At 43.5% G+C, this 120,675-nt stretch overlaps 1 protein-coding gene across 2 annotated transcripts; it reads left to right on the forward strand.

Moving 5' to 3' along the window:
* Positions 1 to 4,766: 4,766 nt before the first annotated feature.
* On the forward strand, positions 4,767 to 73,433 carry TSPAN33 (tetraspanin 33). 2 transcript variants are annotated; one of them, XM_073619340.1, is made up of 8 exons: positions 4,767 to 5,359; positions 29,555 to 29,612; positions 31,515 to 31,642; positions 35,514 to 35,588; positions 46,944 to 47,039; positions 48,569 to 48,697; positions 49,506 to 49,667; positions 71,599 to 73,433. In XM_073619340.1, the coding sequence occupies exons 1-8, from the start codon at positions 5,258 to 5,260 to the stop codon at positions 71,677 to 71,679; spliced, it is 831 nt and encodes a 276-aa protein (XP_073475441.1). In that variant the 5' UTR covers positions 4,767 to 5,257; the 3' UTR covers positions 71,680 to 73,433. The 2 variants fall into 2 exon arrangements, with proteins under 2 accessions (XP_073475441.1, XP_073475440.1); XM_073619339.1 differs by lacking the exon at positions 71,599 to 73,433 and adding an exon at positions 52,018 to 54,046 and having other exon boundaries at positions 4,773 to 5,359.
* Positions 73,434 to 120,675: the final 47,242 nt, after the last annotated feature.

The raw sequence follows: 120,675 nt of genomic DNA on the forward strand, positions 1-120,675 counted from the left end.
CCCATAGACTTTTAAAGGGTGTTCCGCGGCATTCGAATTTGCCGCGAACACCCCAAATTGTTCGCTGTTCGGTGAACTTGCGAACAGCCAATGTTCGAGTTGAACATGAGTTCGACTCGAACTCGAAGCTCATCCCTACTGTAAAGTGATGGGAGTCATCCCAAAGTCAAAAATCTGGCTCACCTCGCTGAGTGGAAGGAGAAATCCTTGTCTGTGCCTGTTTTTGTGACAGTGCAGAGCGGGAGGATGGCGCTGCCGCCATTTTAGGTGCGGCTCTCGTCATTGCTTCTTGGCTCTTTACTGATTAAGTTTGGTTATTTTGCCGCTATACATATTGATAAATTGTGCCTGGGAGTCTCAGTATTAAAGAAGTCACTTCAGGGAAACGGTAGACAATTGTGACTCAGCATTATGAGGCTGACGGGTCCCGGTATCCGCGGAACACTAAGCAGCCATGTCCTGTCTAGTCAGCCGCGTGCATGCACCTCTCCGAACCGTTACATTTTTACACAGCTCATTGTGATGCACTACACCACTTATTAACGTGCTGTGGTGCATAGAGCTGAATGAAATGCAACTTTGTGACATTTCAATAAAGTTACAAAAACCTTATAAGGAGAATAGTGAACACCCAATAATGTGAATGTGCCCTTCAGTGTACAATAGGGAGAAGTGCTTCTTTTATTATGTAAAAACATACCACAGTATCCACATACTGTACAGTTATTCTTATATAGTGTCTAGAATAAGAATTTTTCACAGATTCAGCAAAAAAAAAAGCAAGCAGTAGGAAATGATCTTCCCCCTGCTGTCATTATATGGACTGTCACACTGATCATCTGCTGTCACCATATAGACTGTCACACTGATTCTCTGCTGTCACCAGTGGTGGCTGGTGCTCAAAATTTTGGGGGGGGCGCAAACAAACTGAAAAATTCTGAAAAAGAACCCCATCAATTGCAGCTTCACTGTACCATCAATCTCAGCCACTGTGCCATCAATCGCAGCCACTGTGCCATCAAACACAGCCACTGTGCCCATCAATTGCCGCCACTGTGCCATCAAAGGCAGCCACTGTGCCCATCAAACGCAGCCACTGTGCCCATCAATTGCCGCCACTGTACCATCAAACTCAGCTACTGTGCCATCAAATGCAGCCACTGTGCCCATCAATTGCCGCCATTGTACCATCAAGCACAGCCACTGTGCCATCAAATGCAGCCACTGTGCCCATCAATTTCTGCCACTGTGCCAAACGCAGACACTATGCCCATCAAACGCAGCCACTGTGCCATCAAACGCAGCCACTGTGCCATATCAAATGCTCCCGCTGTGCCATGAAATGCTGCCACTGTGCCCCATCAAATACAGCCACTGCCCATCAAACGCAGCCACTGTGCCCATCAAATGCAGCCTCACTGTGCCCCATCATATGCAGCCTCACTGTGCCCCATCATATGCAGCCTCACTGTGCCCCATCATATGCAGCCTCACTGTGCCCCATCATATGCAGCCTCACTGTGCCCCATCATATGTAGCCTCACTGTTCCCCATCATATGCAGCCTCACTGTGCCCCATCATATGCAGCCTCACTGTGTCCCATCATATGCAGCCTCACTGTTCCCCATCATATGCAGCCTCACTGTGCCCCATCATATGCAGCCTCACTGTGTCCCATCATATGCAGCCTCACTGTGCCCCATCATATGCAGCCTCACTGTGTCCCATCATATGCAGCCTCACTGTGCCCCATCATATGCAGCCTCACTGTGTCCCATCATATGCAGCCTCAATGTGCCCCATCATATGCAGCCTCACTGTGTCCCATCATATGCAGCCTCACTGTGCCTTGTCACATGCAGCCAAATTAGATTTGACATTTATGGCCCTAGAACACCTGCTGGTGCTCCCTGCATGTTGGGCCTCTCTATATGGCCAGGCTGTGTAAAAGTCTCATACATGTGGTATCGCTGTACTCAGGAGTAGGAGAATCTATTTCGGGGTGTAATTTTTGGCATGTACATGCTATTTGTTAGAAATATTGTATAAATGGAAAACTTTGTGTAAAAAAAAATGCGTTTTCATTTTCTTTACACATTTTCCAAAAACTTGTAGAAAAAAATGACATGTTCAAAAGAATCATTATGCCTCATAGATTATACGTTGAGTTGTTTTCTTTCCAAAATGGGGTCATTTTTGGGGTGTTTCCATTGTTCTGGTGCTCCAGGGCCTTCAAAAGTGTAAGAGGTAGTCAAGAAATTATATGTATAATTTACAGTATGCTCCAGGAACGCCTGACAGTGCTCCTTGCATGTTGGGCCTCTGTATGTGGCCACACTGTGTAAAAGTCTCACACATGTGGTATCGCCATACTCAGGAGGAGTAGCAGAATGTGTTTTGGGGTGTAATTTGTGCTATGTATATGTTGTGTGTGAGAAATAACTTGCTAATATAACAATTTTGTGAAAAATTACAACTTCAAAAAACTCACCATACCTCTTACTAAATACATTGGAATGTCTACTTTCCAAAAAGGGGTCATTTGGGGGGTATTTGTACTTTCCTGGCATGTTAGGGTCTCAAAAAATGAGATAGGTCTTCAGTGCATCAGGTGTGATCAATTTTCAGATATTGGCACCATAGCTTGTGGACTCTATAACTTTCACACAGACCAAATAATATACACCGATTTGGGTTATTTTTTACCAAAGATATGTAGCAGTATAAATTTTGGCCAACATTTATTAAGAAAAATTACTAATTTTCAAAATTTTATAACAGAAACCAAGAAAAATTCATTTTTTTTACAGAATTTTCTGTTTTTTTTCCTTTATAGCGCAAACCCCCCCCCCCAGTGATTAAATACCACCAAAAGAAAGCTCTATTTGTGTGAAAAAAATGACAAACATTTCATATGGGTACAGTTTTCCATGACTGAGTAACTGTCATTCAAAATGTGAGAGCACCGAAAACTGAAAATTGGTCTGGTTAGGATGGGGGTTTAAGTGCCCAGTGGGTAAGAGGTTAAAGGGGCCTTTTTAAAAAAAAAAATTGTGACTGCTGGGTGGGGGCGGCGCCCGTACACCCCCTATGGACGGGCCGCCACCATATGGACTGAAACACTGATCCTCGGCTGTCACCATATAGACTGTCACACCGATCCTCTGCTGTCATCATATGGACTGTCACACCGATCCTCTGCTGTCACCATATGGACTGTCACACCGATCCTCGGCTGTCATCATATGAACTGTCACACCGATCCTCTGCTGTCACCATATGGACTGTCACACCGATCCTTTGCTGTCACCATATGGACTGTCACACCGATCCTCTGCTGTCACCATATGGACTGTCACACCGATCCTTTGCTGTCACCATATGGACTGTCACACCGATCCTTTGCTGTCACCATATGGACTGTCACACCGATCCTTTGCTGTCATCATATGGACTGTCACACCGATCCTCTGCTGTCACCATATGGACTGTCACACCGATCCTCTGCTGTCATCATATGGACTGTCACACCGATCCTCTGCTGTCACCATATGGACTGTCACACCGATCCTCTGCTGTCATCATATGGACTGTCACACCGATCCTTTGCTGTCACCATATGGACTGTCACACCGATCCTCTGCTGTCATCATATGGACTGTCACACCGATCCTTTGCTGTCACCATATGGACTGTCACACCGATCCTCTGCTGTCACCATATGGACTGTCACACCGATCCTCTGCTGTCATCATATGGACTGTCACACCGATCCTTTGCTGTCACCATATGGACTGTCACACCGATCCTCTGCTGTCACCATATGGACTGTCACACCGATCCTCTGCTGTCACCATATGGACTGTCACACCGATCCTTTGCTGTCACCATATGGACTGTCACACCGATCCTCTGCTGTCACCATATGGACTGTCACACCGATCCTCTGCTGTCACCATATGGACTGTCACACCGATCCTTTGCTGTCACCATATGGACTGTCACACCGATCCTTTGCTGTCACCATATGGACTGTCACACCGATCCTTTGCTGTCATCATATGGACTGTCACACCGATCCTCTGCTGTCACCATATGGACTGTCACACCGATCCTTTGCTGTCATCATATGGACTGTCACACCGATCCTCTGCTGTCACCATATGGACTGTCACACCGATCCTCTGCTGTCACCATATGGACTGTCACACCGATCCTTTGCTGTCACCATATGGACTGTCACACTTGATCCTCTGCTGTCACCATATGGACTGTCACACCGATCCTCTGCTGTCACCATATGGACTGTCACACCGATCCTCTGCTGTCACCATATGGACTGTCACACCGATCCTTTGCTGTCACCATATGGACTGTCACACCGATCCTTTGCTGTCACCATATGGACTGTCACACCGATCCTTTGCTGTCATCATATGGACTGTCACACCGATCCTCTGCTGTCACCATATGGACTGTCACACCGATCCTCTGCTGTCACCATATGGACTGTCACACCGATCCTCTGCTGTCATCATATGGACTGTCACACCGATCCTCTGCTGTCATCATATGGACTGTCACACCGATCCTTTGCTGTCACCATATGGACTGTCACACCGATCCTCTGCTGTCATCATATGGACTGTCACACCGATCCTTTGCTGTCATCATATGGACTGTCACACCGATCCTTTGCTGTCATCATATGGACTGTCACACCGATCCTCTGCTGTCACCATATGGCCTGTCACTCTGACTCTCTGCTGTCACCATATGGACTGTCACTCTGATCTCTGTGCTGTCACTATATGATCGGTCCCCACTGGTCTCTGTGCTGTAACAGGCTGTCACTCTATGGAATGTCGCTGTCTGTGGCCGTCGTGCTCTTCACGCTCCAGCGCCCCGCCGAGCAGTCACTGCCCCATACAGGTGTTCATTCCTTCCGTGGCTTCTCCTCCTGAGCGGCAGGCCCGGCCACCAATCACTTTTCAGGCTGTATTCCGAGGATCCAATCAGCAACAGGTGGTCGTCTGGTCCCCGCACGTTAGCCGTGGTGTGGAGCGCTGTCTGGGGTGATCGGGGCTCCTCTATGTACGGCTCATCTATAGGCGGACAATGGCCGGGGAGGTTGGAGGAGAGGAATGCTAGCGGTCGCTGTGCTCGGCCAGGCACCGATCTGCACACACACGTCCCCGGGGGTTGTGTACTACACACCGATCACATTCCATAGGAGCGGATCGGACGGGACCGGCCATGGCCAGGAGATCAACAGCAGCCAACGTCATCGGGGAGGACTTCTCGTTCGTCAGCCCGGTGGTGAAGTATTTGCTCTTCTTCTTCAACATGCTTTTCTGGGTGAGTGATGTGTACATTACACCGGGGCCACCTACCGCCCATTGCAGGCACAGATCGCCCCGTGTGTGCTGACAATGTCCCATGTCACTGAGCTGCTGTGTCACTGTCTGCAGGGAGGGGACCATTGCAAGGGCTTCCTATCAAGACATTCATTTTGTAGGTGTTTTCAATAGAAGTGTGATCTATGGTTATTAGAGGTAGGTACATATATAACTCAATGAGTATGACGACCCTGATCACACCTGAGCGATTGGAAGGGCGGTTCACGTCTGAGCGTCACTCCAAGCGTTAACCTTAGGTTCACATCTACACATTTTTTTTAGTGCGTTTTGCAGTTTGCGGAAACGCACTACAGTCCATTTCACATGGTTTCCTATGATACACGTTCACATCTATGCACTTCACAGCCGGTGCGTTTTTGGAAAGGGTCAGGGATTTCTTTTCCCCACATTTTGCGTGTAATAGGCTTCAGTGGAATCGCACCAGAAACGCAAGAGTTGTGTTTGTGATGCAATTTTTTATGTGTTCTATATCTTTCCGTTTAAGCACTTCCATACCGGGCCTATTCTGACACTTCTCTCCTACATGTAAAAATCATCATTCTTTGCTAGAAAATTACTCAGAACCCCCAAGTATTATGTTTTTTTTAGCAGACACCCTAGGGAATAAAATGACAGTCGTTGCAAGTTTTTATTTTGCATGGTATTTGCGCAACAATTTTTCAAATGCGTTTTTTTTTTGAAAAAAAAACAGTTTAATGAATTAAAAAATAACAAAACAGTAAAGTTAGCCCAATTTTTTTGTATAATGGGAAAGATGATATTACACTGAGTAAATAGGTACTCAACATGTCACGCTTTAAAATTGCACACACTCATGGAATGGTGCCAAACTTCGGTACTTAAAAATCTCCATAGGCGACGCTTTAAAATTTTTTACAGGTTACCTGTTTAGCGTTACAGAGGAGGTCTAGTACTAGAATTGTTGCTCACGCTTTAATGCACGCAGCGATACCTCACATGTGTGGTTTGAACGGCATTTACATATGTGGGCAAGACTTACGTGTGCGTTCGCTTCTGTGTGTGAGCACACGGGGACAGGGGCGCTTTAAATTAAACAAATGATATATTTTTACACTTTCTCTTTAAGACCCCTTTCACACTGAGCCGCCTTGGGTGTCAGCGGTAAAGCAGCGCTATTTTTAGCGCTGCTTTACCGTTGTTTTAGTGGCGCTATTCAGCTGCTAGAGGGGCAGTTTCAACCCCTTGCTAGTGGCCGGAAAGGGGTTAAATCCGCCTGCAAAGCACCGCTACAGCGGGCAGATTTGTATAGCAGCGCTGCCCCATTGTTTTCAATAGGGAGGAGCTGTGGAGGAGCATTGTATTCACCTCTCCTGCAAAGAAGCTGCTGGCAGGACGTTTTGTGATGCCCTGCCAGTGCAGCGCTGCAGTGTGAATGCCCCCGAGCCGCGATCTGTAACGTCGCGCCCGGGCCTCCGACGATCAAAGAGATGACTGGTGATCATCTGGTCACCGGAAATCTCTATGCTCGTCATCCGGCGGCGGCGTATTCTTTCTCCAGGTCCCCGATGGCACGGGAGAGCCCGGAGAAGCATCAGAGGGGGGGGTCTGTCCTTTCCCGTCGCCTGTACGAACGATCAAGCGGCAGAACTGGCGCTATAGCTGTAGCTGCAGGCATCATTCAGATATCCCCACTGAAAGTCAAAGACGTCATATGACGTCCTTGGGCTGGAAGTGGTTAAACACTGTATATAGCTGGTTGCTAAGGAGGAAGTCGGCTGCCGCATCCTTAACAGCTGATGAGTCATCAGCTGTCGGTTCCCCCGGCCAAAGCTGAATGTAAACAAAAAAATTGCCACCAAAAAAAAATTGCCCCCCATCCCCCGCTCCGGAACCATACCAGGCCGCATGCCCTCAACATTGGGGGGTGGTGCTTTGTGGAGGGGGCATGTTAATGGGGACAAGGGCCTCTTCCCGACAACCCTGGCCGGTGGTTGTGGGGGGTCTGCAGGCAGGGGGCTTATCAAAATCTGGAAGCCCCCTTTAACAAGGGGACCTCCAGATCCCGACCCCCTGTCACGTGACGTCACAAGGGGCAGGATCTCTGGGTGACATCACCAGATGGCCACGTCCCATGGCTATATAAGAAATGGCAGACAGCGGGAGCCGACACAATGGAGGCAGCCAGCGTCAGAGGAAGTCCATGTTTTTTTTATCCTTAGTGGGCAGCGGCGGCAGATGAAGACAACACCACCAGTAAGAGAAGAGGGAGCAGAAACATTGGAGGGAGAAGAAACCACCAGAGAGAGAGAAGAGGGAGAAGAAACCACCAGAGAGAGAGAAGAGGGGGAAGAAACCACCGAACAGAGAGAAGAGGGAGAAGAAACCACCGGAGAGAGAGAAGAGGGAGAAGAAACCACCGGAGAGAGAAGAGGGAGAAGAAAGCCCCAGAGAGAGAAGGGGGAGAAGTAACATTGGAGGGAGAAGACAGTGGAGGGAGAAGACAGTGGAGGGAGAAGAAAGCACCAGAGAGAGAAGGGGGAGAAGTAACATTGGAGGGAGAAGACAGCAGAGGGAGAAGAAACCACCAGAGAGATAAGAGGGAGGAGCAGAAAGTGGAGGGAGAAGAAACCAACAGAGAGAAAGAAGAGGGAGAAGAAACCACCAGAGAGAGAAGATGGAAAAGAAACCACCAGAGAAAGAAGAGGGAGAAGAAACCACCAGAGAGAGAGAAGAGGGAAAAGCAACCACCAGAGAGAGAAGAGGGAGAAGTAACATTGGAGGGAGAATACAGCGGAGGGAGAAGAAACCACCAGAGAGAGAGAAGAGGGCGAAGAAACCACCAGAGAGATAAGAGGGAGGAGCAGACAGTGAAGGGAGAAGAGGGCAAAGGGAGAAGAAACCACCAGAGAGATAAGAGGGAGGAGCAGACAGTGGAGGGAGAAGAAACCACCGAAGAGGGAGAAGAAACCACCAGAGAGACAGAGAAGAGGGAGAAGAAACCACCAGAGAGAGAGAGAAGAGGGAGAAGAAACCACCAGAGAGAGAAGAGGGAGAAGTAACATTGGAGGGAGAAGACAGTGGAGGGAGAAGAAACCACCAGAGAGAGAGAAGAGGGAGAAGAAACCACCAGATAGAGAAGAGGGAGGAGCAGACAGTGGAGGGAGAAGATGGCAGAGGGAGAAGAAACCACCAGGGAGGTAAAAGGGAGGAGCAGACAGTGGAGGGAGAAGACAGCGGAGGAAGAAGAAACCACCGGAGAGAGAGAAGAAGGAGAAGAAACCACCGTAGAGAGAATAGGGAAAAGAAACGATTTTTATTAAAAAGAGGGGGGTGCTCGTTCGTCCCCTCCCTTTCCTGACCTGCCGGGCTGCATGCTCGGATAAGGGTCTGTTATTGATTTTGGGGGGGACCCCACACCAATTTTTATTTAAATGTTGGCATGGGGGTGTCCCCTCAAAATCCATCCCAGACCCGAAGGGCTTTTTTTTCACCTTTTTTTTACACTCAGCTGATGACTCATCAGTTGTTAAGGACGCGGCGACAACCAGCTTCCCGGCCTGCTCCTTAGCAACCAGCTATATACAGAGAAGAAAACGTAAAATGCATGAAACCTGCATGCAAAAACGAGGGTTTAAAAACGAACAAAAAACACGCCGAAAATAAGAGAGCAAGCACAGCAGCATAGATGTGCACCTAGAGTTAAGGATAAGTTCACCTTTAGCCCTGGTTCACACTGATGCAATGTGGGAAACGCACAACATTCGCTGCATTTTCCCACATCGCACTCCAAAGCAATCGCACGGCTTCCATACGATCTGCTGAGGGTGTCAATGTTAGAATAACAAAACAGATCGCAAAAACACTGTGCGATTGCCAGAATCGCATCGCATGGGTGTGAACACCTATTGCAGTCTCATTCAGATGCGGGGAAAAAAAGGGTTCTGCACCATGTTGGTGCGGATGCAATTTCAGCCATACAAAATGTATGACTCAAATCGCGCCGCACAGAAATTGCATGTGAAGTGCACAAGAATGCGGTGGGAATCACACGCAGTGTTTTGCGTGCACCAATGTGAACCCCCAGGCTTTTAAGGAAAAAAATAATAAATGCACATATTTTTGCAGAAAAAAAATTGCATGTATTAATTTATCCTAGACGAGCCTGCAAAGCATTGGAGATGCAGTCAGTGGATCACGGGTGCAATGTCAGGCTCCTGCAGAAGCGCCCTCCAGCTTTCTGTCCTATGGCTTTCAGTTACAAAGCTGGAGGAAGAGTGAATTGACTACAAGTACTCAGATCACTCCTAGTACATTGAGAACTACAAGGCTTCCTGCTGTGGTGGCAGACTGGACACGGCTTTGCGGGCGGAGCCCCCACACAGCCACGTCGATTTTTAAATGTGACAGCGGCTGCAGAGAAGAATCCCCGCTCATTATAGGGGGGAACAGGTGAAGGGGGTGAGCAGGGCAGGTACTGGAACACGTTTACATGTGACACTCCATATTTAGGATGTAACATGTAAACTCCTCCTTTAGCCTGGGTTTACACTGCTGCTGTGCAAGACACTGCGTGTAATTCGCATAGGAATCGCAGCACATTCCTGTGCGTATTACATGCCATGTCTCTGGGGTGCGATTTGTGCAGGACCCTTTTTTTTGTCCACACCAGAATCAGATCACATGAGTGTTCACACCCATGTGATCAGATTCTGCGAATTGCGCTGCGTTTTGCAAACCGATTGTACACCCCGCAAACGGTTCGCATTGACGGGTTGCAATTTAGATGTGGTGCCGAATCCACAGTGAATTTGCACTACATCTAGTGTGAACCTAGGCTTAACCATTACAGCTCCAGAAGGTTTTACCCCCTTCATGACCAGACCATTTTTTGCAGCACTGCGCTATTTTAAGTTGCAATTGCATAGCACCCAAACAAAATGTATGTCCTTTTTTTTTCTCACATGAATAGAGCTTTTTTTTTTTTTTTTGGTGGTATTTGTTTACCACTGGGTTTTTTATTACTTTTTATTATATAAACGAAAATAGACCATAAATTTGGAAAAAAACAAAAACAACATTTTCTACTTTCTGTTATAAAACATATCCAGTAAAATAATAAAAAAAATCTAATTTCTTCATCGTTTTGGGCCAAAATGTATTCTGCTACATGTTTTTGATAAAAAAAAATGCCAATATGTGTATGTTGATTGGTTTGCGTGAAAGTTATAGCATCTACAAACTATAGTGTATATATACTGTAATTTTTATTTTTAATCTTTTTTATACTACTAATTAGTGACTTATAATGGGACAGGGATAGTGCGGTGAACAATCTGACACTAACTGATGCTGGAGGGGACTGACTGCCACTGACATCACCAGTGACATTAATACAGTGTTCACTGATAATACTATACACTGTCACTGTACTAATGACACTGGCTGGGAAGGGGTTAACATCTAGGGGCCACCAAGGGGTTAAATGTGTGCCTAACTGTGTAATGTGTGTACAGTGTGCTGCTTTTTACTAAAGACCTCTCAGTTTTGCAAAGCAGGGGTGGGACTGACAGATCGCTCCCTCTGTACAGAGCTCTGTGTTGGTAAACCCGACTCCTGTGTCACTGGATTTGATGGACAACAGCGGGAGCCAATCTATCCAGTGAGCACCCGAGACATCAGCTGGAGCTGCTGTGCTTGTCCCCGTCGCTGGAATGATCAGGTTTAGGTAAGAAAAAGGGGGGCTCTAGGGGGCAGCTGCAGCACAAAAGGTTTTTCACCTTAATGCATTAAGGTGAAAAACCTTGAGGGTTTACAACTCCTTTAAGATAATTAAACAACTAGCCACCCAGACAATTTTGTGATTAATCAGCAAACTCACTCCAGGTCAGACTGCCCAGGCTCAAGGTCACAACAAAGTATATTACACATTATCGTAACATCCCACAATAGTTTGCTAGCAGACAGACTGAAACAATAGGTGAGTTAATTAGCACAATAAACACATAACAAACGGTGATCTCACCCCACCTCAGACTAGTAGGCAACAGAAGACCCAGGCTTTCCAGATCTCATTAACCAGCTTTCTTTTCACATACATCTATTTACTGAGTTTAAGTTGGCAAAGACCATCATGGCTTCCTTGACTGTTAAATGTAAAAATGTCCTTTTGCATTATATAACAGGACATCTTCCTAAATGCTTGTAGCTCCCTTGAATGCCAGGGCTCATAGTCAGTAGGCAAGAGGCTAGCCTGCAGTCCCCTCCAAAAGCCTCTGTCCTGGCTGAGTCTGTCACACTACACTCTCTCAATTAACATGGACTTAATCCTTGTGCTGCTAACATTGGTAAATGGACAGGAAAGTATATCATATTTACTTGTTTTAAACTTATTTTTTTTACATTTTTTCAGTTACTTCCTGGTTTTCAGGTCTAGGCAGATAATGTCATACGTCCCAGGAGTATTCAGGAGGGGAGGGAGGGTTCTCAGCTAAGCCAATGCCTGAGCTAAGGGCAGATGGATTCCAGGAAGTAAATTCTAAATTAATCATCTGCCCTTATTTAAGATGGCCACTGTAAGAAATACCAGAGGGTGTTTTTACAAAAAGAATTCTCAGCTAAATGAAGCATGGAGACATAGATGAATGGGTGAGTTTGCTTTGAATATTAACTGTGAATTCAATGAAAAAAAAGGGGAAAGAGGTTTCTAGGAACCCCCGTTTCCTCATGGGGCTATGACAGGAGGCAGTTTCCTGAGGCAGCAGGGAGCCTAAGGTATAGTGTTCTGAGGTGAGGTCATGTGGCCTATGGGGTTAGGTCACCTGACCTTCTTCAGAATGTTCCAGAACCATTGAGAATTGTAAAGCTTGCAAAGATTTCTGATACAGCTTGAGACATGGTGGCTAAGCTGCTTTGAGTAATGTCATTCTTGAAATGTTATTTCTTTATTTAATTCTGTCATATCTTTTAACCCTTTCATGCCTAAGCCTTTTTCTGACATTTGTTGCTTTCAAGTTAAAATCTGTATTTTGTACTAGAAAATTACTTAGAACTCCCAAACATTATGTAATAATTTCTTAGCAGAGACCCTGGAGAATAAAATGGCGATCGTTGCAATATTTTATGTCACATGGTATTTGCGCAGCGGTCTTTCAAACGCATTTTTTTGGGGGGAAAAAGACACTTTCATGAATTAAAAAAAAAACAAAAACAGTAAAGTTAGCTCAACTATTTTGTACAATGTGAAAGATGATGTTACGCCGAGTAAACAGACATGCTTTGAAATTGCCCACACTCGTGGAATGGCAACAAACGACGGTACTTAAAAATCTCTATTTCTCCGTGATGCTGTAAAAATTTCTACAGGTTACCTGTTTAGAGTTATAGAGGAGGTGTGTGCTAGAATTATTGAATCATTTAATTTTGTTTAATTATTTAATTGTTTTTTTTTGTTTTTGTTTTTTTTTTTTACACAGTCTCTTTAAAAAAAAAAAAAATTCTGATACTTTTTATTGCTGTCACAAGAAATGTAAACCTCCCTTGTGACAGTAATAGTCAGTGACAGGTACTCTTTATGAAGGGTCCCCCAGATACTTCCTTTGCACTTAAAAGCATTCAAAACGTTAAGTTTGGCAGTTTTGAATGCTGTAATTTTTTTTAAATTTGTCGCTTTTAATTCTTCTGTAAACCAGAAGTGATGTCATGACGTCGTTTCCTGGGTTACTAGATCCGAGACCCGATCAAAGCCGATTCCGGCTTCGTTCGAGTTTTTCGGCCAGCCGGTGGACGTGCCGTCTGGTCGCTCAGGCCTCTCGCGGTGGGATGGGGAAGGCGGCGGGGGAGGGGGACGGCGCCTCCGGCTCTTTGGGATAACAGCCAACCGGCTTTTAGCCGCATTGGTTGTTATCCCAAGAAAGCCGACTGTTTGCTCTAAAAAACGGTACGGGGGTGATGCGTGCAGCTGCATTCATCACCCGGTACAACCCCTTCAAGCCGAGGCTGCATATTTGCGTACGGTCGGTGTGAAGGTGTTAAACCAATAATAAACGGCCGCGGCCAATTATTTATCCAAGCCTGGTGTCCGGTGTATTCTTTTATTTGGTTGTATACCTTCCTGCTTGTTGTCCCATAGCATTTTTGGTTTGTGGTGCTCAGATGCAGGGCAGTACCTCTTTAACTGCAGTTTACTATCACTTTAAGTGTGTAAGCGCCATATCTTTATATCTATTGGCATCTGTATTAGTGAATCATTCCATTTAAAGAGGCAGCTACACAATACTGCAAGGTTTTGGAATAGTTTTTTTAGAACTGGATTTCATATATACATTTTTTTTTTTTGGAGATTGTTCTTTGGAATTACATTGGGGTAGCACCACACATTTGGTTTTATCACACTGTGTTTTCATAGCTGCAGCGATCGAACGTTGCTTTGTAATCGGCTGTAGCGGGATGTATTATTACTATATTTAGCAAGCTCTTACATGCACTAAATGGTATGTGTGTTATGACATTTCCATGGTAACTTTTAAATACTGAAGTGACCATGTATATTACTAAATAGCAGTTTGACAATTGTAACTAACAGTTGTCAAACTAAAGGAACAACTAAGTAACTATGTCAGTGCTCTCAGGATTTGTGAAGTTTCCTTGTTAGGTTTTTCACTGTACTTTTGTAAACACACAGTTGTTCAAGAACAGTTTGCAGAGCTGAAGGCATTGCTGTTGCTAGTGAACACTTGGAGAATACAGAACTAGAGGATGACAAGCAGTTTCATCGGCACTTAGAGATGTCATTTTATGAGTTAAAGTGTTACTAAACCCAGGACCCTGCATTCACTATATCTGGTCTCCCACAGCACACACAACATGGAAATGTGATTATTTTAGTAAATATAAACTGCTAAAAGCCTTTTCTCGTCAGCAGTTAGAGCAGTCTTGTGACTTCTATCAGTGTCTAGTTGCTTGTAGGAGGAGTTTTCATTCTCCCCTGATTGTCCTATGAGGCTGCAGGACCCCTTCCCTGTTGGGAAGGGTTAACAGCTAGGGCAATCAAAGGGTTAAATGTCTAACCAGTGTTTATGTATGTACTATGTGCTGCTTTCACTAAGGGGTGTGCTGTGCAGGGAAACAAATTTCAGCACATCCCTGCTAACAGGACAGAGCTCTGCCTTGTTTACATAGGCAGTGTGTCTCCTTCCCGACCAGTGGGTGCCAGTGGTCATCCATTGGGCAGCACACGCTGATGTGCTTCTGCAGTGACAAATCACAGCAGAAGCAGCGTGCGCATGCCCCCTACCTGGAAGGACAGAATCACGCTTATATATGTGATTCTATGCAGAACAGACATCCTGTAGCAGTAAATGGGGCAGGTGATGAAAGTTGCTTATGTGGCTAAAGTTGCGCTGTACGGCGTGGCTTCAGAGTCGGGCGACTTTGAAGTCACCCCTGTGTGAAGCCACAGTTAATAAACACAAAAATGACTGGAGCTCCTCTTTAACATAGTGTTGCTCCAGAACAATAGAAATTTGGGACCTCAGTATGAAAATGCTGTAGCACACCTAATCTAATGTCATTTGTTGTGCATTCATTCTCATTCTACTTTTCCCATGTTCACTCTGAAAATATTCAACTAAAAAAAGACAGCGTCGCTGTACAATCATGATTTCTCTAAAAATGTACCTAGATTTTATTTCTCATTAATTATTTTTATTAATTATTATTTTAATCTCAACCAAAATATGCCTCATATTTTGGCTCCTTTCTATAGGGAGCACTAAAGTTTGTGAATTAAATTTTTATCTGAAATACAAAATAGCTGGTAACATAAAGTACTATTGTATAGAGAAAATCATTTTTGATCCTTCAAATGAGAAAATAACCATAGTAATTAAAATACCATGTGTTAAGCTGTAGCGAACTGACCCGGTCAGAGAAGCTTTTCAATCAATAACAAGCCATTCTGGCAATAATTTAAGTTTGTCACCTGTTCCATTACACAGTGCTTTACCAGAATATTACTTGATTTGGATGAATTGCCTCCATATAGTTAAAAGCTAAGTTTATATTTAAAAAAATGATATATGCACATATAATTGCAGGTAAAAATAATGTGCATTTAGGCCTCATGCACACTGTACTGATGTATGAGCTTCAGACATTCCTGGCAAAAAAGGATGGGCTGTAGATCACTTGCGCGTATTTGCGAGTATTTGAGCGTATGCACACACAAGCAGGAAGCAAGGCATGCATGCATATTCATACACATTTGCGAGTATTTGCACGTATTTGTGAGTAAACGCACACAAATATTGATCGGCAACTCAAATTTCTTTTTTTTATTGATCAATACACAGCTCTTGTTTATACGTCTGTGTGTACAGGCACATTGTAAACAATTGGCTGCATTTTAGATCAGTAAAAAAATTCTGTACTCAGCGTTTTCAAGTTTCAATATGCAAGAAGTCTTTAATATTTATTTTACTAGAGCTTGCAGAGAATTGCATCAACAATCAGCAGATCATGGGTGTAGTGTCGTGCTCCTGCACAGTCTACCTCTAGCTTTGTGCCCGTAGCTCTGTACGGGCATTCAGTTACAAAGCTAGTCGAAGACCGAATGAACGCTGAGCAGTGCGCTCGCAGCACATTCAAACTACAAGTACGTCTGCCGCATTGGCAGACTTTACTTGTAGTGTTTTCATTCACATGAATCTCTGAATGAATGACGAGGCTGTGTTTTCAAAAAAGGGCAGCAGGTGCGGGGAGAGGATCCCCCGCTTACTGTCACAGAGAAGGGAATAGGAGCATTACACCAGAAATATGGATGTAACATTTACATTGCTCCTTAAGGTGAACTTATCCTTTAAGCTATTCATACACATATAGATTTTTCTCATTCACCCTGTGGTTCGTAGAAGAGAAATCTAATAGAAACCTCTGTGCATGCTAAACAACATGGATGAAGGATCCTTACCAGCCAGCTATTGTATTTTGGCAATCAGCACCCACAGCTATCTTTATACCCAAGCAGTCACTGTATCTGTTGAATGCAGTAAAATTTTCCACCCAGCAAGCAAATGTTGAATAAAATGAAAAAAACTTTACTGGCTTATTGGGCATCCTAGTATGGAACAACATTGTAGTTTATTTGTTGGTCTAAAATGGGTCTCCAAACTTTGGTCTGCGGGCCAAATCGCATGTCAAATCGTACCAATGTGAACAAGGGCTAATAGAGTATTCTGTATTCTATGCAAGAAGGGGCTTTGATGTGCAAGAAGGGGGATCTTAAATGTAAGGTGGGACTCTGATGTGCAGGAAAGGAGATCTGATGTGCAAAAAGGGGATCTGATGAGCAGGAAGGGGGATCTTATATGCAAGGGGGGGCTCTGATGTGCAAGAAAGGGGATCTGATGTGCAAGAAAGGGGCTCTGGTGTGCAAGAAGGGGGCTCTGATATGCAAGAAAGGGGATCTGATGTGCAAAAAAGGGAATCTTATATGCAAGGGGGGTCTCTGATGTGCAAAAAAGTGGGGATCTGATGTGCAAAAACGTTGCTCTGGTGTGCAAGAAGGGGGCTCTGGTGTGCAAGAAAGGGGATCTGATGTGCAAGAAAGGGGATTTGATGTGCAAGAAGGGGGCTCTGGTGTGCAAGAAGGGGGCTCTGATGTGCAGGAAAGGGGGTCTTATATGCAAGGGGGGGCTCTGATGTGCAAGAAGGGGGATCTAATGTGCAAGGGGGGGCTCTGATGTGCAAAGGGGGGCTCTGATGTGCAAGAAGGGTCTCTGATGACCAAGAAGGGGGATCGGATGTGCAGGAAGGGGGATATTATATGCCAGGAGGGGCTTTGATGTGCAAGAAAGGGGCTCTGATGTGCAAGAAGGGGGATCTGATGTGCAGGAAGTGGGGGTCTTATATGCAAGGGGGAGCTCTGATGTGCAAGAAAAGGGATCTTATATGTTCTAATGTGAAAGCCCTCTTATGTAAAAATGGGGTTTTCTGATGTTATGGGGCTTATAATATAAAGTTATTTCTTGTTTTATGTATTTAAATGTTATTAATTCAATTTTAAAACCAATTTTCTGCCCACAAATATTTAAAACTTTTTCAGTGTGGCCCTCTTACTGAAAAGTTTGGGGAACCCTGGTCTTAAATTTTAAGACCTTTTAATAGATCTTATTTTTATCATGTCAGCTTGTATAAATACTAAGAAGTACCTGATTGTGTTTAGCTCTGTTTACTGTGGCCCTCTATACATGGTCCTTTTATTTCCCTATATTTCCTATTTTCCTTTGATGAAAAGGTGTGAGGTTTCCAAATTCATGGTTTAAACTACTTGGTCTGGAAAGGGTAGTGTCACTGTGTGTGTTAGAGGAGACGGCTGAAGAATTGTGGTAAAGCCCTTTAGGAATGTTTTCAAGCTCTTTAGTGGTTGTTGGAGAACCGAGAACGCTATCAAATGAACGATCGTGAGGAGAGGTGTAAGTGATACCCATGTGATCTCTACAGTTTCTCATTGATTGTCTTTACTCCCCAGAGTCCATATTCTATTGTCTTGGCTGCAGAATGCATAGGAGTAGAGTGATACTCCCTTTGTTTTTGTTAAAAGAACTATTTTACAATTCGTTTAATATTAGTATAGGTATATTACAACTTTGGTCCAATTTAATACTGCCATCTGTAGTATTGTACTGCTGCTCACACATTGCAGAATTTACATTTGGGTTGGTCCTAGTATGGATTCATCTTGCCGCAAGCAGAAGCATTGAAACAATTTATCAGACTGATTTACTACAGGATTGCAGATTGAGCCATAAATTCCCACTTTACTGCTCAGAATTACCGCTATGCCAATGAGAAACAACACTGATCACTCACTTGTTTAAAGATTTAAAGCAGAACTTCCCTCTCTCAATCAGCAGTAACTATTTTTAATCCTTATGCTGCTAGCATTAGTACGTGGATAGGAAAGTATATCATATTTACTTGTTTTAAACTTTTTTTTAATATGTCACTTCCTGGTTTCCAGGCCTAGGCAAATGATGTCATACATCCCAGGAGTCTTCATTAGGGGAGGAGGAGTTTTCTCAGCTAAACACACCCTCCTGCATGCATGCCTGGGCTAAGGACAGATGGATTCAATGAAGGAAATGTTACATGAATCATCTGCCCTTACTCAAGATGAACACAGCCAGAAATGCTAGGGAGTGTTTTTCAAAGGATTTCTCAGCAAAAAAAAAAAACATGGAGACATCACTGGTTTGCATTTGCTTTGAATATTAAAAATGAATTTGAGTGTTTGTTAACCCCCAAAAAAAAAATAATTCATATCCTGGTCCCTTAAAGCAGATTAAACAGCACAGTGCTTGTGCTTTGTAATCTGCCCCTCTCTAAACTGTTAAAAAAACTTCCCTGAACCTGCCACTTCCTGTATGCCTTCTCTATACCGACCACGAAAATCATGACTGCTGTTGTCAGAGTGCGTCCCTCTGTCATACGCTGCTGTCCCCTCTGCTCTCCTCTCTCACCCCCTCCTTCCTGCCTGTCATCTCCCTCTCTCTGTCTGTCTCCGCTCAGCCTGGCACCCCCGCCACCCCCCCCCGTGAACCCCCCACCCCCCCGCTGCTATTATTGAAGAAAAAAACTAAAAACTACAATTGTCACTGGCAGTCACTCAATTAGAGGCTGGCATACCACTCTGTGTAAATCATTTTAAAAAATTAGCAGTGTAAATACCGGTTTTGAGCTGTCTTCAGGCCGGTCACGTGACTCGTGGCCGATTTACAGCTACGAGACAAAGCTTCTGAGGGAGGAGCCGAGCGGCCACGTGATCTCCCCGGCTGATGTCAGAGGGAAATCACGGCTCCTCCCGCAGAAGCAATCCATCGGAGCTAAAAAGCGGCTGCGAGTCATGTGACCGGCCTGAAGACAGCTGAAAATCGGTATTTACACTGCTCGTTTTTTAAAATGACATGCATAGTGTCCTATGCCAGGCTCTAATAGAGGGTCTGGCATAGACTTATACAAATTTTGGTCTGTGGTGCTCAGATGCAGTGTAGTTCCACTTTAAGTGGGAAAATATGGCATGTACTAAATTAAAGGCTAAATATAGTCAAACGTTATAAAAAGAAAAGGCATGGCCCTTACTCTCATAACGAGGTTTCCCATGTGCTGATGGCTGCTGATCTCCCTCTACAGCCTTAATCCTCTAATGCTTTAAAGTTTAAAGTGATTGTAAAGTCTTGTTTTATTTTTCTATTAAATTAATTAACATGTTATACTTGCCTCCTCTGTGCATTTGGATTTGCACAGAGCAGCCTGGATCCTCCTCTTCTCGGGCCCCTGGCTGGAGCTCCTGGCAAGCAGCTTGCTATGGGGGCACTGAGCAGAGCTGCAGCTTCCGTGTGTCCATTCAGACATGGAGCTGCGGCCGGCCCTGCTCCCTCTCCTGATTGGCTAACTGAGCTTGATTGATAGCACTGGAAGCCAATTGCGCCGCTGCTGTGTCTCAGCCAATCAGGAGGGAGAGTCCCGTATGGCCGAGGGACTTGTGGACATCGCTGGATAGAAATGGGGCTCAGGTAAGTATTAGGGGGGCTGCTGCACACAGAATGTTTTTTATCTTAATCCATAGAATGCATTTATTACCACTTTAATAGACTTGAGGAACCAGTCACTGCCACTTATCAAGTGTGGTAACTATGTCTGCTTTTTCTGCCCTCTTTCTCCACTCATAGAAGCTGTAATATAACATCCATGAGTGAAAAACAATCTACTGTATGAATGGAGGAAGGGTGGGTCAGGTGATTTAAAAAGTCTGCCTTCCCCATTTATAGCTTTTCATTCATAAAAGCTGAAGTACAACTTCTAAGAATGGAGCAGGAGGGTGGGAAGGGCAGGTATGGTCGGCATTCTTGATGAGTTCATGTCACAGGTTCCTCAGCTCTATTAACCCCTGCATCACCAGAAGATTGCCAATATAGGGGTGTATCAGAGGAGAGAAGATTTCAACTAAAGCAGCAACCATCAGCACAAGGAACATTTTACATTGACCGTAAGTACTGTCCCTTGTGCTGATTTAAAAAACGTTTGACTAAATTTAAGCCTAGTACACACAGGCCAAATATCGTATGGCATCGGCAAGTTTAATAAAAACCGTCTGACATTCGGCCCGTGTGTACGGCAGCTGCCAAAAGAAGCCAGCCAATCGGCCAGCTTCTGTCGAAGGAGCATGACCGAAAAAGGTCTGCTGATCAGCATCCAATCAGCTCTGAGAGTGCTAACCGGCATGTTCTGGTGGGGGGAACACAATTGCATAGCAGGGGAGATCGCTGTAGAGTGAGCTCTTCAGTTTTTTTTTTTCCCTTTAGCCTGCTGGGTTGAATGAAAACAAAAACTAGTAGTGGATACCAGGCTTTAGGCTTTACAGAATTATTAATTAGCTGCTGTATTGACTTCTGTGAGTTTCTGCTACTAGAGGGTCACAAAAACAGAAACTGCTGCAAATCTTTGGACAAATGTAAGGCATGCTAATGTGCATTGGGTAGGTGCCTGATACAAGGACTTTTACTTACCTGATCCTCCGCCTCCCCCCGCAGCCAGCTCTCAACTCTTTTTTGACCCTCTGATTTGTGGGTAGTCCCTCAGCATCCTCACATATAATGCAGAGCTATTAGTAGGGATCAAGTCCAAACCTACCTGAGCTATCCTGCCAGGAAGCTGTCAAACATAAAAGCCAATCATAGGCGGCGGTGGCATTCCCCTCCCGCCGCATATATGCAAGGGGTATGTATACATGCAGCTGAGGGGTGGGGAATGCTGCCCTGGCCTCCTGTCGGCTTTGACAGCATTTCCGGCGAGGTAGCTCAGGGGGTTCGGACTTGTGTCTGAAGACAGCTGAGCTTATCACTGTCTTTTAGCTAATGGCTTTTGGTTCAGCTTTAACCACTGCAGCCCCGGAAGATTTAGCTGCTCAATGACCAGAGCATTTTTTGCGATTCGCCACTGCGTCGCTTTAACTGACAATTGCGCTGTCGTGCGACGCTGTAACCAAACAAAATTGGCATCCTTTTTTTCCCACAAACAGAGCTTTCTTTTGGTGGTATTTGATCATCTCTGCGGTTTTTATTTTTTGCGCTATAAACAAAAAAAAAGCGACAATTTTGAAAAAACACAATATTTTGAAGTTTTTGCTATAATAAATATCCCCAATTTTTTTTTTTCTCAATTTATGCTGATATGTATTCTTCTACATATTTTTGGGGGAAAAAATCACAATAAGCGTATATTGATTGGTTTGTGCAAAAGTTATAGCATTTACAAAATAGGGGATAGATTTATGGCATTTTTATTATTCTTTTTTTTTTTTTTACTAGTAATGGCAGCGATTTTTATCGTGACTGCAACATTATGGCGGATTCATCGGACACTTTTGACACATTTTTGGGACCATTGACAATTATACAGCAATCAGTGCTTTAAAAATGCACTGATTACTGTATAAATGTCACTGGCAGGGAAGAGGTTAACACTAGGGGGTGATCAAGGGGTTGACTGTGTTCCATGACTGTGTGTTCTAACTGTAGGGGGAGGGGACTGAATAAAGGGGATGACAGATCGTGGTTCCTAGCAGTGCCGGGACAAGGTCATCCGGTGCCCAGGGCGAAGATGAAAAACTGCGCCCCCCCCCTGTGAAAAGCTACAGCGCCTACAGACGATGGGATCTATACTAATGCATCAGTGACAGTGCATTAACCCCCTTCCTGCTGCATATTACCAATACCATTGCTAATTAAGCAAACTCCCCTCAGAGATTGCAGACATGCTACAATAGATCAATGCAGTCTCACCAGTGCCCATCAAATGCAGCCTACCGCTGTGCCTATCAATGCTGCCTCACTATGCCCATAATTGCAGCCTCACTGTGCCCATAATCGCAGCCTCTGTGACCATAATCGCAGCCTCTCTGTGCCCATAGTTTCAGCCTCTCTCTTTGTGCCCATAATCGCAGCCTCTGTGTCCATAATCGCAGCCTCTCTGTGCCCATAGTTGCAGCCTCTGTGCCCATAATCGCAGCCTCTCTGTGCCCATAGTTTCAGCCTCTCTCTTTGTGCCCATAATCGCAGCCTCTGTGCCCATAATCGCAGCCTCTCTGTGCCCATAGTTTCAGCCTCTCTCTCTGTGCCCATAATCGCAGCCTCTGTGACCATAATTGCAGCCTCTCTGTGACCATAATCGCAACCTCTGTGCCCATAATCGCAGCCTCTGTGCCCATAATTGCAGCCTCTCTGTGCCCATAATTGCAGCCTCTCTGTGCCCATAATTGCAGCCTCTCTGTGCCCATAATTGCAGCCTCTCTGTGCCCATAATCGCAGCCTCTGTGACCATAATCGCAGCCTCTGTGACCATAATCACAGCCTGTGTGACCATAATCGCAGCCTCTCTCTCTGTGACCATAATCGCAGCCTCTGTGCCCATAATTGCAGCCTCTGTGCCCATAATTGCAGCCTCTGTGCCCATAATTGCAGCCTCTCTGTGACCATAATCGCAGCCTCTCTGTGACCATAATCGCAGCCTCTCTGTGACCATAATCGCAGCCTCTGTGACCATAATCACAGCCTGTGTGACCATAATCGCAGCCTTTCTCTCTCTGACCATAATCGCAGCCTCTGTGACCATAATCGCAGCCTGTGTGACCATAATCGCAGCCTCTCTCTCTGTGAATATAATCGCAGCCTCTCTGACCATAATCACAGCCTGTGTGACCATAATCGCAGCCTATGTGCCCATAATTGCAGCCTCTCTGTGCCCATAATCGCAGCCTCTCTGTGCCCATAATTGCAGCCTCTCTGTGCCCATAATTGCAGCCTCTCTGTGACCATAATCGCAGCCTCTGTGACCATAATTGCAGCCTGTGTGATCATAATTGCAACCTCTCTGTGACCATAATCGCAGCCTCTGTGACCATAATTGCAGCCTCTCTGTGCCCATAATTGCAGCCTCTCTGTGCCCATAATCGCAGCCTCTCTGTGACCATAATTGCAGCCTCTGTGACCATAATCACAGCCTCTGTGCCCATAATCGCAGCCTCTGTGCCCATAATTGCAGCCTCTCTGTGCCCATAATTGCAGCCTCTCTGTGACCATAATCGCAGCCTCTGTGACCATAATCGCAGCCTGTGTGACCATAATCGCAGCCTCTCTCTCTGTGACCATATTTTCAGCCTCACTTTGCCTATGAATGCAGACTCACCATAGCCTGCCCTGGATGGATCACATCTCCGACATCTCTTGCAGCGCTGTGTGTCACACAGCTGGGTCTGTGTGTGTGTTCGGCGGCGTAACAAGGTCCCGCCCCCCTAGACTGGCTCGTGTGATAGGCGGAACACTGGTTCAATCTGCTACCACATGAGCCAGTCTAAGGGGGCGGGTCCTTTTTACGGCGCCGCCGAACACACACACAGACCCAGCTGTGTGACACACAGCGCTCCCGGCGCTGTGTGTCAAAGAAGTGGAGGAGGTGGGAGGGGAGCGCTGCAGCCACAGATCAAAGCAGTCTGTAGCGTGGCCTCTACTGCGCCCCCCTTCCTCCAGTAAATGGTCCCACCCAGGGCATCCGCCCCTTCTGCCCACCCCTTGTACCGGCCCTGGTTCCTAGCTGCCTCTCCTCACGGAACAGGGATTTGTGTGTTTACACGCACGCGTCTCTGTTCTGCCTCTCGTGCCCGCAATCACTCGCAGCCGGCGGTCATCGCGATCGTCGGCCACGAGCATCGGCACCCCCGCAGTGCAGAGGGTGCGTGGGCACGCCTCCTCCTTTCCCGCTTAAAGGAGCTGATGTATAGCTATGATGGCTCGCGGGATCGTGCCGACCTGCCGCAGTATAATAACGGCGGCTGGTCGGCAAGTGGTTAATGATGGAATTACATATACAAATGCGTAGATCTGTATGCTTCACCCTCTTAAGTCTCATTTACACAGGTCATACTACAGCGTACGCCGATGTGAGAGCTGTGTTTACCCGCACAGAAATGCACAGGGTGTTCCATACATCCCTGTGCAGGCAGTCCCATTCATGTCAATTGGGACACAGCGGCTGCACAGATACAGCCACTGCTCCCAATTGGCATACTGTCTGCATTCGGGCCTGAGCACAGGCACCCACACACATGTCAAATTGGGAGCTGCGTCTGTGTCTGTGCAGTCATTGAGTTCCAAATGACATCAATGGGACTACCTGCATGGGGATGCACGGAACACCTGTACATCCCTGCGTGGGTAAACGTGGCCCGCACACGGGCTGTGGTATGCCCCATGTACGCGAGGCCTTACTGGTACCCTTGATACCAGTGATGCTACTGATTTTCCCTCCTGGCAAACTTCTCATATATATATATATATATATATATATATATATATATATATATATATATAATGAATGTGCTTCCACTATGGAGGCTCTCAAAATTTAAAGTTAGGCCTAGAGATACCGGGGTGCCTTGACGGGGCTCTGTGGCTTACACGTGTATTTGCAAATGTGTGCAAACCAAACCTCTGTTTTTATTGTATACTGCTACTCATACTCATACTGACAGGACAATTCAGTTGGTTAGCAGGCTGGTCAGTAAGTTGAGTCGGGAATTTCTTTGGTTTTGTATTGCATGCATTGCCTGGAAATGTGCTCCTTGCTGCAAAGGCCAGTTATAGGTGAGGGCAATGGACATTTGTTTGTACTGTTGAAACTTCTCATATTGATTACAGAAAAAAGGCCAGTTATACTTTCATCAATATCTTTTATTTCAGGTAACACTGAGCACCAAAATGGTGCAGGACCCTTTTTTTCCCCCCACACCTGAATTGTATCACATCGGTGTTCACACCCATGCAGTGTGATTCTGGCTATCGCAGTGCATTAGGCTATCTGTTTCGGGGTGTCGTTGATCGAACATTGACACCCGCAATAGATCGCGTGGATGCTGTGCGATTGCTTTGCTGTGCGATGCGGGGAAATGCAGCTTCTGCGTTTCCCACAATGCATCAGCGTGAACCAGGGCTGAATCAGAAAATGCAATAATGTTCAGCTTGTCTTATCTTTCTACTTATCGGTATATTTTGTTTACCTTCAGGACATCACGTTTTTACTCATGTTTTCTAAATTCATATCACTGTCATGGGCTAGCAAAGACAAGAAGTGACTGTTTTTGCCGAAGGGTCTAATCATACAAATACATTTAGCACAATAAAACATTGTGACTTTCTGGTCAATGTCATACTTATTTTAATATGCACTGCTTACCTCTGAGCTATGCAATGAATCCTGCAGACTCATTAAAATGAGGAATGCAGTTCTCTTGACAAAGGTCAACAATTCTCAAAGTCATTTGAAAACTGACTCCCATAATTCTAAGGTTTAAAGTGATTGTAATGTCTAGTTTAAAAAATTTTTAAAAATAAACAGTAGTTGGTTTTGCACAGAGCAGCCCGCATCCTCCTCTTCTCAGGTCCCTCTTCGCTGCTCTTGGCCCCTCCCTCCCATTGAGTGCCCCCACAACAAGCAGCTTGCTATGGGGGCACCCGAGCTGAGTCACAGCTCCATGTGTCCATTCAGACACGGAGCCCCGACCCAGCCCCTCTTTCCCCTGATTGGCTAACTGACTTTGATTGACAGCCGCGGAAGCCAATGGCATCGCTTCTGTGTCTCAGCCAATCAGGAGGAGAGTCCCAGACTGCTAAGACACTCGTGGACATCACTGGAGAGAGATGGGGCTCAGGTAAGTAATTAGGGGGTGCTGGGGAGGCTGCTACACACAGAAGGTTTATTATCCTAAGGCATAGAATGCATTAAGATAAAAAACCTTCTGCCTTTACAACTCCTTTAGGAAAGAATACATCTACTGTACATACATTGTTAGGTTAGACCACACCTATTTCTGAAAAGTCATCATTTTCTAAAATGTGTGTAGCCGAGTGCCTATCTACTCACCGATGTAGGAGTATGTACCATGCTATTTCCCACAACTCTCTGGGTTTCTGGATGTGCCCAGCGAAGATCCATTCCCCATCTTCCCTCCCTTAGCCACTCAGAGAGGCCATGTATGATGAGGCAAACAAAGCTGGGCAAATGATCTTCAGCAGGTAAGTGTCCCTCTACTGGCAGAACTAGCATGAGAGCAGCTGAGCCAAAGCCTAATAGCACACAGCTTCTCCAGAAGGCCCAGCTACTTCTGTGGAGTCCATTCCTAATTGCTAACAAAGTGCTCCAGTTCCAGTGGGGTGATCCTTTGTCCTTTGGGCTTTGGATCCATCCAGCTTTTCACTGTGTTACCAGAACTACCCTTGATTTCACTGAGAGGAATGCTGTTTTGAACCATTTCAAGTAGCTGTTTGTATTCTGAACTACTTACTGAAGTAGTGATTCTCAGCTAGACTATGAGCTTGATTTACTAAAACCGGAAACTGCAAAATCTGGTGCAGCTGTGCATAGTAGCCAATCAGCTTCTAACTTTAGCTTGTTCGATTAAGCTTTGACGAAAAAAACCTCAAAGTTGATTGGTTTCTATGCAGATCTGCCCCAGATTTTTCGCTGTCCAGTTTTAGTAAATTAACTCCTATCTGTTGTTGTAGAGTCTTACAAAGACTATGCTATGCAAATGCTTTACATAGGCTTCCAACTTTTCTCCCACTTAGTAAACTGCAAATAACAGTTTCTTCCTGTCTGACCATGTGGGCAATTACCAATTCTGTTAAATCAACCAACCAAGGCTGCTATGGGGGACTATTATATTCTTGTTTGGCAAGTCTAAAATGGTTCTAAAGCATGCAATGGTTTGTAGGTTTGTCCCCAAAGGTAGCAATCACATCATTTTGTAATTTACCTGCCTTCATTGCTATGGGGCAATCAGATGGAAACAGACGGCCTGTCCATTTCCATCCGATCCACCAGACAGATGGGGAATAGGACCACCATCTGTCTGTTTTTGGCGGACAGGATCGGATCAGATTGACATGTATCCGCTGACATCCACCGCTCCATAGAAGAGACTGGAGGGTCTGACCAGGTCCGCCTGAAAGACTGACAGACGGACCTGATTGGATCGCCTGTGTGAAAGCGGCCTAAGAGAAACAGGGGGCCTCCATGCAAATCCATGCAAATAAGGGGAATGTCTTAGGGACCCCCCAGTCACGTGTCCCCATTAGAAGATTTCCCCTCTATTAATTTTCTGGGGACTACCCAAAATTTGGGATTTTATTTTACTTTCACTGATAATGGTAAATAGGTCAAATAGAGAGGGTGAATCTCCTTAATGGGAATACAGATAGCAATAAAAACCTGACCTAAAACAAAACTGCCTTTAGTTATACTTTAAGGCCCCCTTCACACTGAGGCGGTTTGCAGGTGCTATTGCGCTAAAAATAGCGCCTGCAAATCGACCTGAAACTGCCGATGCTGTTTCTCCAGTGTGGAAGCCCCGAGGGCTTTCACACTGGAACGGTGCGCTGGCAGTAGAGAAAAAAAACTCCTGCAAACAGCATCTTTGGAGCAATGAAGGAGCGGTGTATTCACTGCTCCTTTACTGCTCCTGCCCATTGAAATCAATGGGGCAGCGCGGCTATACCGCCGGCATAGCGCCACTGTGGCGGCGCTTTGCGGGCGGTTTTAACCCTTTTTTGGCCGCTAACGGGGGTTAAAACCTTCCCGCTAGTGATCGAATACCACCGCTAAAACGACGGTAAAGCGGCCCTAAAAATAGCGCCGTTTTACCGCTGACGCCCGCACCGCCCCAGTGTGAAAGGGGCCTTAAAGTATAACTAAAGGCAGTTTTGTTTTAGGTCAGGTTTTTATTACTATCTGTATCCCCATTAAGGAGATTCACCCTCTCTATTTGACCTATTTACCTTTATCAGTGAAAGTAAAATAAAATCCCAAATTTTGGGTAGACCCCAGAAAAGTAATAGAGGGGAAATCTTCTAATGGGTACATGTGACCAGGAGGTCCCTAAGACATTCCCCTTATTTGCATAGATTTCCTATCACACCGTTTGGCTATGGGACAGGGATTGAAGGGGAATCTCTGGGACACCGATGGCGAAAAAAAAATCTGACAGGGGTTAGAACCCTCCCTTACTCTATCCAAATGAAAAACAAGCTTTGTCTTTAGTTCTACTTTAAGGGAAGCCTATAATTAAAGAAAATTGGCCACCAATGGTGATCTCTCATTATGAAAATGCTAGTTGCCTAGCTGCTATGCTGAACCTTTGAGTCACGTATGCGGAACAAGTATAAGTAAAAAGGACTTTACTCTGAATTTCCTGATCTGCATACTTGTTGCCTGGGGGGGTCAATAAAACACTTATGTAACTAGCATTTTAAAGGAGTTCAACAATGCCAGGCCCCCTTTTTCTCTTAGGCCCTTTCACACAGGCGATCCAATCAGGTCCTCCTGTCAGTCTTTCAGGCGGACCTGGTCGGACCCTCCAGTCTCTTCTATGGAGCGGTGGATATCAGCGGACACATGTCAATCTGATCCAATCCTGTCAGCCAAAAACAGACAGATGGTGGTCCTATTCCCCATCTGTCCGGTGGATCGGATGGAAATGGACAGGCCGTCTGTTTCCATCTGATTGCCCCATAGAGGAGAGCGGGACTGTGCCCATGTCTGCCCTGCATAGCGGAGCAGACACGGACCTTTCATCTGTCTGCTCAGTGGGGATCAGTAGACAGATCCCCTGCTGAGCAGGCGGATTAGGCTTCACGGAGGTTCCCGTGTGAAAGGGGCCTTAGGAAAGAACTGTTGAGATATTAGCCACCTGAGTAGTGCACAGCTTTCAACGAGACCAGTGATCCATAGACTTGCATTATGAGATGAGGCAGGGATGTATGAGTAATGTGTACACTACAAATCAGGAGGCAGAGCCTGGGTATGTAATGAGCACATATGGCTGCCCCTATGGAAATATAATTACACTCATAAAGCATACATAAAAACAGGTTTATAAATATTAACTCACATCCAGCTCTACATACGTGTATATCTTAAAATCATTTTAGACTAATTTAGTGAGACTTGGTTTACATGCTATTATTTTTTTTTAGAGAAATATGAAGTCTATATTCACTTTTGATTGCAATGTTAAAGTTGAGTAGTAATTGTATTTATTATCAATGCTTTATTCCTGCATTTCTAGGGCATATCTCTGGTGATGGTGGGAATCGGAGTGTATGCTAGACTCTTGAAACATGCTGGTGAGTGATGGAGACTTCAGAATTTTTTCTTTTCATGTTCCTTGCATTCACTGGGAAGCTGTTGTTGGACACACACAGTGAAATTTTACTATGATATTATCTTTGTGTTTATATTAAGCCTGCTTGTCTTTAAAACAGGAAACTGGGGTTGATGTCATGAAGCTGGATCAGTAACCCTTTGCTTTTTTCTGAATACTTATGCAGAAAACATTTATAAGACCTTAATCCCACTTTTGGTTCTATTGAGGTACAGTTAGGCTTAATGTACATGGGACGTATTTACAACCTCTCCTGAACGATTTAACTTGACAGATACTGACAGAAACTTAACCCACATTTAACACGTCCGTTTTGCCGTGTTTGCGTTTAGAAGTGTTTGCAAAAAAAAAAAAGTATTATTCTATTTTAAATAGCCAAAAATGAAAAACGCCTGTAAACGAAACACGGCTAAACGCGAGTTACCACGTTTAGAAGCGTTTGGCGCTTGAATTGCCTCTAAACTCAAGCATCTGAACTAATTTTTTTGCATTCCAAAAAAAAGCCTCTAAACTCAACTGCCTAGAAACGACTGTAAACGAACTTGTGTATATGTACTAATAAGATAACAGAGGAGAGTTCAGAAGCAGTTGAAAAAAATGTCCAACTGCTCCTAAACGTTCATTTAGCAGCAGCAGTGTACATGAGGACTTAAAGAGTATATAAACCGATGACAACCAGTAAGAAATAACCTTTCTGCAAGCCACCCAGAAACGCATATGTGCATCAGTGGCGTCTCCAGCTTTCATATTTAGGGGGGGGGACAGGGACAAAAGTAGGGGGGCAACTATAAAAATGCAATTTTATATATATATATATATATATATATATATATATATATATATATATATATATATATCCTGGGGCCCTTTACTACGATCCCACACCAGCACAACGGGCCCTTTCACATGTTCTACAGTGAGCTCCCTTTCTACTGTATTGGGACCCCTCCAGGGTGGCAGAAAACAAGAGATATATGTTACCAGCATACCAAGAAAATATAAGGGTCCAAAGCAGTGGGAGAACTATCAGGGTTGCAAAGGTTGTCTTGCCACCGGGCCCTGGTGTTCTGCCACTGTGGGGTTCTCCAGCCTCCTCTTGCTGTCCTGCCCCTCCTATTGACAGCGCTGGTATGGCATCTCTTGGAATTTACAGGCTGGTTCTCCTGTCCTAAGGACGGGAGAAAGTCTGTTTTTTCAGTAACTGAGAGTCCTGGTGGAGTCCTTCCTGCAACTCGCTCTTCTCCCTGCCAATGAGGATGCAGGGGAAGGAGCAGATCGTGAGGCTGTGGTTGTGTGAGCGCTTGCATTATGCAGTGTCAGCGAGCAGAGGGAGGGGGGAGGAATCACCCGCAGGAGCTGACTGGGGATGGTCTCCCTCTCAATAGAGACTGTGTTACTCCAGCGGCGGCCCGAGTAAGATGTGGTGCATCCGCTACGAATGCAAACAAAAAGACATTGCCTTTTTGTAGAAAAAAAATATTTTTTTTTAATTGGGGGGGGGGCACATGGTGGGGCACAGCATAATGTTGGGGGGGGGTCAGGGCCCCCTCTGGCCCCCCCCCCCAGGGATGAAATTGATGTGCATGTGTGGGCATAAAAGCCTACCCTTTTGGTGCAGTATACATGTGTTGGGTGGTCGTAAAGGGGTGGGTTCTCCCCTCATACACACTGACAGATCGATGGGTGCTCCTCTCATACACACTGTACGAACGATGGGTGCTCCTCTCATACACACTGACCGAACGATGGTCAGAACCGTAAAAAAAAAAATGCCAGGCACCTTTCACAGCGGCATGAAGCCCTAACATATGAAAGTGTTACTGTTGCTACTACATCTAATATTTTGCTTGATAATCTTCCACAGAGGCTGCTATGGCTTGTCTTGCCGTTGATCCTGCTTTACTACTTATAGCCATTGGTGTTTTGATGTTCCTTATTACCTTCTGTGGATGTATTGGATCTCTAAGAGAAAACATCTGCCTCCTTCAAACTGTAAGTTTCACAAATGAATGCAGCATACCATTAATTGATTGGTTCTGTGTACCATTTTCCTTTTCAAAAGATTTTTCCTGTGAATCTGGAATTTTTTTAATATTCAAAACAGCATCTTTCCCAATAAATTACAAATCAAAAGAATGGCAGCAAACTATTCAGAACTATCTATGCTCACAGTGTGTAGCATTGCATTGAAATCATTGGACTGATTGATTTCTCACACTGCACTCTGACAACAAGACAAGCAATTACTTTATCTGCCAAATCCCAAAGTTCAGATCACAGAACTGTGAATACAAGGCCACAATTATTATCCTGGGTGTTCAGACTCATGGAGTTTTTTTTGCCCAATGTATGCAGATATTAATGTGGTATTAAACCCAAAAGCAAACAGTTACCGGTATATTGCAGTTCACCAATTCTTAGATGCAGTGGCAGCTGGTGCTCATAATTTTTTGGGGGGGCGCAAACGAACTGAAAAATTCTGAAAAATACTGAAAAAAAACATCAATTGCAGCCACTGTGCCATCAAATGCAGCCACTGTGCCCATCATACGCAGCCACTGTGCCCAGCAAATGCAGCCACTGTGCCCATCATATGCAGCCACTGTGCCCATCATATGAAGCCTCTGTGCCCATCATATGCAGCCAACTGTGCCCATCTTATGCAGCCAACTGTGCCCAACAAATGCAGCCAACTGAGCCCATCATATGTAGCCACTGTGCCCGTCATATGCAGCCTCCATGCCCAGCAAATGCAGCCAACTCTGCCTATAATATACAGCTACTGTGCCCATCATATGCCACAAACTGTGCCCATCATATGCAGCCTCTGTGCCCAGCAAATGCAGCCAATTGTGCCCATAATATGCAGCCAACTGTGCCCATCATATGCAGCCAACTGTGCCCATCATATGCAGCCTCTGTGCCCATGAAATGCAGCCAACTGTGTCCAATCAATTGCAGCCATTGTGCCCAGCAAATACAGCCAACCGTGACCATCAATTGCAGCCTCTGTGCCAATAATATACAGCCACTGTTCCCTGTCCGCTCGCCTGCTGTCTGCCCGGCATGGACAGGTAGCGCGGCAATGGCTCCTATGTTCTCCGTGCGTGTCTTCCTGTTCTACTAGACGGCCAATGGGATCGCCTCTGCCTTCAGCCAATCAGGTGACCAGTATTACATCCGCGCCTCCTGATTGGCTGAGAGGCGGTTCTGTGTTAGAAAAGCAAATATTCATTTGCTGTGCTAACACACCTGGGTGGACTATGAGCGCAATGGTTTGCGCTCGCAGTTCACCTTTTTTGAAGCCTATTAGAGCCTATGGCTCTAATCAGGTGCTTCAAAAACACCCCCCACCGCTGTAATTCAGGCGTCCAGCATCCGAAAAGGGGGCAGATGCCTGAATAGGGGGTGTCTACAGCGCCCATGGATAGATTCATGCAATGCATGAATCTATCTATATTACACAAAGGGGGTGGCTGGAGAGGGGGTCGGTGCCCGTGCGCCCTTAATGGATGCACCACCACTGCTTAGATGTGATGGCTGCATCAGTTTTCTTTTTAAGGCTTTCTTTCCTTTATTTTCCTATATTTGGTGATCTGGCCAGTAATGCTGTTGTATTACAAAAAAACAAGCCGAGAAACCATTTACCATTGCCTGGGGTGTTCACAATGATCAGCTTTTATTTATTTATATAAAACCTTTATCCCAGAAGAAAACAACTGTTGCTATAACTGTTTATGTAACTGCAGTGTGAGCTGGAGTTTGGCTTCAGCTGCTAGTACATTTAACACTCTCCACCCCCCAGACTGACAATGCTATTGTCCAGAGGTGCCACTGTGCTCATTCATCCAGGGTAGGGGCACTCTAAAGCCTTGTGTACACTACTAGTTTTTTTTTGTTTAGTCCTGACAGCTCTGGAGGAGCCACTGTACTAACTATCTGATGTTAGTACAGCAATCCTCCCTGCTGTTCTATTGTGTTCCGACAGAGGGACGCCTGGGAGCGCTGATCGGGAGCCAGTCGGCAGACCTTTTTTTGGTCATGCCGCTTCAACCGACTCCAGTACAGATGGGCTGAATTTCGACATTAGGCTTAATACAGGAGGTGTGTTACTGGCCAGATCACCAGGTGAAAACAGAGGGAAAAAGGCTAAACAAAATGAATGCAGTCACCACATCTAAGGATTGGTAAACTGCAATATATTACATTTTTGATTCTGGGTTAAATACGACTTTAAAAGAGACCTACTTACTTACCTAGGTGGATGCAGCATCAGTCCCCTGCCACCTCTAAGACTGAGAACTGAGGGATCAAAGACCACGGATCACTCAGTTCTTGATCTTCAGTGAGCAGAGAGCAGTAACTGTTAGTCGCCATCTCTCTGCTTTACCCCTCCAGTGCTCACTGGAGCGCCAGGCTGTGCAGGAGCCAGGAGTGTCTGGCTCAGGCTCTCAGAATCTGGTCCGGCATCTGGGTGAATTCCAACATTAAAGCAAGGATCTCTCCAGAGTCTGGACCAGCTGAGTGATGCCAACTGACAGCGGGCTTTAGCCCACTCTTGGATTATTCTAAGGTCATGGGAGTGCACATCTTAACTGCACTGCTGTGACCCACAGGGGAAGTAGGACCAAAAGAGCTGCATTTTGAAATTCATACTTTAAAGCAGATTCAACCACATTCACACTATAGCAATGTTTAGATATTCCAATCAGATTCTGGATACACAGAATTCTATTTTATCTAAACAAAGCTACACTGAATAGCTTTAAATGCAGCTAAACATCCACTCTGGATGATTCCATTGAGAATTCATAAGCTGCAAATCTAGATATTTAGAAATGTGCTCTGAACGCATTGTGAGAGTGCATTGCCCTGCCACTGGGTGAACATAGGGAAAATCGACACAGGGTTTGCACTAAGGCATAGTGCGGGGCTTCGGAGTGTTGTGACTGAAGGGAGAAAACTGGGTATTCAGTTTTCTCCAGGTTATGTAATCCTGGATGAGGGTCAGGAGTTTGAGGGCTTCAAAGTGTCTTGGGTGTGACAAAGCCTTCAATCCTATGTCCAGGTCTTATTGGAGACTTGCAGGTTATGTGTGTGTGCAGGTGTGCACATTTGCTTTAAGCAAGGTTTGGGTAAAGCTCAGGGCTCAGGCCAGGAGGTAGGTGTGCTTCTGTTTGAAGACAGGTTTGTCAACCTGTTTGGAGATAGAGGTGGTCTACACATGAGAAAGCACATGGAAGAGATTCTATGTCAGGCTGAGAGAGTTGAGGCAGGTATGCGAGACAGTCTGAGACTCTGAGAAAGCCAGGACACCTAGGCGAGTCCAGGGGACTGAAGGAATCATTAGATCTCAAAAGAGTGAGAAAGCCCGGGGGGTCAGGAGAACCCCTATCAGGAGGCCAGGAATGGGCCCGCACAGCAGGGAGCTGTAATGAAAGGCTGAGTGAGCCAAGAGAGAGTTCAGAGAGCCTGGAGAGCCGGTGATACGGTCTGAGGGACCAGTGAGTGACAAGGGCAGCGGTGCTGCTAGAGAAAGACAGGTGGCTTGGTATTTTCGTGAACCTGTTTTGCTGTGTAAAACTGAAACCCTTGCATGGACAAGTTTTGTGAACTTTTAGCTTTCGTTTTAATAAAAGTGGGCTGGCAAGCTTTAAAAATCAAAGTTCGGACTGGCATGGTTCTCACCTAGGCCACTCATTCAAATGCTTCTACCACTGAGCTGAATTTCCCAGATCAAAGCAAATAAGCATAATTTTGAAACTACAAGTGTGAATTGTTTGGGCCTGTAGTTGCTTTTTTACTTTTGTGCATTCATTTTGATGTGTCTGATATTAAAATTATTTACTACTCTTATCCTCAGTTCTCCATCTGCCTGACAATAGTCTTTCTGCTGCAGCTGTCTGCGGGCATCGTGGGCTTTGTCTTCTCTGACAAGGTATTGTGGGATTTCTGGATATATTTGGTTAGAAATGTATTTTTTTATAGAGATTACTTTGCAGTTCCATCCTGCCTGCCAGGTGACACTTATGATAAGTAATAAGCCTTTTGACTTTCCATTGTAAATAACATGTTCCAGAATTAGTAGCACAGGCTGGTAACATGCAGAGATGCAGGAGCACCAAAGCAAGTTCATGAATAGGTTAGCTGAGACTGGCTGATCTGACATAGGAGTCAGAGGCAAGATGTTTAGGTAGATGAGGTAAAAGGTTCAGGAGAAATTCATAAATTGGGAGAAAAATGGATTGACATAGCACTGACAAATATACTACTGGGTGACTGCAAATTAGACCATGGATATTAGGGCATGTAAGATGAGTGCACATGTCATCCAGCAACTCAACGGCCTTGCTTTCCACAGACTAGCACACATATATTGTGAATGCACAGTATCCTACAGCAGGTTCTAACACCACATGCAGACTGGTCAGATCTACACAACTAGGCTGAAAAAGAAAATCACATATTTGTTAACTTCATACTCAAGATGAGTAGCAGAATATCATTTGAGGTGCAACCTGAAGTATGGCCATGCTGCTTATAAGAAAAAGCTTACTAAAATGACAACTTTATGGAAATAAAAATACATTTTCATTTCCTATCTTCAATTACAAAAAAGTTCAAAAGACTCATCATGCCTCTCATCAAACACCTTGGAGCGGCTGCTTTCCAAATGTGGCTTGGTGATTGTCTTGTCTCTTCAGGGCCCCTGAAAATAAGATGGGTACTCAGGAAATCAGACGTGTAATTTACACCCTTGAAAGCATAAAGGGGCTCCTCTATGCAGCTAGGCTGCATGAAAGTCTCACATGTGGTATCCCCATATTCAAGAAGAGTAGCAGAATGTATTTTGGGGTAAAATTGTAAGTAGGACTATGCTGTGTTTGAGAAATATGTTATTAAAGTGAAAAGTTTGTGTAAAGAATAAAATTTAATTTACTTTCACAAAGTTTTCAAAAATTGTGCTAAAATGATGAGATTTGTGAAATACTCGCCATATCTCTTAATTAATACTTTGGGGTGTCCACTCTCCAAAAGTAGGTCATTTTGGTGGTGTTAATACTGTCCTGGCATTTTAGGGTTCAAGAAATGTGATAGGCAGTCAGTACACCAGAATTGATACATTTTTAAATATATATACCATAGTTTGTAGACTCTATAACTTTCACACAGACTGACTGATATACACTTGCACTTATTTCATCTGTTTTAGAACATTTTTCAGAATGCTTAGTTTTGTTCTTCCTTTATATAAAATAAAAACCCAGTGGTGAATAAAAACCACCAAAAGAAAGCTCCATCTGTCTCAAAAAAATGTATATAAAATTTAATTTGGTGTTGCATTAGCAAGTTATTGTCAGTCAGAGTATCACAGTGCTGAAAACTGAAAAATGATTTGGTAAATTAATAAAGGGGGTCAAACGTGCTGAAATAGGGGAGCAGGCATGTGCTCCCAGTATTGCTTATCCCAGGGGAGAACACTAATGCTTTGTGCTAGGTTTACATGACTTATCATTGTGCTTAACCAGAAGATGTCTTCTTGCCACCATAGGGATAAGATTGTAACCAAGAACTGTCATCTTACATTGACAGGCTGTAAAAATTGTATGTATAACTAAAGACTTTTATTTTGGATAAAGCAGGGGGGGTATAAGAACCCCTGTTTTTTTTGTTTTGTTTTTTTTTTTTGTTTTTTTGCTATCTGCTCGGGGAGATTTTCCTTCACTTCCTGTCTGGGAGACAACAGGAAATGAGTGGAAATCTCTACAATCTCTACAAAGTAATTAATTGTCCTTGGAACAGTTCCTATTGGAAAATGTACACTCACCTACTGTTCTGGGGACAACTGAAACATTTTGGATTTCCCATCTCTTTGATAATGGTTAGCAAGACAAATAGCGAGAGCAAATCTACCCAGTGGAGGCACAGACAGATTTTAATACAATTCTTAACATCTGAATTTGGCATCAAACGTGTCCATCTGTTCAGGAAATGCCAAGCGTGAGTACACAGAAACACCTATCCAGGTGTCTGTCCTTTCTAACAGAGCCAAAGTATGCTTGGGGCAGCTTAACAATTCACCAGTATTAAAAACCACTTCACCATCTGTTTCAAAATGTTTATTGTACTAAATATGTGTACTGTAACAATCTCACATTGCTTAGCAGTATGAGATAGAGTTGAGTTATACATTCAGAAAAATAATGCTTACTACTACTATGTACTGCAACAACCTATGTTGTAAGTTTTTAAGTTTTGTAATTTTTTTTTTTTGGACCAGAATGTACATAAGTTTACATACCCTGGAAGAATTTATGATTTCTTGGCCATTTTTCAGAGCATATGAATGATAACACAAAGACTTTTCTTTCACTCATGGTTAGTGTTTGGCTGAAGCCATGTGTTATCAACCAACTGTGTTTACTCTTTTTAAATCATAATCACAACAGAAATTACAAAATGACCCTAATCAAAAGTTTACATACCCCAGTTCTTAATACCATGTATTGCCCCCTTTAACATCAATGACAGCTGGAAGTCTTTTGTAGTATTTGTGGACGAGGCTCTTTATCTTCTCAGATGGTAAAGCTGCCCATTTCTCTTGGCAAAAAGCCTCCAGTTCCTGTAAATTCTTGGGCTGTCTTGCATGAACTGCACATTTTGAGATCTTCCCAGAGTGGCTCAATGAGGTTCAGAAGAATGAGATGGCCACTCCAGAACCTTCACTTTATTCTGCTGTAGCCAATCACAGGTCAACTTGGCCTTATGTTTTGGATCATTGTCATGTTGGAATGTCCAAGTACGTCCCATGCGCAGCTTCCTGGCTGATGAATGCAAATGTTCCTCCAGTATTTTTTGATAACATACTGCATTCATCTTGCCATCAATTTTGACCAAATTTATTGTGCCTTTGTAGCTCACACATCCCCAAAACATCAGCGATCCACCTCCGTGTTTCACAGTAGGAATGGTTTACCTTTCATCATAGGCCTTGTTGACTCCTCTCCAAATGTAGTGTTTATGGTTGTGGCCAAATTGCTAAATTTTGGTGTCATCACTCCAAATGACTTTGTACCAGAAGGTTGGAGGCTTGTCTCTGTGCTGTTTGGCATATTGTAATCGGGATACTTTGTGGCATTTGCATAGTAATGGCTTTCTTCTGGAGACTCGACCATGCAGCCCATTTTTCTTTAAGTGCCTCCTTATTGTGCATCTTGAAACAGCCACACCGCATGTTTTCAGAGAGTCCTGTATTTCACCTGAAGTTATTTGTGGGTTTTTTTTGGTTTCTTTGCATCCCGGACAATTTTCCTGGCAGTTGTGGCTGAAATTTTAGTTGGTCTACCTGACCGTGGTTTGGTTTCAACAGGACCCCTCATTTTCCACTTCTTGATTAGAGTTTGAACACTGCTGACTGGCATTCTTAATTCCTTGGATATCTTTTTATATCTTTTTCCTGTTTTATATAGTTCAACCACCTTTTACGCAGATCCTTTGACAATTCTTTTGATTTCCCTATGACTCATAATCCAGAAACATCAATGTAGCACTGGATGAAAGATGCAAGGGTCTGTCAGGAGTCCAGAAACTAATTGACCTTTTTTACACACACACACACACACACACACACACACACACTAGTTACAAGCAAACAGATCACAGGTGAGGATGGTTACCTTTAATAGCCATTCAAACCCCTTTATGTCAATTTGTGTGCATGGTATCAGGCCAAAATCACCAGGGTATGTAAACTTTTGATCAGAGTCATTTGGTTAGTTTCTGTTGTGATTACAGTTGATTGATAATAAATGGCTTCAGCCAAACACTAACCACGAGTGAAAGAAATGTTTTTGTGCTATCATTCATATTCTCTGAAAAATGGCCAAGAAATCATAAATTCTGCCAGGGTATGTACACTTATGAGCACAACTGTATGTTGTTTGATCTGTCTATTCAATAACTACATCCTGTGCAAATGTGTCCAGGCAGATCTTGTAGATTACATCATGGGATGATTAGGAAACACCCACTACTTGTACAAATATTTGATATGTGAAACATGCTTTAAAAGGATGGTATTTATAATATTGCTAACATAATATGTACATGATCCACTTAGATAAAGCAGGACCAAGCATAACTTGTAAGATATTAAATCTTTTGCTCTTTAGTGGTTTAGTTCCTAAGTAGCTATAGTAATCATAGTTGATACCACTCTGTTATGGCAGACTGCCAACTCAGACACTATAGCCAATACTGCAGTACAATTCATCCATAGAAGTCACCACAATGATTTACTTTATGTGTGTAATCCGTGGTCTTATACCCCATGACTTTTCCACCAGACAATTTTACCTGGGTAAGGCAGGCATTCTTCAAGAATAGGTGGGCTAAGATGAAGGAGTGATATTTCAGGCTTAGGTATAATCAGGTAATCTACACAGCAGCACAAAGTTAACCACTGACAATAAGCCAAAGTGTGATTGGGATCAAACCAGCTTGATGTCCTAAGCAGCAATGTAGAAGAGTAAAATGTAGTTTGGACTTGTGCCACAGTGGTCATTGACAAGGATAATGGAATCAAAAAGTGTAAAAAAATTCTCCTAATCTATGTAGATACTAAAATGCCTTCAGGTGCAATCTTAGTACTTACAACAGTACAGCAAATGTGGAATCTACTTAAAATGGTTCTAAAGGCTGAAGTTTTTATCACCTTAATTTATTCTCTGCATTAGGGTAAAAAAAACCTTCCGTGTGCAGTCCCCGCCCCAGCCTCACCTTATACTTAAGCTCGATCTCGATCCATCTCTCTGCTGGAGAGCAGCATCTCTCTCTGCTCCTTCCCTCCTCATAGGCTTAAAGACAGCAGTGGCAGCTATTGGCTCCTGTTGCTGTCAATCACAGCCATTGAGCCGGAGTGGGGCCAAACCCTACTTTGTATGTCAATGGACACACAGAGCCAAGTGGCCCCATAGCAATCTGCTTGCTATGGGGGCACTTGGCAGGTGGGAGGAGCCAGGAGTGTTGGTGGGGGACCCGAGAAGAGAAGGATCAGGACTGCTCTGTGCGAAACCGTAGCACAGAGCAGATAACTATAACATGTTTGAAATTTAAAAAAACTGAAATCCAGACCTTTACAATCACTTACAGCAGTGGTCTCCAAACTGCAGCCCTTTGTTTGCATTTATGTGGCCCTTGGGGTGCTATTTTATTTACTGACAACAATGAAGGGCACAATTCCTACCAGTGACATTAACGATGGAGCATAGTTCCTCCCAAGGACACCAACAATGGGGCCCAATAACCCCAATGATGGGGCACAATTCTTCCCAATAACACCCACGATAGGGCCCAATGACACCAATGATGGGGCACTATTCCTTCCAATAACACCAACGATGGGGCCCAATGACACCAATGATGGGGCACAATCCCTCTCAATAGCACCAATGATAGAGAATTGATTATTCCAACTGATGCTGGGACATTTTGTACTCCCAATGGCCACAGTCTGGCCCCCCTAAAGTCTGCAGGACAGTAAATTGGCCCTTTGTTTAGAGAGTTTGGAGACCTCTGACTTACAGCTATAGACTAGACCAACCCAAAAACTCAACTTGTAGTGCATATATCAGATTTATAATTTTGCTGTTAATGCAAAAGCCCACAATGGAATTAGTAATATCAGTAATACTGAATGAAGCATTAAACTCCTATGGATGATTTTTACCTATAGGTGAGCCTATAGCAAGATCACCTATAGTTACAGTAAATCTCTCCTAAACTTGCACCTTTTAGAAGATATTTGCTTGTGAAGTCGCCGGTGACATCACTGGCACATGCTCTCTGAAGGAATGGCATACTGTGCCATTCTTTCAGAGGCCTGCGCCGTGAACGGCAGCTCCCGCGTGCATGCACGGAAGTTCCATCATGCGGCATGTCCAATCAAAGGAATGGAGCCCGCCAACCTGGAAGGAAGATTGGGTGAAGATGGAAGCTCTGTCAGTGGTGACAGCACACCACTGGAGGGTTTCGTTTTAAGGTAACACATTAAGGCCACATAATGTGCTAGTATGCAATGCATACTAGAACATTAAAAATTTGCCTTGCAGGTTTAAACAAAAAAAAAAAACACTGCTTTAAAGTTAATAATGGTCTAATTATTTGCCAAATTCCACATCCAGAAACAAGCTCGAATTGTACCTTGTGCTTACCTTATGTAAGTTGACATCACAAATTTATGTATTAACACAGGACTTAAATTTTTATCCTTTCCCTTGCATTCATCTCTAAATTATCACAGGCATTTTAACTAAAATGAAACACAAGCCAAAACCTTTTTGTGGTTTTCAATGTAGTTGGGAGGCGTTTGATCCTCTGTCAAAATGCAATTGTTTTCTCTGTCCCCATTTCCACTAAAATCTTGTCTTGGTGACATCCAGGACATTGTTTTTGGCTAAACTTCCCAATTCTCCTTGTAGACGTGCAGGGAATTCACAAATGACTGGAGACACTTTTCCTGGTTCCCAGGTGGATACTTCATAGGAATAAAGTCAAAAAGCATCCCACAGATGGGAACATAGGGAGTTCAGCTAACATTACTGCCCTGTGGTCATCAGGACAAGTAATACATCGAAAGTGACCGTGATAGAAAAAAGAATGTCAACGTTTCTGACCCTTTGTCTCTCACTCCTTTTTTCAAAAAATAGATCAGCAATACAAAAAGTTTTGTTTAAAAGAAAAAAAAATACTTTTTTCACTTTGGACAGCGAGACATTTCGATATTTCTAAAGATATTAATTTTGTAACATTACACACAGAAGAACCCACTCATTGCTTAAGAATCCTTTAAACACAGCTGTGGATAGACTTGTATACTGCTGACAAAACAGATGTACAGCATGAAAGATGCATCTAGATAATTAAAGGGGCAGTTTATGTTCTACAATACTTACAGGAAACCAGACATACAGTTGTGCTCAAGAGTTTGCATACCCTGGCAGAAATTGTGAAATTTTGGCATTTATATTGAAAATATGACTAATCATGCCAAAAAACTGTCTTTTATTCAAGGATAGTAATCACATGAAGCCAATTATTATGACAAGGTTTTTTGGCTCCTTTTAAAATCATAATGATAACAGAAATCACCCAAATGGCCCTGATGAAAGGGATACATACATGGAATGCTTGGAATTGGTAATGACACAGAAGGTGGCACACACAGGCTAAAATGGCTATTAAAGTTTAATTTTCCACATTTGTGGCTTTTTAAATCGCAATTAGCATCTGTGTATAAATAGTCAATGAGTTTGTTAGCTCTCACATGGATGCACTAAGCAGGCTAGATACTAAGCCATGGGGAGCAGAAAAGAACAGTCAAAAGACCTAACAAGGTAATTAAACTTTACAAAGATGGAAAAAGATATAAAAAGATATCCAAAGCCTGGAATATGCCAGTCAGTACTATTCAATCATTTAATAAGAAGTGGAAAATTTGGGGATCTCTTGATACCGAGCCAAGGTCAGGTAGATCAAGGAAGATTTCAGCCACAACTCCTACAGGAACTGTTCGGGATACAAAGAAAAACCCACAGGTAACCTCAGGAGAAATACAGGCTGCTCTGGAAAAAGATGATGTGGTTGTTTTTAAGGAGCACAATAGGATGATACTTGAACAAAAAAGAGCTGCATGGTCAAGTTGCCAGAAAGAAGCCTTTACTGCACAAGTTCTACAAAAAAGCCTGGTTACAATATGCCCAACAACACCTTGATATGCCTCATTAGGCTTTTTTGTGGCATTGGTGCAGTAAAGGCTTCCTTCTGGCAGCTCAACCATGCAGCTCTTTTTTGTTCAAGTATCGTTGAATTGTGCTCCCTAAAAACAACCACACCGTCTTTTTTTGGACAGCGGCCTGTATTTCTCCTGGGTTTTTCTTTGTATCTTGGGCAATTCTTCCGCGAGTTGTGGCTGCAATCTTTCTTGGTCTACCTGACCTTGGCTTGGTATCAAAAGAGCCCCGAATTTTCCACTTCTTAATAAGGGATTAAACACTACTGACTGGCATATTCAAGGCTTTGGGTATCTTTTTATATCCTTTATAATGTTCCATTACTTTGTTACGCAGGTCTTTTGACTGTTCTTTTCTACCTCCTCATGGCTCAGTGTCTAGCCTCCACTTGGCATCCAAGTGAGAGCTAAAAAACTCATTGACTATTTATACACAGACACTAATTGTGATTTAAAAAGCCACAAATGTGAGAAATTAACCTTACCTGTGTGTGCCACCTTCTGTATCTGTACCAAGGCCAAACATTCCAGGGTATGTAAACTTTTTATCATGGCCATTTGGTTGATTTCTGTTATCATTATAAATTAAAAAGGATCCAAAAAACTATGTAATAATAAATGGCTTCATGATTAGTCATATTTTCAATATTAATGCCAAAATTTCTCAATTTCTGCCAGGGTATGCAAACTTTTGAGCTCAACTGTATCTGGAATTAAATTATGTGATCCAGCAAAGCAACAGTTTCACCAAAAAATTGTCACCTTTCGCTACACACTAGGGTTACAAATGAATTAGAAAATTGCATTTTACACGTATAGAGATGGTTCTCAGTTTACAAAAAAAGTACTTAGCGTCACACAGGCTGGCAACCCTCAGTAAGAATCTTACACGATCACAATTCAAGATTCCACTATCCTTTTTCTGAGTACTAACTCTAGTAATAGGGAGGGCAATCCACAGCAGGGTGATTCCTAATATTTACAGTGAGGGCAAAAAGTATTTAATCCCCTGCTGATTTTCTACGTTTTCCCACTGACAAATAAATGATCAGTCTATAATTTTAATGGTAGGTTTATTTTAACAGTGAGAGACAGAACAACAACAAAAATATACAGAAAAACGCATTTCAAAAAAGTTATAAATTGATTTGCATTTTAATGAGTGAAATAAGTATTTGATCCCATATCAATATTTCTGGCTCCCAGGTGTCTTCTATACAGGTCCCTTAAAGGGAGTGCTCCTAATCTCAGCTTGTTACCTGTATAAAAGACACCTGTCCACAGAAGCAATCAATCGTTTAGATTCCAATCTTTCTACCATGGCCAAGACCAAAGAGTTGTCCAAGGATGTCAGGGACAAGATTGGTACAATTATTCGCAAATGGAAAAAACTCAAAATAACTGTCAATCTCCCTTAGTCTGGGGCTCAGTGCAAGATCTCAGCTCATGGAGTTTCAATGATCATGAGAATGGTGAGTAATCAGCCCAGAACTACACGGAAGAATCCTGTCAATGATCTCAAGGCTGCTGGGACAATAGTCACCAAGAAAATAATAGGTAACACACTACGCCGTGAAGGACTGAAATCCTGCAGCACCCACAAAGTCCCCCTGCTCAAGAAAACACATGTACAGGCCCATCTGAAGTTTGCTAATGAACATCTGAATGATTCAGAGGAGAACTGGGTGAAAGTGTTGTGGTCAGATGAGACCAAACTCAACTCAACTCACTGTGTTTGGAGGAGGAGGAATGCTGCCTATGGCCCCAAGAACACCATCCCCACCGTCAAACATGGAGGTGGAAACATTATGCTTTAGGGGTGTTTTTCTGCTAAGGGGACAGGACAACTTCACTGCATCAAGGGGACCATGGGCGGGGCCATGTACCCTTAAATCTTGGGTGAGAACCTCCTTCCCTCAGCCGGGGCATTGGAAATTGGTCCTGTATGGGTATTCCAGTATGACAATGACCCAAAACACATGGCCAAGGCAACAAAGGCGTGGCTCAAGAAGAAGCACATTAAGGTCCTGGAGTGGCCTAGTCAGTCTCCAGACCTTAATCCCATAGAAAATATGTGGAGGGAGCTGAAGGTTCGAGTTACCAAACGTCAGCCTCAAACTCCTTAATGACTTGGAGAGGATCTACAAAGAGGAATGGGACAAAATCCCTCCTGAGATGTGTGCAAGCCTGGTGGCCAACTACAAGAAAACGTCTGACCTCTGTGATTGCCAACAAGGGTTTTGCCACCAAGTACTAAGTCATGTTTTGCGAAGGGGTCAAATACTTATTTCACTCATTAAAATGTAAATTAATTTATACATTTTTTGAAATGTGTTTTTATGGATTTTTTTGTTGTTATTCTGTCTCTCCCTGGTAAAATAAACCAACCATTACAATTATAGACTGATCTTTTCTCCCTCACTGTATCACTAACTCCACCATAGGTGTGCGCAACCTATTGCATTAGGTTGTGCACCCTAAAGCTCAAAAACGTGTGTGTGTGTGTCTACATATACAGTATCTCACAAAAGTGAGTACACCCCTCACATTTTTGTAAATATTTTATTCTATCTTTTCATGTGACAACACTGAAGAAATGACACTTTGCTACAATGTAAAGTAGTGAGTGTACAGCTTGTATAACAGTGTAAATTTGCATGTGTAAAGCTGTACACTCACTACTTTACATTGTAGCAAAGTGTAATTTCTTCAGTGATGTCACATGAAAAGATATAATAAAATATTTACAAAAATGTGAGGGGTGTACTCACTTTTGTGAGATACTGTATCTGGCCCTGGCATATTAAACTCCCTGCTGGCACAGTGAAAAAGAAGTGCATAAGCATGTCTCTTATGGCAGAGATGGTAAGAGGGGGATCTTTCCTATCTTCCCACTGGCACAGAGAGCAATAATGCTAATGCGCGTGGGTTGATGAGGGTGTACCCAGGCACATCTGGCACACCCTGTGCGCAAGACTTTGAACTCCTCTCCTCTTGGACCCTCACAGATTAGAACTGAGCTCAACCCTGATCAGCTTTCTTTAGAAATGTTTAGATTCCCAAAGCAGCCAGTTGGATGTTTTTTTTTCACCGTAACAAGACTGACCCCCAAAGTAATTCTATGGAATAGCAGGGTGCAAGATTTCCATAATAAAGTCATCTCTACTTTTTTACATAAAACAATATAAATACAACTCTTCGTTTAGCAAAATAATATTTTATTTCATATTTATACCCCAGTGTCCCAAAAGGAGCCTTATTGTTCTGTTGTCTAATGCTTCAAGCTGTGTATTGTTTTCCATACCATGAAATGTTGCAGACAATTTACAGTAAGTAGATATAATATAATATTACCTAGTATTGCTGGAAGTGTCACAATGCATATGTGCTGTGTCTGTTAGATAACATAATGAGACATTAGCGATATGCATGTGAATGGAGGGGCCATTAGATATTCTTTAAGGACATGTGGCTGTATATTAGATAATATGTGTTGTGTTGCAGGCTCGGGGAAAAGTCAGTGAAGTGATTGGCAATGCTATTGTACACTATAGGGATGACCTGGACTTGCAGAATCTTATAGACTTTGGCCAAAAAGAGGTAAGTTTCCAGAAGTTTTGATTATATAAACCTATATATCAGATTGCAGCTGTTATCCAGAAATACTGTATATATTTCCATTGACTGTATTAGAAATTACTATGACTTACGGCATTGGAAGAACAAAGACATCAGTGTCTAATATGGATAGTGTCGTTTTGCGCAACCAGTGAGCACTATTTACCCTTTCACTGCCAGAGCAAATTATTTTATTTTTCACACACGTCAAAATGGGCAAATTTTGCTTGAAAGAATCCCAAAACAATTTTCTGAAAGCAGAGGACCTGTAGAATAAAATGACAGTAGTTGCAAATGCTTATCAAATTTATATTTTCAGTAACAAATAACCTAAATCAATTTTAGATCGCACAATATAGTCTAAATATTTCAATTAAAATATGAGACTATCAAGCTAAAAAATGGCAAATATATCAAATCTTAAAATTGTATGTACCTGGAAAACGGTAAGAATATACAATACCCATAATTATCGATGCATTAAAAATCTTTTCAGCTTATCAGTTTAGAATTAACTGTAAATGTTGACTCTAGAATTATTGCCCTGTACACACGGTCGGACATTGATCGGACATTCCGACAACAAAATCCATGGATTTTTTCCAACGGATGTTGGCTCAAACTTGTCTTGCATACACACGGTCACACAAAGTTGTCGGAAAATCAGATCGTTCTGAACGCGGTGACGTAAAACACGTACGTCGGGACTATAAACGGGGCAGTAGCCAATAGCTTTCCTCTCTTAATTTATTCTGAGCATGCGTGGCACTTTGTGCGTCGGATTTGTGTACACACGATCGGAATTTCCGACGACAGATTTTGTTGTCAGAAAATTTTATAGCCTGCTCTCAAACTTTGTGTGTCGGAAATTCCTATGGAAAATGTGTGATGGAGCCTACACTTGGTCGGAATTTCCGACAGCAAGGTCCTATCACACATTTTCCATCGGAAAATCCAACCGTGTGTACAGGGCATTACTCTTCTCAGTCTGCACAGGTATGCCAATATGTTATGCTATAGGCGTTTGCGTGTTTATTCTTGGTGCACATACAGTATGAAGGTAGGGGTTTCACCACATTTTTACTTATTTTTTATTTTATTTTATACTTCATGCCAAATTCCAGCCATACCTTCAGTTTTTCATAGTTGCACAGGTTCCTGTCCTGTCCTAATATTGCTTAGTCTGATTTCACCGCCCACTTCTCACAGTGTTCATTAAAAGCTCTAGGAAGTAAAAAAAGAAAAAAAAAAATCTCCGTCTCATTTCCTGGCTTGAGAATGTCCAGTGTTATCTAGGTTTTTCATCCCAATATTACTGTCCCACCCTGTTCATTCATTGAATTTAAGCTCCTTTTTATCATGGCTATGTATACAGTATATATACTTTTTTTTTCTTAGTTACTTTATGGCATGTTTTATGATATTATTGCCCACAATGATCTCTAAGTTTTTTGTATGCCATCACCTCGCCTAATATATTGTCCTGTGTTTGCTGTTTTTTTCCATACAAGTTTAATTGCTGCGGGGGCATCTCCTACAAGGACTGGTCTCAGAATATATACTTCAACTGTTCATCAGAAAACCAAAGCAGAGAACGTTGTGCAGTGCCGTATTCCTGCTGCCTACTTGAGGAACAGGAGGTACGTTTTGGTGTGCAATTAGGATGGATACATGGTCAAAGCTGGCAGTAGTTGTTGCTTTGGGGTGAAGGTTGTAACAAGTGTGGGAATCATCAGGACTTAACATCTGAAGCCCAGTGGAAATCAGTGGAAACCAGTTCAGGTCCACCTTATAGCAGTTTTACTGCTACAGTGTGGCACCTGTACGCCAGATAACGTGTGTGTGTATAATGCATAGAAGGCATTAAGGTGAAAAATCACGAGGGTTTACAACCCCTCTAAGAGTGTTTGATAGAGATCACTGCGATAACAGGGCAATAGGGAAACACAAATTAGTGCCTTCTGGGACCCGGAGGGCCTGCACAAAAAGTTTCAAAGAGCTGCAAGTTGGGCACCAGGGCTTTACATCCTTCTTGTGCCCTTGTATTTTTATTCTGTAACTAATATTCAGTTTCCCACACTTGTGAAAGCATAACCATTTGGCCCATCACTATGATAGACTGCTTCACTGCCCAATGGGATTGTGTGGGAAGAAAATGGCAGAATGTGTATTGATTGTCAGGCTTTTATCTCAGACAGGTAATCCTGTTTTATTCTAGAGAAATGGTTCTAGAAGCATACAGGGTTATTGAGCGCTTTCTACAAATTGGTATTCTAATGACCCATTTTTTAGCTGATCAAAATTATATTTACTTCCATAGAAATATATGAAAAAGACAACTTTACAGTATATCATATATTTATTTGACACAAATAAATTTGCATATTTGTTGTCCTGTAGAACTCCATTTGTGATGTGCTTTAAAAATTCCATCCTGTTATTTTTCAGACCGTCATAAATACCATGTGTGGACATGGCATGCAAGCTTTAGACTATTTGGAAGCCGGAGAATATATTCACACCAATGGCTGCATTGACAGGCTGGTTAACTGGCTGCACAGTAACCTTTTTTTGCTGGGTGGGGTGGCCCTGGGACTGGCCATTCCTCAGGTAATGCATTTATTGTTTACATACTCTATTTTAATTATGCTTAAAGTGATTGTAAAACTTATTTTTTAATATTTTTAAAATAACAAACATGTTATACTTACCTGCTCTGTGCAATAGTTTTGCACAGAGCAGCTCTGATTCTTCTCTTCTGGGGTCCCCCCACCGGTGCTCCAGGCTCTACCCCCCTGCCAAGTGATCCCATAGAAACCTGCTTGCTATGGGGGCACTCGTGCGTGCTCGTTCACGAGCTGCCTCTGTGTGTCAATAAGACACACAGAGCACAGCTTGGCCCTGACCCCCCCACCCTTGTCACTGGCTCTGACAGCAGCGGAAGCCAATGGCTCCCGCTGTTGTATCTGAGCCAATGAGGAGAGAGACAGCCTCGGCTCTCGCGCACAATGCTGGATCGAGATTGGCCTCAGGTATGTAAGTAAGGTAAAAAAACCTTCTGCCTTTACAACCACTTTAAAGCAGAGCTCCACCCAAAAGGGGAAGTTCCGATTTAAGGCCTTCACCCCCCCTCCTCGTCAACAAATGGCACTTCTTTTTTTTTTGTGATAGGGGGGGAGTGGGTATCTGGTTTTGACAGTTTCAGTATCACGTAGGCGATCTGACCGGAGGTTCTGCTCTCCCCCTCCCTCCCGGCAGTCTTCTAGGACACGTAACAGGTCCCAGAAGACTGCAGGATCATTCACAATACGCAGCGTGACTCATGCATGCGCAGTGGGCACCCTGCTGTAAAGCCGCAAGTTGTCACAGCCGGTGACATAGGTGAAATGCCGGGGAGAGAAGCCCGTGGGAAGGGGCGGCTCACATCACTGGATCGTGGGTCAGGTGAGTGTGCGTTTAATAAAAGTCAGCAGCTACAGTTTTTGAAGCTGCTGACTTTTAATAAACACAAAAACGACTGGAGCTCCTCTATGTTATGAATATTAATCAAATGTTAGCAATAAGGGCCTAAGCTTAGGTACCCACCATGTTATAAATTATCATGAACATGGCAAACATATGCAGAAATTTGTATTTGGTAACGAATATAAGAATTTTTAAGAAATATCCAAACTCCTAATAGTTGTGCATTATCAGCTCATCCAAACTATTCTTTCCACCCTTAAGAAATATATATAGCATAGCACTGAAAAGTAACAGCACACAGTATAAAAGAACAGCCTCAGGTGCTGAGGATGCATTACACCACTATTTTCATCGCTTATGTCCAATTTTGGATACTCTGTTACCCTAATCTGTACCATGTAGTGCACCCTTTTCTGGTTCTTATGTAGCCTTGTGTGTTAGGATTTACCTACATGCATCATCCTGTAACTTTGTTATGGAAAATGGACCTGGCTAAGAACTCTATGCTCTCCTTTGTTCCAGCATTTCCCGGAACAGTCTTTGCTCCCATTGCATCTGTTTGTATGCCTGTCCAGCTTTAACTTGTACCCCTTTCCTTGGTGTAACTGCTATATGCTATGTTCTGTTCATATACAGTGTTGTAAGCACAGGCTGATTATCAGTTGACACTGAGGACAGTTTTGAGTTATTAGGGCATATCACTAACTACTTACTTTTTGTGGTTATGACTAAGGCCATATAGGCTGAAACGCGTCAACTGACTTAATCTATGTTTTGTTCACTCTGGCTATTCAATAAAATGAAGAAATTTTAAGAGCAACAACTGGAGTGCGGATCATTTTTTCCACATTACTCTACTCAGCCAGCGACTGTGGATCGAGCACCTGGGAGCTCTGCTATCTATGTGGTGTATGGGTAGTAGCACTGACTTTTCTGTTTATACTTACTTTTTGTGCCTGGGATTTGTCCAGACATGGCTTTTGTTCCAGAAGATTTGTACTTGCCATGATATGATTAAGAATAAGGAATATGTCACATTTACCTGTTACTCCAAAAGATAAGACAAACATCCATTCTTTAAAGCAGTGGTTCTCAACTCCAGTCCTCAGGACCCACCAACAGGTCAGGTTTGCAAGATAGCTGAAATACATCACAGGTGATATAATTTGCTGCTCAGGGATTGCAGTATTCTAGTCTGCAACTCCCCAAGGTAATACTTAAAATCTGGCCTGTTGGTGGGTCCTGAGGACTGGAGTTGAGAACCACTGCTTTAAAGAATACACAAGTAACCAAACTTTTTTGGGTAAAATTTTTTTTTTTTAATATATTTGTATCTGTACCTAAAAAGTCCCGCAGTTTGGGTTACTTGTGTATTCTTTGCATTTCTTTAGAGATGCTGATACAATATTTGTGAACCAAATAATGAAGTTTTCATAGTCTATGTGAATCTATTCTTTAAAATCTTAGTAACATCTTTTTTTTTTCTTTTCCAAAGCTGGTTGGAATTCTCCTTTCTCAGGTCTTGATTAACCAGATAAAAGACCAAATAAAACTTCAGAGGTATAACTTACAGCACCGGTCAGACCCTTGGTATTGACAAAGGGCCAAATTTGAGTGGGCAACACTGCTGTAAGCAAGAGTTTTTCTTCCAGAAGCAGGGAGGAGATGCAAAGGAATCGGTCACAGGTCTGTCACAGGATGCCCAGCACAAAGAGAGCAGACTCAGAATACTGGCTTACCAAAAGGATCTGGAGCAGCCAAGCCTTATAAATGACTGTTGCTTTTTGCCTGAAGTATTATATAATGTATTTCAAGGACTTACATTTACATTTGAAGGTCAATCTGCAAGGGTGCAAAGCCAGCATGGCATTAGAGTTGCTTTATTAGCTTTGTTATATTTTTTATACCGGTGATTTTGGAGTTAGGAGTAAAACATGATATATCTGGCTTAAAGTGTTACGAAACCCACAACAGTAAAATCAGTCTGTATATGCAGTAAAGCATGCTTGTTATACTCACTGTGGAGCCTAAGGGGTTAATCCTCTGCATTATGTAAAAAGGCTGTTTGATCCTGTCTTCTCTGTTCCTCCCCTTCTTTCACTGTCCCCTAACCATCTCTTCATAGAACAGAGGCTAGGGGACAAGCTGCACATGCTCAGTTTAGTGTGTTTTTTTTCTTGGGAGGGTGCATGTGATCAGCACAGAGCCAGTCAGCACTGTCCAGACAGAAAGAAAACTCCTCCTACAAGCTTTAACCAGACACTGATAGAAGTCACAAGACTGCTATATACTGCTGATGAAAAAAAGTATTTAGCAGTATATATTTACTAAAACTATTACATTTCCATGTTCTGTGTACTGTGGGAGACCAGATATAGTGACTGCAGGGTCCTGGGTTTAGTAAGACTTTAACCGGTTCCCGACCATGTCACGCAGATATACTGTGGCAGAATGGCTCTTCTGGACGAAATCGCGTACGGGTACGTCTTACCCCTTTTCGGCCACCAGAGGGCGCACGCGCCCACTGCACAGCAGGGGACCCAATGCACGTGGCCGGCAGGCACGGTCGCAGCCGGCCATGCGCGATCGCGTGCACGAGCGCCAGCGTGGGGATTTGTGTGTGTAAACACACAAATCCCTGTGCTGTCAGAGGAGAGGAGCAGTATTGTTTGTTCCTACTAAGTAGGAAAAACAATATGAAAAATTAATAAAGTGATTTCGTGCAAATAGTGATAAATAATTATAGATATGGACTTCAGGTGAGTATTGATAGTAATTTTATTTTCCTTGCATGTCCCCCTCGGATCTACAGTGACTGCACTTCCAAATGCACTTGTAGTGCAAAGTGGATTTGCCTTTTGTAAATAACCCCCAAGGTGTAGGCAATAAATTTAAAGCATGTCTGTGTTAAAAAGCCTGAAACTTATTGATTGAAAATATTGATTGTTTTGTGCAAAAGTTATAGCGTCTGCAAACCATGGGAAAGATTTATGGCATTTTTATTATTTTTACTAGCAATGGTGGTGATCTGCGATTTTTAGTGGTACTGCGACGGACAGATCGGAGACTTTTGACACTTTTTTGGGACCATTGGCATTTATACAGCGATCAGTGCTATAAAAATGCACTGATTACTGTGTAAATGTCACTGGCAGGGAAGGGGTGATGAAGGGGTTAATTGTGTGTTCCCTCGGTGTGTTCTAACTGTATGGGGATAGGATTGACTAGGAGAGGAGACATATCGTTTTTCCTATTAATAAAGTGCTTTTGCGCTACTATGGATACGTGGGTATATATTGTAGTTATAAATATAGAAAATGTGTGCAGCAAAATCTAAAGTGTAACACAAAACACTCAGCAAATGAAAAATTAATAAAGTGATTTCGCGCAAATAGTGATAAATAATTATAGATATGAACTTCAGGTGAGTATTGATAGTAATCATGTGTCCTCAAACCAGTGATAACTGCAATAAGATAAAATAAAATTGCTAAATGTGGACAATAAATGAAATTATATTTTTACCATGTGTTGACTCACAGTGCTCCTGGTGGTTTTTATATAAATAATACAAATGTCCTGGTATGGGTGAACTTAGGTACATAAAACCTGGTAAAGTTGTAACAAATCAATGCACTTCAAATTATATACATAATATCAATAAAGAAGTCCAGTATTTCTTGCATAGAATGGAGAATAATATGATTCAGTAGTGTGGGTGATTTTTTCTTAGTTCTACTGTAGCTCCTTTATTAGTCTGGTCTCCCAGAACTCTTACCTCTATGTGGGTTATAACATGCAGTCACCACTAGGGGGATCTCCCGACTTCCCTGGACGAAAGACGTGTCTCCTCTGGATGCTGTACCACATCAATGTTTCCTCTCAGACCTCTATGTGGGTTATACCATGCAGTCACCACTAGGGGGATCTCCCGACTTCTCTATACAAAAGACGTGTCTCTTCTGGATGGTGTACCACATCAATGTTTCCTCTCAGACTGCAGCGGCTCAGTGTCCAATCACACAGCTCAGGGCGGTACCAGTGCGGGGGGAAACAAAGGGGAGAGGGGGGAGGAAGAAGAAGGACCTCCAATAGTGTAGTATATCAGGTTAAAAGATATGTTTATTAAATATATTGGCATAAACTCTTACGCAAAGCAAGTTAAAATTGCACAGGGAACAAATTAGGCGTTGTTCCTCGCCTTCTCACGTCACTTCCGGTCACGGCTCTATCCAGCCAATCCCTACTGGCCAGTTGAAGTTGTGAGAAGCAACGTAACGCGTAGGGATTGACCGGATAGAGCCGTGACCGGAAGTGACGTGAGAAGGCGAGGAACAACGCCTAATTTGTTCCCTGTGCAATTTTAACTTGCTTTGTGTAAAAGTTTATGCCAATATATTTAATAAACATATCTTTTAACCTGATATACTACACTATTGGAGGTCCTTCTTCTTCCTCCCCCCTCTCCCCTTTGTTTCCCCCCGCACTGGTACCGCCCTGAGCTGTGTGATTGGACGCTGAGCCGCTGCAGTCTGAGAGGAAACATTGATGTGGTACACCATCCAGAAGAGACACGTCTTTCGTATAGAGAAGTCGGGAGATCCCCCTAGTGGTGACTGCATGGTATAACCCACATAGAGGTCTGAGAGGAAACATTGATGTGGTACAGCATCCAGAGGAGACACGTCTTTCGTCCAGGGAAGTCGGGAGATCCCCCTAGTGGTGACTGCATGTTATAACCCACATAGAGGTAAGAGTTCTGGGAGACCAGACTAATAAAGGAGCTACAGTAGAACTAAGAAAAAATCACCCACACTACTGAATCATATTATTCTCCATTCTATGCAAGAAATACTGGACTTCTTTATTGATATTATGTATATAATTTGAAGTGCATTGATTTGTTACAACTTTACCAGGTTTTATGTACCTAAGTTCACCCATACCAGGACATTTGTATTATTTATATAAAAACCACCAGGAGCACTGTGAGTCAACACATGGTAAAAATATAATTTCATTTATTGTCCACATTTAGCAATTTTATTTTATCTTATTGCAGTTATCACTGGTTTGAGGACACATGATTACTATCAATACTCACCTGAAGTTCATATCTATAATTATTTATCACTATTTGCGCGAAATCACTTTATTAATTTTTCATTTGCTGAGTGTTTTGTGTTACACTTTAGATTTTGCTGCACACATTTTCTATATTTATAACTACAATATATACCCACGTATCCATAGTAGCGCAAAAGCACTTTATTAATAGGAAAAACAATATGTCTCCTCTCCTAGTCAATCCTATCCCCATACAGTTAGAACACACCGAGGGAACACACAATTAACCCCTTCATCACCCCTTCCCTGCCAGTGACATTTACACAGTAATCAGTGCATTTTTATAGCACTGATCGCTGTATAAATGCCAATGGTCCCAAAAAAGTGTCAAAAGTCTCCGATCTGTCCGTCGCAGTACCACTAAAAATCGCAGATCACCACCATTGCTAGTAAAAATAATAAAAATGCCATAAATCTTTCCCATGGTTTGCAGACGCTATAACTTTTGCACAAAACAATCAATATTTTCAATCAATAAGTTTCAGGCTTTTTAACACAGACATGCTTTAAATTTATTGTCTACACCTTGGGGGTTATTTACAAAAGGCAAATCCACTTTGCACTACAATTGCATTTGGAAGTGCAGTCACTGTAGATCCGAGGGGGACATGCAAGGAAAATAAAAAACAACATTTTAGCTTGCACATGATTGGATGATAAAATCAGCAGAGCTTCCTCTCATTTCAGAGCTTCCCCTCAGATCTACAGCGACTGCACTTCCAAGTGCACTTGTAGTGCAAAGGGGATTTGCCTTTCTTAAATAACCCCCACTGTCTACACAGGCTGTTCCAACACAGGAATGCACCTGTTAGAAATGTAACTGTAGCGAGTGGAGATCAGAGGCCAGAACATCAGGCTAGGCACAGTTCTCAGAGAATCAAGACAAATCAAGTAGTCCAGGTCACAAGCCACAGTCAGTGCAGACAGCAACGATCAGGATCAGTGCAGGCAGCAACAATCAGGATCAGTGCAGGCAGCAACAATCAGGATCAGTGCAGGCAGCAACAATCAGGATCAGTGCAGGCAGCAACGAATGAGTGTTGAGGTCACAAACCAGGGTCAGTGCAGTGCAGGCAGCAGAGAATCAGTCTCGGAGTCACAAATCACAGTCAGTACAGGCAACAGAAAATCAGTCTCGGAGTAACAATGAAATAATAATAATAAAAACTTTTTATTATTATTATTTATGATTATTAATTTGTTGCGTTCTATTAGTTTAGATGTGGCATTCGTTATTTCGGATAATTCCTAACTTCGGATAAATTCGTATTCGTTACGTTCACTAACGGCCAAATTTGAAAGGAAATTCCAAAGCTATCATTTAATAGTTATTATTAGTTAGTTACTTCGAATTTTTGGATTTTCGTTCTTATTTTCGTATTTACGTTCTTTCTAATTTTCGGCTTTTCTTTATTTTCGGATTTTCGAATTTCAGAATTTTCGGATTTCGAATTTAGGAATCTTTAAATTTACGAATTAACAAATTTCAATCATAACGAATGACACAAAAAACGTAAAAAAAACAACGAATGAAACGAAAACGAACACATTTTTTTGGCAGTGCACATGTCTACTGTCAACTTTCTTACTTCTGTGTGACTTGATTATTATTTAGGAGCTAATGTGTTTTACTGTACTGTAGAAGTAAAAATGTGAAGATATTTTAGTAACATGGGTTTATTTAACAGCACAGTGCCAAAAATAAGGGTATGCAATAGCCTATAGCAATCAATCAGATGTCAGATTGCATGTGGATACATGCTTTAAGTTGTTGAAAAATGATTTGTGATTGACTGCTTTGGGTTGCTGCACACCAGTGTTCTTTTTCACAATATTAAAGCTGAACTCCAGGCAAACAGCTAAATACACATGCAAAATATTACATGCATATAAAAGAGTTGTTTTACCTGCCGAATGACAGGTCATCCAGTCCTGAGATATACACAGCTGTGCGACACAATACAGCCCTGTCTGCAAGGGCAAGAGACCTGATTTTCTCTGCTGCAGTTCAGTTCAATAATGTTTACAGGTCTCATTTCTTACCTAGCCTTTGACTGGATAGGAGAAGCAGAGCACTGGTGATCTTATCTCTCTGTCACCTTACTCTCTCCTCCTGTCAGCATGTTCCTTGTTAGCACATGAACACTGCAACACAACTGTTTGGTTCCCAGTCTGTCCCTAAAATTCTGGTATTAATGATGTAATAATGAATACAGAGCTTGATTATTTTGCGTCTTCTATATATGTCTCATGTAAAGTGTTACTTAACCCACAACAGTAAAATCAGCCTGTATATGCAGTAAAGCATGCTTGTTATACTCACTGTGGAACCTAAGGGATTAATCCTGTGCATTGTGTAAAAAGGCTGTTGGATACTGTCTTCTCTGATCCTCCCCTTCCACTGTCCCCAATCTATCTCCTGATAGAAGAGAGCTTTGAGGGCACTCTGCACATGCTCAGTTTGGTGTGTATTGCTGAAGAGTGTGTTTTTTTTTTCTTGAGAGGGTGCATGTGATCAGTAGGGATGAGCCGAACACCCCCCTGTTCGGTTCGCACTAGAACATGCGAACAGGAAAAAAGTTCGTTCGAACACGCAAACACCGTTAAAGTCTATGGGACACGAACATGAATAATCAAAAGTGCTAATTTTAAAGGCTTATATGCAAGTTATTGTCATAAAAAGTGTTTGGGGACCTGGGTCCTGCCCCAGGGGACATGGATCAATGCAAAAAAAACTTTTAAAAACGGCCATTTTTTCAGGAGCAGTGATTTTAATAATGCTTAAAGTCAAACAATAAAAGTGTAATATCCCTTTAAATTTCGTAGCTGGGGGGTGTCTATAGTATGCCTGTAAAGGGGCGCATGTTTCCCGTGTTTAGAACAGTCTGACAGCAAAATGACATTTCAAAGGAAAAAAGCCATTTAAAACTACTCGCGGCTATTGATAAAAACGGCATGGGAATTTCCCACAGGGGAACCCCGAACCAAAATTAAAAAAAAAAAAATGACGTGGGGGTCCCCCTAAATTCCATACCAGGCCCTTCAGGTCTGGTATGGATAATAAGGGGAACCCCGGCCAAAATTAAAAAAAAATGATGTGGGTGTCCCCCTAAATTCCATACCAGACCCTTCAGGTCTGGTATGAATTTTAAGGGGAACCCCGCACCAAAAAAAAAAAAAAAAACGGCGTGGGGTCCCCCCAAAAATCCATACCAGACCCTTATCCGAGCACGCAACCTGGCAGGCCGCAGGAAAAGAGGGGGGGACGAGAGAGCACCCCCCTCCTGAACCGTACCAGGCCACATGCCCTCAACATTGGGAGGGTGCTTTGGGGTAGCCCCCCAAAACACCTTGTCCCCATGTTGATGAGGACAAGGGCCTCATCCCCACAACCCTGGCCGGTGGTTGTGGGGGTCTGCGGGTGGGGGGCTTATCGGAATCTGGAAGCCCCCTTTAACAAGGGGACCCCCAGATCCCGCCCCCCTGTGTGAAATGGTAATGGGGTACAAAAGTACCCCTACCATTTCACTAAAAAACTGTCAAAAATGTTAAAAATGACAAGAGACAGTTTTTGACAATTCCTTTATTTAAATGCTTCTTCTTTCTTCTATCTTCCTTCATCTTCTTCTGGTTCTTCTTGCTCTTCTCTTCCTCCGGCGTCCAGCATCTCCTCTGCGGCGTCTTCTATCTTCTTCTCCTCGGGCCGCTCCGCACCCATGGCATGGGGGGAGGCTCCCGCTCTTCTCTTCTTCATCTTCTTCTTTTCTTCTCTTCTTCATCTTCTTCTCCGGGCCGCTCCGCATCCATCACATGGGGACAAGGTGTTTTGGGGGGGTACCCCAAAGCACTCTTCCAATGTTGAGGGCATGTGGCCTGGTACGGTTCAGGAGGGGGGGCGCTCTCGGCTCAGATAAGGGTCTGGTATGGATTTTTGGGGGGACCCCACGCCGTTTTTTTTTTTTGGCGCGGGGTTCCCCTTAAAATCCATACCAGACCTGAAGGGTCTGGTATGGAATTTAGGGGGACCCCCACGTCATTTTTTTTTTATTTTGGTTCGGGGTTCCCCTGTGGGGAATTCCCATGACGTTTTTATCAATGAACTTCTATGTGTATTGTCGGACCGGCAATGCAATAGCTGCGAGTAGTTTTAAATGACTTTTTTTCCTTTGAAATGTCATTTTGCTGTCAGACTGTTCTAAACACGGGAAACATGCACCCCTTTACAGGCATACTATAGACACCCCCCAGGTACGAAATTTAAAGGGATATTACACTTTTATTGTTTGACTTTAAGCATTATTAAAATCACTGCTCCTGAAAAAAACAGCCGTTTTTAAAACTTTTTTTTGCATTGATCCATGTCCCATGGGGCAGGACCCAGGTCCCCAAACACTTTTTATGACAATAACTTGCATATAAGCCTTTAAAATGAGCACTTTTGATTTCTCCCATAGACTTTTAAAGGGTGTTCCGCGGCATTCAAATTTGCTGCGAACACCCCAAATTGTTCGCTGTTCGACGAACTTGCGAACAGCCAATGTTCGAGTCGAACATGAGTTCGACTCGAACTCGAAGCTCATCCCTAGTGATCAGCACAGGGCCAATCAGCACTGTCCAGACCGAGGATCAGGAGTCCTGCAGCCTCATAGGACAATCAGGGGAGAATGAAAACTCCCTCTACAAGCTTTTACCAGACACTCATAGAAGTCACAAGACTGCTCTAACTGCTGATGATGAAAGGTATTTAGCAGTTTATATTTACTAAAACTGCATTACCGTGTACTGTGGGAGACCAGATATAGTGAATGTCGGGTCCTGGGTTTAGTAACACTTTAAGACAATTTTTTCTTACATATGGAAACATTCTTTTGGTTACATTTAGCTAAAGCCTATATAGAATGTTTACATTGTTATTATGAAGTACCATGTGGTAACTCTTGTATTGCAACCAAAGAAAGGTCACAACACTACCATATGCTATAAATATCAGAGTACTGAGTTTACCAGCCCAGCTTCCCACCAACTGTAACAATATAGCCAGACAGAACTGTGCGCATGCATGCAAAGCATCACAGCCATGCCGTTTTAACTTGGGCTGCAGAATTTAGGTGGTGGTGCCACCTGTCAAACTCACCCATTGAGTTCAATGGGGCTGCACTTCAACCGTGAGCCAATTGCTTCGCTCGCAGCTGCAGTGCGGTCACACAGTGTAAAATATAGAAGTAAACAGGCATTCAGGAGGCAGCAGTAGCACCTCCTGAATGCTTGTCAGCTAATGCTATACCACCCTTGGAAGAGCGATCCACCACTAATTACTTTTCAGGGGGCAGTAAGCTTACTACAAATTTGAAAGAAGGCATTATTCTTTATTTACTGTATATACCGGGGGGGTAGGGCTTATATTGCAGCCATCACTGACACTCACGCTAGGTCTTATTTTCGGGGAAACAGGGTAGCAGTTTCAACACTGCTTGTAATTGACCTTTTAACCCATTCCTGTTGATCTAGTAATATCACATTTAGAACAGGACTAGGAATATTAGTCTGGCAGCACATGCTAGGTTGTGAAAATAAGTATTTCAACTGAATCTATACTTTCAGGTTAACATGTAAATTGAATGTATTTATGAGACTAAATTCCCATGTTGATATTAGAGGGTAGTGGCATTGCCTCCAGGCATTTATACTGATGACGGGGAGGCTAAACTGGTACAATTGTATTGTGTACTCATCATAGATGTTTACATTATGATGGGTACATATCCAGCTCTGGCTTATCGGGAAGGAAAGAAAAACTATTTCCAAGCTGTTCAATTGCTTTTCTAAACCAGAAACCTTGGTGATCAGTTGGAATAGGTCACTGTCATCTAATGTCCCTCTGAACATTGTACAAATTCAGAAGCGACCAGCAATCAGATCTTGGGCGAATCTAATGCCAAACCATGAAATCTTTTTGGTTCCCATGAACCAAACTACTGAACATTTTTACCATCCTCACTGTTCTTTGCACTGCCGTATTAAATAAACCCAAAAGTGAATAGGTCATGTAACTTTGTATGCTGTCAATATATAGTGTAAGTAAACTTAGTAAAAAAAAGAATATGTAATAAAATGAAAATTTACAAAGTTTTACAAAAAGATATTTCAGAGCAAAAAAACAGGTTTATGCATATAATGTGACATTGTTAGTTGTTACTGTATGTATTGTATTTTTTCCTCAAATGCATTAAGAAAGCCATGCCTGTCTCTTCTTTATCTTCCCATTAATCCAATCCTTGACAACAACTTCCTGATTTGAAGATATTCACTATCAAACTACGTGTGAAATCACAAATATTTCTTAAAGCGGTGCTCCAGCCCCCTCCCCCATGGAAAAATTAAAAGATTAAAAGTCAGCCACTACAAATACTGTAGCTGCTGACTTTTTATATTAGGACACTTACCTGTCCAGGGATCCAGCGATGTCGGCTCCCCAGTCGATGTTTCCATTGGCTCTCGGTGCTGCCGCCATCATATCCTGTAAGGGAAACCTACTGTGCGTGTGTGAAGCGCACTGCGCTTTCTGAATGGCTCAGCGACAGGAAAGGAGGAGGAGGGCCGAACTTCTGACGTACCTTGTCGTGGCGAGGTCCAACGGAAGTGGGGACAGAATCCTGTCAAAAACAGGTACCTGCCCCCCCTCTAATGTGCATCGGAGGTGGGGGGGACAGATAAGCGGCAGAACTGGGTGGAACTCCTCTTTAAGTTGGTCATATATGAATCAAAATTCAGCCAATTCCTGCTGAATTAGCCAGAACTCTTTCCGTGGGTGGCCATGTTGGCATCACCCGTCACTACAAAAGTAGATTTTTCAGTTGACTTTTGTCAAATGAGCCGGATGAAAAAAAATGTCCATTCACATGCAGGGACTATTCAGGGACTATTCACTAACAACTGCAGATTCCTCCATCTACGCCATTTAGCTTGGATGGGAAAATCAAGTGATTTTTCTCATTCAGCCCGTGGGGCTGAACAAGAGAAATCTTAATGTGGCCAGCATATGACCAGCTTAAGTTTTCCATGTACAGTGGAACCTCAGATTGAGAGTAAGACAGTTAATGAGCGTTTCGCAATGCGAGCTGTTTTAAAAAATAAAAAATCCTGACTCGCTTTGCGAGCGTTGTCTCGCAAGACGAACAAGATTCAAGCCTCTGGGGTGTGCAGTACTGCATTTGGCCAGAGGTGCGGGGGCGCCGGTGACGCTCAGAGACACTTGGAAACACTCCGTTCCCAAGTGTCCCTGAGTGTCTCTGAGTGGGCTCCAAGCGTTTCCAAGTGTCTCCGGCACCCACGCACCTTTGGTCATATGCGGTACTGCATAGACAAGCAGTGGCTGTGGAACGGATTATCTGAGTTTCCATTATTTCCTATGGGGAAACTCGCTTTGATATACGAATGCTTCTTCTGGAACAAATTATGCTCGTAATCCAAGGTATTACTATACTACTTCCATGAAGCCTGTTCTTGTCTAGACAGAATATTACTAATCATGCTGTTTGAATTAAAGGGTTTAACTTGTATATGTCCAAAAAAATGATTAATTATCAGGGGAATTACTGGAACTGGAGCATACAGAAACCTGTAGCGGATGTGCATTGTAACCAATCCGCTTCTATCCTTAGCATGTTCAGTTAAGCTTTGAAAATGAAAGGACGAAGCTGATTGGTTGCCATCCACAGTTGCTCCTGATTCTGCTTGCTCCAGTCTTAGTAAATGAGGAGCATTTATTACACCTGAGCAGTTGTGTCGCCTATGTATTTAAAAAAAAACCTGTTTTGTTGATGGCTGATTTTGAAATCTGAAAACGTAGTATTAAAAATCTGTTTACATTTAAATTGTTTTAGAGTGCTGTGTAACTAAACTTACTGAAACTTTTTTGTGGCCATAATATGTAGTGCAGAAAAGGAAATCATTAGAAATGGTTTTATGGGGTTGATTTACTAAAGGCCAATAGGCTGCTTGCTTTGTAAGAGAATCTGAGTTACAATATCATGTGCAGGCAAAAACGTGTGATTGGGAATTCCTTGCAAAGTGATTTTTTTACAACATTCACAAAGTGAGAACTCCCTAGCAAAGCCTGTTTGCCTTTAGTAAATCAACCTCTTTTCTTTCTACAAGCCATTGTTCTTTGCATTGTGTTATTTAAAAGAGAGGTTCGGGAATTGAAAAAAAAAAAACATACAAACTCACCTAGTTGGATGCAGCATCAGGACAGGTAAGTTGCTGTATCTGTTGGAGCTGCCCGTCCACAGTACAATGCGGGGGGCTCTCCCGGAGAGGTTAAAGTCAGGATCCCTACAGAGTCTGGACCGGCTAAGTAACTTTAGCTGACAGCTGGCTTTATCCCACTGTCAGCTGAATATGGGTCACAGGAGTGCAGAACTAAGTGCACTCCTGTAATCAACTGAAGAAGTAGGGCCAAAAGAACTGTTGTCAGTCCTTATATCTTTCAAAATAGGTAAAATAAATGCAAGTACTAGGCACATTTCAGAATGTTGCCGAGGTATATTCTTAAAACATGTTCATTTGTCTCTTTACAGGATCTTTTCATACTTTTTTGTGAAAGAAATCAAAGGATACATTTAAAAATACCAAATACATAAAGACCATACACAATACTATGAAGAAAAAACTGACAAATAACTAAACATCCTCTACAAATAACAAATGTTACTGCTCAACGATTACAAGGCAAAGGTCAAATGTTTTTCCCTGTCTTGGAATGTTGTTCTCTAATTAATGGCATAGCTTGACATACATAGACCCCTTGTGCAACATATGAGTCAGGGCCCCGAACTTCAATCCTGTACCCACTGTATCAAACTTAATATTCCAAGTTACTATGACTGCCACTGTAACAATCAAGCCATTACCACCTGTACCTAAACCCCCAAGTCTCATAACCCTTTCCCCACCTTGACCAGTGTGTCCACGCTCTTCCAATGGAAGTGAATTAGCTGTGCCCCTGCTCAGGTGCTAGCAACTGGAAATTGGCTATTAGACACTGTGGGCATCACCAAGAGCAGGTGTCCAGTTGCAGTCACATTCTAAGCCTGCTCAGGTGCAAGCTGAGATTCAAGCTTTCAGGACCCAGGACTTCCCCATGTTCCTGCCTTAGAATTATATAATGCCTGCGGAAGGAGCTTAAAGTGGAACCTTTTCGTCATAAAATTAAGTTCTGCAAGATCACTTTAGGCTGGCCCCTTTTATAGGTATAGCTAAGTAAAACATTAAAAATAAGTGTCTATACTGAATAATATCCAGTATAACCATTTCTTGACCACCCCGTAGCAGATTTACTGCTACAGGGTGCCCGCCCTACACAGGATCACATATACATACTTGATCCTGCACTTCCCGGTATCAGGCGGGGAGCTAATGAGTGGGTTCCGCGGACTTGATGTCCGCCGACAACCCGGTACACTGACAGAACGGCAGTCTGCCTATGTAAACAAGGCAGATTGCCATTCTGTCAGTACAGAAGGTATGGATCCTGTGTTTCTGTAAAGCATGCCTTCCACTAGTAAAAGGCACCTCCCCTACTACACTGAAACACTAGCTAGGCACACCGTTAACCCTTTGATTGCCCCTGATTTTAACCCTTTCCCTGCCAGTATCATGAGTACAGTGATATTTTTAGCACTGATCACTGTAATAATGTCACTGGTCCCCCAAAAAAGTGTCAGGTGTCCAATTTGTCCACCGCAATATCGCTGTCCCGCTATCAAATTGGAGCAAATACTAGTAAAATAAATAATATCAGTTTGTATACGCTATAACTTTTATGCAATTAATAATTTTCAATTAATATTGAATTAATATTCCCAATTAATATTTGCTTATTGGGATTTTTTACCAGAAATATGTAGCAAAATACATATTGGCCTAAACTGATGAAGAAATTAGATTTTTTTTATTAAATGTGTTTTAGAGCAGAAAGTAAAAAATATATTTATTTTTTTTCAAAATTGTTGGTCGTTCTTTGTTTATAGCACAAAAAATAAAAGACACAGAGGTGGTCAAACACCACCAAAAGAAACCTCTGTTTGTGAGAAACGCACGACCATGCAATTGTCAGTAACGCAGTGCCGTATTGCAAAAAATGGCCTGGTCAGAAAGGGGGGTAAATCTTCCAGAGGTTAAGTGGATAACACTGTCTCATCGTGCTCTGCACATGCTCAGTTGCTCTCTATTTTTAGGCACTGCCAAGTTCGCAGAGGCCGATCTGCTGACAGCCTTAAAGCAGAATTAGGCCCTCCTATCCTTTACAGCCAGGGAAGCTGCTTCTGTTTGATCTACAACTGCCCTTGTGCTGCACATGTTATTGACACCAGCCATTTAATAGTTTGACCGTTGGTTGAGAAAACAAGCAAATGTGACAGTTAGCAAACCCGGGGTTCCAGGAATGTAACTGTTTTTAAAACTGTTAAATTGATGGATTTAGTTCTGCTTTATGATTTACTGCTGCTGTGGAGCTGTGGGCTTTAGCAAAATGGAAATTTACAGCACACACTAATTTTGGTAGCATGATTAATTATGTGGAATGTATGTTCCTTGTTAAAGAACATTTTTTTATCAAGTTGTTATGGGTAAAGTTCCACTTTAACAAAGGTTCAACAAAGGATCTAAACCCATTGATTTAATGGTTTCAAAAAACAGTTACATTCCTAGCATGCCGGGAACGCTAACTGTCATATTTGCTTGTGCTCTCAACCAAACTGTCAAACCATCAAATGACTGGTATAACTGATCACATGTGCAGCACCATGGCAGTTGCAGATCAAACAGAGGCCAAGATTTCCTAGAGGAAAGGAATAGGAGGGTTTGGTTCCTCTTTAAGTTTGCTATTAAAAGGTATTGCCTAAACTCCAAACTTCCTGCAGTACTTTTCTCCAAACTCAAGAGGGCACTGCGTTCTTATGCAGAGACAGTCTACAGTTCTTCATAGGGCCATGCTCCCTTCCTGAAGCCTGATGCTGTAGGTGTGAATAATGTGTTCACAAGTGAGTCACTACCATAGAGAAATAGGAAAGATTGCTGGCAGTAGAAACTCAGGGCAAGGCAGGACAAGTTTGTTCTCTTTTAAATATTACTCTTTCCACTGTCTATTCATGAGTGGAATGGCTGCGTAATTATTTGACTCTGTAACAACAAATAATCTCAATAAAAAATAATTCCCTCTTGCGTGCATTTACAGAGGTTAGCACTTGCTATGCAATGTAAAATACGGTAATTTATAAATGGGACCCTTCGTTGAAAAAACTAAAAGGTTGCCTAAGACACCAATTATATACTTTATCTTATCTTTTAAAACTGAAGTACCTGAAGTTACATTGTTGTAACAATGCTGACCGACTTTATAAACTATTTTAGTTTATTCATTAAAGTATGTCACCTTTATAAAAGTTTAATGGTAGTCCCCAACAGTGGCTTGTCTTATCACGTATACCCCATTGACTTTCGAAATTTTTTCCAAAAATGCATTATGTTTTAACCCCACTATCAACAGTTTGTAATAATACCGTATTTATCAGCGTATAACACGCACCTTCAATTTAAGAGGGAAGTTTCAGGGAAAAAAACAAAATGTTTTTTTCAAAATAAACCACTTTGAAGCAAAATAATGGTCAGTGCCCATCAATACAGCCTGATCTGTGCCAATCTGCAGCCTCAATGCAGCCTGATCTGTGCCCATCTGCAGCCTCAATGCAGCCTGATCTGTGCCCATCTGCAGCCTCAATTCAGCCTGATCTGTGCCCATCTGCAGCCTCAATGCAGCCTGATCTGTGCCCATCTGCAGCCCCAATTCAGCCTGATCTGTGCCCATCTGCAGCCTCAATTAAGCCTGATCTGTGCCCATCTGCAGCCTCATTGCAGCCTGATCTGTGCCCAACTGCAGCCTTAATGCAGCCTGATATGCGCCCATCTGCAGCCTTAATGCAGCCTGATATGCGCCCATCTGCAGCCTCAATGCATCCTGATATGCGCCCATCTGCAGCCTCAATGCAGCCTGATCTGCGCCCATCTGAAGCCTCAATGCAGCCTGATCTGTGCCCATCTGCAGCCTGATATGTGTCCATCTGCAGCCTCAATGAAGCCTGATCTGTGTCCATCTGCAGCCTCAATGCAGCCTGATCTGTGCTCATCTGCAGCCTCAATGCAGCCTGATCTGTGCCCATCTGCAGCCTGATCTGTGCCAATCTGCAGCCTCAATGCAGCCTGATCTGTGCCCATTTGCAGCCTTAATGCAATCTGATCTGTGCCCATCTGCAGGCTTAATGCAGCCTGATATGTGCCCATCTGCAGCCTCAATGCAGCCTGATATGTGCCCATCTGCAGCCTCAATGCAGCCTGATCTGTGCCCATCTGCAGTCTTAATGCATCCTGATCTGTGCCCATCTGCAGCCTTAATGCAGCCTGATATGCGCCCATCTGCAGCCTCAATGCAGCCTGATATGTGCCCATTTGCAGCCTGATATGCACCCATCTGCAGCCTGATCTGCGCCCATCTCCCATCAATGCAGCCTGATGCCCATCTGCAGCCTCACCATCTCTCATGCAGGAAATCACAGAGCCGTCATCTCCTGTTTACTCGGATCTCAGTCGGCAATCACATACACAGTCCTGCCTCCGCTATCAGCATTGGACCAGCTCCTGTGATTGACATAACACTGGTCCAATGCCAGTGGCGGAGGTGGGACTGTGTGTGTGACGTCAGAGCCGAGTGAGAGCCGATTATACAGGAGATGACGGCTCAGTAAATTCCAGCGGCGCTCATCCCCCTCCTGCCCCTCCGAGGTACAATATCGGCGTATAACACGCACCTGTGATCTGCCCCCTATTTTCAGGGGGAAAAGATGCGTGTTATACGCCGATAAATACATTCTAGTTTAGTTCTTGACATAAATAAAAAATACTAGAATGGGTATGACCTTTTTTGTAAGCATAGTTACCCTTTTAAAAATGCAACTAACCCAATGTAAAAAAATATAGGCTGATATTTAGCTTGAAATTAGGACCTACCCCCACGGTCAATATAAAGTGCTCACAGTATATAAACTGTATATTTCACCCGCTGCTCTGAAATTGTAGCTCATAGCAATGTACAGAGATGGCATTGAGCCCTATGGAATGCACCTACTTGTATTTAAAAGCAACAAAATCTCTGGGCCCTGAATTTCATGGGTCAGCATTCTGAAGCCATAGTCAAAGCCAGTTTGGCAGTGTCCAAGTCAATAATGCCACAGTAGATTTTGTAATGCTAAAGACAGTAATAACTCTTTAAAAAATCAAATGCAAATCATCTGGAATTATAATCGTAATTTAATAAAATTGAAAACATGGCAGAGCAAGTCAAAGTACAAGTGATGCAAAAATGTGTGCGTGACAAGCTCAAGGTAGGCATTTTTTACTGGATGAACATGACCCGAAGCCACCCTAAAAATTCATACAGTGGGTTTCAAGAAATTCAGGGTTCATGCCCAAAATTAATTTGTTTACTAACTAGCACTCAATTTAGATTTAAGATTCTTATTAAAATTTCCACAGTTTACATATTCATGTCCATAAGCCTTATCATAAAGTTAATTTACTCCTCAGGATAGTATTTGCATATTTCTGTATCCAGCTTCAGAATTTGTTTTCTTGATATAGAGCAGTGGCCAAAAAATTGCGGCCCGTAGGCTGGATGTGCCCCTTTGCTTGCCTTTATCCGTCCCTTGAGGCACTATTCCATCCACTAACACCAGTGATGGGGCACTATTTCTCCCATAAATATCAACAATAGAGCACCATCTCTCCTGTGGATGTCAACAATGTGGCACTCATGGAGAAAGTGTAACATAGTAAAATGCAAAGTGCTATAAAGCAAATATTCATTGATAAGTAGTAATACAATAAAAATATATGTGTGAAGTGTCAAGTGCTTCCAGCGGCAACTCAAGTAGCAAGCTTCAAAGGAAATATTCAGAGACCACACTCAATGAAGAGCAAGAAATCCCCTCTTGTAACCCCACTCACCAGAACCTGTAGACCCTAAGCTTTGCAGTCCAGGGATCAAAAAACACTTAGTGGAGTCACGATGGTAGATCCAAGGTCGAAGGAGCTCCAACAAATGATTGACATGCGGACCAGGGAAGACCATATATATTAATTGAAGAGAAAAGGCATATAGTGAAGTACTGCCGGCACAGACTGTCTGCGCATTAACAAAACGCCACTCACGAGACGGCTTGAAAAACAGGCATCAGGGTGTCCCGGGTTCGCTAGCGCAGCATGCGTTCCGCGTGCGTTCCACGGATACCAGAAGTAGCGTCACTGGTACATAAAACCGGAAATGCATCAATGCAGTTTTCTGATGCATTTCCAGTTTTACGTACCAGTGATGCTACTTCCGGGATCGGCGGAGCGCGCGTGGAATGCACGTATTGGTTGCGAACCCGGAACACCCTGATGCCTGTTTTTCAAACCTTCTCGTGAGTGGCGTTTTGTTAATGCACAGACAGTCAGTGCCGGCAGTACTTCACTATATGCCTTTCCTCTTCAATTAATATATATGGTCTTCCCTGGTCCGCATGTCAATCATTTGTGGTCTCTGAACCTTTCCTTTGAAGCCTGCTACTTGAGTTACCGCTGGAAGCACTTGGCACTTCACACATATATTTTTATTGTATTACTACTTATCATTGAATATTTGCTTTATAGCACTTTGCTATGTTGCACATTCTCCATGAGCGCTGTTAAAACGTATACATCTCTTTTCAAGGTCTAGTACCTTTGCAACAGCTGCTGTGGTCTTCCTCAATTATAATTTTGCACACTATATACAGTTGTTTATTGGCGCGTGTTTTAGTTTGTTTTAGTTTGTTTTAGATATAACAATGTGGCACTATTCCTCCCACTAAAACCAATAATGGGGCACTATTCCTACAATTAATACCAAGATGGGGCACTATTACTTCCACTGACACCAAGGACGGCCTCTAGTCCTCCCACTAAAACCAATGAGGAGGCATCATTTACTTTAACTAATGCCAAGTTTTCTATTCCCACTGGCCACAGTCTGGCCCCCTAAAGCCTGAAGGACAGTTAACTGGCCCTTTGTTTAGAAGGTTTTAAGACCCCTGCTATAGAGGAAAAGAAATCCAGGCTCCTTATGATCCATTTTCTTGGCATCAGGGAGGTTTGTATACTGTGTATATTCTTAGGATGACCATAGATGGAGCAACTAATGGTGAGATATTTGTCCACCCTCTCTCACATCACTGTGCAGCCAGGACCCACCACGATCTTCTGTCTGCCTTGACAAAGTGTAGGCATGGTAATAAAAGTCTTGTTTTCTTTTCTTCACAGTAAAGGAAATAATAGTTGGCCAGTCTTCTAGTGCTTTTCCAACATGCTTCCAGGAGGTCTATCAAATTATGCAATGTGTGCATCATAAACTGCTTTCCACTTTCATAAAATAGCAAGGGGCAAAGTACATTGCCTGTAGCAGCTAATCTAAATTATCATTCCTGCCATTCATATGCTGAAATACTTGGGTCACTGTATTTTACATTATCATTGTTTTCATTTTTTTTTATAATGATTTGTTATTTTGAAAATAATTTTACAACTGAAATTATTTTTTATGTTTAATATTTTTTTGCTAACTTATAAGAGCACATAATATAAATATATATATATATATATATATATATGTGTGTTCTTTACTTTGATTTAACTCCCGAAAGACTCAGACATTAGAACATTTTATTCTATTGAACACACAGAAAATGTCCTTTAAATTCAGGGGAAAATGAATGTATTTTAAGAAATCAACATATATTCTCATTTTGATTTAGTAAATGTGCAATATATATATAAAAAAAAAACTAAAAAGATTTTTAACATTTGTTGCTCCAACAACCAGCCCTGTGCAGCACAGAACTGTCAGCTGCTACTCAGCATCACAGCTTCAACACAGTCAAAGTCCCTAGGCACCCAGGACTGATGAAGGGCTTGGCCAGATTAGGCAAGCAGAGAGCTGCAGCCATTGAGCACCTCCGCTCCTCCACCCAACCTGCAATATGACAACTCTGTAGCTGAGTCAGATAAATGGTGGAACCCCTCTACACAGCTCTGGGAATTCCAGTAACTGCCACAACCCTAAAAAAAAGCTAATCAGACTGACATGGAGCAGAACGGAGCGAAGGAAACCTCCCCAACTACCACCCCATATACAGCTAAAACAGGCACCATGAGTATTTATTGCAGAGGCCCACAATTCCACAGGATAGTATAATCCTCGCTTCAGATCTGCCTTTTCTACAGGACTACAACAGAGAGAGAGCAAAGCACATCAGTCTCCAGACAGCTTGTCCCAGGCAGCACACATTGCTCCATGCACAGATCTGACCCTGGGAAGAAGAAGAGGTACATACATGCCACAGCAGTCATTTCCTTTAACTTGCATTCTACCTAACCTGCTTGAGCAACTTGAGAATTGTCTTGCAATAACAACAAAATCTGAAGTATACTAATTGAGAAGTGATCTGAAACACTTATTTTTTAAAACTGAAGAAGTCAAAACCACCAAGGCATCACATGCACAAACACAGTTCCCTGCTCAGATCCCAAATGTTCAAGATGTAGAACCAGGAAAACAGATCTTGAGGTAACAGCTTGTCCATTAGAGGCCTCCCTGTAGTCCTTGATTTAGCTGACATAGGAAGAGGGATATTGGAAAGACTTGCAACCACTAAATTCTGCCATGACAGAGTGCACAGAACACAACAACAGCCTACTAATAAGAAAAGCCACAAGATGTTCTATGTTGCCTCCATAACTATGACTAAAAGGAACTGTTTACAGACATACCCCTCATCAATTTTGATGGAGCCTTGATCACTATCCAGACCTATCCTACCTACCTATTGGTACATTGAAATGACTTGCCATTTTGTGCCATCTGAGGAATTTAAGGACTGTCATCTTTCATTGAATATTCAAGTTCCACCACTCCCAGGATGGTCTGACCAACTGGACCTTCTGGACTTCTCTGTTCAACCAATGTATTAAACGGCTGTCTGAAAGAGCCCCAGATCTGAGGTTATAAACTTAAGATCGAGCATGCCCAGATCCTAGTCATCGTATCACACAGAGTTTGAACCTTGCCTTCTCCTTCTGTGACTAGACTTGTCGGTAGTGTTTTATATCTCTGCATGTTGCTTGATGCTGTAGAAAACCTATATTTCCTCTTGATCTTTTTAAATATAAGCTTATTTGGAACTTGGCCAATGACAAAATAAGTATTATTTTGTCATTGGATTCTGAATAACACCCAACATAAAGTCAAACAAACATGGCAACCCTGAATGCAGTACACTTCTATCAAGTAATTTGTATCTCAGCAAATTGATATTGGAGATCTCTGACTCATCTTCTTCCTCCATATTTTCCTTATTTTTCATTGTTTTTCTTCCTAATCTAATTTGAGCTTATTTTCTTCTTTCTATGACAAATGTTTATTTAGCCAGTAATCAGTCGGATCATTAAATATCTGTATTAATGAGAAAAATGTTCACGTGGGCTATGTTTTCGATGCTTTTACTCTTCCTATCTCTGAACTTCTGGCTCTGCAGTGGCTAACAGCTTTGAATCTTCGGGCAGAACATCAATATAGATAGCCCCCTAATTCCTCCTTCTCTACTAAGAAAGGTTCTTTCATTGTAAAGCCTAGTACTCTTCATGCGACTATCGGACAAATGATCGTCCATTTTGTTTTTTGCATGCTAGTCTCCATATCGAATGCAAATAGGTTACTAAAGTACAAAAATTCCCGTACAACAGAAAAAAAATTGTGATGTAATGTATTTTTATTGTATTTTCAGATGAAAACTTGTACTGGTTCAATTAAATTCGTACAATCTGGCATCATACGAGAAAAAAATGTGTTTGTCCCTTCTGAAAATTTCACATGACAGATTATCATATGAGCGGAATTTTTTGTCCGGTTTTCTCATCATGTGTACGAGGCTTTATACTGCTTTAACAAGATCTGTGAATGAGGAAAGAAAACTGTGACTGATCAGATTTTCCCCTATTTACAGATCATGTTATAAGCAGTGATAATCAATGAAATAACTTTTCTAAATGGAAGAGGAGGAAGGAGGGGACTTGCCCCCATCGGACCCTATTTTCTCATATTCTACCTGAAGACCTCAGTTTTTCTTTGTTTATGTTATAAAATTTAGTTTTTTCCTTCACTGACGGGCACTGTTGAGTTGGCACTGATGAGTTGGCATTGATAAGGTGGCACTTATGGGCACTGATGAGGAAGCACTGATATGTAGAATTGATGAGCACTGGTAAGCGGTACTGATATGCAGCACTGATGGGCACCGATAGGAAACACTGATATGCAGCACTGATGGGCACTGATTGGCACTTACAGGCGGCACTGATGGACACTGATAGATGGCACTGATGGGCGGCACTGACAATGAGGTACTGACAGGTGTTACTAATGGGCACTGATTGGCACTATGATGGACACTGATTGGCACTGTGGTGGGTACTGATTGGCACTGTTATGGGCACTGACAGGCGTTCCTGATGGGCACTGACTATGCTGATTATCACTCAATGTGCTGATTATCAGTGCAGACCCCCCTCTGACAGGGATAGCCACCGATCGGGTCTCCCTGTCAGTGTGAACCAAGGAAAGCCGTTTACTGGCACTTCCTGGTTTATGCTGTTATTGGTCACAGCTGATCACGTGGTAAGGAGCTCTCCATCAGAGGCTCCTTACCACGATCGAAGATGTGGTGTGTCAGAGTGACACACAGCACCACTGATGGAAGCGTGCCCCTGGGGGCGTGCATCGGCATGTTATTCTGCTTGACGTTATATGATGCCCAGTCAGGATAACTGAACCACAGCCCAGCTGTCATTCTGCTATAGGCCGGGCGGAAAGTGGTTACAGAATCTTCATTTTATTAAAAAGCCATAGTGTACAAATGCAGATAAAATCAGTTATGACTAAGGCCTTATAGGCTGAAACGCGTCAACAGATTTTATCTGTGTTTGTACACTGTGGTTTTTCAATATAATGAAGATTCTTTAAGAGCAACAACCGGTGTTGCAGATCTTCTTTCCTACATCCCTGCAGTGAAGATTCCTCCAGGATCCAGCTGCCTGCGCAATGTGGGATATGCTTCGTTACAGGTAAATAGTGTGACCAAAGCTGTTGGTTTTTTTTTTTTACTTTTAGCTAAACTTCAGTTGTAAAAAAACATGTATGAAAAATATTTTACCCGCTACATTATTTTAATATTTGTCCAGCCCTTGATGTCGATCAGCTGTGGCAGATAGGACAGCAATAGGAGGAGTGGAAGGAAGAGCGTGCCACACTGGGCAGGGCAGCACAGCATGATATTTAGGATGAAGGCTCCTGGAAAGTGGGTACATCTTAAGTACCCACAACATGGGATTGTGGCAGCCACAGGATTTTATTTAATCTGCACCATCCGCACTCGCAAGTCGGCATGTCACGGGTATGTTAGGCGGGAAACACATGCATTTTGGGGCTATATAAGCACCCCACATGCAGGCTCCCATCGCAGTTGACCTGGGATCGGCTTGGCGAGCTCCCCCGCCCTCCCACTCTGTCGCAGCACCTGTTATGTGGTTTTGTCACCCTTGATCAAGGGGGGACTTTTCCTGAAATGTATTATTTGATGCTATTCGCTCGAGTTCTATGACGGCAAATTAATATATATAAATAGAAAAATAGAAATTACCGCATTAAAAACAAAAAAACACAATAACAAAAATAAAATAAAGCAGCTGCTAAAACTGCGAGATACACACGTACAGATAGGAAATTCAATGTAGCAGCGCTATAAAAATAAAAACAAATAAAATAACATAAAAGAATATAGGCTAATCCAAACAGTAAATGTATATGAACTACAACACACAGCAACATGTGTAAAAAAAACTTTATTAGAAATTGTAACAAGCTGCAATATATATATCTCGTCTTGTTACAATTTCTAATGAAGTTTTTTACCCTTCAATATACTGTCTCTATAACTCCCCCTTGGGAGGATTGGATTCCCGCCTCCCAAGACTCAAATCGAGGGGTGGTTCCGTGATTTCACTATATAGCGCAATGACTTGTTCCCCGAGTCAGTTTGGGACGAAACGTGCATAGGGAGTTTGACGTGCTGACGTCATCGTGCTGTACTCAGTGGACGGGTGTTCACAAGCTGTTTCTTTTTGATCGTTAAAACTATACTTCTGTAAGTGCAATTTTAATAGTTTTAACAAATGTTTTACACTGTGGAGAGTCTTTTGCTTTTCTGGGTAACGCCTGACCTATCCCCCTGGTGGTTTAAAGCTTGAGTCTCCCCGGTCGTTTGGAGCATAGTTCCAGTTGCCCTTCCTGTGGACATTCAACATCCTCCCAGATAGAGGCCCTGGGTGGGTATTTTAGCCGGTGTATATCACAAGAATCCACACTGATGTGTTTTTTATGGACTATTTATCATATTTCATATTTTTACACATGTTACTATGTGTTGTAGTTCACATACATTCACTGTTTGGATAAGCCTATATTATTTTGTGTTATTTTATTTGTTTTTATTTTTATAGCCCTGCTACATTGAATTTCATTATAATATATATATTAAATATTTAAAAAAAATATATTATTTCTATGAATTTAATAAAGTTGAATTTATTTTAATACCAATAAAGGTGCCATTTAATACCACTTGCTGTTACATAGTAGGTGAGGTTGAAAAAAGACACACATCCATCAAGTTCAACCCATGTGTGTGATTGTGATTATATGTCAGTATTACATTATATATCCCTGTATGTTGCGGTCGTTCAGGTGCTTATCTAATAGGTTCTTGAAACTATCAATGCCCCCCGCTGAGACCACCGCCTGTGGAAGGGAATTCCACATCCTTGCCGCTCTTACAGTAAAGAACCCTCTACGTAGTTTAAGGTTAAACCTCTTTTCTTCTAATTTTAATGAGTGGCTCCCTTATGCAAAAAAGTTTTATCCCTATTGTGGGGTCACCAGTATGGTATTTGTGTATTGAAATCATATCCCCTCTCAAACGTCTCTTCTCCAGAGAGAATAAGTTCAGTGCTCGCAACCTTTCCTCGTAACTAATATCCTCCAGACCCTTTATTAGCTTTGTTGCCCTTCTTTGTACTCGCTCCATTTCCAGAACATCCTTCCTGAGGACTGGTGCCCAGAACTGGACAGCATACTCCAGGTGAGGCCAGACCAGAGTCTTGTAGAGCGGGAGAATTATCGTTTTATCTCTGGAGTTGATCCCCTTTTTAATGTATGCCAATATTCTGTTTGCTTTGTTAGCAGCAGCTTGGCATTGCATGCCATTGCTGAGCTCATCTACTAGAACCCCCATGTCCTTTTCCATCCCAGATTCCGGTAGAGGTTCTCCCCCCAGTGTATAGATTGCATTAATATTTTTGCCGCCCAAATGCATTATTTTACATTTTCTACATTGAACCTCATTTGCCATGTAGTTGCCCACCCTATTAATTTGTTCAGATCTTTTTGCATAGTTTCCACATCCTGCAGAGAAGTTATTGCCCTGCTTAGCTTAGTATCCTCCGCAAATACAGAGATTGAACTGTTTACCCCATCCTCCAGGTCGTTTATGAACAAAATAAATAGGATTGGTCCCAGCACAGAACCCTGGGGGACCCCACTACCCACCTATGACCATTCCGAGTACTCCCCATTTATCTCCACCCTCTGAACTCGCCCTTGTAGCCAGTTTTCAATCTATGTACTCACCCTATGGTCCATGCCAACAGACCTTATTTTGTACAGTAAACGTTTATGGGGAACTGTGTCAAATGCTTTTGCAAAATCCAGATACACCACATCTACAGGCCTTCCTTTATCTAGATGGCAACTCACCTCCTCATAGAAGGTTAATAGATTGGTTTGGCAAGAACGATTCTATATGAATCCATGCTGATTACTGCTAATGATACCGTTCTCATTACTAAAATCTTGTATATAGTCCCTTATCATCCGCTCCAAGAGTTTACATACTATTGATGTTAGGCTAACTGGTCTGTAATTCCCAGGGATGTATTTTGGGCCCTTTTTAAATATTGGTGCTACATTGGCTTTTCTCCAATAAGCTGGTACCATTCCAGTCAGTAGACTGTCAGTAAAAATTAGGAACAATAGTCTGGCAATTACTTGACTGAGTTCCATAAGTACCCTCGGGTGCAAGCCATCTGGTCCCGGTGATTAATTAATGTTAAGTTTCCCAAGTCTAATTTTGATTCTGTCCTCTGTTAACCATGGAGGTGCCACTTGTGATGTGTCATGAGGATAGACACTGCAGTTTTGGTTTCTGAAGCCCCCCGATTCCCTTGTGAAGACTGAGGAGAAGAATAAATTCAATACCTTCGCCATCTCCCCATCCTTTGTAACCAGATGTCCTTCCTCATTATTTATGGGGCCAATATGATCTGTCCTCCCTTTTTTACTGTTTGCATTCTTAAAGAATTTCTTGGGATTTTTTTTTGCTCTCCTCCGCTATGTGTCTTTCATGTTCTATCTTAGCCGTCCTTATTGCACCCTTACATTTCTTGTTGCATTCTTTATAAAGTCCGAATGCTGATGATGATCCCTTATCCTTGTATTTTTTAAGTCCTTTTCCTTTGCTTTTACATGCATTTTTACATTGGAGTTAACCCATCCAGGACTTTTGTTCGCTCTTTTAAATTTATTGCCCAATGGGTTGCATTGGCTAATGCCCTTATTTAATATGCTCTTAAAGCAAACCCATCTCTCCTCCATGTTCCTAAGTTTTTATACCAATTTATGCCTTCTAGCAAGGCTCGTAGTTTAGGGAAGTTGGCTCTTTTGAAATTCAGTGTCTTTGTATTCCCCTTATGTTTCCTATTTGTGTGATTTATACTGAAGCCAATTGACCTGTGATCACTGTTACCTAAATTGCCCCGTATTTCGACATCAGTGATCAGGTCTGTATTGTTGGTAATCAGTAGATCCAGTTGGTGCTTTATTTCTAGTTGGTGCGTCTACCATCTGACCCATAAAATTGTCCTGCAAGACGTTTAGGAACTGGCGAGCCTTAAATGAATGCGCGGTTCCCTTCGCCCAGTCTATGTCTGGATAGTTAAAATCCCCCATTACGATAACACTTCCCATCCTTGCTGCTAATCCAAATTGTGATGTGAGATCTGTCTCCCCTTCCTCCCTCAGGTTAAGGGGCCTATAGCATACTCCCACGATTATTTTCCCCTTTGCTTCATCCCTTTGGAGCTCCACCCATAAGGATTCCACCTCCTCCCTAGCTCCCTTAGTGATGTCATCTCTCACATTCACTTGTACATTATTCATGATATATAGGCATACCCCTCCCCCTTTTTTACCCTCTCTATCCTTGCGGTATAGGGTATACCCATGTTTGTCAGTCAATTATGAGAGCTGTTGAACCAGGTCTCTGAAATTCGCACAAAATCTAAATCCTCCTCGTACAACAGTATCTGTAGTTCACCCATCTTGTCCGCCAGGCTCCTGGCATTGGTGAACATGCCACGTAGTTTAGACCGGTCGCATATTATCCTCCTATTGCAACTAGGACTTGCTACTATACTTACCTTGGGTTTATGTGCTTTGGTCAACCTACCACTAATGCCCCCAATACTCAATGTTTGGTTTATTTAAGTGTCAATTTTTTTAATGTTTAAGTGTGCAGCCTACACTCCCATGAACTGGCTGAATTTCAATCCACCTATGGCCGGCATAGGGAAGCATGTGCTCCTAGCTCAATCTGGTTGCCTGTTTTTTCTGAAACACAGAACAGAAAAGATGGTGACCTGACTTTTCTGTAATGCAGTCATTCAGTACAGCCTGGTAAGCTCCGTGCACACATCCTGTGAGTTGATATTAAAGAGGTAGCAGCAGACCAAAAAGGTCATCTTTCTCCTCTTTTCTTGCAGGGGACTGCAAGAGGCTGCTATCAAGACAGACCCAAGTACTTACAATAACTGCATTTAAAAATACATTTTATGATTATTTAATGAGACAATGACTGCACAATTTGGTGTATCTTCATATCTGCCTTGAGTTTAGCTTTAACAAGAAATTGACTCCTTCCCTCATACATATATATGTGGCCTCACGGAAGCGGGTCTTCTTCTGTTTATATGCTCCCAGCACAGAGACCGAGCTGTCATGGACAGCTCCAGGTCTCGTACCAACAATTGGGAACTGGGAGGACGAGCTCCTGATTACCTGAATGCTGTTATAGCCTCTGATCAGTCACTGTACAGCCCAACCCTGTGTTTTTTTCTCCTCTTGAATGGAGAAAATTGTAATAAAAAAAGATGTGTAAAAAATGTAATAAAAAAAAAGCTAAAATAGCTAGGGTTTGATCTAGGTCAGTGTCAGGGTTATGGTCAAATGATCTGGGTCAAAGATTAGGGACATTGTGTTTTAGTTAGGATTTAAAAAAAATAATTTAGTGTGTTTTAGGTAGGTAAAAAAGAAGCAAATTGCGCACTATTGTTTCTGGACCCTACTACAGGTACAAACAACAAATAACATACACATATGTGGTATTGCTGCAACCATTAAGAACAGAAGAATTTGTTTTTGGTTGTTCTCTGGTGGTAGGTCATGATAATAGCAAGAACTTTACAGCTACATTTTACAAAATGATATGATTGTTTACTATTTTGTGTCAGGAAATATCCAGTACAGTTTACCACCAAATGAAAGCCCAATTTTTCCTGAAAAAAAAAAAAAAACAAGACATAATTCATCTGGAAACACTAAGTTGCTGTGATAATATGTACAATTTTATGAACACATGCCAACGTTGCAAAACTGTGTTCAGGCATTAAAGCGTTACTAAACCCACAACAGTAAAAATCAGCCTGTATATGCAGTAAAACATGCTTGTTATACTCACTGTGGAACCTAAGGGGTTAATCCTGTGCATTATGTACAAAGGCTGTTTGATCCTGTCTTCTCTGATCCTCCTCTTCTTTTACTGTCCCCAATCCATCTGCTGATAGAACAGAGCCTTGGGGGCACTCTGCACATGCTCACTTTGGTGTGTATTGCTAGAGAGTTTTTAATTTATTTTAGGGAGAGTGTATGTGTTCAGCATAGGGCCAATCAGCACTGTCCAGACAGAAAGTCAGCCTCACAGGACAGTCAGAGGAGAATGAAAACTCCTCCTACAAACTTTAACGAGTGCTTGGCCGTAAACTGATAGCAGTCACAAGACTGCTATAACTGCTAATGAAAAGGGGTATTTAGCAGTTTATATTTATTAAAATAATAGCATTTCCACGTTCTGTGTACTGTGGGAGACCAGATATAATGAATGCAGGGTCCTGGATTTAGTAACACTTTAAGATCTTATTTACATTCTATTATGAAGGGGTTAATGCACAGTAGATTTTGTTTTGCTTGAGCTGCCCACCCAAGCACATGCAGGAGACATGTAAACATTATTATAATTTTTATTTATGATTTAATAGGGTATATATTATATATTGCATTGTGTTAAATAAAAAGGGGTGATTATTACAGAAAAACACAGCACAGAAGGAGACTATGCTGTTACTATTACTTGAGGTGACTAGAAATGGTATGAGCTCATTTATAATCTCTTAAACACGTTCATGGAGTCTATTAACAGTTACCAACTGTACGTAACTCTGTATGTTATATTTACATTGATGTTTTCCAGCTTTTAGTAAAACCCTGTGTACCTGGTGCTAAGAAACATTAATCTGCACTAATACAAGGCACTTTTTCAACAGGCCCACACTCCTGCTCGCCTTGATGGATTCCTCGCATTCTTGCAGTTTGTGAGGGTGAAAGTCAGCCTAAAGTGAATTTCTACAGAGCTGGCAGCTTGGGGTAACATGGGTGTTTTTCTTTTCTTTTTTTTTTTTCTTTTGGCTGCTTTCTGCCCTGCTTGCTCCAAACATAGAGGATTAGTAGCTGAGGCAGGAGGAGCAAGGAGGAGCAGGAGACTGTGTGTGTGTGTGGTCTGCGCTCCATCCCTTCCCCTGTACCTCCTCCTGTCTCACAGGTCCAGAGCCCACCCTCACAGCTCAACCGGGCTGCTAGATTTTAACTGCTTCTTCTCTGAAAGACATTCAAAACACAGCACAACTTTCCAGCACCACTCTCCTTCCTCATACTTGTTGTTAAATGTTGTTTGTACATAAATTTGATGCCTGTATAAAAGTGCTGAGCATTAAGCTGGCCATACACCAGCAGAATTTTGTTTGAACATTAGATATGGGAATTCTAAAAAAAATGTTTGTCAGAGTATTTGACAGTATCATTATGAATTAAAAGATTTTCATATGAAAACCCTGAAAATTGTTGTTTGCCATGCCAATGTTTTGAATTCTGCATTTGATTTCAGGATGCACATGGGCATTACAATAAGTATGATTTTTCCCAAATGAAAACCACATTCACAGACTTTCTACTTTTAGGCCTGGTTCACACCTATGCAGGTTGCAGTTTGCATATTCCAGGTGCATTTTGCGTTTTTCAATACATGTTTTTGATCTATTGAAGTCTATGAAAACAGTCCCTGGCCCTTTTAATAAAATGCACAGATGTGAATATGGCCCATAGGAAACCATGTTAAATGTTGTAAACATTGGCTGCGGTGCTGACATCGCTGGACTCCAGGACAGGCAAGTGTCCTAATATTAAAAGTCAGCAGCTACAGTATGTGTAGCTGCTGACTTTTCATTTTTGACCACTTCAGCCCCGGAAGGATTTACCCCCTTCCTGACCAGAGCACTTTTTACAATTTGGCACTGTGTCGCTTTAACTGCTAATTGCGCGGTCATGCAATGCTGTACCCAAACGAAATCTTTTGTTCCCACAAATAGAGCTTTCTTTTGATGGTATTTGATCACCTATGCGGTTTTTATTTTTTGAGCTATAAACGAAAAAAGACTGAAAATTTTGAAAAAAAAACAATATTTTCTACTTTTTGTTATAAAGTCTGGGCATTCCATGGCCTCCAAAACTGTGATAGGCAGTGAGGAGTGAAATAAAAAATTTACGCCCTTAGAAAGCCTGAAGGCGGTGATTGGATTTGGGGTCCTGTATGTGGCTAGGCTCCCAAAAAGTCTCACACATGTGGTATCCCCGTACTCAGGAGAAGCAGCAGAATGTATTTTGGGGTGTAATTTCACATATGCCCATGGCATGTTTGAGCAATATATCATTTAGTGACAACTTTGTGCAAAAAAAAAAAAAAAAATAATTTGTCTTTTTCCTGCAACTTGTGTCCCAATATAAAATATTCCATGGGCTCGACATGCCTCTCAGCAAATAGCTTGGGGTGTCTACTTTCCAAAATGGGGTCATTTGGGGGGGGTTTGAACTGTCCTGGCATTTTATGCACAACATTTAGAAGCTTATGTCACACATCACCCACTCTTCTAACCACTTGAAGACAAAGCCCTTTCTGACACTATTTGTTTACATGAAAAAATATTTTTTTTTTGCAAGAAAATTACTTTGAACCCCCAAACATTATATATTTTTTTAAAGCAAAGGCCCTACAGATTAAAATGGTGGGTGTTTCATTTTTTTTTTCACACAGTATTTGCGCAGCGATTTTTCAAAAGCATTTTTTGGGGAAAAAACACACTTTTTTTAATTTTAATGCACTAAAACACACTATATTGCCCAAATGTTTGATGAAATAAAAAAGATGATCTTAGGCTGAGTACATGGATACCAAACATGACATGCTTTAAAATTGCTCACAAACGTGCAGTGGCGACAAACTACATACATTTTTAAAAGCCTTTAAAAGCCTTTACAGGTTACCACTTTAGATTTACAGAGGAGGTCTACTGCTAAAATTACTGCCCTTGATATGACCTTCGCGGTGATACCTCACATGCATGGTGCAATTGCTGTTTACATTTGACGCCAGACCGACACTTGCGTTCGCCTTTGCAGGGGACAGGGGTGCTTTTTTTTTTGCTTTTTTTGCTTTTTTTTTTGCTTTTTTATCTTATTTTTAAACTGTTCCTTTCATTTTGTTTTTTAATCATTTTTATTGTTATGTCAGGGAATGTAAATATCCCCTATGATAGCAATAGGTAGTGACAGGTACTCTTTTTTGAAAAAAATGGGGTCTATTAGACCCTAGATCTCTCCTCTGCCCTCAAAGCATCTGACTACACCAAGATCAGTGTGATAAAATGCTTTCCCAATTTCCCAATGGCGCTGTTTACATCCAGCGGAATCTAAGGCATGAAATGCTCGTAGCTTCCGGTTTCTTAGGCCATAGAGATGATTGGAGCCATTCTGGTCTCTGATCAGCTCTATGGTCAGCTGGCCGAATCACCGGCTGCATTCTCAGGTTCCCTGTTGGGACAGGAGAGTCAGAGAAAAACATGGAAGACGGTGGGGGGGGATCATTCCCTCCCACTGCTTGTAAAAGCAGTCTAGAGGCTAATTAGCTGCTAGGATTGCTTTTACATGAAAGCCGACTGCTGGCTGAAAAGAATGATACCAAGATGATACCTAAACCTGCAGGCATCATTCTGGTATAACCACTCAAAGTCCAGCAACATACCAGTACGTTGCTGGTCCTTGTTGGGCATATATTATAATTTTTTTTTCATGCAGCCTGTGGGCTGAACGAAAAAAAGAGATTGATTGGTGGGTATGCCCACCATTAGAATACCTCCCTTCATCCACCCACTTCTAATGCAGGGCATACATGCACCGTTTATATATGCCGAAGCATGAGGGCATCCGCCCCAAAAGTTAGGAGCAAATTGCTCCTCCGCCTCTGCTGCCCCCATGCTTCGGCAGCTGAATGGCGTACCTGAAAACAAAAAAATGGTTAACAATAAAACACAGTAAACAGTAAAGTATAAAAAATTGCATACCTGAAAAGCAAACATGATAAAACATAATAACAATAAAACATTGCAGAATAGAATACAGTAAAAAAGAGCAGAACAATAGAGAGAGAATACAGAGAGACAGAACAATAAAACGACAACTATTTTTGTTTTTTTTTATTTTATGTATTTTTTTTTGTGTTTTTTTCTTTTTACACTTTTTTTTTGTAACTGTAACTTTTATAACTGTAACCGGTTCCAGGTTCGGGTCTATCAAAATGCGATGGCATCTTGGGAAACCCTGTGAAAGTGTGCCTAGTCTGTGCAATGCTGTACCCTACGCTAATACTCAACTAGTGTATGGTAGCGTTCAACACATTCACCAATGCAAAGACCAGGATTGTCAGGACAGGAGGGCCAATAATAGCGGGTGTCACGCCTATATCCGCGCTTGCTGCAGACATGACAGGGCTGGGAGAGCAGTGCGGTCTTCAGGAAAAGCCCAGGATTCGGTGACCCCTGGCAAATCATCATTCGACCCCCCAGGTTGAAAACCACTGCTTTAGTGGCTTCAGAAGACTTAGACCCCTTTCCCACTGAAGGCGTCTTTTAGGCGCTTTAGCGCTAAAAATAGCGCCTGAAAAATGCCTCCCCTGCAATCCCAGTGTGAAAACCCAAGTGTACACACCGCTCCTAAAGCGCCAATAGGCAGCACTGCCGAAGCGCCTGCAAAGCGCTTCGGCAGCGACACTTTTAACCCTTTATTCGGCCACTAGCGGGGGTTAAAAGCGCCCCACTAGCAGCCAAAAAGCGCCTCTAAAACGACGGTAAAGCGACGCCCCCACGCTGTCAGTGTGAAAGGGTTCTTATCTGAGACCATTCCATTTCTGTTGCTTGTTTCTTTTGCTAATGGCTTACATTCATTACACTTGTTTTTACCTCATGGGCTTATGTCTGAGACATAATGACAACCTGTGAATTGTCTACTCTTTCAATGATATATTTGTTATGGTCTGATCTTTTTCCAATAAAAAATATTGGAGTATAAAAATAACAAACATGTTATACTTACCTGCTCTGTGTAGTGGTTTTACACAGAGCAACCCAGATCCCCCTCTTCTCGGGTCCCTCGGCGGTGCTTATGATTCCTCCCCCCTGCCGAGTGACCCACAGCAAATAGCTTGCTATGGGGGCACCCAAGCTGTGCCACTGCTCTGTGTGTCTCCTTATTGGCTCACTGACTTTGATTGACAGTAGCGAGAGCCAATTACGCCCTCTGCTGTCTAAGCCAACGAGGAGGGAAAGTCCCCGGACTTTGTGACTCTGGTGCAACATCACTGGATCAAGCTGGGGCTCAGGTAAGTATTAGGGGGGGCTAAAGGGGGCTGCTGCACACAGAAGGTATTTTTATTTTAATGCATTCTATGAATTAAGATAAAAAGCCTTCTATGTGCAGCAGCCTTCCTCAGCCTCCTAATACTTACCTGAGCCCCATCTTTATCCAGCGATGTCCACGAGTCCCTCGGCCATCTGTCCCTCCTGATTGGCTAAGACACAGCAGTAGCGCCATTGGCTCCCGTGGCTGTCAATCAAAGTCAGTTAGCCAATCACGGTAGAGAGGGGGCAGGCCTGGTCTGGACTCCCTGTTTGAATGGACACATGGAGCTGTGACTCGGCGATGGGTGTCCCCATAGCAAGCTGCTTGCTGTGGGGGCACTCGACAGGAGCGAGGGGCCAGGAGCAGCGAAGAGGGACCTGAGAAGAGGAGGATCCAGGCTGCCCTGTGCAAATCCACTGCACAGAGCAGGTAAGTATACCATGTTTGTTTGTTTTTTTTGTTTTTTTTTAAAGCGAGACTTTACAATCACTTTAAGATAAAAAAAAACCTTCTGCCTTTAGAACCACTTTAATTTTTTCAAACAAGTGGCATTAAAGCAGTAATAAACCCAAAAGCAAACATTTATCATATTGCAATCTTTTTTTTTTTGAAACATATATACAGTTTAGCAATTCTTAGATGTGGTGGCTGCATTTTCCTTTTCTATTTTCATCTGGTGATCTGGCCAGTAAGTCTGTTGCTTTTCAAAAGAACAAGCTCTCTTGTTGATTTATCAGTTGAGACAATCCATTTACCACTAACAAGGGTGCTTATAGTGATCAGCTTTTCACACTGATCTGCTTTTTGTCAGAAGACTTACCTGGAGAAGAACTGGCACTTTCGCCAATACCGCACTGTGAGTGCTTCTGTGCACATTGTCGCACGCATGGCGCACTGGTACACGCGTAGGCGCAATAGGTTCTGGCTCCTATTGGTCTGTATATGGACGGCAGCCCTGTTCACTGGTTGCTGGATGATCGTTAGCCCCCCTGTGTTCCTGTGCTCCTGTGCATGCTTTTATTGGATTTTGTGTTACCGATCCTGCTTGTCTTTGGACCTGTCTTGTCTCCACTCCTGGCTCTGACCCTAACTTGTTCTACTGACTTTGCTGCTGCCTGATTACCTGTGTATGACCTTGTTCCTGACTCTGCAACCTGCCTCTGTTCCTGACTGACCTACTGTGCATGACCCAGGGCTTGGCTCCTGACTCTGCTTTACTCCTTTCCCTGCTGTCAAGACCCGTTTGCTGCTTCTGAGAGACACTTGCCCTGCAGTCAATCCTACTCTTTCCTGCCCTCATCAGGTGGTCATAATCTCAGCTCTTCAGGCTACCATAGCTGGCAAACCATGCTTCTTTGGGCATGGCACCTCTTGTCACCACCTTCAGGGGTGCTCTACACTATTGATGTGCTTTTGTGCGATTTAAAGGATACGTTCACCTTTAGTAACATGTTACCATATTCAGGGTATAACGTAAAATGTTACTGAACCACCTGCCCATACCGACCCAATCTCCCATTGTGACAGCGGATGGGGATCTTCTCCCTTTACCCGCTGTCACAATTCAAAAACAGTGTGGCCATGCGGGGCTATACACACACACAGCCTCGTTATTCATTCACATAGTTCTGTGAATGAATGAACTGTAAGTACTGTCTGCCACTGCGGCTGATGACTTGTAATTCTCAATGAACTTTGAGGGCACTGATGAGCACTCTCGTAGTTCATTGATCTTCCTGCACTTCAGTAACTGCCCATCATAGGCCTGCGCAGGGGGTGTGCCAGATGTGCCTGGGCACACCCTAATCACTCTGTGTGGTGCAGATTTCCCCTACTGCCCGGGCTTCCCCTCGTGTTGAGCCTCCCCCTAACCCAGTGCTGCTGGCTTTCCCCTCTCCTTTCCCCCCTGCTGCTGGGATGTTTCAGGATGGAGAGCGGGAGAAGGGGCTAATCAATATGTCATTTACTGACCCCTTCTTTTTCTAAATGAACACACTCACTCACTGTGTTCAATCATAACTGAAGGATAGAAAACTGTTTACTATGCTTTAGTTTGTGAATGAACATGAAGCCGCTCAGCACAGAGCACTTCCCATTCATTCACTGTCCAGTGCAGCTGAGGCTGCAGAGAAAGGCATGTGTGTGTGAGCTTTGGGGTGCACACCCTAATGCAATAGGCTGCGCACACATATGCACAGTCATGCAATGCTGTACCCAAACAAAATTTGCGTCCTTTTTTTACCACAAATAGAGCTTTCTTTTGGTAGTATTTGATCACCTCTGCGGTTTTTATTTTTTGTGATATAAATGAAAAAAGACCAAAAATTTTGAAAATAAAAATATTTTCGAAATTTTTTTTATAAAAAAAATACAATAAACTCAATTTTAGTCATACATTTAGGCCAAAAAGCATTCAGCCACATGTCTTGGGTAAAAAAAATGTCAATAAGCGTATATTTATTGGTTTGCGTCTACAAACTAGGGTACATTTTCTGGAATTTACGCAGCTTTTAGTTTATGACTGCCTATGTCATTTCTTGAGGTGCTAAAACGGCAGGGCAGTACAAAACCCCCCCAAATGACCCCATTTTGGAAAGTAGACACCCCAAGGAAATTGCTGAGAGGCATGTTGAGCACATTGAATATTTTCATTTTTTGTCATAAGTGATTGAAAAATGACAAAAAAAAATACATTTACACTAAGTTGTCACTGAAATGATCTATTGCTCAAACATGCCATGGGCATATGTGGAATTGCACCCCAAAATACATTCTGCTGCTTCTCCTGAGTATGGGGATACCACATGAGTGGGACTTTTTGGGAGCCTTTTGGGGACTGCACTGTAATGATTACCCCCCTTACATCAGAGTCCGCACAGAGGTCCCTTACATCAGAGTCCACAAAGACCCCCCTTACATCAGAGTCTGCACAGAGGTCCCTTACATCAGAGTCCACAAAGACCCCCCTTACATCAGAGTCTGCACAGAGGTCCCTTACATCAGAGTCCACAAAGACCCCCCTTACATCAGAGTCTGCACAGAGGTCCCTTACATCAGAGTCCGCACAGACCCCCCTTACATCAGAGTCTGCACAGAGGTCCCTTACATCAGAGTCCGCACAGAGGTGTCTTACATCAGATTCCGCACTGAGCCCCCTTACATCAGATTCTGCACTGAGCCCCCTTACATCAGAGTCCGCACTGAGCCCCCTTACATCAGAGTCCGCACTGAGCCCCTTTACATCAGAGTCCGCACAGAGGTGTCTTACATCAGAGTCCGCACTGAGCCCCTTTACATCAGAGTCCGCACTGAGCCCCCTTACATCAGAGTCCGCACTGAGCCCCTTTACATCAGAGTCCGCACAGAGGTGTCTTACATCATATTCCGCACTGAGCCCCCTTACATCAGAGTCCGCACAGAAGTGTCTTACATCATATTCCGCACTGAGCCCCCTTACATCAGAGTCCGCACAGAGGTGTCTTACATCAGATTCCGCACTGAGCCCCTTTACATCAGAGTCCGCACTGAGCCCTCTTACATCAGAGTTCGCACTCAGCCCCCTTACATCAGAGTCCGCACAGAGGTGTCTTACATCAGATTCCGCACTGAGCCCCCTTACATCAGATTCTGCACTGAGCCCCCTTACATCAGATTCTGCACTGAGCCCCCTTACATCAGATTCTGCACTGAGCCCCCTTACATCAGAGTCCGCACTGAGCCCCCTTACATCAGATTCTGCACTGAGCCCCCTTACATCAGAGTCCGCACTGAGCCCCCTTACATCAGATTCCGCACTGAGCCCCCTTACATCAGAGTCCGCACTGAGCCCCTTTACATCAGAGTCCGCACAGAGGTGTCTTACATCAGAGTCCGCACTGAGCCCCTTTACATCAGAGTCCGCACAGAGGTGTCTTACATCAGATTCCGCACTAAGCCCTCTTACATCAGAGTCCGCACTCAGCCCCCTTACATCAGAGTCCGCACAGAGGTGTCTTACATCAGATTCCGCACTGAGCCCCCTTACATCAGATTCTGCACTGAGCCCCCTTACATCAGAGTCCGCACTGAGCCCCCTTACATCAGAGTCCGCACTGAGCCCCTTTACATCAGAGTCCGCACAGAGGTGTCTTACATCAGAGTCCGCACTGAGCCCCTTTACATCAGAGTCCGCACTGAGCCCCTTTACATCAGAGTCCGCACAGAGGTGTCTTACATCAGAGTCCGCACTGAGCCCCCTTACATCAGAGTCCGCACTGAGCCCCTTTACATCAGAGTCCGCACAGAGGTGTCTTACATCAGAGTCCGCACTGAGCCCCTTTACATCAGAGTCCGCACAGAGGTGTCTTACATCAGATTCCGCACTGAGCCCCCTTACATCAGAGTCCGCACTGAGCCCCCTTACATCAGAGTCCGCCCTGAGCCCCCTTACATCAGAGTCCGCACTGAGCCCCTTTACATCAGAGTCCGCACAGAGGTGTCTTACATCAGATTCCGCACTGAGCCCCCTTACATCAGAGTCCGCACTGAGCCCCCTTACATCAGAGTCCGCACTGAGCCCCCACTTACTGTAAGGGGGGGGAACACTGGATTAAGGGGGTCTCTGCTCACCAAAGTCCCCCTCTTGTATCAGAGTCCACAGAACACCCCTTAAATTAGTTTTATATACACAATGGAAGGCAGGAGAGAGGGTGAGCTTACTCACCCCAGGATGAGGCTCTGGAGCGGGCTGCCTGCAGCTTTTAAATCTTCCTTTATTCACCACCAGGGATGTGTGGGCGGGGCAGACGCAGGGGGTGTGGGCGAGGCAGACGCAGGGGGTGTGGGCGAGGCAGACGCAGGGGGTGTGGGCGGGGCAGACACAGGGGGTATGGGCGGAGCAGATAGAGTAGAGGGGCGGGAAGAGGAGGAAGTGAAACTGTCAGCGTTGGCTGAGCTGTGTGTGAGAGAGAAACACAGCTCAGCCGCTCAGCCAATCAGCTGCTATTGTAGTTGCACCGGAGCCCAGAGATGACACAGGCACGGCCGCATAGCGGTGGGTGAGCGGCGGCCGTGGCCTGTGTTAACCCTGTCCAGGCTGCGGGCGTCGCTTACCTCCCGCTGTGCGGCCTGATCATCAACAGGCTATGGAGCTGGAGGTCCCAGCCCACCGGGCAAATGCCCGGTCTGCCCTATGGCCAGTCCGGGCCTGCTGAAAACCAATCACCGCCTTCAGGATTTCTAAGGGCATAAAATGGTGATTTCACGCCTCACTACCTATTACAGTTTTGGAGGCCATGAAATGCCCAGATGGCACAAAAGTTTTGTGCTATCTGGGCATTTCATGGCCTCCGAAACTGTGATAGGTAGTGAGGCGTGAAATCACCATTTTACGCCCTTAGAAATCCTGAAGGCGGTGATTGGTTTTCAGGGTCCCGTACGCGGCTAGGCCCCAAAAAAGTCCCACACATGTGGTATCTCTGTACTCAGGAGAAGCAGCAGAATGTATTTTAGTTTATAGTTATAGCTTGTTTATACCAGATGCATTGAGCTGCACTGATCAGCATTGGTCAATGCAGGCTAAACGTAAGGACACATAGAAAACAACTGTCCTCTACGTGCCCTGTTCTGTGCAATGGTATTGCACAGGGTGGCCCCGAGCCCCTCCTTTGGGGTCTGCTGCCAGTGCTCTAGGCAGCGCCACCCCCTATATGACTAATGGTTAGTTTCATGCATCGTATGAATCTATCCACTGCCGCCGCTGCCACCTCCTATTCAGACGTCCGGCCCTGTCTGAATTACAGCGGCGGGGGTGTTTTTTTAAAGCACCTGATTAGAGACATAGGCTCTAATACACTTCAAAATATATGGGCTCTTGGTGTAGAGCATTGCACCATGAGCCCACCCAGGTGTTAGAACAGCAAATTAATATTCGTTGTTGTAACATTGATCCTCAATCCGGCCAATCAGAAGCGGGTGTGAGACCTGTTTTCTGATTGGCCAAAAAGAGAAGACTCTCAATTGGCCGCCGAGAAGGAGGGAGGAAACGGAAGCCAGAGCCATCGCCCATGGAGAGCAGGAGAATGGGACAGCCGCCGCCGAGAGCCTGGGAGAAGCGCCGCATAGATGGGGTAAGGACACCAGTCCAGCCCCCCCAAAGAAAATTACCATTGGCCGCCACTGGCTTATTCTCATCTCAGTACGCCACCATAGGAAGCTGCATACTATTGTGGCACACCTGGGGGCTTGCTCCTGTGCCAGGCTGTGCATGTCTATAGACACACAAAGTGCAGATTGGCCCCACCACCTGCTCCCTCTTCACAGGATTTGACTGACAGCAGTAGGAGCCAATGGCTCCCACTGCTGCCTCTCTGTCCTGTAAAAGCAGAGAGAGATGCTATAGACGGGCACAGCGCTGGATCGAGTGAGAGCTCAGGTAAGTATAAGGGGGGGTAAGGGGGTGATACAAATACTGGCTCATTTTTTAACCTTAATACGGGGAATGCATTAAAACATGTCCTGGCTTTAGAAGCACTTTAAGCAATAATCCCTTTAATGGGCAGGCCTTTAGAAGTGATAGAGAAACTTGAGAACTGCATAAAAAAAGAACTGCATGATGTCACATATCCCAGAATTCACAGCCATTGTCAAGTGTTCCCTTACACAGAGCTACGGGATCATGTGACTGGACTGAGGCATTAATGCCGCAGTCATGAAAAAAATGCTCGCCACCATTACTAGTAAAAAAAAAAAAAAAATTAATAAAAATGCCATACAACTATCCCCTATTTTGTAGACGCTATAACTTTTGCGCAAACCAATCAATAAATGCTTATTGCGATTTTTTTACCAAAAATATGTAGAAGAATACGTATCGGCCTAAACTGAGGAAAAAAATATTTTTTTAATATATTTTTTGAGGATATTTATTATAGCAAAAAGTAAAAAATAATGCATTTTTTTTCAAAATTATCGCTCTTTTTTTTTTGTTTATAGTGCAAAAAATAAAAACCGCAGAGGTGATCAAATACCACCAAAAAAAAGCTCTATTTGTGGGAAAAAAAGTATGTCAATTTTGTTTGGGTGCCACGTCGCACGACCGCGCAACTGTCAGTTAAAGCAACGTAGTGCTGAATCGCAAAAAGTGCTCTGGTCTTTGGCTAGCCAAATGGTCCAAGGCTTAAGTGGTTAAATGAAAATCGTATGATCTGGCATCGTACGGAAAAAAAAAAAAATGTGCATATCCAATCAAATAATATCGGATGGACTGTCCTGATCGGCTCTAGAAAGCTCTGTACTAACGATCAGATTATCGTAAGATAGCTCCGAAATCTGTATTTTTCGTACGATTTTCTGATCGTGTGTATGGGCCTTAAGGCTGTCAGCAGATCAGCCTCTGCAAACTTGGCAGTGCCTAATAATACAGAGCAACTGAGCATGTGCAGAGCAGAGTGAGACAGTGTATTACTGGATTTTAAACAGTATAGACTAGGGATGAGCTTCGTGTTCGAGTCGAACCCATGTTCGACTCGAACATTATCTGGTCGCCCGTTCACCGAATTGTGAACGATATGGGCCGTTCGCGCCAAATTCGTGTGGCGCGTCACGACCCATAATTCACTGCGGCATCGCAGTGCATTGCTGGCTGATGATTGGCCAAGCATGCACTATGACCCGCATGCTTGGCCAATCACAGCGCCGTCTGAACAGAGAGCCGTAACTGGCCAAAGCCAAGGAGGCTTTGGACAATTATGGCTCAGGGGATTTAGTACACGCCCCACACTATATAAGGCCGCCTGCACGGCGGCCCTGTGTAGTGTGTGTTCCGGCGTTGAAAGAGATAGACAGAAAGACAGTGTAATTTGATTTGAGTTAGATAGATTAGGCAGAACAGTCAGTCAGTTAGCTGCACTTACAGTGTATTGTGTATATATATGCATCCCAGGTGTTGCATATATATATATACACTGTATTCAGTTTAGCTAGATCCGTTCCTGTTATCTTCTTACTGACAGGGAGGCTTTTCTTGTTACAGTATTTACAGCTACCTGAAGAAAATTGCTGGTGTTCTTTTGATCCTATTAGTACCACAGTCAGGCAGCTAGACTATTTACTGTTAGTGCAGTGCGTCCTGCTCACAGTGTTCAGCTAAAACTACAAGTTAGTGGGGTGCGTCCTGCTCACAGTGTTCAGCTAAACCTACAAGTTAGTGGGGTGCGTCCACCTCACAGTGTTCAGCTAAACCTACAAGTTAGTGCGGTGCGTCCACCTCACAGTGTTCAGCTAAACCTAGAAGTTAGTGCGGTGCGTCCTGCTCACAGTGTTCAGCTAAAACTACAAGTTAGTGTAGTGAGACCTCTGCACAGTGTTCATCTAAAGCTACAAGTTAGTGCAGTGCGTCCTCCTCACAGTGTTCAGCTAAACCTACAAGTTAGTGTAGTGAGACCTCTGCACAGTGTTCATCTAAAGCTACAAGTTAGTGCAGTGCGTCCTGCTCACAGTGTTCAGCTAGATCCGTTCCTGTTATCTTCTTACTGACAGGGAGGCTTGTCTTGTTACAGTATTTACAGCTACCTGAAGAAAATTGCTGGTGTTTTTTTGATCCTATTAGTACCACAGTCAGGCAGCTAGACTATTTACAGTTAGTGCAGTGCGTCCTGCTCACAGTGTTCAGCTAAAACTACAAGTTAGTGGGGTGCGTCCTGCTCACAGTGTTCAGCTAAACCTACAAGTTAGTGGGGTGCGTCCTGCTCACAGTGTTCAGCTAAACCTACAAGTTAGTGGGGTGCATCCACCTCACAGTGTTCAGCTAAACCTAGAAGTTAGTGCGGTGCGTCCTGCTCACAGTGTTCAGCTAAAACTACAAGTTAGTGCGGTGCGTCCACCTCACAGTGTTCAGCTATACCTACAAGTTAGTGCGGTGCGTCCTGCTCACAGTGTTCAGCTAAAACTACAAGTTAGTGCTGTGCGTCCTGCTCACAGTGTTCAGCTAAAACTACAAGTTAGTGCGGTGCGTCCACCTCACAGTGTTCAGCTATACGTACAAGTTAGTGCGGTGCGTCCTGCTCACAGTGTTCAGCTAAAACTACAAGTTAGTGCTGTGCGTCCTGCTCACAGTGTTCAGCTAAACCTACAAGTTAGTGTAGTGAGACCTCTGCACAGTGTTCATCTAAAGCTACAAGTTAGTGCAGTGCGTCCTGCTCACAGTGTTCAGCTAAAACTACAAGTTAGTGCTGTGCGTCCTGCTCACAGTGTTCAGCTAAAACAACAAGTTAGTGCTGTGCGTCCTGCTCACAGTGTTCAGCTAAAACTACAAGTTAGTGTGGTGCGTCCACCTCACAGTGTTCAGCTAAACCTACAAGTTATTTTTTTGCGAGCTCTGCACAGTGTTCACCTAAAGCTACCTGTAGAAGGTCGGTGGTGTTTTCCTGATCCTATCATTACCGCAGGCAGCTAAAAAAGCTACAAGTTAGTTTTTTGCGAGCTCTGCACAGTGTTCAGCTAAAGCTACCTGTAGAAGGTTGGTGGTGTTCTCATACTACAGGCAGGCAGTTGATTTTGCTAGCTGCAGTATCAGTACATATATATATATATATATATATATATATATATATATATATATATATATATCCCAGCTTAGTGCAGCTACAGGCCATTAGTATGTCTGGAAGGCCAAGAAGGAGAGGCAGACAGTCACAAGCCAATAAGAGAGGGCAAGCAGGCTCTGTGTCTAGTGCTGGTCGTGGAGATGGTGCATCCTCATCAGCACATAGCCATGGGACATGCTTGGCCTTTTTTTCGGCAGCTGGCCGTGTTGAGCCGCAACATGCGGAAGACTTAGTCGAGTGGATGACCAAGCCGTCCTCATCCTCCTCATCCTCTCTCACCCATGCCCAGGGTACTTTGTCTGGCAAAGCAGCGGCCTCTTCCCTCGGCTCAATGTCATCAGTGACTCCTTCCCTAGCCCCACCATGTCCTCCTGAGGAGTCCCTCGAACTGTTTGACCACAGTGTTGGGTACATGCTCCAGGAGGATGCCCAGCGTTTGGAAGGCTCTGATGATGATACTGAGCTTGATGAAGGCAGTAACATGAGCACGGACAGAGGGAGTGTCCAAGAAGGACAGCAATCTGGCAGTCATGCTCCCCCTGCTGCAGCATACTGCCAGGTTTGCTCCAGTGATGAGGAGGGAGGGGATGATGAAGTCACTGACTCAACGTGGGTGCCTAATAGGAGAGAGGAGGAGGAGGTGGCACATCACCAACGAGGCAGGATGACCTCCAGGGGCCAGCCTAAGGGCAGCACATTGACTGCATCACACCCCAAAGCTCCACATGTGCAGGGCGCTGCAGTCTCTGCGCGTTATTCAAAAAGTTCTTTGGTGTGGGCCTTTTTTGAGACGAGTGCATAAGATCGCACCGCTGCTATTTGCAACATATGTCTCAAGCGTATCTCGCGTGGCCAAAACATCTCCCGCTTGGGTACCACATGCTTGACCAGACATATGTTGACCTGCCATGCAGTTCGTTGGCAAGCGTATCTAAAAGACCCACACCAAAGAACAAAGAGGACCTCTCCTTGCTCCTCATCAGCTGATATCTCCAACCCCACTATACCTTCAGTCCTCTCTGAGACCTGCACTGAGAGGAATGAAGGTGTAGAATTAGGTGTGTCACAGCCAAGTACTTGTGGGCAATCTGCTTTTGGTACACCGACGTCAGATTGTACCAGGCAAATTTCCCTGCCCCAGCTGCTGCACCGCCGAAAGAAGTTTGCTCCCAGCCATCCACATGCCCAGCGGTTGAATGCTAGCTTGGCAAAATTGCTAGCACTTCAACTGCTGCCTTCTCAGTTGGTAGACTCTGCCCCCTTCCTGAGTTTGTGGAATGTGTGGTTCCTCAGTGGCAGGTACCCAAACGCCACTTTTTCTCACGGAAGGCGATTCCGGCTCTCTACCGGCATGTGGAAGGCAATGTCCATGCCTCGCTGGACAGGGCGGTCAGCGGTAAGGTGCATATTACCGCTGACTCATGGTCCAGCAGGCATGGACAGGGACGTTACCTAAGTTTAACCGTGCATTGGGTGACTCTGCTGGCAGCTGGGAAGGATGCAGGACAAGGTGCAGTAGTGTTGGAGGTTGTTCCGCCACCACGCCTCCAAAATGCTAATGATTGTGACACACCTCTCTCCTCCACCCCCTCCTCTTCTTCTTCCTTCATGGCCTCTTCCTGTGCTTTGTCCTCGGAACCAGCGGTGCTCCGTAGCCGTTCTAGGGGCTACGCAAGTACGCAGGCCAAAAGATGCCATGCTGTGCTTGAGCTGGTGTGCTTGGGGGACAGGAGCCACACTGGGGCAGAGGTTCTGTCAGCTCTGCAGGGGCAGGTTCAGAGGTGGTTGACGCCACGCCAACTTAAGGCAGGAATGGTGGTTCGCGACAATGGCACCAACCTCCTCTCTGCCCTCTGACAGGGACAAATGACCCATGTGCCCTGTGTGGCTCACGTCCTTAACTTGGTGGTGCAGCGGTTCTTGGGCAGGTACCCGGGCTTACAGGATGTCCTGAGGCAGGCCAGGAAAGTCTGTGTGCATTTCCGCCGGTCATATAATGCCAGTGCTCGGCTGGCAGACCTCCAAAAGGAGTTTAACCTGCCCAAGAACCGCCTAATCTGTGACATGCCCACCAGGTGGAATTCAACGTTGGCCATGCTGCAGCGGCTGCACACGCAGCAGAGGGCCATGAATGAGTACCTGTGCGACTATGGCACCAGGACAGGGTCAGGGGAGCTTGTTTTTTTTTCCCCACGCCAGTGGGCCATGATCAGGGATGCATGCACTGTCCTGTCACCATTTGAGGAGGCCACGAGGATGGTGAGCAGTGACAGTGCATGCATCAGTGACACTGTCCCCCTTGTCCACCTGTTGGAGCACACGCTGCGTGGAATAATGGACAGGGCACTTGAGGCAGAACAGAGGCAGGAAGAGGAGGACTTCCTTAGCTCTCAAGGCCCCCTTTATCCAGACAGTGTTCCTGCGTGCCCGCCGATCACACAGGAAGAGGAGGAGGAGGAGGAGGAGGAGGAGGAAGATTGTGTCAGTATGGAGGTGGAGCCTGGCACTCAGCATCAGCAGCAGTCTTTAAGGGATCAGTCCCAAGAAACACATGGACTTGTACGTGGCTGGGAGGAGGTGGCTGCGGACCATGTCGTCCTTAGTGACCCAGAGGACTCTGGACCGAATGCCTCAGCAAACCTACGCTGCATGGCCTCCCTGATCCTGCAAAGCCTGCGTAAGGATCCTCGTATTCGTGGTATCAAGGAGAAGGACCAATACTGGCTGGCAACCCTCCTTGATCCACGTTACAAGAGTAAGGTTGCGGACCTTATCTTGCCATCGCAGAGGGAGCAGAGGATGAAAAATCTTCGGGAGGCCTTGCAGAAAGGTCTGTGCAACGTGTTCCCAGAGACTGGGAGGTTACAAACTCCTGTTTCTGGACAACGTGTTGCTGAGGCTTCGGTCCGTCAAAGAAGGAGCGGTGGAGAAGGTGGCCGTCTGACCGATGCGTTCAGACAATTTTTTGGTCCGCAGCCCCAAGGTATGATCGGTTCCAGCAACCATCGCCAGCGTCTGTTTTACATGGTGCAGGAATACCTAGGGGCAAGATCTGACTTGGACACCTTCCCCACCGAAAATCCTCTGGGTTACTGGGTCTTGAGGATGGATCACGGGCCAGAGCTTGCACAGTATGCAATTGAGCTACTGGCCTGTCCTGCATCCAGCGTTCTTTCGGAACGCACATTCAGTGCTGCTGGAGGCTTTGTAACCGATCACAGGGTGCGTCTGTCCACCGACTCGGTCGATCGACTGACCTTCATAAAAATGAATCAGTCTTGGATCACCACCAGCTACCAAGCACCTGATGCTGATGTAACCGAATAATTTTTTTTGAAATCTCAGATCCCTTCAAAGACTGCCTATGCTGATGCTGAGTGACTATCCCTGAGTAATTATCCTCTTCCTCCTCAATGATCACGCTGATAGCTTGTAAGAACATTTTTGGTTCTGGGCGCCACCACCAGTGCCTAAGGCACAATTTTTCAGCCCCTGTTTAACAGGGGCGTGTAATTACAATTTTTGATGCAATACTTTGCAGCAGGGCTCGTTTCTGCTTTACAACTAGAGTATCTGTGAGGGGTTGCAGTGTTGTGGCACCAGCACCAGTTCCTAAGGCCCAATTTTTCAGCCCCTGTTTAACAGGGGCGTGTAATTACAATTTTTGATGCAATACTTTGCAGCAGGGCTCATTTCAGCATTCCAACTAGAGTATCTGTGAGGGGTTGCAGTGTTGTGGCACCAGCACCAGTGCCTAAGGCCCAATTTTTCAGCCCCTGTTTAACAGGGGCGTGTAATTACAATTTTTGATGCAATACTTTGCAGCAGGGCTTGTTCCTGCGTTCCAACTAGAGTGTCTGTGAGGGGTTGCAGTGTTGTGGCCCCAGCACCAGTGCCTAAGGCCTAATTTTTCAGCCCCTGTTCAACAGGGGCATGTAATTACAATTCTTGATCTAATATTTCACAGCAGGGCCCATTTCTGCACCCACCAAGAGCGAGTGAGGACTTACAGTGTTGTGGCACCAGCACCACCACCACCACCAAAGGCCCAATTTTTCTGCCCCTGTTCAACAGGGGCATGTAATTACAATTCTTGATCTAATATTTCACAGCAGGGCCCTGTGAGGGCTTACAGTGTTGTGGCCACAACAACACCTAAGGCCCAAATTTCTGCTGAGTATATAGGGCAGGCCCCTACTTTCAAACATCTAACTTACAAACGACTCCTACTTGCAAACGGAAGGAGACAACAGGAAGTGAGATGAAATCTACCTCTAGGAAGGGAAATTCTTTCCTGTAAGAGTTAATATGGGAAAAACATTTCTTCTTTCCACTGATGCTTTCCAATCCTTGTTCCACAAAAAAACCCAAATTTTCAAAAAACATTTGTCATTGGGACAAAAAGTGAGGTGAAATCTTCTGAAGAGGAGGAAAGACAGCAAAACAAATGTCACAGGGGTGATAACCCTTCCCTATGTTTTCCAAAAAGCTTAAAAAAGATCTTTTGGCTGGAGCTAAACACGTTAAAAATGTACCCGTTCAAAATTACAAACAGATTCTACTTAACAACAAACCTACAGTCCCTGTCTTGTTTGCACCGCCTGTATACTGCTGTTCAGAGTATATAGGGCCTGGTGGCCCCACACCTTTCCTTATTTTAATTTGGGTGCGGGGTTCCCCTTAATATCCATACAAGACCCAAAGGGCCTGGTAATGGACTGGGGGGTACCCATGCTGTTTGTCTCACTGATTTTCATCCATATTGCCAGGACCCAACATTATATTAAACCCGCAAGCAGTTTTAAATGAGATTTTTTCCTTTAAAAATGACATATGGTGCAGGGACTGTTCCAAACACGGGAAACACGTGCCACTTTACAGGCATACTATAGACACACCCCAGGTACGATATTTAAAGGAATATTTCACTTTTTTTTTTTTTTTACTTTAAGCATCATTAAAATCACTGCTCCCGAAAAAACAGCCGTTTTTAAAAGTTTTTTTTGCATTGATACATGTCCCCTGGGGTAGGACCCGGGTCCCCAAACCCTTTTTAGGACAATACCATGCAAATTAGCCTTTAAAATGAGCACTTTTGATTTCGAACGTTCGAGTCCCATAGACGTCAATGGGGTTCTAACGTTCGTGCGAATTTTCGGTCCGTACGCAGGTTCTGGTGCGAACCGAACCGGGGGGGTGTTCGGCTCATCCCTAGTATAGACACTTATTTTTAATCTTTTACATAGCTATACCTACAAAAGGGGCCAGCCTGAAGCATTCTAGCAAGACTTAATTTTCTGACTAAAGTTCAATTTTATAGAAAAGGTTTGTTTTAGAATAAATTTGACATAAATCCACCCTGTTCATGTAAATTTTAATTCATAACACAGGTCAGTTATTATATAGGTTTATTATGAACTCCAACAGGAGAATTGACGTTTCTAGAAGGTAAGACATTCTGTCCCTCCTATACTTGGAGCTTGCAGCTCTGGTGGGTATGCTGTGGTGTTCTTGGCATTGTGCTCTCACAGCAGTAAACTAAAGTGTCTCGCGCCAGAATTTACCATCCTGCTTTTCAGCTTTGGCCAGAATACACATTTTTTTCTGACTGTTCTGGGTGTGGTTAGCACATTTTAAGATAGTTAGTTGTTATAATCTTATTGCAGGAAACTTCCCTGGATGGCTGCAAATGAAGACTCAAAGTAAAAAGGCAACCATAAGCACAAATGTATAAAATGAGTCTATCCCCTTCTCATCTACACGTTATAAGCCGAAAATGTGAGACTTTTATGAAAATAAATTAGGAATTAGCGGTGGATCTAGCTGTAATGTCAGTTTTCTTATGGGTGATAATTTTTAGCGCAAAAAAAAAAAAAAAAGAGTCATGTCTTGTAAGACCTTACTTTTTGAGCAATGCTTTGTTTCTAGGAAAACATAGTACATAAGGCAATACTTTACACAACTGCCTAATATTTTGCATATGGCCTGAATATATTTTCCTTCCACCTCATGGTCCCATTTGTTTACTATTTTGCTCAATCTGGTGATAATAGACAAGGAGACTTTAAGCGGGTTCAAATCATGCTGGTTAGGTGTTGCCCTAGACGGGAGGGTGGGGGTTCTTTGGTTTTGGCAGGTTGTCTTTGGGTCTGACCCACTGGTCCTGTGTTATAAAAAGAGGAACAGTGGTCTGGAACAGAGAGCCCCCTGAGCAGAGAGGTCCAAAGGCTGTGAGAGAAACCCGTAAGGGAGAAGATCTGAAAACAGCACCCGGGAGGGGTACACAAATGTCACCTGCTACTGCCGTAATGTAGAAGGTCCTCTGTACCTGGTGCTTGTCCCTGAAGATTCCAACACTGGGAAGTGCCACTAATGGATTCCCTGTTCATACATGGACTCTACCTTTGCAGGTATGCCAGGGGAGCACAAAGCCTGAGTTAGGATTAGGGATGTAGGAGAAATGCCGTTCTTGCATGTTGGACTTTGTGATGTTCTTGAACTTTTTCAAGTAAAGCTTTGAAACCTTGTTCCCGCCTGGTTAGAAGTTACTAAGGTTTTTAATGTAAGTAATCAGCACATATAGTCTATGACTTGGTCTATGGGTTATTAAGCACATTGGGATATGAAGACAGCTTCGCAAGAATTTACATAGTATGGAGTACAAGCAAGTGGTTACCTAGAGTAATGGAAATTTACCATGCAGCCTGTTGTTAAGCATGTACATGTGGCAAGAGGGACAGCCTCTTGCAGGAGGGGGTTGTTGTTGGCACACTCTCTGTGAGCAGGTCCATCCACCATAGCAAAGGGAGCAGACTCACGTCGCAGAGGTCCCCAGCCTGTACACAGGTACAGAAGAGTTAAGTGAAGTGCATGCTAGGTGCACGGCGGGACCCCAGACCGTTACTGGGAGTGAGGTAGTGGTGATACGCTGGACAGGTGAAGAGGGCATTGGCTCTGCATTTCCCTTCAAAATGCACAAGTGTTTGTGTTGGTGTACATGATATCAAGAGGGTTTTCTTTTATTTATATATGTTTATCATCTACGGGTCGTAAGTGTGGCTCAAGTAAAGGTACCCCATGTGTATGACAGTGACCCTGTACAAAGGGCCTAGCATAGCCCAGAAGAACCCACCCAGGGGTTTGTCTCGATGAGCAAAGGCAGCATGCTTTCAAGTTGATTAAAAGCTGTGTTTGACTTGCCATTGACCTTTTCAGACCTGCAATTGGCCTCATTCTAAGCTACATCAAGTTGCTTTTACACTGACTTGTATGGGAGAAGAACCAAAATTTGGCACAAACATAAGCCTGTTGGTCCTTTTTTTTTTTTTTTTTGCTATCTATGATTTTATCTGGCCATAGATGGATCTTTCTTTTTTTTTCTTTGATTAGCCAACTGGCTGAATACAAAAAAAATGAACTGATTCCCCCATCCACATTCAAGGTGGATGATAGAATCCACGCCTGCACTGTTGTATTCTGACAATGTGACTTCCCCACAGTGCTGATCTAAGGCCAGCTTTAATGGGTGTCTTTGCTTTCAATCCCTATCCCAAAGACACTACAGGAAGTGAAAGAAAATATCTCCAAAATAAGTTGAAATCCCCTTTTAGACAGCAGTCACTGATACAAAGGTCCCTAATGGAAGCTGCTCCAATAATTAATTCTTGTTGTACTACTGTACCATTTCGAATTTTCGTGACTTTCTGTGCTGGTTAAAATACAGGACAAGTATAGAAGGTGAATCTTCCCAGCAGGAAGACAAAAAAAAAAAACAATAAAATCTGACACTTTGACTTTTTCTCCAGAATTAAAAATGTGTTGTTTTCTGGACATTATCCCCAGGTACTGACTGGTATATGGTCTAGTATCGGTATAGCTCCTTCAAGATTTGCATGACATTTTGAAGAATCTGCCCCCCTGTGTGCCAAGCTAGTGGAGTTAGACAAGGTAAAGCCATTCTTGATCCTGTCATCTTAAAAAACCAACCCGGGTCGGACTGGGTTTCTTGACGTTATCAGTATGGAAGGGTTGTCAGCTGTGTATTTAAGGATAACACCAGCTCTGCTCAATACACTTCTTGCAACAGCTCCGGGCACCAAAAAACTCAATTTCTGCAGTATTACAAGCTTCTCAATCTAACTTTTGGCTCACTAAAACTGTTTGGATTTTCTGATACCAGCATGTCTATGGTTCAAGGATAGCAATTCAAGCCATGAAGACTGTATACTCCAGTCACTGTATGGAAAGACTGCCATCACTACTTTGCCCAATCATAGTGATGCTCGTTTCATGGCTGGAGTATTCACACAACAGCAGGTAGGAGAGGTAAGAAAAAATAAATACTCTTAAGTACTTATTTTAAATTAGCAGAATGTCACTGATAACTTGGACTAGCTGTCCAACCTTTAGGCCCCGTGCACACCTGAACGATTTTCTCCTTGAAGCTTGTAGGTCTAAAACGCTCAACAAGCCAAATTCCATAAATTTCAATGGCCCCTTCATATATGAGTGTTCTGTCGCCGGAAGCAAAACGCCTGTTGCTCAAAAAAGTACATGAGCTTCTTTATGGTAGTTTACAAGTATTTTTGGCCCCATTGACTTTAATAGAAATGCTTGACTTGAGCGTTTTACAAATGTTTTGTCATTCGTTTTCTGCTGAAACAGCAGCTCTTGACCTCTAATTTCCTCTCCCTCTCCTCCCCCGAGTGCTTTCTATTGGCTAAACAAGAAGCTGTAAAACGCTTGTAATACACTTCTAAAACGATTTAAAAATGATGGTATAAAGCTGCAAAAACACAAAAAAAATGCACGAAAAACGCCAGCAAATTACTACACTCAGGTGTGAATGGAGCCTAGGAAACCAATACTTTTAATACTTTTAACAATAATTTGTTTAATAAAAATGATGTGAATTAAAAAAAAAAGTACAAAAAATTACACTAAACTGTAATAAAAATAGAGATGGAGAAAGAAAGAGAGAGGTAGAGAAGTGTAGAAAAAGGTTTCTGTACTATGAGATGGAGATAAAGCACAACAGATAATCTATGAAAGGAATCCAAATTGACTTCTTGTGTGTCCTGTTCTGGAACAAGCCTCCAGGGGACATTACTGTGAGGACACACGTCATGTTTTGTACAACACCTAACAGCTGTGCAGTTAAGTGACGTCTGGAGCTTGGCTCTATCGAAGTCTTGCTGTGGTTTAGCACCTACCATTGTTGGTGGTCACATTGAGGCTTGGCTCTATCTGGGCCTCACTGCGGTTTAGCACCTATCATCATTGAGGCTTGGAACACACGCCGGATACCATGTTGAATATAGCCACATGTCATTATGTTGTACACAGGTTTGTTTAATTATTATTATTAGAGTGTTTATTATTGCGCAGTGCATGGATGTGGACCCCAGTTGAAGTCTTTGTAGACAAAATGCGCCGGGTTTGATGAGTCCTTTCCATGCCATTGCGCCTTTTTGAATTTTATGCTTGGTGCTTTGGGTATATTGGTGTTATTGGGATGAGTTCATGATCGCTAAAATCAGTGCACTCATCTGTAGTCATTAGAACCCAAGGTACTCAAGATGACTAGGGCCTGGCAAGGGATTCAATGAAAAACATATGGCTTGTACATGCAGTACACTTTCACAGTACCGTTTTTCATTTTTAGAAAAGCTTGTATTTTTTTAAAGGACAGATCTGAAAGTGGTCATTATGTATGTAGGACAATACCCAGCTGGCTAACAATCCTATAAACATTTCTGTATTACTCTAAACAGTTACTGTATAAGGGAGGCCGAGGAAGCAGTCAATCACTTGGACTGGATCAGCAGAGTGTACACTCATACAAACACAGTACATGGATTCTGGGCCTTTTAGCTGTCTAGATACACTTGTACACTTGTAATTGTCAACATACTGTGCCAGCCAAAAGGATATGATTCCTGTTATATCTTGGAGTACTAAGAACATCTCAGAAAATGCAGCAAAAGCTGTCACTTTTCATTACCGGATAGCGTGCTGTTGTAGAGCACAGCGGAGGCATTTACTGGAAGAATTTCTATGGCTGGACTGTTGCATTGCTCCTGCTGACATTATACAGCTGTTGGATTTTTTTCTGTTTTGACAATCTTTTATGTAATAGCGTATACCATCTACAAGTGTGTGCAGGTGGGTACATTATTTTTAGTCCATATCATTCAATGGATTGTTGGAGTCAGGCAGGAATCTTTGTGAAAGCTGAGCTGGCAGTTTGCCAGGACACTGGAGCATTGGGGCCCCCTAAGTGCCCTTTATTTGTATTACTTACAGAATAATTTACTGACCCCCTCTGATCATTCCCTGGTCTGGTCTTAAAGAGACACGACACAATATCCTTATTCTCCAAAAATAATCCATATACACCCACTACTTAAAGGCCCTGTAATCTATTTTTCATTAAATCATTTCTAACTAGTAGATGATGGGCTCAGCAATGGCATGCAATGCCAAGCTGCTGCAATCAAAGCAAACAGAATACTGGCATGCATTAAAAAGGGGATTAACTCCAGAGATAAAATGATAATTCTCCTGCTCTACAAGACTCTGGTCCAGCCACACCTGGAGTATGCTGTCCAGTTCTGGGCACCAGTCCTCAGGAAGGATGTACTGGAAATGGAGCGAGTACAAAGAAGGGCAACAAAGCTAATAAAGGGTCTGGAGGATATTAGTTATGAGGAAAGGTTACAAGCACTGAAATGGAACTGACACTAAGTACAACTAAATTGTTACAAATACTACAAGAAAAAGAAATTGTGGAAGATGTTGAAATTAAAGTGTATAAAAACATATTTCCTGGGCATGGATATATCATGTTACAATTACAAATATAGTTGTCTATATACAGTGATCTGTGCAATACAGTATATTATTACACTTAAAGCGGACCTTCAGTCATTTTTTTAACTTTTCATCTATTAAACCTTCTGCCCTTGTTGTTTTAACTTTGGATAGTAAAACATTTTTTTCTGCCAGTAAATACCTTATACAGCCCACTTCCTGTTTCTTGTCTGGTAAAAAGCCTAGGCTTGTGACCTCATGCACATCTCTCTCTTTCACTCTCGTGAGAGTTTGCCAGGAAGGGAGAAGGGGTGAGTCATAAGAGGGCCAATGAGAGCTGCAGGGCTGCAGAGCTGGAGGTGTGTGTCTGTGTTTATCCAGGAAGTGAACAGGCAGCAGCTTCAGCTGCCCACAGTTAAAATAGCTGCAGCCAGACTTAGTGGAGGGAGATTTCTGCAGCATGTTTGAAAAATACAGAATCACAGTATATATGAAATAATATGCAAAGTGGTTGGTGGGAAGCTTCAGAATGGCAAAGAGGTTTTTATTACAAAGTATGTGAGCAGACTGGAGTTCCTCTTTAAGATGTTTTCTTAAAGTAACAAAAAAAAACATTATTTTTAAAGGATAAGTTCAGCTTTTGACAAAAAATAATAATTGCACATTTTTTGCAGGTAAAAAAATGTGCATTTACTTTTTTTTGTTTTTGGGAGTCTGTGAAGCATTGCACCAGCAATCAGCAGATCCCTGATGTGATGCAGGTCTCCTGCAGATCTGTCTGTGTATCGGCTTGCTCATACCTCCTATGAGGAATCCGATACATTCTGACAGGAAGACTCAATGAACTACCATGGCACTTACAAAGCCAAAGTAGTTCACTGAAAACTACAAGCCAACACCTACTAGCTGTGCCTAGTAACCAATCAGCTTCCAGGTTTTATTGTCAAAGCTTAATTGAACAAGCTGAAGTTAGAAGCTGTTTGGTTACTATGCACAACTGCACCAGATTCTGTGTGCACCAGTTTTAGTAAATCACTCCCATAGAGTATATGTACAGTAGTGTCAAAACTGTGTACTTTTGAGAAACAGCATAAAACTACAATTACCCAAAACCGTAAGGGTCTTTGCACACGGTACTGTACAGATTTACTAGTTTTAGTAAATCTCCCCCTATGTTTTATGTCTTTTATATTTGTATCTTTGATGATACAGACCAAAATCCTCTGATTCTGTCAATTAAGAAAGAAAACAAAAATCCTTCCTTGCAATTGGGCTGCCCCTGCACTGTAATGATTAAATGCTTGTTTAGGTCTAGGGGACTGGCAAAATCGCTTTTACACAGTTGCCAATATTTTCAAAAAAATTCCAGGGACACCTTTTTGTGCAGTGCATCTAACAAGACATTATAGGTAGAGAATGTATACCTCCCAACTTTTTGAGATGGGAACGAGGGACACCTATTAGCAACAGTATATAGGCATAGCACTGGGACATACCCCCTGCCATAGGCGTGCGCAGCCTATTGCATCAGGGTGTGCACCCTTAAACTCAAACACACATGCGTGTGCGGGTGTCTACATATATATGACCCCGGCACATTGATCTCCCTGCCGGCACAGTGAAAGAGAAGAGCATAAACACTTCTCTTATGGCAGAACCAGTAAGAGGGAGATCTTTCCCCTGTTTCTGCTGCTACACAGAGCGATAACACTAATGTGCATAGGGTGGTTAGGGTGTGCCTGGGCACACCCGCCACACCCTGTGCGCACGCCTATACGGGCCCCTGCAATACCATTTTAAGGAGAATTATTTTTTTTTAAATCATTAGTTAAACCCACAAGTGCTTTATTTTACCACTACTATTCCTTAATACTGGCTTCTGAAATTTACAAATGCAACAATTTAGAAATTGGATGAAAGGTTTAGCTCTGGGAAACACTTTTTGAAAGTTAAAAAGTGCATTTTTTGTACAACTATACAGGTCAGACCAAAATAAGGGACAAAAGAGGAGGAAAGAGGGACAGAGGGACATTGTTCCAAATCAGGGACAGTCCCTCAAAATCAGGGACACTTGGGAGCTATGGGAATGTACTTTAATTAGGGTGGGACATTCATTTAAGGTTCTACACTAAGACATATCATTAACCTAATGCCATACTTGAATTTAATTTAAAGGCAGAAGGTTTTTTTACCTTAATGCATTATATTTAGCTCACCCCCCCCCCCCAGCCCCCCTTATACTTATCTGAGCCCCATCTCGATCCAGTGATGTGCATGAGAGCAGAGGCTCTCCCGGGTCTATGTCTCCTCATTGCCTTACACAGCAGCGGTAGGGGTGCGGAGCGGGCAGTGGACACAGATTGCACACATCCCGGTACCCGTGGCTCGGTGATCATGTGATCGCTATGCATAATCACAATGTCAACAAAGCTGTTATGAATTAATTCATTCATAACAGCTGTGTTTCCTATGCTGTGATTGGCCCACAGCTACAGTATATATATATATATATATATATATATATATATATATATATACAGTATCTGACAAAAGTGAGTACACCCCTCACATTTTTGTACATATTTTGCATAGAAACTATATTTATAGTATAATTGTGGGACTTTTGAGGCATAGCATTTGGTAAAAAATAACATTTATTTGGTTCAATTAAAATTAGACAATATTGGTCCATGCATTAACAGACTATAGTAAAATACAATTGTAAACCAATCAATCCCAAATCCTATGGTAATTGCATATGATAGTCAGTCACGCTCAACGCGTTTCTTGGACATGGTCCCCTTCATCAGGAAATATCAGTATAAACTTTTATTTGTGCCATCTAAATGAAATAACAAACTTTTAATAATTATGAAAATATAACAAATTTTCACACACTATATGTAATGGCATTTCCCAAGGGATTCCAACATATGAGTCTGGGCAGTTCCTACTCATGGGCTCACACATATGTCTCCAGGGGCCTCAAGAGCCCCTCTCTCCTCCCTCCCCCTCCCCCTCCAACCTCCGATATAATTTTGCTTTATTCTGTTCTGGATAGTTTTCTTATATTATAGGGATTACCTTATACTTTAAAGCAGAACTCCGGGCAATTTTTTTTTCCATGTCCTTGTTGCTGATCTCTTACCTTTACCAACTTTGCCATCCATGTTCTTCTGAGCTGTGTAGTTCTTCTACATTAGGCTGCTGCACTTTCTGAAAAACGTTATTGCCTGCTGACTTCCTGTTTGTAAGATTGCTGGCTGCTAGCCCTCTCCTAAGCCCAGCCAGCGTTCTGACATGCCCCCTTGTAATCCTCTGAAAACGAGCAAGAAGGAAGCAGATATGTAGTGGGCAGAAGGGGTCTCACAGCCCCCCCGGTCTGTGCCGCCCATGGAGAAGGTGTCCTCCTTCTCTTTTCTCCTCCCTGCCAGCAATCCGCCCTCCACTGTCCCCGCAACACCCCAGCCGCGGCACCCTGCCTGCTATCTCTGTGCAGAGCAAGGATTATGTTTAGAAATCAGTTGTATGATACAGCGGGGATGTCCCACTGTGTCAGGTATAGTATTTCAGAACACTGATCGCTGATGTCCGCCTCCCACTCTTATTGGCACAGTGCGCTGGCAATCATAATAATGGCGGGAGGCGGGACATCAGTGATCGGTGTTCTCATATAACAATACCTGACACCCCACTGTGTCATACAACTGATTTCTAATAATTATCTCCGCTCTGCACTGGTGGTCCCTGACAAGCTGCACTGGTGGGACAGACATGCTGCACTGGGGGTCCCTGGAATTCAGGCACTGGTGGTCCCTGGTGGTCCCTGGCATTCAGGCACTGGTGGTCCCTGGCATTCGGCACTGGAGGTCCCTGGCATACGACACTGGTGGTCCCTGACATGTTGCACTGGTGGTCCCTGACGTTTGGCTCTGGTGGTCCCTGACATTCAGCTCTGGTGGTCCCTGACATTTGGCTCTGGCGGTCCCTGACATTTGGCTCTGGTGGTGGTCCCTGACATTTGGTTCTGGTGGTCCCTAACATTCGGCTCTGGTGGTCCCTGACATTCAGATGTGGTGGTGGACCCTGACATTTGGCTCTGGTGGTGGTCCCTGACATTTGGCTCTGGTGGTCCCTGACATTCGGCTGTGGTGGTCCTTGACATTTGGCTCTGGTGGTCCCTGACATTTGGCTCTGGTGGTCCCTGACATTCGGCTCTGGTGGTCCCTGACATTCGGCTCTGGTGGTCCCTGACATTCTGCTCTGTTGATCCCTGACATTTGGCTCTGATGGTGGTCCCTGACATTTGGCTCTGGTGGACACTGACACCTTGCACTGGTGGTCCCTGACATTTGGCTCTGGTGGTCCCTTACATTTAGCTCTGGTGGTCCCTTACATTCGGCTCTGGTGGTCCCTGACATTCTGCTCTGTTGATCCCTGACATTTGGCTCTGATGGTGGTGCCTGACATTTGGCTCTGGTGGTCCCTGACATTTGGCTCTGGTGGTCCCTGACATTTGGTTCTGGTGGTCCCTGACATTTGGCACTGGTGGACACTGACACATGGCACTGGTGGTCCCTCATATTTGGCTCTGGTGGTCTCTGACATTTGGCTCTGGTTGTTCCTGACATTTGGCTCTGGTGGTCCCTGACATTTGGCACTGATGGACACTGACACATGGCACTGGTGGTCCCTGACATTTGGCTCTGGTTGTCCCTGACATTTGGCTCTGGTGGTCCCTGACATTTGGCACTGATGGACACTGACACATGGCACTGGTGGTCCCTGACATTTGGCTCTGGTGGTCCCTGACATTTGGCTCTGGTGGTCCCTGACATTTGGCTCTGGTGGTGGTCCCTGACATTTGGCTCTGGTGGTCCCTGATATTTGGCTCTGGTGATGGTCCCTGATATTTGGCACTGGTGGTGGTCCCTGATATTTGGCACTGGTGGTCCCTGACATTCGGCTCTGGTGGTCCCTTACATTTGGCTCTGGTGGTCCCTGACATTCGGCTCTGGTGGTCCCTAACATTTGGCTCTGGTGGTCCCTGATATTTGGCTCTGCTGGTCCCTGATATTTTGCTCTGGTGGTGGTCCCTGACATTCGGCTCTGGTGGTCCCTTACATTTGACTCTGGTGGTCCCTGACATTCGGCTCTGGTGATCCCTAACATTCGGCTCTGGTGGTCCCTGACATTTGGCACTGGTGGACACTGACACATTGCACTGGTGGTCCCTGACTGGTGGCTCTGGTGGTCCCTGACATTCGACTCTGGTGGTCCCTGACATTTGGCTCTGGTGGTCCCTGATATTTGGCTCTGGTGGTGGTCCCTGACATTCGGCTCTGGTGGTCCCTGACATTTGGCACTGGTGGACACTAACACGTTGCACTGGTTTGCATTTTAGGCTGTAACCTATCATACATTGTTATGTATGGCTTGCTGGCTACAGAATGAGGGGTGTGATTTATGTTGAAGTGGGTGAGTTCACATTTACATGTACAAGCTTAGTGTACCCTTCTACATTCACTCCAATCCCAAGGATTCTTGGGAAATGTAGGCTGATTACAGTTAGAGAGAGAGAAGAGGATATGATGCAATCACTGTTCTAAGAGATCCTCCCTGCCAGAAAAGATGATGCATTTTTTGAATCACAGAGCTGACTTCCTGAAAATTCAATCAGTCATATCTCTTAAAACAATAAGATATTTCACAAATGTAATAACTGTTTAGTGTTGTGTGTGTGTGTGGGGGGGGGGTACTAATGGGGGATTTTTGGAAAATCCCGGAGTTCTGCTTTAATGTCACAATTCCATTCAGGTCAAAAGAATATGGAAGTTTGTTAACTTTCTCCTAGGATAAAAGAAATTTATCAAATGCTGTTATCATTTTATATCTTAGTCATAATAAAATAATAAAATGAAGAACTAATAGATGAAATTATAATAATAGTGATGCTGATCTGGCAATTTTAGAGAAGTGATATTTCTCTATATCAAGGCTGTTAATGATTAATCATACTTTTAATTTTATTTAAATGATGAAGAGGACCATGTCCAAGAAACGCGTTGAGCTTGAATGACTATCATATATGCAATTACCACAGGATTTGGGATTGATTGTTTTACAATTGTATGTTACTATAGTCTGTTAATGTATGGACCAATTTTGTTTAATTTTAATTGAACCAAATAAATGTTATTTTTTACCAAAACCTATGCCTCAAAAGTCCCACAATTATACTATAAATATAGTTTTGATGCATCAAATTTAGGGATGTGGCATAAAAATTGAATTATCTTTCTGATCAGATTATTTGTAAATATTTTATTATACCTTTTCATGTGACAACACTGAAGAAATGACACTTTTCTACAATGTAAAGTAATGAGTGTACAGCTTGTATAACAGTGTAAATTTGCTGCCCCCTCAAAATAACTCAGCACACAGCCATTAATGTCTAAACTGCTGGCAACAAAAGTGAGTACACCCCTAAGTGAAAATGTCCAAATTGTGTCCAATTAGCCATTTTCCCTCCCCGGTGTCATGTGACACGTTAGTGTTACAAGGTCTCAGGGGTGAATGGGGAGCAGGTGTGTTAAATTTGGTGTTATTGCTCTCACTTTCTCATACTGGTCACTTGAAGTTCAACATGGCACCTCATGGCAAGGAACTCGCTGAGGATCTGAAAAAAAGAATTGTTGCTCTACATAAAGATGGCCTAGGCTATAAGAAGATTGCCAAGACCCTGAAACTGAGCTGCAGCACGGTGGCCAAGACCATACAGCGGTTTAACAGGACAGGTTCCACTCAGGACAGGCCTCACCATGGTCGACCAAAGAAGTTGAGTGCACGTGCTCAGCGTCATATCCAGAGGTTGTCTTTGGGAAAAAAACATATGAGTGCTGCCAGCATTGCTGCAGAGGTTGAAGGGGTGGGGAGGCAGCCTGTCAGTGCTCAGACTGTAAGCCACACACTGCATCAAATTGGTTTCTGTCATCCCAGAAGGAAGCCTCTTCTGAAGATGATGCACAAGAAAGTCCGCAAACAGTTTGCTGAAGACAAGCAGACTAAGGACATGGATTACTGGAACCATGTCCTGTGGTCTGATGAGACCAAGATACTTATTTGGTTCAGATGGTGTCAAGCGTGTGTGGAGGCAACCAGGTGAGAGTACAAAGATAAGTATGTCTTGCCTACAGTCAAGCATGGTAGTGGCAGTGTCATGGTCTGGAGGAAACCATGAATGCCAACATGTACTGTGACATACTGAAGCAGAGCATGATCCCCTCCCTTCGGAGACTGGGCCGCAGGGTAGTATTCCAACATAACGACCCCAAACACACCTATAAGATGACCACTGCCTTGCTAAAGAAGCTGAGGGTAAAGATGATGGAATGGCCAAGCATGTCTCCAAACCCTATTGAGCATCTGTGGGGTATCTTCAAACGGAACATGCAAGGTCTCTAACATCCACTAGCTCCGTGATGTCGTCATGGAGGAGTGGAAGAGGACTTCAGTGGCAACCCGTGAAGCTCTGGTGAACTCCATGCCCAAGATGGTTAAGGCAGTGCTGGAAAATAATGGTGGCCACACAAAATATTGACACTTTGGGCCCAATTTGGACATTTTCACTTAGGGGTGTACTCACTTTTGTTGCCAGTGGTTTAGACATTAATGGCTGTGTAGGGAGTTATTTTGCGGGGACAGCAAATATCACCAAAAGAAAGCTCTATTTGTGTGTAAAAATTTATAAAAGTAAATAAAAAAATAATTGCGTACAGTGTTGACCGTGCAATTGCCAGTTAAAGTAGCTGAATAGCAAAAAAAGATCTGGTCATGATGGGGGTGAAACCTTCCGGAACTCAAGTGGTTAAGAAAAAACACAAAAAAATTAATCAATTCCCCCATCCGATTCGATGTGGGTGAAGGTATCCTCCCGCTGTGACTTGTATTCTGACACCAAAGAGGCTTCCCTGCCATCAGAATACACTGATCAGCGCTGCCGGTGGCTCTGATCGAGCAGAAATTTTCTAGCAGGGCTGTTTTACAGAAGTCGATAGGTAATTTAACTTCTCTACAACCACACTGCCTATACACGGATCAAAATTCAGCTGATCCTTACTGAACCGGCTGAATCTACATTTACAATGGCATTTAGCCACACTGTGAATCTCAGCAGGAAGAATCTACTGATCCTGTAGCTGGGATTGACAGCTGTGTTGTGGATTGCATCGGGTGCCAAGCCTGTGCAGTGCAATGACTCCTTTGGCTGGGATGAGCAGCGTGGTTAAACATCTGTTTGAATGTATCCCTATAGAAAAGGTTAAATACTTACCTTTCCAGTGGCCCATTTCCTGATATCCTGACTTTTCATTTCCTCTTGGTCCAAGTATTTGGACATTTTATGCTGATCTAAAGGCTTAGTGTTACTGCCGCTACACCCCCCAGCTGTTCACCCAAACTGTAAAATACCAGCCCGATGGGGCTCTTCATATGCCCTGGCTACAGCATTTTCAACTTTGGTGCAGAATTTGCCATTGACATTAAGTTTAAAGGAGCTATGTCACAACTGCGGAGAAGTAGTATGGCATTACACAGTTAAATCATGCAGTAAGAATGTGATATAGCGCCTCCTCATTGCCTGTAAAATGCCCCCTGACAAGCGATCTGAATGTAGATCGCTCTTTAGAGTCCACCGCACTCTACTGTAAGTGTGAAAGAGCCCTAAGGGCCCATTCACACTAGGAACTGCATGTGAATTGCACAGGATCACGCTGTGTGTTCCTGTGCAATTCACATGCAGTTCTGTGCAGTGCGATTTCCTGTTCATTTTGAAGGGGCTGAAATCACACTGGACCAAAAGTAGTGCATACACTACTTTTGGTAAAGCACTGCAACCGGATCACATGGTACATTTGTACCATTCAATCCAGTGCGGGCAAACGCACTGTGTTTGCCACCTGCATTTGGGGTGTTGCTAACTTTTCACTGACACCCACTGCAGATTGCAAGGGTAGTGCAATTCAAATGCGGGAACATTTCCTGCTCAGCATTCTAGTGTAAATGGGACCTAAGACTAAGTTCACATCTATGCGGTTTTTAAGGTGTTTGCAGATCCTCAGAAATGAATAAATAATGAAGAAACTCCTGCGCTGTCAGAAATACCTATGCTAAGGGGCACTGCTGCAACACCTAAATGGCTGATCCAAACAGACAAAAGTGGTATGAATAAAGTGAGTGGTGATTGCGCTGTGATAAAAGGGGAAGGGGGACTGCACTGAGATTTTTCTTTTAATAAGTATTTGCTGAGTTACCACATATGTGCTAGTATGATACTAGCCCTTTTGCACAGATTTTTCTTTTCTTTTGTTTCAGTATTTACAATATTTTTTATGTGCTAGTATGATACTAGCCCTCATGCTCATTATACCTTTATATTTTGTATAATTTTTTCATTTTTCATTCACCTCTCTATACATTTGAGCTAGCCCCTTCCCCTTTCTCTTCCCCCCTTCCCCTTTTATCACAGCGCAATCACCACTCACTTTATTCATTCCTCAGAAATGAGCTACAATCCATCTAACCATATTTCCTATGGTTGCCATTCACATCTATGCAGTTTCCTGCAATGCATTTTTTTGGAAAGGTGCAGGGATTTTTTTTCACACAGCACATTTTGGCTCCATAGACCTCTATAAAATTGCGCGAAAAAAAGCATGAAAAATGCATTTAGGCTAGGTTCACACCTATGCAGTTTATTATTATTATTGTACAAGATTTATATAGCACCAACAGTTTGTGCAGTACTTTACAACATGAGGACAGACAGTACAGTTACAAAACAATTCAATACAGGTGGATCAGAGGGCCTTGCTCGTTAGAGCTTACAATCTATAGGGGGGGGGGGTCAAGTGATACAAATGGTAATAACTGTGGGGGATGAGCTGATGAAGAAAATAAAAATACAGTTGATAGGTGTGGGCAGAATAGGCTTCTCTGAAGAGGAGGGTTTTTAGGGATTGTCTAAAAGCAAACAGAGGAGGAGATAAACGGACAGATTGGGGCAGGGAATTCCATAGAATGGGAGAGGCTCTGGAAAAGTCCTGGAGCATGGGAGGAGCATGGGAGGAGGTGACAAGGGATCTAGAGAGCAGTATATCTTGGGAGGAACGAAGAAGACAATTTGGTTGGTATTTTGAGACTAGGTTAGTGATGTAGCTGGGGGCCAAGTTGTGGATGGCTTTGTAAATTATTGTTAGTATTTTGAATTTAGAGCATCGGGTGAGTGGCAGCCAATGGAGGGATAATAGAGAGGAGTATAAGACACTGAGCGGTTGGTAAGGTGGATAGCCTATGTAAAGGTTAGCCAATGAGAAGGGAGCGACAGTAATCAAGGTGAGAGATGACCAGGGAGAGAACTAGGAGCTTTGTGGTGTCATTGGTTAGAAAGGGGCATATTTCGTAGATGTTGCGGAGATTGTGGCGGAACGTTTTGGACAATGATTAGACGTGGGGCCAAAAGGATAGTTCAGAGTATAGGATTACACCTAGAACCCTGGCATGCGGGGATGGGCTAATAGTTGTGCCATGGATCTTGACAGAGAAATAAGGGGAATGGGCACGTGGGGGAGAAAAAATGATGAGCTCCATTTTCGATCGATTAAAGCAGAGTTCCATCCAAAAGTGGAACTTCCACTTTAAGCACTCCTTGCCCCCTTACATGCCACATTTGGCATGTCATTTTTTGGGGGGGAGTGGGTGCTTTGTCCCACTTCCTGCTTCCGCCTATGGGCCGCCTCGGCGACTCCTCCTCTCCCCCTAGGCGGCCCCTCCCTCTCACCAATCTTCTGGGACACGTGACGTGTCCCAGAAGATTGCCTTCCACTGGAAGAGCGCAGCACGACTCGCGCATGTGCAGTGCGCGCCCAGCCATGAAGCCACAAGCTGTCACGCCCGGGTGCCCACAGTTTCAATGGAGGCGCAGAGGAGGGGGAGAGGAGGAGCGGGGCTCTGTGAGGCCGCATCGCTGGACCGTGGAACAGGTAAGTGTTTATTAAAAGTCCACAGCTATACTTTTTGTAGCTGCTGACTTTTAATAAACAAAAAAAGCCTGGAACTCTGCTTTAAGTTTGAGGTAGTGGTGTGACATCCAGGCCAATATGTCTATTAGTAAATTATGGATACGTGAGGAGACTGAAGGGGTGAGCTGATGTGTAGAGAAATAAATGTGGGTGTTGTCAGCTTATAGATGGTATTGGAAGCCATGGGATGCTATCAGCTGACCCAGGGAGGAGGTGTAGATGGAGAATAGGAGAGGTCCAAGAACAGAACCTTGCGGGACCCTGACAGAGAAAGGAAGAGGAGAAGAGGAAGTAGAATTGTAGTTGACACTGAAGGTGCGGTGGGATAGGTAAAATGAGAACCAGTGAAGAGTGCAGTCACGGAGACAAAGGCGTGTAGTCTTTTGAGGAGGAGGACAAGGTCAACCAAATCAAAGGCAGCAGAAAGGTCCAGGAGTAGGAGGACAAAATAGTGTCCATTTGTTTTGGCCATTAGTAGATCGTTTATGAGTTTTAGAAGAGCAATTTCTGTGGGTGTAGAGGGCGAAATCCAGACTGAAGGGGATCTAGAAGGTTCTTCTCGGTGAGGTGGTTGCTCAGTCAGTTGTAGACCAGACGTTCAAGGAGTTTGGATAAAAAGGGGAGCAAGGAGATGGGATGTAGGTTGTTAAGATTGGTGGGGTTCAGTGAGGGCTTTTTAAGTATGGAGGGTGACTTGTGCATGTTTAGAGAGTTGGGCAAGATGCCAGAAGGGAGGGAGAGATTGAAGATATGAGTTACAGAGTGTAGAATAGAGCCAGAGGGTCAACAAAGCAAAAATAGCCCATGGGACTTTGAGTGAGGCGAGCACGGGGAGCTAACAAAAGTAGAAATAAACATGGTTACATAGTTCATTGAAAACATGAGTAAATACATGGACATAAAAGCCAAGCAATTGAGAGCAAGAGGGTGAACATAGTATTTGCGAGGGAACAGGCTCCAGGGGGCAGGTGGACGTCAGTAAGAAGTTTAGCAACCTTGTCTATAGTGGTGGGGTTGAATGAGGGAAGTAATGATTGTACCTGTGGACATGGAGTGGTAAGTGGAGAAGGGATCTATACAATGGAGATCTGCTCAAGAATTGTATCAATCTTATGTTTGAAGTGATTGGCAATCTCCTGGGCAGTGAGCAAGTTAGTGGGTAGAGGCATTGAAGGATGAAGTAGAAAGTTAAAGGTAGAGAAGAATTGATGGGGACGGGATGATAAGTTGTAATGAGAGTGATAAAATAGGTCTGCTTGGCAGTGAGGAGGCAAGAATTGTATTTTTGGAGGGCAGGTTTATATTGGTTGAAATCTTTCTGAGACTATGGGGGAAATTTACTAACTGGGGAGTACAGAATCTAGTGCAGTTTGCATGGGAGCCAATCAGCTTCCAGGTTTTATTGCCAAAGCTTAATTGAAGAAGCTGAAGTTAAAAGCTGATTGGCTCCCGTGCAGAACTGCACCAGATTCTGCACTCTCCAGTGTTAGTAAATCTCCCCCTATGTTTTTCAGATGTCTGGTGTTATCTGTATGCCAAGATTGTAGGGGTCAGGGTCCCATTCTGTGTGTACTGAGGGGGCCAGTGTGTCCAAGGAGGATGACAGTGAAGTGTAGCAGACAGAAGTGGCTAGGTTGGAGCAGGACAGGGGTGAGATTTTGTCATAGAGGTGGTCAGTAGTAGAGTAGAGAATAGGAGGTTTAAGATGGCAAAGGTTTCCATGGGTAACTGTTAGGCGGTTGGATGGAGAGGAGGTGGAAGAGAGGGAGAGAGTGAAACTAATAAGGTAGTGATCAGAGAGAGGGAAATAATAGTTGGAGAGGGTGGGAGAAAACAAGGTCAATGGTATGGAAGCCTGTATCCGTTGCTTCAGGTCAAAGGAGGAGGTTAGACTGAGAAGTTTGGAAGTAGCAGGAGTGTTAGTATTTTCAGGGATGTTGAAGTCGCTGAGAATGATTGTTGGGATTTCAGAAGAGAGAAAGTAGGGTAGGGAGGCAGAGAAGTCATCAAGGATGGCTGGACCAGTAGATCAGGAGAGTGACAGAGAGGGAGGTGGGTGAAGTATCTCAAAGGTGCTATGTGGGGATAGAAGGATTCCCACAACCCCTCTCTTGCGTCCACCGGGTCTGGGGGAGTGAGTAGAGAAAAGGCCACCATGGGAGAGGGCAGCAGAAGATGCAGTGTACATTTTGCGGTGTGTTTTTTTTTAAATAGGAAATTATAACAGTTTTGTTCATGCAGTGCGACTTTGATGCAACTTTTGATGCAACTTTACACTCTCTGGTACTTAAGTACCATCAAAGTCACATTAAAGTAGTGCAAGTACCTTTATGTGTCCAAAGTCGCATGTTAAGGTTAGGGTTAAGGGCTAGGGTTAGCCATAATTGTAAGAATTAGCGTTACAACAAATTACTGCTAACCCTAACTCTAACCCTAACCCTATCTCTAAGCCTATCTCTAACCCTAACACTATCTCTAACCCTAACCCAAACACTTTCTTTAACCCTAACTCTAACCCTAACCCTATTTCTAACCCTAACCCTAACATGGGACTAGCCCTTAACCCTAACATGGAACTTTGGACACATAAAGGTTCACGCATTACTTTGATGCAACTTTGATGCTACTTGAGTGCCAGAGTGTAAAGTCACATCAAAGTCGCACTACAAGAACAGAAATTTCATATTTGTCTATTAGAAACAAAAACACAAAACGCATTAAAAATGCAACACTTGCATTTTTGGAGCAGGACTTTTGAAGTCTATTACATGCAAAATGCAACCTGCTGCGGGAAAAAAAGTCCCTGAACCTTTCAAAAATGCAGCGGCTGAAAAACGCATAGATGTGAATGTGTCCCATAGGAAACCATGTTAAATGGACTGTAGTTCGTTCCTGCAAAACGCACCAAAAAAACGCACAGATGTGAACCTAGCCTTACATACATTTTTGGTGCGCTTTCCTTCATGACAACATACACATCAAAATCTCCCGAAAAACATGAAACGCATTAAAAAAATGCATTTAAAAAATAATAAAACACGCATGAAAAAAATTGAAACGCGACATAAAAATGCATTAACCGCACATGCATAGACGGTAACTGAGCCTAAATGCATGCGTGTTCCGGGGCAGGGATAGACATACAACTAGCGTTTTCAGGAAGGGGTCACCAATGGCAGCCTCTCCACTTTTCTTAGACC

The sequence above is a fragment of the Aquarana catesbeiana genome, linkage group LG03 (genome assembly GCF_042186555.1).
Source record: "Aquarana catesbeiana isolate 2022-GZ linkage group LG03, ASM4218655v1, whole genome shotgun sequence".
Lineage (NCBI taxonomy): Eukaryota > Metazoa > Chordata > Amphibia > Anura > Ranidae > Aquarana > Aquarana catesbeiana.

Coding starts and splice junctions, on each gene's coding strand:
- TSPAN33 (XM_073619339.1), top strand. CDS start 5,258: ATGGCCAGGAGATCAACAGCAGCCAACGTCATCGGGGAGGACTTCTCG. Junction 29,613..31,514: donor TAGACTCTTGAAACATGCTG/GTGAGTGATGGA, acceptor AATCTTCCACAG/AGGCTGCTATGGCTTGTCTT. Junction 31,643..35,513: donor ACATCTGCCTCCTTCAAACT/GTAAGTTTCACA, acceptor TCTTATCCTCAG/TTCTCCATCTGCCTGACAAT.